We start from the raw sequence: 115,728 nt of genomic DNA, 5'->3' as shown, positions 1-115,728 counted from the left end.
AACAATATCCACTTTTAGGATGATGATTGTTAAATGACATCGAACCTGAAATCAACTAAAACCAATACATTTGGAACAAGGCGAGTGTTATTCGGTTCTTGAGCTTATTGCCCCTAAAATTAAGACAGGTATTGAAAGCCTATAGAAACCTCATAACTCACAACAATAAATGTTTGTAGGGGATGACGAGCCAATGTCAGACAGCCCTACACTTTACTTTCAGTTAAAAAAAAATGTAAACATCTCATTTTGGATATAGAAACTCATACACACACCAGCTTATTTCACCTCTGACTGTCAAGACTTTTTCATTTGCCCAGCCTGTGCTGCACAAGAACAACAGCAGTCAAGCTTCCATCGACTTGCACAGCCCTGCCTGGTGTCAACAGAAGAAGCCACATGCTTCATGTGGTCGACAGTCCCAGCTTTGGAAAGAGGCTCACAGTTGCAGCTCATCCCAGTGTACTCAGCTGTGGTACAGATTTATAAACCTCATAAAAGAAGGAACTCTTTTTGTTTGTGATTGGTGTGGAGTTTTTCAAGACTAGACCAAGATCTATATCTATCTATCTATCTATCTATCTATCTATCTATCTATCTATCTATCTATCTATCTATCTATCTATCTATCTATCTATCTATCTATCTATCTATCTATCTATCTATCTATCTATCTATGTATGAGTGTATGTATGTATGTATGTATGTATGTATGTATGTATGTATGTCTGTCTGTCTGTCTGTCTGTCTGTCTGTCTGACTGTCTGTCTGTCTGTCTGTCTGTCTATTCGTCCGTCTATCACGTGGTATCTTATCTGGCTTGCTATTGGCCAGTTCATATTAAACGAGTTCCGCTCTCTTTCAACCCTTAAAAATACGTAAGTTAGTTCCTCCAAACGACACAATTTCTCACTTAGTTTCGACATTTAAAAAACAAATCTCTGTCGCTGTTATTAACCATTTGCATTTTTTTAAAAGACCAACTAATACACCGCGTGTTTTGAAGTCGTATAAGTGTTTGTTTAGAAACGTTGATTACTTTTTTGCGGAGGGATCCATACGTCGCCGCTGGCTCCGGCGTGGAGCGTAATTTGAATCTCTCTGCTGCTCTCTCTGTCTTACGTTTGAGTTTTACAGGAACATGTATTAAGATGCCAGTGCTTTTTATGTTAAAATAGTCCGTACATGTGTTTTTCATATATCTAATTATATATATAAACAGAAAATACCACTTTTATTGACTTTAACTTTACGAGGTAAGCGGTTCACTTGCTTTCATTCAACTATCTCTAACACGATACTGTTAGCCAACGTGTGGCGAGTACGGGGCAAATTTACGTTAGCTAGTAACAATTCGCTTTATTGTAACATTTCTGTGATAGTCGGCGATAACAAAGTGGCAGGAGTCCACAGTGGAGTAAGTGGTTACGCTGTCGTTGAACCGTGCCGTTTAGTTAATTATTCATTCATTAATGTATACATGAGGGAAGTTGAACGCCAGAGATAACTGAGCTAGCTGCTGTAGCGTTAACTAAGGCTAGCTTATTTTTGTTATGCTACCAGACGTAAAGCTAAATATATTAGCATCCTGATGAAGTCGGGGCGACGACACTTAGCAACGTTATTACGTGAAGTTGAAATAAATGTTGAATTCATATTGTCAGCTGACATTGCCTACAAGTATTACACTAATCATCGTTCACTTATTAGTCCCCTCTTGTCATTACTTTAAAGTCTTCCCTTGTGTTACGTGTTCTTGTGGTTCAGCGACTCTTTATAAAGTGTAACGTTGTTCAAATTGTCTGTACAGATGGCTACCGCGGAGATCCACACCGAGGGAGATCAGACAGAGAAAATGCTGCCCCCCTCGGAGGAGGACTCTCCTCCAGTTTTAAATGACACCTCATCCACTTTGAATTTCTCAGAGCTTACACCTCTTCAGTTTGGCATCTCTTCGCAGAGTTTTACTCCAGCATCATTATCAAAAAGCAAGGGTGAGAGGATAGGTATTTTTTTCGCGCTGAACTGCAATTACATTTGAATTGCCTCCCAATGATTCAAACATGGTTCTTCCTCTTGTTCTAGATAAATCTCGTATAGCACAACTAAAGGCAAGGCGGAGGTCTGGCGTTGGTGTCCGCGGCTCTCCAGAGACAAACTCTCTTATCCTCTTCATGTCACGGCAGAGAATGAAGACTCCACCAACCTTACAAACTCCAGAGGTGAGAGATCCTTTGTGGATTACATTTGAGCAAATCTTGTACCCCTGTCGCATCGTATTGCTGTGTATTCAGATTGCTGTCTGGCTTTTGGTTGCCTCTCTGTGATCAATATTGAAACTGACATATATTACTGACATGATGATATAGCACACTTTGTGTGTATTTGTCAGATGCAAATGTTGTACATACATGGCAATGTTGTACACCTAACTTATACATGCACATACATGTTCTCTGATATAGAATCTGCTTTGACACACTAGCTTCAAAAGGTGATTAGAGAAGAATTCAAATCAGATTACGCCATTGGATTTGGCACCACATTTACACACAATAATTTCCATAGGAGTACAGTGAGTTATTGAGATTTTTAAAGCAGCTTCAGTAAAATTATTACAATATTATGACCAAAGGGGTTGACCGGCTATCATTTCTGACTTTTTTAAAATGTGTTAAATTTAAGAAATGAAATGTATGCAACAAAATAATTTTGAATTAAGCTTGTAAACCGCTTCTATTCTAGCTCACTAATATTTTTAGATAAGATGTTGCTGACCAATGAAGGAGAAGAGTCAATGCCATAAGTCTGCTCACAAGCACAAATGTGTTGTGCTAAGGATTCAAATGAAAGCTATGCATTGAGGCATATGTTAGCAAAACTTTGTATGTTTAGAACACAGTGAGCATAATATGGATAGCGTGGTTTAAGAAGTTTCTTTTGACTTTTGGGGGTTTTTTTTCATCTCAAACTACAAATTCTCAAGTCTGCAGGTCTGATAATAAAGGGGTACATTTTGGATCAAAAGAAAGTATTATTTTACTCTTTACTCTGAATAGGAATGACTGAATATGCTGAAGCATAAGACGTGCTGTGAGATGATACACAGCTCAGTAAACTTAGAAAAGTAATATCTGTGTGTGTGTGTGTGTGTGTGTGTGTGTGTGTGTATGTGTGTGTGAGAGAAAGTAGCTTGTGATAATGTCCTGCCTCTCAGTAATTCTGTTATATCAAAAGCCCTGTCAAACTGCATCTGTGAGCAGATATGTTTGTTCTTGCTGTCTCAACTCTCAGCTTGTCAGAGGTAGCCCCTTCCTTCCCCGGGTCGCCTCCACGCTGAGACAGAAGATGGCCTCCTTCCAGAGCTTGATGGATGTGGAAGAGAGTGAGGTCTGTGATCCGATGCCAAGGCAGGACAGCAACACTGGAGGATGCACCAAGACAAGAGATTATCTGTCTGGTGAGGCCGCCTCATTGCCACAGGATTAATAGTTGCATTTCTCAACAAGGGTCTATGCCAGTAAGATTTCTTTATGATGTCTGGAGGCACTGTTTAAAAGCTGTGGATTAATGCATAGCGCGGTATAAGTTTGCCTCTGACAACATCTTCCAGCAATATTTTTTTCTGAGCTTGGTCAGCTTCTTAAATGGGCCAGTTTCTCAGCTGTTTGTTGCTGTAGTGAGAGTTTCTCAGTCCCTTTGATCAAGTTTTCTTTTTTCAAAGTTGTTTTTCAAGCAGTGCTTCTATGATATGTTTATTTGATATGAGATCTTTTATCTTGATTTTACTAAGATGTCCCGAATTCCCATTTGTTTTTGTATGTTTATATAATGTGTCCTTTCGATGGGTGCATTTTTCCTCTGTCAGATAGGAACAGCCATGATGGAGGAAAGGAGAACCACCCACCAATGATAACGCCCATACCCAGCAAGAGGAGGCGCCTAGGCCCCATTGAAGGCTGTGAGGTGGAGATTAGGGAGGACAGCGCTCCTATCCTCCACTTAAGTCTGAAGAAGCAAGAGGTACACTTACTCTGACCATGTACTGACTTTACTGCTTTTAATAATTTAACTAAAAGGGTTTTCCTCTCTGTACTTGACATTGAATCCTCTGATTATTTTTAACTCTGCTATGAATGTTAGATTTTTGTGCTACACAGGACTTTTTAAATGCACGCATCCTTAAAGAAGAAAACTCAAGAGAAGCAAGTTTGATTTAAGTGCTCGGTATTGAGGTTTATTTATTTATAATTATATATTTTTGTTTTCCTTTTTACTCTGAGCTTCCACTTGTTTTCTGTAAAGTGCAACATCAAGTATTAAGATTTCAGTCCCATACTAAACTACACTAAAATAACGTTTGGTTAGATCAGAATTTTCTGTATCCCTGGTAGTTCTTGCTGTTGTGCTGCTGTGTAGCAGAATGAAACTGTGGAAATTCCTTGATCATATCCACAGGAAGAAGAACCAGTGATGTCGGTTGTGACACAAGGATCATTGCCATCCAGTGAGACTGTGGAACAGGCCCAAGCTGTGCATCTATCCTCAACCCTTCACATTGACCTTGAGCTCTCAACCAGTTCCCCTGCTAAGAACCAGCAGGTTAGGCCTTAATCCAGACTTAAACACACACAGTTGTGTGCACTCAAAGGTTAAGAGTGGATCGCAGAGAAATGAATGTCGACTTTTGTGATTCTGCTCTGTTGCAAAGGGTCTTCCACTGCGATAATAACATTGGAGTAACAGAATGACGTCACTATTTTCACATGGAAAACACAAAAACAAAAGTAGAACCAGGGAACCGGTAAAGATGCGTTGAGTAATTGACAACACAACCAGATTCAGTAAGAATTCAAGCTGTATTTCACTCACTGAAGTGAAGTGACATTTGTCACTTTAACTAACCAAGCATGTTGTTTCCTTCATGATGGACTTTGCCCACAGGCTCAGTATAGCACACCTCCGTCTCAAACATGTTGCTAAGCAGTAATCATGCACCCCAACTGCAGCCACACAGCAAGCGATGACAAGGCAAACCAACAATAATGGGACTGTGACAATCTTCTCCCTGAAGAAAGTGCTGTCCTGCCCTCAACATGTCTGGTCACGCAGGCCAGAAAGTACCATTTTTAGAAATGTTATACAACGCCACTTTAAGTTCTCTCTGTTTCTTTCCACTCCAACATTCATGATCTTACTTTCAGCAGCGATAAAACAGCCCCGTTTTCCTTTTCTCTGGTATAGAAATATATTGGGCCTGTATTTGTTGTGTAAAGCTCCTGCTTATACTAACTATTCATTTCCTGGTCCTTCTGCCCCACTTTTAACGTTTTTTAACAGGGGATCTATCAGCTATAAGAAATGCAATTTATGTCACTATAATCAGTGCTGTGCTTCAAATCAGTTTACACAACAAGATTTGGACATTGCCAGCTGGGGGAACAAACTGGGCATCAGTTTTACATATAAGAAAGAAATATAAAGGACACCAACAGTGAGATTATAAGATGAGACAGATTTATACACAATAACATTCGCTTGTACTGAACAACCTGCTCTGTGATGCTCCTTGAACTACAGTCCAACAGACTGGGGGTCTCATATGGTCTCTCTTAACAGGACGATGTCTTTGAACTCCAAAGCCCCCTCCGACCACCACCTGATGATTCGGCAGCCACGTCCCCAGCCCGGCCTGCCCCCCTCCTTGACATCCCCTTTCTTCCTTCTCTGTTGGAGATGAATCCCACAGGTAAACACACAGTACTCTCAGTGGCCATTCAAGAGTAACTGACCTTTTTATCTTGGTTCAACCCTGCCTTTGAAGCTTGGAATACAGCGTTTGCTTGATGCAGTGTGTCCAGGCTGAATACCAGAAGAGTGTTAACCTTTATTTTCAGAAAGGACATTGTGTTAATTAATGGCATTTCACTTCTGTGTATTGAGAACACCATTTGTGTTTTAGCTACAAGGGGAGTGTTAATAGTTCTCATGAATTGCCAGTGTTTGTATCAAATAGACCAACATAGGATGTGCAATTTTTGGATCAGCACCCACAACTTAACAGACCTGTACTTGATCAGCAAATTAAACTTTCCCAATATTGATACCGCAGATATTACTTTGACTAAGATTTTTTTGTTGTGTGAAAAAGCTGCAACATGTCAAACTATATATTATATTTACTTCATGTTAATGAGGTAGTCCTCATATCTTAGATTTAGTAATCATACCTGCAGTATATTATTATCTGAAGTTGAGTTTTAAAACTCAAGTATGTCATATCTTATTAGTTACTGGTTTTCAGTTTCTTCTAAATGTTGCTTGTCTAACTGGCATAGGAATATCTCAAAACCTTTATCAATCCATCTTAAACTCTATCCTAAATCTTATCTTAAACACCCCGTTACGAGTGTAGTGAAGACCCAGAAGCAGTACGACGGACACACAGAATCGTTGAGCTAAGATTTTTTTCCAAGCACAACACAAAACGGGCAAACCGTCTCCGTTCTGGTCACGCGGAAACCCACTCGGTGGAACACTAAGCTGTCAGGAGACAGCAAACGGGAAGCAGAAGCTATTCTCATTGTCGGGGGCAGAAGGCTATGGTGGTTTACCAGGCAGAGGCAAGGCAGAGCAGTCCAAACAGGCAGGGTCAGCAACGGGAAAACAGTCAGGCGGGTGAACGTCTGGCATAATGCGGAGAACGATGTGCGAGCGTGTGAGACTCAGGTTTAAATACTATAGATAGTAGGTGAAGCAGACTGAGAAGGTGAAAGTGATTGAGCAGATGAGGTGGGTGTAACTAACCGGTGCAATGAATGAGCTGATTAGGTGAGAAAGAGAGTGGCAGGAGAGAAGGTAACCTGAACTGTGACTCACCCTGAATCAAAAATAACTTGGTAATCAGTTTATTTTTTCTACAAAACAGCAAGAGTTTAAAGACAAAGAAACTTTACATTCTGCTTCTTCATACATTGTGTAACGAGAACATCAAACATGTAAATGATTTGTGCATTTACGGATTGACTCTTTGCAGGAGATGAGGACTCCACCATGACACCCACAGTGAAAAAGAAGAAAAAAAGGGTGTGCTTTGGAGGTCCGCTATCTCCAGAGTTCTTTGATAAGAACCTGCCTCCCAGCACACCGTTGCAGAAGGGGAGTGCACCGACCCGGGCACCCACACCAGGTGGGATCTTACAGCCGCGCTCAGTGCTGAAAACACCACAGAGGATTGAATCCCAAACAACACAAGCACAGCCAGATCTCAGCAGCCCCACTGTGTTTGGTGCCTCGCCTACACTTGCGATGCCTCGCCACCGCAGAATGCCGTCTGTGGGAGACGACAGTGAAGAAAAAGATGGAGAAAGATTGGTAATGATGCCATGGTGTTCATACTGCTCCGCACACGTCATAAAACAGTAGCTACGACATTGAAAGCGTATATTGAAATGACCTGGCTCTCATAACGCAGGTGTAATTAACAACATTATTAATGGTTATGTTCTATCTTGTGGGTCACAGCCTTCCAGTGAGGAGCATGCACAACTACAGGGCCATAATAATGTTAATAATTACACCTCAGTTTACCCTGCAATGACACGTCACAATGACTGCTGGGAAAAAGGTCTATCCAAGTTGCTCTCATCTACAAACATCCGTGATTCTAGCTTTCACGCATGTAAAAGTGTGACACTAGAGTTCTAGTTTAACTGGATAAAATTATGAATGACTGATGTTTAATAAATGCATATTACTTACAAGAACCAGAATAGCCTGCTCTATGTGCTACACTCCATCTATTTTACAATCAACTTTGTTTTGTATTTTGTTGTCCTAGATGGCGTCCACTTTAATGGAGGAAATTGACTTTGCGTGGGCGGAAAATACAGGTTTATTTTTTATAGTGTATTAACTCACAGTTGAAGCCTATTGTCTCTGGTAGAAATCTGACTCTAATAACAACCGCTCTGTCCATTTGTGGAATTTTCAGAATGTACGTGGGAAGCCCAGCCGTTGAATTTAAACGCTGCTTTTCACGAGGAGTCTCTTTCTCAGTTTCTGACAGGTGACCTACCATAACACTTCTAAATGTGTCCTCTCTTCTGTTCTCCACTTAGTCCCGTCTCCTGACAAATTTGAGTGTCAAGCTACATCAGAAATAAAATTTAAATTCATGTGTAGCTCACACAGCTAACATTCCTCATTTTAAGTTGGCCAATTGCTTTTCTTCAAGTGGGGAAAAAAGGCAAATATTGTTATATATTATATATTTATGTATATATGTGTGTATATGTCGTATATATCAAAGTTCTGTTTAACCAATGTTTAGTCTCTTTTGGTTATCATTAATCCAGCTAACCAATATTATCTACGACTGACAAACTCTCAATAAATGTAATTTTCAGCTAATTTAATGTAAATTTCCCTCAGAGTCTGAGACCAATCCCAGCACAACCTCCAACATGGATGCTTTGGATGAGTCTAGACTCCTGCCAGAGAAGGAAAAGCCACATGAAGCAGGTGTGCAAGCTCCAACCCAATCTAGAAACCAAAGAAACAAGGTATGCCGTAGTTATTGCTTGTTGTTTTTATCTTCTACCTAGGATAGGTAATTGTGGGGGGTTCACAAAATATAGTTTTACAACTTTGCTTCACATGTATCCAGTAGAAGTATTTTCATCACCAGGGTATTACCATCCATTCCCACACTGTAAAAAATTAATTTCATACATTGAAACTTCTAAATCTCCTCTGCAGCGGCCAAGACCAGAGCATGCACCTAGCAGTGAGGCTCCAGCTCGCTCCAGCAGAAAGAGAAAGGTCTGCTATTACAAAATTTTAATAATTTAGGGGTCATAACATGCTCCCATTTAATCTACTGTTTAATTCCACTGAATCTGAACTAAATCACTTCCGAGGATATCAACTTTACGTTAGCAAGCGAGTGTGGCAGAGAGACGATCATATAATGTATCCTCATGCCAACTCTGTTCCCCCAGCAGCCGGAGGAGAGCGAACCTGTGAAGAGGTCGACGCGCTGTGCTGCCAAGACGGCCTCTGGGAAGATGAAGGTGAGTTGGCTGAGTCTGCTCGTTTGATTTCTCTTTACACTGCTCCACTGAGGCTTCTGCAGACATTTCTTTCTGGGAGGCAGTCTTGGAGTAGATAGCAATCTAACTACAACTTACTTTGCCTGAGTTGGGAAAATAACTGTGTGTATACCCCAGTGTATGCCACACATGTATCATAACGGCAATTTTATTATGATATCTTACATTTTAAGTTGTAACAAATCCCTCTAAAGTCATCAATGAATTTATCACACAATGTATTCATAGTTGATCTTAGCTTTTTCATTTAATTTTTTGACCACAAAGCAAAAATATAGAATAGCAGATATTATAGGATGATATAAAATATCACCAAAATTACCCTCTCAGGGCATTTAGACAAAAATAATTGATGGTGACTGGATGAGGTGCATTTGCAGAGCGTCTAGTGTCTTCTGACAGCTTTGTGGTTGTTTTTCGTTTTGTTTCTTTTCATACAGGCCCCAAGTAAGGACTGTTTCAGTTTAAAGTGTTCTATATCTTCCAATTCTGCAATTTCACTCCGCAGAATGACGTGGGTAGATGTGTAATTAAAGCGGTGTGTAAATATTCCAAGATGCACTGTAAAGCACATGGTGTCATTTCTATGAGACCTTTTGTAATTAGGATGAACCAACTAGGAATTAATACCCTCTGAATATTAAATGGTACATCTCAAAAGGTTGATCCATAATACATTTGGACACATTGATGCGGTCGTCGTGAAGTGGATTATGGGTTAAAATGCCACAGCCCCGGTAGGAAGGAAATGTTCTAATTATATATGGTGTATGATCATACGTTTTATTTATGATGATAATTATTTCAAATATCCACTGCTTCTGACATGGCGCCTTTACAGTCAGCCACAATAACCCTCCACAAAGATATTGCATTAAAGTGATTTACTTACTGAGGATGACATAATGAGGTGCTCTCAAATTTCAGTTGACACTGACATGTCAATGCAAAGCTCTCTATTGGTGCTGGTTGTCTTTCCACAGAGGAACTCCGCAGCAGCACGGCGTTGGATCAGGGACGTGGACCGCTCCCTGTACGGCTCTCGGGAATACGCCTCCAAGAACCCCGCGCTGAGTCCCATCACCGAGAGGTTGTCCCTCATCGGTCCGTCTCAAGCAGCACAGCAAATTCCCTGTACAAGCTGCACGGGTAACAAAGACAATAGCTTTCTCTTTCTAGTATTGATAGTCAATATTGGGTTTTGCGTTTGTCAGAAACATATTAATATAAATACATACATTTTTTTTTATAATGTACGACCCTTTAAAATCTCTGGTTGTAACAAAATGTATGATTTATTCTTAAAGTTATAACAGAAATGATTGGTAGGAGTTCATTTACCGGATTTCCTGTTTTTGTCATTTCGCCCTACAGCCCCGAATCATGACATGGACTTGAACCCTGAGATGGCGAACGACACTCTGGCAATAGGTGACCTCCCTTTGACCAATGCTTTGAAAAATTCCTCAGAAGATTTCCTCACATCTCTAAACTCTGATAAAGATAAGACCGCAGGAAAGTGCAGGAGGGCATCAGGGCCGAGGGTCAGATGGAGAGGGCAGAAGAAGAGGAAGGTCAGTGTTGCTATGGATACCCTGCTCAGTGAGGAGACTCTGGATCAGAGTGGAGGGAAGGCCCAGGAGCACTGTGACGACCAATCTACCGCAAACCTTGAGGCATCACGCGAAACCCCTTTCTTGATCGTGAACACTGAACATATTGCCCAGATTTCTGCAGATACATTTACACTCTGCACAGACACTGATGGAACATTAGAATGTCTTAGAAGTCCAGATGCACCAGCCTCAGACTGCCCACCTTCAGCTGGAGAATCCCACGACACTTTGAGTCAGTCAGCAGAGAGAAAAGCCATGAAGGTAGAGAGGGAGAGCTCTGTAAACGTCTCAGAGCCGCAGGAGAAGGGAGACCAAGCAGCTATCCAGCAGGACAATATCAGGTCAAGCTCTGGTAGCCAGGGAGATGTGGAAGTAGCCGATTTACATCTCGCCTCCTGGCAGGCAGACTTTAATTTTGAAGATGTGTTTAAACCGGTTGCCAACCGAATCCAGGTGCGCTCCGTACGCCGCAGCCTCAGGAACCAGAACAACGCAGAGCACAGCAGCAACAGTGCCGGTCTTGCCTGGCTGGCTTGGACCTCCCCTGACTCCAATAAAAACTCCCGCAGGAGGACCCGGGGCCGACGACTCAGTGCTGCGCCACCCATCCAACCGTCGCTCCCCGAAGAGACACAAGACAATGTTTCATGAGACTTAAGATCCACTACAGGAACATGGACTAAGATTAAAGCGGGATAACTGACCTATTCACCAAACATTCATACATACCTATGATTGTTTAATCATAAACAATCTGATTGTTTAAGATTGGATGGAATGGTTTTACAAAGAGCAGGCTGATTGTTTTGTATGAGGTAAAACATTAATGCCTCTGTTCCCTGTGAATTATTATAGCTGACCAGTAAGTTGTAGCCGGTTTCCCCTCCATTTACGAAGCCAGTCAATACCCAATCATCTCTGCTGACCAACTCCCAATCAATATCCGAGCACTCAGCTGGTAATCACAGTGCATGTTCAGACTCCGTCGACAAAGTCATTAGATCGAGCATCTCCAAGTCAATGTCTCCTCTTTGTGGATAGATGCAGACGGCTGTACTGCATTCTCTATCTGCAATGCAAGGTTGGGTAGAAGGAATGGATAATAATAATAAAGTAAGGAGGGGCTTTACACACCGAAATCTAATTAATAGCTTTAACAACTTCTGTTTATTTGTGGTTGCTGGAGTGTTATCAATTTTTTTGTCCCCCCAGTGATCTAAACTGTTGACTTACAGGTACATATCCAGAAGAGGTCCCCATTTCATTATCGGATCTTTTAATGAATTGTTTGTGGTGTTTGTGACTTTTCTGGCAAAATGTACCTTGTTATGTTCTTATGCTGATTTGAAATGCCTTGGTTGCAAGTTAAGTCGTCTCATTAGATCAAATTGTGTTCATTTAAACAGATGATATTATCTTGTTCGAAAGGAATTCATCCAGATAATAAAACAGCCATTTTCTCCAGAAATGTGGTGATCCAGCTGAGTGCGCCGTTCAGTTCCAGTACAGCAGCTTTCCTTTTACATAAACCCGGACCTTTTGCCATAACTGAATGCGTAGCTACATAATTACCATCCTGATCTACATTTTGAACACAGCCAAATGTCTGGAAGTAATTTGACCTCTCACCTCAGATTCCACCAGTCGGAGATTCAAATCAGCTCCTCTTTACTGGCTCCATCCATCTGTCGTAGAGGAACGGGAAGAGCAGTAACAAATTGAGTTTCAAATTCAGTTCACATTGGGGGAATTGGCTCCCGGAATGATGCATGGCTGTAATCTATCCATCACGGCGTAATTGACTCGCTCCTTTTTACATCAAGTCACTTGGCTGAAGGACGCCAGAGGTTTCTGACTCTGTGTGCCAAAGTCTCTTCTGCATTCCCTCTGGGAACCTGAAGGACGCTCATGCAGTCACCGCTATAGTCCTGGATCGATGCCGTGGGGCTACTGTGCCATCTGGTGGCAGACCTCGGGAGTTGCAGACGCCAGTTAAGAGTCTGTCAACGTCACAACTATGGCGAGATGAAAGAAGTCCCATGAACTGATGTTATCATCGGGATAGGAAATCATTTATTCATGAGTGTCAAAAAGGCTTTTCTCCACCGCTGCTTCTACATAAGAATCTCTTTTAGGCATGTGTGTTCCCCGTTTTTAGAGCATCATCATGTGCTCATGTTTGTTCTGTGTCTTTTCCCGCCGCCTGATTTTCAAACTTGTAGCCGGGAGCGTGTTTGTGAATCGTCTGTTTCAGTTGTGTGATTGTCGAGCCAAACTGCTGCACCTCTATGCAAGTGGGGTGTGTGAGCGAGGGGTGTGAAGCCGAAGCCCCTGCCCCTGGCAGACGGGCACTCTGAAGACGGCTTAACACAAGAACAATGGGGTCCTTTGACCAAAACGACGCCCCCAAGACATGTGGCCTCCTGTCACCGTGGCAACCCCCCATGGGACAGGGAGCGGGCTGACAGCTGGAGGGGAGGACTTACGAAAATGGAGTCCATTTTTTTCCACTGAAGTTTCCCTGCTCTACATCTTTTCCCTCTTCCCCCTGTCGTCCTCCACTCGGGGCCCTTGTGAACGGAGGTTACATCTCATTTTACAACTTCATGTGATTGACCTTATGGGCTTGACTTGCCACCTACAGCCCATCTAACTCCTCCACACACAGAAAAGCGCACAATAAATCCAGTCTTTATGGGTTCTTGTTGCTGCCGGTAATAAGAGAGAGCATTGATCTCAATGACAAATACGGGGCAGAGCCTCAAGAGTTCAGTCACTGCAGGCTGCACTTGATTTTACGCCTCATTTTGAAACGGATGAGCACTTTCTGTACAGACACAAAGCGGCGTAATCAGTTATTTGTACTTCCAGATTTAGAGACTTTCGTCTTTCAATTAGTTAATTAGTAGCTGAATGGTATTAAGTTGTCCCGCCGCCTCAGTCCTTTCTGTGCGTGATGCTGTGAGCCCTCTATTATTGATGCTCAGAGGCTTGCTCTCTAAGCCCTGCACAGCTCTCCTATGGCGCTAAAGGCAGCAGGAGCAGAGCAACAAACAAAGGCAGTACGACAAGAAGAGATCCTCGGGCTGCTCCCGGGTTGTTTCCTGTCTGTCTGCCTGCTGCAGCTGTGGCCGGCTCAGACCTTCAAACAGCTGCCTCACTGCGTCCTGCCTTTCTAGAGTTTTATTTTTTTAAAGGCTCGGTAGTTCTTTGAGGCAGAAACCTGATGTTAACTCCCACTGTTGCAATGCTGTTGCTGTTCAGAAACCATTTTAGCCATCAATCATGTTTTTGTGAGCAAGTGCAACTTTTTTATTTATTTTTTTATTCTGGGTGTTTTTTCTTCTTTTTTTTTAATTCCAGGCTTTAGTTTTTCATCTAAACTTAAAGTGTGTGTTTTCTTTTTAGTAGAACATCATGACACATTTCTCGGGAGAGGTTTCAGTCTTTCTGTAGCAGCATGAGGACATTAACAATATTTATTAAATCTCTTTATTTGAGGTCTAATCGACTTTTGAAGTTGGCTCTTTATACACAATGCTGTAAAACAGTAACCAGTTAACTTCAATGTCTCTGTGAGGAGCTCGCTGAACACATTGAAATGCTTTTCTAAATCTTTATTAAATACGGTGCATCGCTAACATCAATACAGGTACTGTCATGCCATGTATCTTCAGATCTCATTGTATCCGCCTCAAGTTTAACCTGCATTTAATGCAATACTTGTCATTTTTGTCACATTAAAGAGGGATTCCACCAGTCTTGCATATGAAAGTCTGATCTGAGGGAGTGCGGCTCTCTCTTTTCAGTGTCGGTGATGCTGAAGACAGTGCTGAGGCTGGAGATGGAGCAGTGTTGCTTATGCAGAAGGCATTGATAAGAATGCATATTATTAAAAAGACGACATACCTTGTTCTGCTGCACCAGTCACAGTTCGGTCACTGCAGGTGAGTGAATTCACTCATAGTGTTGTTTCATCTTGAGCAGCCAGAACAGCTTGGTCATCAACGAGCATCGTTCCTCCAAATGACATTCCTTCATTTGGGTCGGCTGGGTTGACATTTTATTTATTGTCCTATAACGGAGTGATCCTTGTGTGTGAGCACCACCAGTTTCCTTTATGTTTGACTTGATGTTTTTGTTTGTTTTTTGCCTTATTTGTGAACGCGTGCAGAGCGAGGCCAGGGAAGGAGACCACTAGTAACATCCTGTTTGTGTCGGGAAGCAGCAGGATTTATGCAGAATGGGACTTCTGTGACACAGGTGCTAACAACACTGTCGGCGTGCTGCTAACAACCCTGTAGATGAAAGCGGCTCCCAATTATCTGGACCACGGTCTGATGCGTTTCTGAGAATTATGCGCATATCAATGTACCCTGATTAGTTGAACAATGATAGAAAGTGTTGATGGATATGATAATATGACTTGTAAATCTTCCCCAGTCCCCACATATTGTCCAATTGAACACCCATGGAAGATAATGGGATGGTGGTCCACCACCGACACTTAGAGACCAAATAAGAGAGTAAAGAAGTGGAGAATCTATATCAAGTAAGTGTGTGTATAACATACATACATACATACATACATATGTGTATATACATACATATGTGTGTGTGTGTGTGTATGTATATATATATATGTGTGTATATATATATATATATACATACATACATATGTGTGTGTGTATATATATATATATGTGTGTGTGTATATATATGTATATAGATATATATCTATATCAGTTTAGAAGCATACACATTCATCAAAAACGAATAGAAATGATCACATTTACATGTTAGCAATCGATTGTATTGGAACTTACATGGAGTGAGGTTTGTGTCTCAAACAGGACGCAGAGAGCTGCCCACTGACATACCTGTGCAAACCTCCAAAATGTCTGGGCATGTTCAAACTCGACTGATGCAATGTGGGGAAGAGTCTTCAGATGAGGAGAAGAAGTGTCTGCTTGAGCGTCAACTCTCCCAGCACATTTTCTCGTAAAGATTTTATTAATGTTCAATATCAGTGTTGTAGGAAACTTGGGATTCCTCGCAAAGGTTTGGTGGGATTGTAAAGAAGAAAGCTCTATCTGTTTCTGAATTAAAAAGTTCTCATGATAATTTGTAACTTTTCTATATTGCTGGAGAATCCCCGGACACAATGAAATAATGATGCTTTTGATCCCTTTAACAGTAGCAATAGCAGACACCGTCAAGAGGAGCCATCGTCTACGATTTAAGGCCTCCTGTTGACAGGTCATTCCTCTGTTTCTCAAAACAATAAACTGTGGTCACAATTGTTTATATATTTATATGTAACTGGGTGTTTCAGTCCAGTTAGTTATCATCGATTTTGACCAATGTCATGCTCACACAGACGTTGCATCTACACAAACCTGGCATGGCTACTTCTGCCACACATCCAGAATGCCCTGCTGAGTCAGAATCTGGTCTCTGAATGTTGCATGCTGGGAAAAGTACCCACTCCCTCCCCGTATTCAGCAGGACCAAGGTCTGAATTATAAATGCTCAACGATTTCAAAATCCCGTCCTGTGAGACGTTCGGGTCCTGGGCGGAGGAATCAACGGATCCAACATCATCAACATGGTGTCTCCGGAGGAAGGAGCCTGCCGTTGCAACTGGAAAACAAGAACTGTTGCTGTTTTCTTAAAAGAAATCCCTGAAGGGAGGCTCCAGCTTCCACTCTGTGTTCAACTGTGTGAGCATCGAGCTGAAGGGCACTGAAGGCAGCTGCTGCTCGTTCTGCAAAGGGACCTCGGAGATTTAACTTAAGAAGAGCTCAAAACTCAAGAAGAAAGTATGTTGTTGCACTCGTAAACCAGATATTTTCACAAGTCACACATTTGTTTTAAGGATAAATATACATTTCTCCAGAATACATGGTAAGATAAATCAAATCTATACTAATAATGATTGTGCTGAATATTCTTAAGCCATAGTTTACACAAAAAAAATAAATAAAAGGCAATCACAGTCCGTCAATAGCTTGGCAGCTCACAACAGTCCTTGGATGGATTGCTAGTAATTTTGTCAGGATCCCCAGAGGATGAATCCTGAGGTCTTTGGTGTTTCCATTCACCCGTAGTGTATGAAGGTACAACCACAAACGACGAACCATGATCACGGCTCGATCACACGGCAGATACGTTACAAAATATGTACTTTGTAATTGAATCCTTTTCACTATTTGGCACTTAGTTATGTTAGCTGTGTGTGTGTGTGTGTGTGTGTGTGTGTGTGTGTGTGTGTGTGTGTGTGTGTATATTACCCTGTGACTTCAAAACCCCTCCATCAGCTGGGAATATGTCAACAACTAAAGGTGTCACAGTGACTCATATTGTACCAAGCACTCTTTTTTTAGACAATTGCAATGTTTGTTTTTTTCTCTCATATCAAGCATTACGAAGTCTTTGTATCGAGTACACAAGGTTTACCTGACACAAGTCACAGTTGTATGGTGAATGGCTTGATGTGCATTTTTAATAAATTAGTGAATATGACATTTTTAACGTATAGCTTTATTAATAAAGTACAGTTGGGTGACAAAAGGAAGAAGAAAAACATTTATTAAGAGAATGTTTGGCCATCAGTAGCCTCCACAGCATCAATGCTCCGAATAGATTCTCTACTCCCTCATTTAGTCTCTAAGTGAGGCGGTGGAGGAGGTCCACCATCACTTTATCTTCCGTGGGTGTTCAATCACACATTATGCGGTAACTGGGATAGACTTATGATTTATTTTGTCCTCAACATCAAATAATTTAACAAACCTCCGTTCCTGTAGGAACCATGTGCATTCATTAGGTTTCATCATTTATTCATTCAGGTTTTTTCTTTCATTGGTTAGCCATCAGTAGAGTCGGTGTAGATATATCACAGCGTGACAGTTCAGTAGCGCTTTCTCTCGAGATGAAACTAGTGCAAATGCTGCTTTCAGACAGAATATTAAACGCACTGATTTTTTTTAAGGGACAAAATTGTAGAAATGTTAAAATAATGAATGTACAAATATCCTGTGAAATACAACCTGTAGCAGTAACACTTAAAGCTGCAGTAGGCAGTTTATTTTTGGCTTCACGGGGCAAAGATTACAGAATAAATTCAAGTGGTGCCCCAGGGCAGTTTTCTGGAAAAAGGGCCTCTAAAAGAAGCCAGAATTTAAAATACAGCCCTATTGATGCAGCGTTCTCATCTCCTCTCAGTCCTAACCTTCTACCACTACACGGCCATCTGTACGCACAGCATTGAGTTACCCGTACTGGACGAAGCATTCATTTCAAACATTATCCAGATCAGGTTAGATTTTCTCAAGTCTGAAAACAGAGTGAAGTCAAATTGTTCATTCATATCACTTAAGAGGTTTTTTATATATATATATATATATATATATATATATATATATATATATATATATATATATATATATATATATATATATAAATACACAGCCTACACCAGCTGTATTCTACAACATGATTCTAAAATCCAGGGAATTTGAATTTCAGACATACACACACTTCGGCAGCATCCAGGGTTCAGAAGCGCGACTGTGAAACTATTAGCTCTTAACGCTGTGTGTTTTCTGTGCATCACTCTACTCACTGAAGCCCTCTGCAACCTGGAGGTGACCTGATCAAGATCTGCAGTGGCTGGCTGGCTCCTCTTTGAGCAATGGGTCAGGCCGACATGTGTCAGCCATGATGAATGAGCAGGTGTTTGGGTCGGTGTTAAGTAAATGGAGTCATTATTGATGACCTCGGCGCTCCCTGTGTGTTGCCAGTATCAGTGATGACTTCCAGGCCTCCGCTGCAGTATAAGGGGATGTTGTGATTCTGTGGGTCAGGGAAGGACTCACTGCCTCAGGGGCCAGACTGGAGTGACTGCACAGGCGGGGTTAAGTTGAGTTACTTGGACTGATGACCTCAAAAAGGGAAGTTCACTGCCGCTGAAGCTCTGTAGCAGCCTTTATGTGGAATGGCTGTTACTTGCTACTGTCATGATGGGCAGAGCTGAAAGTTACAGCCAAGCTTTTGCTTATTTTTTTTAAATGTTGGACATGGAGAGCAGACATGTTGAGGTGAAAGGAGATGAATACAATACATGCAGAGAAACACATGGTGGCCGAGCATGAGGCTTCACTTAACAGGCTTGTGTGCAATAAGAAGGAGAATTGGAAAAGTTAGACAAAGAAATAGGACAAAACCGAGTGAGGCAGTAGTGGAGGCTTGAATCACCTTGTAGATGTTTTTTTGTTTGGCTCATTTCCTGTTAAGATGCTAGTGTTTAGCAGTTATGATGTTAACCATGTTCATATTCATGTCCATGTATATTTTAGTATGGCCTTTTATCATGTGCTACTTAGCACTGAACACAAAGAAATGCTGAGGTTGATGATAATGTCATTCGTTTTGCTGGTATAGGACAAGAAAAATTGACCTTTTGATGGCGCTGAATTTAAAGTAAAAAAAAATCCCAAATGTTATAACAAGTCATCGGAGTAAATGTGTGTTCAAAATACCTCCGTCGAGACCTTTCACTTGAAAACACGAATGTCACCATAATGGTGGCGCGAGAGGGATAGTCAGGCTATCGGTCAGTAGGACTCATCCTCTGAGGACCATGAAAGAATAGACAAAATATAGTTCATGCTGGAACAAATTGGTGGATAACCGACCGACTGACAGACAGGACATTGACAGATAGTACGGCTAAATATTCAAAGATGAGAAGAATATATACATGTGATGTATTAAATATTAAATGTTGTCCTGTATATTGGCTCGGTGTGTAAGTGGATTCTGCAATTTCAGTATCGCAAAATGTAAAAGGTGCTTATGTCTCTTTCGTGAGGCAAACGGCACAAGGCAAAACAACATCTATATGAATACAAATCAATTATATATCACTCTTGGGATTCTCATGTACATCATGTATATAATACATTTATTGAAATGTATCCCAGATATTAAAAAGAAGAAGCTATAAAACAATTTCCTTTGAGTTCCCTATCCACTCCTTCCCTGTAGATGCCTGTTCCAGTCAGGGAATGTGTAAGAGGAAAACCTTGATGGATGACACACGATATTATCGTCACTCAGCACCATTTTCTGTGGTCTTTCTCCATTTGAAAAACATAGCAGGTCTTCTGTCATTGTCACCTGGCCAAGATACTGTTATCCCGAAGGACTGCGGGTATTTATCACCTTCTGTGTGATATGTATAAGCATGCCACGCTGTTCCACGTCTCTCAGGACAATCTGTGCTTTTAATTTACATCAATATGATTACACAACATGCTCCATCTGTTGCCTCTTGGTAGCACAGGAGGGAGACATGCATGTCTTTACATAGACAAGGATCTAATTATTCAATTAGGGGCCATATTGAATGAATAACTGATTCAACACAGTTTACATAATAACAACACAGATCATTGCTGCCTCCATAATGCAATTTACAGCAACCGTGGAGGGCTCATCATTCATGGGAATGTACACTTTTTGCCCCCATTACCCTGCAGTAATCTGAAAGTGGTATCATTAATACAAATGACTGTGAACCGAAAGGGTCTTAATAGATATTGCATGGCTCCCATTGATGAAATTAAGGCATCACATCATTTACGTTCACTTGTCCATTAACCAACATATCCGTTTTGACATGTCGCTCCTGACTCTTAATGAAATGGATTAGGAAGGCCTTCGTGTTCTGCTTCTGGTGTGAGAAAAGCTTGTTGTCTAAGTGAGCACTTGGTAAAAAAAGAGAAGGTGGGGGTAGCCTGTGAGAGATGGAGGGGGGAGTAGACAAAGCTTGCTGAGCTCCAGAGGTTAAGTCCCCCCCCCCCCCCCTCTCCCACCCACCACCACCCACAGGAATGTGTGTTTGAGAGAGTCCTGCAGGCGTAATTGTTGTCTGTGGTGCATCCTGCTCTGCAAAGCGCGGCAGAGCTCCCAAACTCCAAGACTTTGTGGCTTGGAGTTGGGAAGCAGCCTGTAATGTGGGAGGTCTGGATAATACTAAACAGCCAAACAAGGCGTCATGTGATACGGTTGCTGTGGTGTAGTTGCGTCGTAATAGATTAACTTTTTCACTCTGAAGACAAAGTGCTGTGAGGCTGTTTAAGCAGGGTGAACACAACAGACCAGCGGTACCAATGGAAAGTAAAAAGGCAAAAGTCGTGGCCGCTCTTCCATTTCTCCTTCTTCCCAACTTTACTCTTTTCACTTTCATTGGATCTAGAACAGTACTTTGTTTGACTCCTTGTTTTCGTCTTCACTGTCCTGACTTGTCTGGTTTGTTGGTGGGTTTTTTTTATTTGCCTAACTGCTGCTGGTACTAGCCTGGTGTATAACAATAAGAATTAGGCTGCTAGGCTGCCATATGCAGCATTGGTGAGTAATAAAGCAAAGCGAAGGCTCATGTTACCAGAAATGGGATCGGGACTACTGAGGAAGTGGGGGGTGTTTTGGAGGCAGGAAGAGAAAGGAAGTGAACAGAAAATCCTACAACTTAAAATGAAAAGGAGAAACTTTAGGTAACTAAAAGGCCTATTCGCTGACCATGACAGGAGTTAAATGAGAAGATCGATAAAACTCTTGCTTTTGTGTTCTAAATATCAAGAAGAGAATGGAAACAGTCCGAGGGTAACACTCTACAGCACTTGTGAAGCTCACTAATCAGCATGTTTATCTTTGTTTCTGTACAAAAACGGAAGTGTAAGAATGGCAATGTGTGGTTCTGCGAGAGCTTATGCGAGAGCAAGCTCCGCTTTCAACCTTCTCATCTTACTCAAGAAAAGATGTTGGGTTTTTTTTTATTTACAAATTACTCCTTTAAAAAAACTGTAATTCTTCAGTGAGCTTTTTGAAATTCAAGACGTTCTCCAAACTGTTTTAGATAACACTCAGCTGTACTTCCTGTACCGCAAACGACTCCAACACACAAACCTCTGACAACACCGGCACTCCTCTTTCCAACTCGGCAACAAGTCACATGTCACACTATCAAACAGAAAGCAAAAGCTAATAATTTATTTTTATTTCTCTCTCGGGTCCTTTCCATAAGGCTGCCAGACACTTATGATAACAATCTAACTCCGTCACTGGCCAACACAAGCTCATTTAGTTGACGCACATTGATGATGAGGAAGTTGTGATTACTGGGCAATCTGTTTAGCAGCTGCTGTCTGCAGCATACTCTCTCAATAGCCTACTGGACCAATTTTTGTATTATTGTAGCCATTAGTCACTTATTTAAAAAAAACAAAAACACTTTCAGGTTCAATGCGCCTTTGAAATAGAAGGAACTGCAAACTGTCCTCAGGCTGGATTTGAACGTTTTACTACCTTGTTTTTGTTTTTTCGGAGTCTAATTAATTTGTGGTTTATTTGCCTGGCTTAAGAAGTTATATGTGTTTGTCTTATTGTGACAGTTTCTTGCTATCAGGTCACTGTTGAACTCTGAATCTCAAAGAGTCTACCTGATTAAAACCTTATGACTCTTGCCTTGAAAACTAACCAAACTAAGAAATAGACGTGTCAGGGGTTTTCCCGCTTGAGCGATATCGATTACAGTGGCTCGTTCTTCCTCTGCTCCTAACAGTGTTAAAGTCAGAGCTATTTGTGCATCTTAATGGGCTTGTCGGAGGGCCCTGCTTGAGATGTACATACACTTAAAACGACTGTTAACCACAGAAGGACAATTGATTTGTCAAACAGAGTAGTTCTCCACATTTCCCTCCCTGTCTCTCCACCGCTTACGTCTGGTGTACAAGAGTACTCTGCGGCACTCTTAAGCACTTCTGGGTTCAAGTGAAGGAGGTGGTGTTTTCAGGGAGATTGCCGAAAGGAGGAGTTGGAGGGCGCGCGAGAGGTGTCTGGCTGGACTTTCAGCTCAGCGCCTGCAAGCTGCACTTCACCTTCCAGCTGCTCTCTGTCCCTTTGGATTCAAGGCAGGGGAGCAGGGGCCACAGGGAGGGACGTTGAGGAGGAGGGGTTTGGATGCTGGTGGGTGGGGGTCACTGGATAGGTGGGGGCACGCTCTTGGGCGCACAGGCCCTGGAAATTTCCGTTGTACGTTTCAGGGCTTTTCAGGAAGGGAGGGGTTTGGAGTTGGAGTTTGGGTAGAGGGGTGTTTGGAGACTTGGCAGCCAGCCAGACACGGAAGGAAGCTTGCTCGTTTCACACGGACAGAAAAAAAAATCAGTCCTGGACACTGCCTGGCTATCTGAGTGCAGAACTCCAGTCGTCACCCTAAAAAACAGGAACTCCGAAATGTTGTGTACTCACAAATCAACTGATACTTACTCCCAGTGCCGCTCAACATTTACATTTGCTTATGTGTCAAGAGGCTTTTGTTTTATACACATCCTCATTTACTGAACCGAAACAGGCAATAAATCAGATTTGAAGTGCACTTCACAATAAGGGATCTGACTTGTAACTGCAAAAAGGAGTACAAATATAAACAACAACAAAACCTATGTATAGGCTGTGTGGAAACTGACCTGCTCACAATCAGAAATATGTTAACAACTATAACTAAACAAGCATGGTGATCATAGCATGAAATGTTTTTGTTTAGACCGAAAGGGAAGCTGTAAATTTATTTGGCTTGGCCAAAATCCAGTTTTTAAACTCAAGGCAGTAAGAAGTGAAGCAGAGAGAGAGCCAGCAGGCCCGACAGCAGGCCTGGAGAGCGGGAGGTGCTGCTGTGCATCAGGTGGAATGTGTGTGTGTGTGTGTGTGTGTCTGTGTGTCTGTGTGTGTGCGTGTTGGAGAAAGGGGGAGGGGGAGGAAAGGGTTGCAGGGGGCAGGTGGACTGCTGGGGGCTCAGGGCCCCTAGCAGGTGGATGCTCAGAGAATAGAAATTAAAAGAGGAGGGATTAAGAGGATGAAAGTAAGCTAAGGATTACTTGTCTCCTTTTCTCCACCAAAGATAGAATACAAGCCAATGGTCTGAATACCAAAACATCCATTTGTGTATTACCCAAGGATAAAAGTTCTTTTTTTTCCACCATACATGATCATAACCTGTTCACATTTGGGAGACCGATGTCTTAGAACAATAATTATATGTATAATAAGATTATCCTTTATGCAGGGTGAAAAGCTTCACTAATCTTTAATTATTATTTTATTTTAAGCATTAATTCCTATTTTAGGAATGCAAATTACTATTATTTTTCATTATCAATTTGTCTGGCATTCATTCTTTTTTAAACAGGATTATATTATAATCCAAGATCTTGAGGGAATCATTAGCTGGTTTTAGCTTCATACAGACATGAGTCTGTTATCGATCTTCTCATCTAATTCTTGGTAAAAAGGCAAATTCGCGTATCACCAAATTGTTAAACTATATTCCTTGAAATGATTAATCTACGAACGGAATTGTTTCTCATTATTTTTCTGCCAATCAGTTAATGGACTCAATGTTTCATCTTCATGTACTTATTTGAAAATACTTTTATGCTGAATACACAAGTGTTGTATTGTGCGCAATTATGAAAGATGAGTTAACTCCAATAACAACTTCTGTAAATAAAGATTATGCAAATATGCCCTCATTCCTTTAATTGCTGTATGAGTGGACAGCACTCATATGCACTCATAATAAGTACAGGTCTTTAAGTTTTGCCTCTTCCTCCATTTTCCGGACAGAAAATCAATATGCTCTGATCACAATTGCAGTGAAAAGACTCCTCCACCCTCATGCCCCACCTGATTAGTTTGTTTCTGTTGTTGCGTATTGGTGAACATGGCCTCTGCTGTAGATCATGGCACACAACATTATTTATTCATGGCTGGGAACGATAGATGCGGTACAAGCTTCTCCTGAGTGTTGTCCATCTGTTCGCTGGCCTACTGTACACACTAATGTAGAATGTGAGTCCTCAGGAGGCGTACTAATAGCCGTTCACGTGTTAACGCTTCACACTATTTATCTGTGTATTAACACTGCCGTTGATTATAATTAGTGCCTCGTCGTTGAAATGTGATTTATCGGTCCCCGAAGAAGTGCAAGACAAACAACGAGTAAAGTGTGACCTTACCGGTTTTATTTGATCACCACTGCACTGACAGCGGTTCACCCTCTCACAAGACACCTCTAACATGGGAGAACCTGAGGTCTAATTGCTCCCTATAAGATACTCTATAATCTGTCTCTGAGGACTGCTGTACGCATCATTTTACACAAAGCTGCAGATAATTTAATTTCCACCGAGGGAGCTTCACTGGTAGCCTGTAATAGAAAAGGAAGATTGCTGCCAGATTTCCAACACAAGTGACTCTGTATCACTATGATCTTGAAATTGAAGCACCACAACCAGCGTCTCTCTAATTGTTTTTCTTCTGAATGCAAAGGCTGTGTCTAAGTTGCTCAAATGTTCCCTATATTCGTACATCTCTTGGATACATGTGATACTTTATTGATCCTTGTGCAAAACTCTGTGTTCTGAGCCATGATTAATTGTCTCACTATTCACAATGTAGTTTTTAATTTTCCACAACATATTAGGCCTAACAATATCTACAACTTATATTAGGCATATTTTAAGTGCAAATTACTTTTAGATTGAGCCCACTGCAGATTCACAGTGATACATGTACATTATTTTGCTTCCATCTGTCACCAGATGCTGTAATTTATGTTGCACTGAGAGCTGTTAAAAAAAACCTAAACTTTCTCTGAACATAAATAAGAAGAAAAAGGTGTGAGACAGTTTATTTAATCATTTTCTTTGGTGAAAAGATAATACTTTCCACCAGAGCAATGCATTAGCAGACTGCTTTGAATAGATAGATAATAACATGCTTTATAACGTACTGTATTAATACTGCAGATTGCTGCGTTGTAATATCTGATCATCTCTGGGGGACTGGATCAGTGTGGTTCTGTTCCCATCTTTACCTTAAACACACACACACACAGACACACTGCAGTGTGGAGGGGTGTCTCACTTTGATCTTTAAATACCCTCTAACGTTAAGGCGCGCTCATTGGCTTTGATTTTACAACTGCCGGGCAAAATGCAGACGCTCCCTTAAATCTCCCCCTACGTAGGCCTAGTTGTACTACAGCAGAGAATGCACGAACACCTATCCTCTCTTTTTCTTTTTTCTCTCTCCCTCCAACACCACCACCATCTGTCCCTTTCTTCCATTTCATGTGCTCAAGCCATATCCACACCCCTCTCATAGCAACAGCACAGCGCCGCCGCCCCCCGCGCCTTGCAGTGGATTTTTCTTCCCCTGGATCTTCGCCTCGCACCATGCAGACGGTCCCTTGGCCCTGCCTGACGGTTCAGTGTTCCCCCCTCCCCCACCAGCCGTGCTCCTGTTTCACTCAAAGATGGCGTCGGCTCTAGAACCCCTGGTCTGTGGCTGCATTTTTTGGCTTGTTGTTGTCTCCGTTTCGCACGGTTTTGGCACCTTCTCCTCGGCGGCTCGGCAAGAAATTCCGGTGAGTAGCAGCGGAAGCCGGATGGGGGAACGCGAGATTTTTTTTTAACGCGGTAAGCTTTTCGCGAGCTTCCCCCCTCGGAAACCAGAACCGGACCAGCTCGGGCTTTCTGGGGAACCGCGAGAGGTAGAGGGGAGAGAGGGGTACGGCGGGGATGATGATCGCGGAGGCGGGTGGGGGCGGGGGGATACGGAGGGGGGAGCTGAGGCCTAGCTTCTCCGCTCCAGCGGCCTTGTCTTCACCACACCGCAGGCTGTAGCGTTACGTGGGAGGGCGGCTGGCGGAGGGAGGAAGTCAGCAAGGTGGGGACCGCTTGTGGGGACGCGTCTTAGCGGGCAGAGGCTCTTCGCACGTACCAATAGCTGAGGAGGAGGCCGGAGAACACTGAGTGCTGCAGAATCCGCGGCTATGATGTCTTTATTTTTTTGCACTTGCCTGCTAACCGAGATGGCCGTCTGCAAGTTGCATTGTGCCTTCTTTTTTTTTTTTTTTTATAAAACAAGGCCGCGAATCTTACGTTAATATCCGAATGACATTCAAATTGATATTATTCGTTGTGTTTGCTGCTGTGTGATGGTTAGTATTGTCTGAAATATCGATCCAACAGAGAAACGTTGTCTTTTTTTCAGCTGGAGCGCTGGCTAAGTCCTCGTTTCATGCTGTTTACGTTTCGGGTTGGCGACTAACGTTGGGAACATAATCGTAAGGTTAGCTAGCTCGGTGGCTAGCCCCTGTTGTAGCTCGCTGAACAACAGCAGTTAGCGGGAAGGCTTATTGTCAGATGCATAGCGGTCTAACATCTTGTCAGTGAGAGTAAAGCACACCGTGGGAATCAGTTTGTTAATGCGGCAGTGGAATAAGCTTCGTTTTTTGCTAGCTTCTCAGCTAATGTTTGCTAACAGTCTGTGTTTTGACTGTATCGTGTTTACCATAGCAACCCAACTAAGTTAGCCAATGGTCAACTTGCTCGTGCAGATTTTAGGATGGTGTTGTTTACCCTTTGGTACCTCGTCATTTCCGCCATTATGTCGCATTTGTGCCGTTTCGAGTGGTTGTGAGAAGTTATGGTCGTGGCGTTATCTGTTAGTGGTCGATTTTGGTTTCCTTCTGGCTGTGATGAGATAGTAATGGTTGTTCACAGAATTGATTAGTAAGCTGTCAAAGAGAATGGAAGGGATTCATCTTCCTCAATTTCCAGTTTGTTAGCAGTGCATGGCTTTGTTTATATGAACATGTGAGGGAAAAGTGTGGTGTGTCACTGCTGTTTTTAAAGCAACACCCTCTCTTAGGTTATCTCTATCTCATTCAAATACATCATTCTTTAAAAACATAACGTATAACCATATTTTTCTCAAATTGAAAGCTGTTTTTTGCAAATGTTTTGCTAACCTCTGTGTGTGTGTGTGTGTGTGTGTGTGTGTGTGTGTGTTTTTTTGTTTTTTTTAATTTTGTATTCTCTGCAGGGTTTGTCAGCTACCAAAGTGTAATAGGCATCGAGGTGATGGGTCGTGACTGCTGCCTGGTTTGAGATACCTGTTCCGTACCAGAGGTCAGAAGCCGGGCTGCTGGAAGTCTAAAGGACAGCGAGAAAGAAGTAAAAACGAGGAAACGTGGAAGCTTGTTGGATCTGGTGGAATGTTATAATCTACAGAAAACATCATTACTGTATTGCCCTTCACCATTGAAGCACCAATTTCATGTCTTGGAGACCGTGGTCATCTTTACCACCTCGCTTAAAGAATTGGCTAGTTTGCCAGTAGCGGGAAACTGACTGAGCAGGTTTTTTTTTTTTTTTTGTGAATTGCTGTTTTGGGACAGGGAAAGTGGGAAACACCTTATTTTTTAAAGCCCTTCTTATTGTCTAGTACTACTCTACATTGTGTGCTGTGGGAGTTTAAGTTGCTGATTCACCTGTAACTTCCTCCACTCCCACTGCTTCTTGTCAGGAACATTCACCTGACTAGGAGTGGGAGGTGGGTGGGCTGTATTTTACTAGGTGGAGAGTTGGCTCAGGGGGTTTGTGCTATGGTCAGCTGCTCATTACCGTGCTGCTCATACTCAGCTTCTGAGGGACTCTCAGTGCGACCCCAGGACAAAGGATAGTACGCAGGCAGAGGGCAAAGAGAAAGAGAAGGGCGGCGCTACGGCGCAGGCCAGGTGTTTTCTTGGCTTTCAGTCCCTTTTTTGTGTGTGGTCAATGCGGTAAGGCCTTAGGACCCCGGCACCCACCCAGACCCTAGCCATGGTGAAACTGGCCAACCCAATGTACACTCAATGGATCCTAGAGGCTATCAAGAAGGTGAAGAAGCAGAAGCAGCGACCATCAGAGGAGCGCATTTGCAATGCAGTGTCCATGTCCCATGGTCTGGATCGCAAAACAGTTCTGGAGCAGTTGGAGCTCAGTGTCAAGGATGGTACCATCCTAAAGGTCACAAACAAAGGTCTCAATTCCTACAAGGACCCTGAAAACCCAGGGCGTTTGGCCCTGCCCAAGTCCAAATGTAGTGGCAGCTCTGGAGGAAGTGGAGGAAGTGGAGGAGGAGGAGGAGGAGGAGGTGGTGGTGGTGGTGGCGGCAGCAGCAGCGGCGGCGGCGGCGGCGGCGGCAGCAGCAGCAGCAGCAGCAGTGTCGGCGGAGGTAGTTCTCACTCCTATTCTGGGAAGAGACCGGGACTTGACTGGAACAAGTTGATCAAACGAGCACTGGAGGGGCTCCATGAGCCCGGTGGCTCCGGCTTAAAGAACATTGAGCGCTTTCTCAAGTGCCAGGCTGATGTGGCGGCCTACTTGTCAAGCAGCGGCACTATGGGGTCTAGCCTCTTCCACCAGCACCTGAGGGTGGCCCTGAAGAGGGCCGTGGCCCATGGACGTGTGGTCAAGCAGGGTCCACTGTTCCAGCTCATCAGCCGCAGTAGCTGCCTGGATGACGGGACCGGGACAGTGTCTCTGGGATCACTGCCACCTGTCCGGTTGTTGCCCCACGAGAAAGACAAGGTAATGTCTCTGCACGTACTATCACAAACAAAGAAACAAGGTTGTGTGCATTCACCTTTTTTAAATTTACACACACAGGCTGTAAATAACGTGTGCCGTTCATTATGGGCCTTATTGGCTGTGTATTATTGGCCAGATACAATGCTTATCATTTGGATGTTGCTGATCACTGTTGACAGCAAAAGTTTTAGTATGTATGCATTACACATGTAAAAAGAGAAAAGCACTTTGTTGGCATCACGTGTCTTTAAGAGCACAAATATCCTGTCAAAATAACTGCTCCTCAATTAACATTTTGATGCAACAGAAAGAAAGTAAGTGGGATCTGGCGGGGGAGAGAAACCCCCTTTCTTTTTGCAATCTACACAACTTTTTTTCGACTTACATAATAGCTGAGAGCAGACAGAGCTATCAGCTGGCATTATCTGAGACGTTGGCGCTACATTGTCTCTGCTTGTACTAATTGGTCTTGGGCCTACAGGGCTGTAATTTACTACAGCACAGTGTGGTATTTTACTCTGTGAATGTTAGTTGTGAGTTTTTTTATTCAGTAGTGTTTTACACCAGATGGCACATTGCAACGTTAAAAAAAAACTTTTTAGAAGTGGTTGTGAAGGGTTGAGCAACAATTGTAAGATCAGACAGATGCTTAAATGAGGATTGTTCCACAAACTGGAGTCTGCATCATTGTGTTGAAGACGTTACCAGTGTGTTTTAGAGAGAGCAGGGGTTGTCAGAATACATGTTGGAAAGACTTAATTGAACTAATTTGGTTACATTATATGGGTGATCCAGGTGTGTTGGCTTTGGCCCAGGCGAGCAATACTAGAGTGATACTGGGTGGGCGTCTGGTTGGGCCAATTCTTAGCAGAAGAGGTCAGGGGAGAGAGTCACATGGCTCCCACCCTCCTGCAGGGAGTGTGGCCAGCTGCAGGGCTGCTCCTTGGCAGAAGATGGGTGGAAGAAAGAAAGAAAGAAAAAGAGGGAAGGGGAGGAACACAGAAGAGGGAGCGAGAGATGGTCTGTAGTGGGGCCAAAGGAAGAGGCCTGGATGACGCAAGCTACAGGACTCCTTAACCAGAAAGAAAGAGAGGGAGAGGCAGACTTGCAGGCGACAGAGGAGAGAGGGAACACACCCACTTTTGTAACCTGATCACAGAGAGCAAGCGGCAGCTAACCTCTGCTTCTAAGGGCCAGGGCAACACACACACACACACACACACACACACACACACACACACACACACACACACACACACGCATACACATTCATACAACTGCATGCAAAGACAGACACACAATGGCACCATCATAAACACAAGCTGAGTGCATGCTGATGCAAGACAACAAAAACACAACAGTTTGCTTTTTATAAATCCTCTACTTTAGATACCCACATAAGTGCAAACATCTAACAACTAGCATGTAAATAAACCTGTTAGACCTACACACAACTATGTGCCAGCCAAGTGTCCCTTCATTGGATCACATGTCACTCAGTGTTTAGGTTCTGCTGATCCACTGGCTGTCTAATAACCTGTTTTGGCTGGCTCATGGCTTTATCTGGCCTCTATGTGGTTGTGTGTTCAAGTCTGGGCAGCTACAACAGCTCCTGTTATGGATGCCCCCATGAACACACACAAACACACACACACACACACACACACACACACACACACACAAAGTAGGATTAGCCGAGAGAGCAGGCTGGAGTCACATGGGGTCTACCTAACCCAGTGACCTGCTTGGCTGCAGATGTCCTAAGACGAACCAACATCAACCTCCTTTGTCTCTCTGATTCAGCTACTGATTGGCCCGCTCGTCTGACTCACAGAACCAAATGAAAACAAAGTAATGCTTGCCTCGGTGTTAAAACAATGTCTGTGCGTAAGTGAATTAGTTTTTCATGTTTCAGACAGCAACAGAGAGGCAGAGTGAATTTGTGCATAAGCAATAAAGCCCACCCTGTTGCATCAGTGAAACAGTTCACCGGTCAGAGATTATGTATTAAACGCATAGACCTGAATGAGGAGGTTTTGTGAGTCTCATCTGCAGGCTAGATGGGGCATGGGGAAGCAGCTGCAGCAGTAAGGAAATTGACAATGGTGTCTGGCATTCACACAAGCCTGTTTACTCTTCCTCCCGGCTTCTGCTTGTGATGTTGCTTTCATATATCTCTCCAGAGGATGCAACCTTATTGCTGCTCAATCATGTGTGTTTGTGCGAGTGACTGTTGGTGTGTGTTATTTATGTATATGATAGCCTGTGCGAATGGCATTTGCATCAAAGAGCTGCAAACTGTGTGTCTACAGAAGACGCAGTTGACGTTGCACGATCACTCTTCTGCATTCTCCTACTCTTTCAGTTGTGCATCATTGCCATATTGCCCTGCCTGATTGCTGCAAAATTATGATTTCCCAAAGAAAGGTAGGAGAGAGAGCGTAAAGGCAGGAGGGGGGAGGAAAATCAAAACAAATGGCTAAGCACTGGCTTTGACCCCATTTATGGGGAGATTTGTGTACCCAAAACGCTGATGTTTGTGTCAGAGTGCTCCATTCAAATGGGATCTCAGACCCTATTTCTGTCTCCCCCTCTCACCCTGATCGGGGGCCATTGCCAGGTCATGAAGGGGGAGGTGAATGGGGGAGTGAAGTCAACCAGGGGTCATGGAAATATAGATGGCAAACCTCATTGCCTCCCTGAGCGCCCGTTAGCAGTATGAGGCTACGGACGTTAGGTGTGTGTGTTTGTGTGTGTGTGTGTGTTTGTCCTGTCAGAATAGGCAAGAGCAATCTCCCTGCCCTGCGGTTGCCCCCTCCTCAACAGCTGGAGTGGGGTGAACCAGAGTTCTCGATATACAGTGTCACGACGAGGACGTGTGAAAAAAGAAGCTCTTGAACAACATCCACACACATTCACGTATTCTGCTCGTACGCGACGTCGTGGTTCTGACGCTTTCCCTCCAAAACGTCCCACCCACCTCGTAACAGGCTTGCTGGCAGCTAGTGGTTGTTGGGTTAATGCATTAAGAATTACATAATATGTACCCTGACAGATATATACATATTTATCCACAGTATTCATTCCACTGATGCACTTTCCCAGTATTGGATCAACCCCCATCGGTCTCTCCAACAACACTTACACGTTCGCCCTGCCTGTTTTGGCTCAAGGTGAAGACATCACGTATTGCCATTAGGAGGATCGTGAATACAAAATGCCCTCAGATATCGATTATATGCCTTGCGTGCAACCTGCTTCTTCGTCTTTTTCCTTGCTCTTCCCTTCCCCCATTGCTGCTACATCATGTTGTGTAGTCACAGGAGATGGTTTTTGGTTCTCTGGATGGATGGAAACATTCTCAGGGTTAGTATCACACCACAGGAATGATGGGAAAATTACTAAATTGGAAAGCCATGAAATTTTCTTGCGTGACTATTTCAAAAATGAAAATTCTGGATTTTGGATTCCATTCCATTTTTTAAGGAGATGGAGGAGATTTTTTTTTTTGCTGCCTCAATTTGCTTATCAGGGAACTGTCATTTCCTTTCTGCCAGAGAGCCCTGTCCTCAGCTAACCCATGTTAGTGCCCAAAGTTGAAAGAGCTTGTTCCCCTCTGATGGCAGAAGCTCACGCTGCAGAGGGCCCGGTCCCTGTTAGACAGTTGGTCTGACACACCAGCGGACAAATGAAGCAAAAATGTAGAGCGTTTATCTATCTAAAGGGTCCGTTCATGCAATTCACAATGAACATATTTTTGTACTCTGCTGGCACCTAAAATAAAATTGTCGAGACAAGATTTGAATTTGTGATGCATCTAGACTACCAATATGGTTGTTTTTTTTTATAAGTCAATTATGATAAAACAAATACCCAGATTGAGGTCAGTTGATGTTATCATGTTGTGTTCAAATCTAGTTTTTGTTTGGAGATGTATAAAATAGATATTAGAGAGCGTTTACTGTTGAGGAAAAAAATAGTTTGGATCCTTGAAATCCTGAACTGATGGCACATACACTAAATGGGTTTAGTGTTGACTGATTATGTTAATGGTTGCAATGTCAGCAATACAAATGATGATCCTCTTTAAAAGTAAACCAATGAGTTGTTCTGTTTTAGCCAATGAATCAATGGAATAATCAGGACAATACTCGATTACTAAAATAATCAATAGCCACAACCCCACAGGTCTGTGTCTGATACACGCTGGATATTGTGTATATACATTGCAGATTCCTCACCAATGTGTAGGCTTTTGTTTTCATTGAAGGTGTTCAAATGTGCTCCTGTTGGCAAGAGACGCTGCGAGCTGTGGTTGCAGCAGCGCGGCAGGTTACCTCGCACTCACCAGTGACTGAGATGTGACTAGCATTTGGCACGGGAATTGTAGCTTTGGTTGAGGCCTTGCGTATGGCTAACCTCACCACCCTACTAACGGAGCCAATGTGTCGAGCAGCTGTGGAGGTGACGGCTGGAGATCAGCCAGCTCCGCTCCGTTTGATGCAGTGATTTAGCTCTGTGCTCCCTGGCTAACCTCAGTGTTAATGGAGGGTGATGCTTGGCTAAAGGGAGGGCGCGTTGGCACGACACATGGTCTTCTTTAGGCTGTTGTGGATTTTAAGTGAAAATGTAGATCAGTCATTTTCAGGCAGGCGGGGCTCCAGGGATTTCCCCTAACCGTCAACTGATATCACTTAAACATCTATGCGCACATGTTTAAATGAAATTATGACACTGGCGCGTTGAGGTGTGTTTTGTGATGATGCGCGTCCAATGACTGCAAGTGTTTGTGTGTTGCCTCTGCTTGCACCGTGTGCTTTGTAACAGTGATCAATGAGTTTGTGTTGGAGGTGGGGGCAGCCATAAGGGAAGTGTGGTGGGGGTGGGGGTTGCTGAGATTGGGCTCCCATGTTAATGAGATCCTTGACTCGAGACGAGACAAGGACAACAGCAACGCTTTTCCTTATTTCTCTTTTCTCCCATTGCCTTTTATCCTTTCTCCTCGTCCTCCATTTCTCCCTCTCCTTTCGTCCTTGCTCCATTGTTCTCTCCTTCCTGTCTCCCTCTCCTGTCCTCTGTATTTGGACAACAGAAGCCATATTTTGGAAAGGAAAAAACAGGCCATTGCGAGTTGTTTTTTTATAACCAATTATCTCGCTGCACAAGGTCTCAGACGATGCTACATGTATTGACTTCGACCGCTTTGAAAAGTTAAACTTGGCTAACACTGGAGCACACTGGATATGGAGTGTTTGACAACACTGTGCTCAAGCAATCCATAAAGCGTGCGTGTGTGTGTCAATTCGGTCAGACCAGGGTACCGTCATCTGCTGGTTTGTGTGTAGGCGTGTATTTATTGAGGAACCTCTAACTTGTAAGACATGTTTGTTTGACATTTCTAGTCCGCCCAGTAGATGCAGCTAGTAACAGCTACTAACAGTTGCCACAAGGCGTGTCTCCTCGGCTCCGAACATCGGTTTGTTCCTGAACGCTTCCTATGTTAGGGAAAAAGAGAAGTGCATGCCAAAGCAGCAACACACGGGCTTAAAATAGACACCAACACATCCACACATCTTAAGTCGAAAGTCGTCCATGTCACTTAACAGTCAGTAGATGTGGGAAGATTTCTTGAGCGATGTTGTGGTGTAAGAGCAGTCCTGGCAGCAAATGCTGGCGGAGGTAGAAAAGGCTGAAACTGGGAGGAAAAACAGCTCTCGGGAGGAATTTGAGGATTGTGTTTCACTGTTCCAATATCCCTGTCATGGAGTGAGGATTAGCTTTTAAATTTTTAGTATCTGTCAGGGATTAATTTACTGTGTGCGTGCGCTCTCTCTCGGCTCGTGTTTACTCGAGCGCTCGCGGGCCGAGAGGGAGCAGTTGACCTCCTCCAGCGGGGAAAGGGTTAAGCGTCAATGCAATGATTGAGGTGTTGGTCGCACGCAGACTGCTCAGAGGACTACTGCTGCAGATTTTTCTCTCTTTCTTAACACCTCCCATTTCCTTCACTCCCCTGCCCTCTGGATTCTTATTTTTCGCTGTCTTTTTTTTTTCTCACACTGTCCTTTCTTCCATCTTGCTGCTGACTTCCATTTCTGTCTAGTGTTCTTGTTGGTTTGTCTTGCATTCAAATGAAGCTATTATCATCATGTATTCAGGTCATGATCAGGAGGTTGAGAATCTAACGTTATAATCCAGTACATGAACACCATTTCTTACACCCTTTTACCTGTGAGCATGTAAAATGGTTTCAGAAATATAGAGCTCGTACATTTATCCTCACATAAGACTCTATCTTCCTCTTTGCAATGCGCTTATCTGTCTCGCTCTTCACTGCTCATTCTTTACAGCCCTCCTCTCTCCCTTCACCTCTTTCTTCTTTTACTCCTTTACTCTGCACCTTTTGTGTCTCTTCCTCGCTCTCTCCCTGTGGTGGAAGGTGGGTGGGTAGGGGGGTAGCAGGTTTGTTGGAAGTAGCCTGAGTCAGAAGGAAATGAACCCAATAAATCAAGCTCTTGTCCCCGTCTCCTCACTGCCAGGACCTGCTGCCTACCCAGCGCTCTGCAGCCGTGTGCGTTTACACTGTTAGTAACTGTAGTAACACCATCTTCAGTGAATGTCAAGTTGTTGTTTCCCCATTGAAATGAATTATTGGACTGCCCCCTGTGAATAAAATGACCTCAGATGTGTGCCTCCTGCAAATTGTTCAAGTGTTTTGAGTTTCACGATTATGTAAAACGTACATATGAGAATGTTGTCTTAGTTTGTATTCATCATGGTGAACAGCGATGTGCTTAAGATTAGACTTCTTTTTATATTTTTCAATACATTTTTGCAGCTTTTCTGTATGATGGTATTGTGAGGAAAATATGTATCTCCTAAAAATATACTTAAAGTTTGTTAGTTTCTTTTTTTTCAGTAAAAAGTTTCAGTTCTGCTAAATGAATACTCAGACATTTTCAATCTCTATTTATTTATTATGTAGTATCTTCAGTGATTAAAATATTTGGCTTTATTGTCTCTATAAAAGCACTCATTTCCCGCGAATTGTTTTTTGTGGTTTATTGTCTATCAATTTGAATAATTAGTAGGATAATTATTTTGTTAATGAACCTAAAAAGAGTGTCGAAGTTGAAAAATCTTCACCTCAAGTCAATTTTAACTAGAGTTGAGTGCTGTGACACTGCTCATGCTCTGTTTAGTTTCAGCAGAACTGGATTGAGGTTAGGATTCTCTTGTCCACTTAGTACGTCTATTTTTATTTTAAAGGCTTTGGCTTAATGTGTGGCCATGTAGTTCTTACTTTTGCTCCAGCCACGTTACCGCTACCTTCAGTGGCGTGCTGCAGAGAAGTAACGTCACAGCATGATGCGACCATGCAGTGCTTGTGCTCAGGCATAAGAGCTTGGTTGTTGCCAAATGGCTCCAGTTTGGTGTCATCAGATCAGAGAACCCTCTTCCACTTTGCCTCGCAGTCTCGCATGTGCCAGCTGGCAAACAGCAGCACAGATGTCTGGCAAGTTGTTTTTAACAGTGCTGCTCTAACACAAAGCTGAGGATGTGGAAGCTGTTGGACAACAGATGTCGTATGCACAGTGTCTCCCATGACAGCCATGGGGCCCTGTAGCTCCATCCCAGTCTCCATCACTCGTGCTCACACACACATACAGACACTTGCTCTCAGCAGGCTTTGCCTCTGTTACATTTTGCTTTGATGAACATACTGTACTTGAGACATTTTCGTGTACTCTTGCTTTTTAATGAACTTACCTTGGATCTGTTTTCATGGCATCAGTTGAACCGTAACGGATTAATATGTAATATATTTACTTTATAATATCATAAAAAGACTAAACATCAGGATACATGTTAGGTTTAAATACTGGGTTCTCTGATGACAATGCTGCAGCCACTGTTCTCTTTTCAAATTTCCATTTCAGTATAGAACTATTGTTTTAGCTTTAGCCTGTGTGACCCTGCCCATTTCGATACCAAGGCTTGCCAGATGTGAAACAAATTGGCATGCAAACAGCAGCCATGGAAGCTAGCAAACAATCAGGAGTTTATAAATGAGCCTACGTAAAGAAAAAAGTTTAAAACTATTTTAATGACTTGAGCAGCTCTCTGTTGTTCGTGAACATTTGGCTCATTAAGGCAGGCAGTGAATATTTAGGACAGCTCAGGTGTTGCCCGACTCTAAATTGACCAATTTAAGAATGTGAATACTCTCCAATGTTGCATTATGGTAGTGATGTCCAAATAGGGCACTTTAGTGACGTTACTCACGCCCATCCCTCGCTACTTGCTATTTATCTATTATATTTGATGTAAATGAAATACCCATTTTCAAAAAATGTATTAAATTTTGTGACTGAATCAATGACCATGTAAAAATGTTGACATTGGTTTAGTGAAACAATGTACCTAATATTAGATAGCTAGCCTTCAAATACAAAAATCATATCCGTTGGTTACTCAACAGTAAACCACATTTGTTGCAGACAATGCCTTGTGGTAAAATCTGAGGTTGCAGTAAGCCACCACTTCCCCTCAGGGTCTCCAGCATCTATAGACTTTCACAGCGCTTCACCCCATGCCCCCTACCCCCTCCCTCCGCCCCGCGCTTGTGTTTGAGCCTATGAAGTGCACCTGCAGTACTTCAGGGATATGATTTCTCAGCTTTTTTGCGCAGACGAGTCACATTTGAAGCCAAACAAGACGTTAAGTGTTACCCTGCCTTTTTTGTTTTCCCGCACACAAACCTGGCTTCGGTTTTGTGCTTCTGTGCATATCAGAGAATGTGTTGGTTCTGTGTACACCCCTGCTGACATGGTTTTGTGTTTTTTGGGACACACTAAAAGATTAATGCTGCACCAGAAATTATGTTGTTTCAGAACAAGTGTTAAAATGGGACGCATTGCACAGAAATTTAACTCCTCAACCAGTACAAGCATGGGAACTGAGATACAGCTTTTGATCAGACAACACAGGAGTCAGCGGGGACATTGACATGCGGTGGCAGCCTCCAACTTGACATAAATTATACAAGCTAACTCATCACAGTGCAGCTCTCGTGCTCTTGATTACCCTAAACACTTTGTTCACAGGGCCACATGCTCTGTGCTGTCATTGTAGTTTTCAGTTCGCTGTTGGCTTTTTAATACACACTGCAGCAGTCATTCACTGTGGCAGGACACACAAGGCTACTTTGTTGCTTTCATTCATACAAGTAAGCTGTTAAGTTGACTGACAGTCTCAACTTTCTCTCCCCTCCTCACCTCGTCTGTCCTTCTGCCAGCCGGTGGCAGAGCCGATCCCCATCTGCAGCTTCTGCTTAGGGACCAAGGAGCAGAATCGCGATAAGAGGCCGGAGGAGCTCATCTCCTGCGCCGACTGTGGCAATAGTGGTGAGTGCTGTTTTGTGACCAGAAAGACCCGAGGACCAGTCTATGACCGGTTAAATGTTCCTAGCGCTGTGGTACGAAGAACCACAGATGAGTTTTCTTCAAAGTATAGATGTGATACATGTCATCTCAAATTCAGTATTTTTTTAAAGAAAATAAATTCTCTGTTTTTGAAAATGAACACAAGCACACATCTTTTAAAAGGATTACCATTAGTTAGTAGGAAGCTGCACACAGCAATTCCCAGACAGACTCATTTATCTCTGCCCATTTTTGGGTCCAGGATGCCATGCTTAAATTTGAGTAAGACAAATGCAACAATTGACAGATACTGGCAGCAGTCTCCGTTTTCAGAGAAATAGGATATAAATATTTTTTTCTGCCGCTTAGTGAAGGCAGAGGATGTTTTGTTTTCTTTCCTCTGTGGGTTTCTGTCCCAGACAAGACCATCTTGGTTGCTACTCTTCAAACGGCAAAAGCACCGCTTTGACAGATTGTCATTTATGTTTGAACAGTCTTTGCAGCCAGGTTTGATTCAGGGAGGCCTTTTCAATTCCAAAAGGAGCTCTTTTTTTCTTCCTTCTCCGACAATGATGCAAGTGGGTCATGTCTGTCAGTCAGCAGCGGCAAAAGAAAGTGTGTGACGTTGACACACTTGTTTGTGTATGCGTCTCTCTACCTGCAGGCCACCCGTCCTGTCTCAAGTTCTCCCCAGAGCTCACCGCGCGAGTCAAGGCTCTATGGTGGCAGTGCATCGAATGCAAGACTTGCAGCAGCTGTCAGGATCAAGGGAAGAATGCGGTGAGTTGATGAGCGAATATTGCGGATTGGCTGCCTATCAGTGTCTGTGAACACTCGTCTCTGCTGCGGTGCCAGATAGAGATGCTGATAGACATATCTGTTGTCCTGGGATTGAGCTATTTTAGTCGGCATCGGCATGATTTCACTCTTTTCTCTTACTTATCAAGTGAAGAATACATGTTATTTAATTGTTTGCTGAGAGGTTTGAAAGTGAAACAAAATACACAACATAGTACCAAGATGCACTGATAAAATTCATCTTTTGAAGACGAAGAATAAAAGGGAATCAAAGAAGTTGCTTAAACCAGTCATGGTGAATATTGTCAAGGAAAACTCACTGTAATTGAATATAATGATATTATATGAGGATAATGCACTTTTATGCATGAATATGTGGAATCAAAATGTTCCATTAAAATGAGCACTGGAGCCTCCAATAAATGTTTCATCAAACAAAGTGCATCATATCCGTCTTATTAGACATGACTGACACATATTTGATAAAAAAAAATAGGCCTTTATGTTAATTTAACATGTGCAATAAGTCAGTGAGACTCACTTTGTCTGAAACGCATCTCAAGAGTTAATAATAGTGTGTGTGTGTGTGTGTGTGTGTGTGTGTTAACCGTACAGGACAACATGTTGTTCTGTGACTCCTGTGACCGGGGCTTCCACATGGAGTGCTGTGATCCTCCACTCACGCGTATGCCAAAAGGTAAGCACAGGACTTCTTTCCTAAGTAGACGGCTGCTTTAACTCATCACTTACTTCTTCATTGCCTCTTTGCAGCCTCCCTTAAATTTAACTGATAGAATACCCAAAGCTCGTACATTACCACTCTTTACGATCATTATAATCACACTAAATGATGTCTTGAGTTCTCATGAATCACCTAATGCGCCACCATTAAGTGCTAATATATTCGATACGTTCCGGAGCATGTTGGTATCTGCACTGAAGCCCGCCTTGTCTAATCCACCTCAGGGTGTGTGAACCTGCGCTTTCACTCTTTCTCTCCAGGCATGTGGATTTGTCAAATCTGCCAACCCAGGAAAAAGGGAAAGAAGCTTTTACATGAAAAGGCAGCACAAATCAAACGGCGCTACAGCGCACCGCTGGGGCGGCCCAAGAACAGGTAGAGAAACGCCTTCAGCTATTGCCGTCTTCTTCAATGTTAGCCAAGCCGGAGAGCAAGATGTCACGTATCTGCTTCACCCGAGTGCTGACAAGCTAACAGCCTACTATGTGAAATGAGCTCACAGTTACTTTTTTCTTTCATTGCCACTTCTCGTGTCTATGTAATTTATCATTACCTAAATTTTCAATATAGACCCTGTTTGTGTGTGTGTATGTGTATATGTATGTATGTGTGTGTGTGTGTGTGTGTGTGTGTGTGTGTATATATATATGTATGTGTGTGTGTGTGTGTGTGTATATACACACATATATATATATATATATATATATATATATATATATATATATATATATATATATATATATATATATATATATATATATATATTAATATTAATTAGGCCTGGGCGTGTTAATATCGCGTTAACTTTTCAATGATTTAACGGCGTTAATTATTTGCTCATGCGTTAACTGCATGTTTTTTTTTTTGTCACTTTAAATCTCTCCGTAGTTCAGACAGGGCGTCTCACGGCTCTCTGTCCGGCCCGCATGAGGTCAATCAAACACAAAAAATAAATAAACAAGATAAACGCCATGAACGCATTACGGCAACACTGCTTTCACTTTAAAGGCGATTCATGTTGATGCACGCGCGCTGCCGCAGCCTGACTTCAGCAGACAGGCAGCGTGACGAAGTGAGTCTGACGTAAAGCTCATATTGTTCTGTAGCTTCTGTTCTCAACAAGCAGCGCTGCTGCTGCCAGCCGCAAGCCGCTTTACACGCGCTCACTGGCGTGCAAATACACAACTTTTATATGTACCGCCAGCTTCCGTGTCCAGATTGAAAGTTAATCGCGTATGCGCAAAGCTCCCGACCCCGCGATCTGATACATGCAGAGCACTTTAAAGCAGCATCACTTCAGGATCTTTACTCTTCTCTCAAAGAGGAGAACTTTCCTCACATCACAAGATGTTCAAGACAACACAGACTAGACTTTTCTCACTGAGGAAGAAAAACTGACAAAAAGAGTGGTTGTCCCTCACAGGGACCCTTACTACTTAACAGTACCTGTTCAAAAAATATATATATATTTATAAACTATATTTGTATGTATGTTAACTTGCTGTTGCTTCAGAGTGATGTTATATGTTCTGGTAACATTACTTTAAAAATAAAAGCATGCAAGACACTAGTTTTTTACTTTGTTGTTGAATTTGGCGCATAATGCGATTAATCGCAGAAAAATCATGCGATTAATCGCGATTAATTTTTTTATATATAAAAATTTAAAAAATGTGTGTGTGGTCCCATAAGCAGAGTCTCAAACGAACCGCTCTCTATCTCCTCAGGCCGGGGCGGCCCTTTAAAAAGCTGGGCAGGCGTGGTCGGCGAAAGCGCTCGGCCTCAGCCAACTCATCCTCCAGCTCATCCTGCGAGGGTTACCCTGGTGACGACCGGCTGCTTTTCTCGATGCGGGACGACGACGACATGTCACAGGGCAGCCTGCGCTTCAACAACAAGACCAAGGGCCTCATCGACGCCCTCACAAAGTTCTTCACTCCGTCGCCTGAAGGACGAAAGGCACGGCAGGAAGTAGTGGACTATTCACAGCAGTGCCGCATCCGAAAGAAAGCCAATCGCAAAGGAGAAGGAGATGATAGAGGTAAGGATTAGCTTCTCGACCATTGCAGTATGACTTTCATTTCATCTCTGGGTAATGCAAGATAGTAGATTTGAAATGGTCCAGATTACCAAAAAACAACCAATCTATATAAGTATTATTATTTCAGAAAAGTACAAGATAGACGGCTTTGAATGTTATTTTAAACCGGCCAAATTACATTTATTTAGTCCTTGTCCTTGACAAGAAAATTGTAAAACGCTTTGTAATTTGTAAGTGATAAAATATGTGAATGAAGAGCAGAAACAGGATTATTAAGATTTTCCACTCCATCCCTTTTAACCAAAGACCCATTTATTTTTGTCTTTGTTAGAGGAAACAGGGGATCTTTAGTAGGAGATGGCAGGTCAAAAGCAAATGCCACATAGAAGTAAATACATCATCTCAAATTAAAGCTGATTCTAATTCTGATCTCAAAGCTCGGAATTTGAAAATACATCCACCAATCTTTGTTTCACAAAAAAGCATTATTTAGCTTCTTTTCTGACAACAATGACATGGTTGGATTCTTGAAGTGTTCTAGTTTCATATGATACCAGTTCATTCACTCCAGCTTTTAAAGCTGAGCCTGCTAAAGGCTTTTAAGGACGTTAAAGTTGGCAGACAATGCCGGCGTCCGCATGGAGTGGAAGATGTTAATGACGCGATCGCAAAAACATTAGAAAAAGGCTCTAAATTTCAACAGCTTTAAAAACTTCCACAGCGTACATTGGTTATAGTTGCACTTTATTGGGCTAGCAGCATCATGACATTAAAAGTCATAGTGTATCTTCATGCATCTTTTCCCAATACTTTTATCAAACTAAATTGGGGGCCTGCAGCTTGATGGTTTTCTAATGAACAGACTCTGTACGACGGCCTAATGTTGTAGACCAATGGTGAAATGGTATAGCATTGATTTTTTTTTTCTTCTTTTCTTCCTTCAACAATTGTAGCTAAGGCATCAAAAGAAATTGCTTTGTACTATAAAGTGGCCTCCTGCAGTTCTCTTTCCACTGAACTCTCCGAGTGCAGCTCAGTAGAAGAGAATACATGTGACAGAGCAGACACATTAGCAGCATTTACTTCAATTTTCACTGGCACCAACGTCTGTTTTGACCCACTTTGAAGATTATGTTGGTCACTGGATACGCAGGTTTATACAACGTATGAGTTTTGTGACAAATCTCGAGAGATGATTCAAAACCAGTTTACCCAACATTTGTATAAAAGGCCACATCAACCAGTACAGTAGGTTTATCATTGAAAACATATATGCATCTGTGGAGATATGGCTTTTATGATATAGCCACCTATGATTAATTTTTCTCTTTGACAAACATGCACAGTGGGTAGTATGTCCACCTTTACTGGTTAACCTGGAAGCCTAAACAAAGTGAGACAAAGTTTTTGAGCAACTCCAGTTGCATTGCTTAGTAAAGTGTAGTAACAAAAGAGCAATGTTGGACCTGCATTTTCATCTTTAGCCCCATTCCTAATGTTCAATTAGCAAAATACCCCCTATTTAAGAATGAGTTGTCTAGAAACTGTTTACCATATATAAGATGCCTTAATGTCTGCCCGGTGTGACTGGAGCACCTTTTATACAAATCAATCAGCACACTTCTTGGCACTCCATCCTGCGAGCTTCTCAACACGTGTTCATTAATGTCAACTCTGTGTTTTCTATCCCCAGACAATCAGGAAGGCAGCGATTGGCGAGATGAAGATGAGAAACTCCCCGGCCACGAGAACCTGACAGAAAAAGACATTGAGTTGTTCAGACACATCCAGGAGCTTGCACTGCAGGTACACAGACACAGAGACACAATATTAAATGTTTTTAAAAGTTGAATGATCAGGTGGAACAAAGGGTAAGGAGGACCTGAAGAGGCCACATCATAGAGTGAGGCAGCATGAGCAGGGGAGCCTGGGAGAGCCCTCTGATGCTATGACGGAGGCTGTCAAGCTGGATTATGAGTCGTGGTGTTATGACTGGCGGTGGGGGAGCTGGATGTCAATGGTGAAAAGTATGCCGTCAGAAAGAGCAGAGTCAACAACAGCCAGGTCGTAAAACATGTCGGGTGTAGGCTGGTTTGTGGGTGGAAAGGTCAATCAGCTGTATTGATTAATTGTATTAGAAAGAAACATGCACTTTACTAATCCCCTTGGAGAAATTCTTCTCTGCATTTAACCCAACCAGGGGTTAGGTGTCTTGCTCAGAGACACTTCGACGTGTGAACTATGGGGGCACTGGGATTGAACCAGCTACCTTGTGGTAACGGGGCAACTACTCATCCCCCTCAGCTGCCCCCAAAATTAATACATTGATCTACCGTTAAACTTGTTCCAGATTCAGCAGGCATATTAAAAGCATAAATTACCTCAGGTGCAGGGAACATGGAGGAGAGCAGGATGATGAGTGTCGGAGTCGGCGGGGATCAAAAGTTTGTTTTTTAAATAACAAATAGATGCCAATAATACGATAATATTGACAGACAACCACTACAAGGTTGTTAAAGTATAATGTCGTCACCACAGACTTGCTCATGCAGGCACAACGTGATTGCCATGTGTCATGTCAGGCACATAGAGACGGTGGTGTCAAAAAGCAGCTGATGTTTGATGGAGTGAATCTTGAGCGAACCTTGATCTCTAATGGCTAGGTTAACCTCACCAGTGTAGTTACGAAGAGGAAATGTAAATTAACTACATTTACAGCCCTTTGTATGCAGCACAGCAGTGGATTGACCAGAGAACGGGTGTTTAGCCAGTGTCAGGGGAGTCATATTTAAATCGCCAACCCACTGGAATATTCACTGCTGTGTTTAAGTGTTTGATGCAGGCAGGCAGAGTGGTAAGCCCTAATGATGTGCGAAAAGGGCCGTGGAGTAAAATACATTACCATCATAAACGACAGGCAGAGATGCGCAAACTGTCAGCAGCTCCACTTAAAACTCCACTGTCACGCTAGCAAGAAGCTTGTAATCTCTGAGAATCACAAAGCAATAAGAAGACTTCATTGATTATATTCAAGCTGCCTTCCTCTCACGCCTTAGTGTAAGATGGCTCCGGCATGTAATCCATCTACTTCCCTTTTGATCGCTCCAGCAGTAAAGTTGACCTTCCGTGTCTCGCCCTCCCTTCCTTTCTTCTTCTTTGTTGCTCACCAAAACAGAAAGTTGGGGTGACGGGTCCACCAGATCCTCAGATGCGCTGTCCATCAGTCATCGAATTCGGCAAGTTTGAAATCCAGACGTGGTATTCATCTCCCTATCCCCAGGAGTACAGCAGGTAAGCTAATTAGCCTAATGAAGCACAACAGCATAATTTACTTAGTTCACAATCCTGTGTGGAGGCACAGCAATTGCCACCGGTATAATGGAGCTCAATTAAAAGGTTGTTTACTGTACCACCTACTTTGGCAGGTAACCATCCAGAGCCAGGGAGGCAATATGATTCTGATTTTGATTTTCTAAAATGTGTTCTGATATTCTCACAATCTGTTTTGGTTCCACGTAATTCTCAGGCATTGCAGTTTTATGTTCATTCAAAAAAATACTTTTTTTAATCGCTGATTTAGTCTGGCAATTATTTTCTCAAATGTCGAAGAAATTAAAAAAAATCCCAAGTTGGTTTATCCATATTGCTTCTTTTGTCTAACCGACAGTCCAAAACAGTAAAGATATTTCATTAACTATTGGAAGAAAAAGAAACACAGCAACGGTTGCCAATAAAAATTTCTATCGATGAATAACTTTTCAATCAGTGACTACTCAGTTCAGATCGAACTGGGATTAAAAAACTTTTTTTTACACCCATTTCTCACCTTTCTTTTTTCCACTGTTTTCCCTATTTCCCTTTCCAGGCTACCCAAGCTCTACTTGTGTGAGTTCTGCCTGCGCTACATGAAGAGTCGCAGCATCCTCTACCAGCACATGAAGAAGTGTAACTGGTTCCACCCCCCTGCTAACGAGATCTACAGGAAGGATGATGTCTCTGTTTATGAGGTAAGGAAATGTTCAGACTGAGTGACGGTTGATAGTTGATGAACAGAGCGACCTGAAGAATGTGTGAATATGGAAGACACTGTATCAGAGAGAGACTGTTGAACCCACATACAACAGCAACGTGAAGGCAACATCCTTTACCGATGCAGCTTTTCTTCTGCACATAATATACTAACTCAAATCCTGGTATTCTACACAATTATCCTGTATAGTGACAGCATAAACCAACAAATCTTTCTCAAAAATGTATTCAATGCTTTCTATAAAATTTCTTTTTTTTACCGAGACCCACTCATTTTTATTAAAACTTTAGGAGTCTTAAATATACAACATGTTGCTCCATCCAATTTCTAACGGTAATAGATTGACCTCCCTGCCTACCAAAGAGGACTGTTCTTATTTTTTGTAATATGGGAATGTAACCATGATGATTAGAAGAATTTCTAATCACCCACGCACAATTCAGCTCTTCTTCTGGGTCTCGTAGCGCAGCAGAAGATTAATTCAGTGGCTCGTTGTCTGCTGGCCATGGCCACTGCAGCTCCTGTTTCCCTGCTCTGCAGTCCATCCCTGCTCGGAGGAGAGCAGATATAACTGGCGAGCTGTCAAACTGAACCACCTTCTTTCTTTTTCTCTTTGCATCTCCTTGTTTCTCGCTTCCACCCTCTCTGTCAGTCAGGCTCTCCAGAGACACGGCTGAGATCATTGCCTGACACTAACTTCTACTTCATTCACCTTCACTTTGTTCCACAGCTAACGGCAGCTTGCGGATCTACTTCTGGACAGAAGTGTGTCCGCCAATGAATGGCAGTCTTTTAGGAAACGGTCGGTCATTGTGTTGTACTGATGTGTTTCTTCTCTAATCCCACAACAGGTTGATGGGAATGTGAGCACAATCTACTGTCAGAACCTGTGTCTGCTGGCCAAGCTGTTCCTGGACCACAAGACCCTCTACTATGACGTGGAGCCCTTCCTTTTCTACGTCCTGACCCAGAACGACAGCAAAGGTTGCCACCTTGTTGGCTACTTCTCCAAGGTATGGCCATGCTCCCAACCATATGCTTTCGTTGAATTTCAGTGCCTTTTACCCACATCCTCTCTCTCAGCAAAGTTCAAAGTACAAACATATCAAGAAATACAAACGCATGCATATATATATATATATATATATATATATATATATATAAAAATGTGTGCGTGCATATATATATATGCACGCACACATTACAACCACCCCTGCAGAACTAAAATGTGGTGATGAAAATATTCAAATGAAATTGAAATGATCTGGCATCACCCCACACAGGTGCATTGATACCAACATACGAATGCTCAAATGTGTCCCAGATAAACACTGGGTGCTGTGAGCTCCATTGCCTCTCTGTAGCGTCTGCAGGTGCTCCTATTAACATGCCGCCTCGCTGCCAAAACACAGCAGTTAGTGAGCGGACGCAGCACCATCAACACCCTGCTGTACACCCACACATGCTCTGTGATGTAGTTTCCATTTTTTATATATATATATATTTATTTTTCTAATGGTTGAATGTGTCTGCTTCTTTCCCTCTTCTCCAGGAGAAGCACTGTCAACAGAAATACAACGTGTCATGCATCATGATTCTTCCACAGTACCAACGCAGGGGCTATGGGCGCTTTCTCATTGACTTCAGTAAGGGCTCCAGCTTCAAACAAAAACATGCGCAAAGTGACAACACTAATAACCAGGAAATGTATCGACAAAATTACCAAATTGAATAATAGACAAAGACTGTGGGAGATGTCCTTTTTGGCTCAAGATGTCTCTCTTTCTAGGCTACTTATTGTCCAAGCGCGAGGGCCAGCCAGGATCTCCAGAGAAGCCTCTGTCCGACCTCGGTCGACTATCCTACATGGCCTACTGGCGCAGTGTGGTGCTGGAGTGCCTCCATGACGTCCGCGATCGGCAGATCACCATACGACAACTAAGCAAGCTGACCGGGATCTGCCCGCAGGACATCACCACAACCCTGCACAGTCTCAGCATGCTGGATCAGCGAGGAGACAGGTCAGAGACGGGACTGGGACACATTCGGAAACGCTTTACATTATTTAGAACCATCTTAAATGGGTCAATGATGCACTCCAGTGGTTCTCACTGTAGTCCCACAAAGTTCCTGCAGATTGCACTGTTAGAAGAAGATGAAGGCAAACATTATTTTCATTTAGCTTGCCTTGTTATTTTATTTGTATTATTTATTCTGTATTAGGATATTATATAATTTACTATGGTGCAGTGAGAAATGGAAGGCATTAACTTACTGAGGACAAAGTAAGTGGCAGCACCGGAAAAGAATTTGACAAAATGTTACCAAACGGCAACATTTTTAAGCTTTGGTGTAAGTACGCCTCCTAGTGTAAGTACACATATTCATCCTAATACTCTTGACAGTCCATCTGCATATATACACACACACACACACACACACACACACTTACACAACACTGTGTGGGCGTCGTGAGCTAACAAACACATAGGTGTGAATGCACACAGACATACTATATACTCACAGATATATTGATATACTGACATACACATCCAGATTTTCCTAAAACCTTTTAAAAAAACGTGCTTGCCGAGTTCTAACGCTGTTGTTTCTTTTGGCCGTGGGTTTGTCAGGCTGGTCCTGGTGCGTAGAGAGAAGCTGGTGTCCAACCACATGACTCGTCTCAAGGCTCGGCCCCGGCAGCTGGATGTCGACCCCGAGTGTCTCCGCTGGACTCCCGTCATCGTGACCAACACAGTGGTCTCCGATGACGACGACGATGATGAGGAGGATGAACCAGAGGAACACAAACACAAGGAGGTAATTGCGTTAAATTTGTGTTTGCTCAAAGTAGAACAGATTGATGTCAATGTTGCTTATTGATTAATGAATTATTTTCTTTGACTTTATCTGTTAATAGATCAAACCAAGTCACAAGGTCCCACCAATGTCCTGGCACATGCGCCAAGGAAAGAAGAGGGATGATGAGGACGACGAGGATGATGAGGAGGAGGAAGAAGAGGAAAGAAAGTGCTTCCTGGGGTTTCCAATTAGCCAAAGTTCTCCAACTCCCGCCACCATTCGCTGTCCACCCACCGTCCCACAGCCAACACGCCCTCCTCCCCCAACAAATGGAGAACGCAGACCACGGGGGCGCCCACCCAAAAACTGGCCTTGGGGCAAAGTGAAAGACGGCGCACGAGTGGGACGGCCACCGAAGATCCGCCCAGTGGAGGACGAGGATGAAGAAGACGAGGAGAGAACAAAGGGAGGAAAAACCACAGGCTCTGCCATCGGCCCCCCCTCTCTTTTCTCTCTGGACAGACAAGCAGAATCCACAGCCTTTCACTCACTGGACATGGCCAGACACCCCTCCATAACTCCCACACGAAGAGGGCGCCCACCAAGGAAAAAGAGAGGCCCTAAGCCCAGATCGATGGAAGGGACTGGGGAAGGGCTGGCACAGATTCCTATGGTTTCCAGGTTAAATGAGTCTCTTCTTGTGAGAAAGAGCTGCTTCAGTGAAAGCAGTGAAGAGGAGGAGGACGACGACGACGAAGATGATGAGAGGAGGGCATGCTCCCCACCCATCCTCACAAAGCCTGCCCTGGGGCTTAAATGCAAGGTAAGAAACCGTGAAGACTAGGGCTGCAATAACGAATCGAGAAAATCGATAAAAATCGATAAAAATCGATTATTAAAAAAGTTGGCAACAAATTTCATTATTGATTCGTTATGTCGCGCGATTATTACGCCACTCAATAAGTGGCGGAGATGTTTGAGTATTGAACAAAACAGTTGAGCAGAGCGCAGCAGATAGAAGGTCCAGGAGCTTCTGCAGCGCGCTGTACCTTCTCGTATGTCGCTGCATAGTCGCGTTGCGTGTACAATAACTCAACAGCTAGGCTAACCGTTGTCGTTAGCTCGCTAGCTAGTCATTCATTCTCCGTGTTTGCGCTGTTGGGTTAGATAACGTCTTCGTTTTAAAATACCGCGGAGGCTTCAAGAGAAGAAACGAGTAAATATCTCCTCTGAGGTGCAGAACGCAGACCTGTGTTCAACAGTCTGATATAATGTGGCTTTATGCAGAGGGAGTGCTGCTGGGATTTGTAGTTCAATATCTAATGAACAACCTTTGTGTAGATAAAGTGCAGTATGTAAGTTATCCGTTGATACATTGAGTGTTTACTTCTGGAATATCATCTCTTGTTCTCTGAGTTCTCAGTGTGTGCGTGTGTGTCTGTGAGTGTGTGTGTCTGCATGTCTGTGAGTGAGTGTGCGTGTGTGTGTGTGTGTGTGTGTGTGTGTGTGTGTGTGTGTGTGTGTGTGTGTGTGTGTGTGTGTGCGCGCATGTCTGTGAGTGTAGAGAACAAGTTCTGACCAATCCTGTTAAGTTTTCTGTTTTCTTTATTTTTTTCATAAATTCTTTATTGCTAAGATTTGTTGCATTGTCAATTTGCACTGTTAGCTCTGTTTTTGTAATAAAAGGTTACAAATTAATGCTTTAAAATTATTATTTTTTATCCGATTAATCGAAAAAATAATCGACCGATTAATCGATTATTAAAATAATCGTTAGTTGCAGCCCTAATGAAGACTAAGATTTATTCATTGTCTAATTAAATAGTTCACAAAATCTAAATAAATTCGCATTCAGTTGTATTGAGAACTGGATTCGTGGCCATGCCTTTTACATTAGTCTTCTTGATCTGAGGTCGTCTGGGTCAGGAACACCTAATAACCTGTCCTGTTTCTACCTAGAAGCCACTGAGGAAGCGTCGCTTTCGTCAGCGCAGCCACCCTCACAGCAGCGTGGTGACAGAGACCATCTCTGAAACCACAGAGGTGTTGGATGAGCCTTTTGTCGACTCAGACTCAGAGAGGCCTATGCCCAGGCTGGAGGAGGAGACGCCACTGGGCCACCCACTGCACCGCTACCCACCAGCCCGCTCCGTCATGAGGTTGTCTGACCCAGCACCGAAAAGGGGCCGGCACTCCAACCTCACGGATTCAGAGGAAGACGGTGAGCAGTTTTTTTTAAACCTTGGCAGGATTCAGTGATGATTGTTTTGTTTATGTACAGACTTATGTGTGCAACTTTATTTAACACTGTCTTATCTTATTGCCCCATTTCAGAGTTAACACCTATGCTGAAGCCTGTGGCCGCTCTGCCAGCAACGCCATTAGAGACCATAGCCGCCAACCCTGAAGTCCCAGTCAAGAAAAAGAAAGGCTGGCCCAAGGGAAAGAGCCGCAAACCATTGCATTGGAAGAAACGAGGACCTGGAAAACCACCTGGTGGTGGTGCAGCCGCAGATGCCCAAGGTGGGGATCCGCCACCCCCCAAAATCAAGATGAAGCCTGGCCGCAAGCCCCGGAGCTGGTACCTGCAGCGGGCCCAGGAGGAAGCAGAGAGGCAAGAGCAGGAAAGACAAAGGCAGTTGGAGCAGCAGCTGGACAAGGATCCCCAGCTGCTCCAGACAGATGACCATATCAGCAAGCGAGGCTGCAGAACCAACACCGTCAGAGACACCAAACGGAAAGACTCTGATGAAGATGATGACTATCACCCTAAACCTGTTGAGCAGAAGGTGCCCAAGCGGCCAAGAGGAAGACCGCCCAAGAACCGTGCCCTCCACCCACCACCACAGCCTGCTCCCAAACCACCTCCCACCTCTGAGCCAGAGGAAGAGGAGGAGGAAGAGGCTGAAAGAACCTGGGAGGAAGATAAACCCAGCCGTCCACCGTCTCGTACCTTGCTGTCCCCTTCGTCCTCGTCTTCCACCTCAGGGCCCCGGGCCCCACAGTCCCGGCCTCAGGACCCAGATATGGGTGACAGGGAAGAAGACGATGACGATGAGGAGCGGGAGGAAGAGGAATGTGGCAGCATGGGCAGTGGTGGCGGAAGTGTCAACAGGCGAGCAGCAGTTACACCAGGAAGCAGGCGCAGTGAAGACCATGATGCAGATGATGAAGGTGACGGACACTTGGAGGACAAGAGCAACGGCAGCAACAGCAGCAGTAAGAAAAGAAAAAGCCAGGACTCTGAAGAAGATGATGAGGAAGACGAGGAAGACGAGGAGGAGGAGCCTGCCTCCCGTGCAAGCTCTCCTCCGGTCAAAGAAGAACCCCAAGGCGGAGAAGCTTTTTTAGACACGGAGAACAGCGTGGCGCGAGATTATGTCAGCAAGCAGGAGGAGGAGGAGGAAGAAGAAGAGGAGGAGGAGGAAGCTGAGGAGGAGGTACAGGGGGCCAAGTGTCGGCCCTCCTCAGCCGACCCGCAGCAGGAGGAGAGGCGGCGCAGAGAGCAGGAGGAGTCTGCTGCGGCAGCTGCGGCAGTGGAAACTGTTACAGCCATGTCTGTTCCCTCTGAGCCCATGGAGCTCCAGTCTCTACACCAGGACGACAAGGACGTCACGCTGTTGATGGAACCCCAGCACACGCATCCACACTCCCATCCTCACCAGCACTCCGACTTCAAAGAGGAGCTGGGCCACCATCACCCACACCACCCCCATCACCACTCCAATGAGCTGGACCTGGAGACGATGCAGGCCGTCCAGTCCCTGACACAGGGGGAAGCCCAGGACGAAGAAACTGAACCCCAGCCACACCACGGGGCCTACCAGGACTGCGAGGAGACCCTCGCTGCCTGTCGGACCCTGCAGAGTTACAGTCACACGGGGGAGGCTGAGGACGAGGCTCTGGCCTTGGTGGAGGACTGCGGGGCCTCCCAACACAGCAGCCCCCTTCCAAATCCCCCAGTACCGCCACTACCCAGTCAATCTGTGCGCTCTGTGAACAGTCCGGGGTTGCCCTCGGGCATCATGGACACAACACCAGCAGGGCAGAGGGGAGGGACGCCTGGTCCCACTGGAGCAGGGGGAAGCGTTGGAGCAGCTGGAGGGGGGTACACCCAGATCACGCCGGAACATGCCAGTTCTCTTTCCGCCCCCTCCCAGCAGAACATGGAGACGTCGCCAATGATGGACGTACCGTCTGTTTCAGATCACTCGCAGCAGGTGGTGGACAGCGGCTTCAGTGACCTCGGCAGCATAGAGAGCACGACGGAGAACTACGATAACCCCAGCAGCTATGACTCCACAATGGGCGGAGGGGGTAACGGAACAGGTAATGGGGGGAACGGAGGGGCAATGTCAGCTGCCGTAGTTGCGGGAGCTACAACGGCGTCCTCGTCGTCAGCCTCCTCTTCTTCAAGCTCGGCCACCCCGTCCTCCCAGTCTAACAGCTGCTCTTTTGTGCCAGCCTCCAGCCTCACATCCTCCACGGGAACGGGAGCGTCGCAACTAGGGATGGGCAGCTGTAGCCTCATCCAGCAAACAGGACCCAACAGTGGACCAGGTGCCAGTAATGTAGGCAGTGCTCTACCCCAGCCACCCCCACCCCCGTCCAGCACCCCCAATTGTGGCATTAAGTCTCCTCAGAGCTGTGGCGTCATCGAGAGGCCTCCCAGCACCAACCAGCAGCAGCAGCCCCAAAAAAAGGGTCCTCAGCAGCAACAAGCGCCCAACCCTCAACCGCCACCATCAACGCAACAACAACAGCAACAGCAGCAACAGCAACAGCAGCAGCAGCAACAACAGCAGCAGCAACAGCAGCAGCAGCAGCAGCAGCAGGCCCTGTCCCAGTGTAGCATGGGCAATGGCTTTGCTTCCACACCCATGATAATGGAGATCCCAGAGAGTGGAGGCGGAGGAGGGGGCCGCTCCCTGTACGAGCGCATGGGTCAGGACTTTGGCACGGGGGGCTACCCTCAGCCCTCAGCCACCTTCAGCCTGGCCAAACTCCAGCAGCTCACCAACACCATCATGGACCCCCACGCCATGCCCTATTCTCACTCAGCCTCCGTCACCTCCTACGCCACCAGCGTTTCGCTCTCCAACCCCGGGCTGGCTCCTTCACCTCAGGGCCAGCCCACTATGACTCCACCTCCAAACCTTAGCTCTGGCTCCATGAACCTGGGCTCCCTGCAGCTACAATGCAACATGCCCACCACCAACATCGGTCTGGGACCCCCGCCGCACACACAGCGGCTCCAGGGCCAGATGGCTACAGTCAAAGGCCACATTTCCATCCGGTCCAAAGCCACTCAGCAGCTGGCCCCGGCCCCGCACCAGCAGCAGCTCTATGGCCGCAGCTCAGGAGCCGTGGCCATGCAGGGCACGCCGCGCACCTTGGCCGTGCAGCGCGGTATGATGCCAAACCTAATGCCCACGCCAGCGCCGTACAATTCCATGAACATGCCCCTCAATGCCATGTCGGCCGGCTACAGAATGCCCCAACCCATGATGAACAGTGGTTATCACGGCAATCCCCCTTACATGAATCAGCCAGCTCAGTACCCCATGCAGATGCAGATGGGCATGATGGGAGGGCAGGGTTACCCGCAGCAGCCTATGCAGCCCAATCACCATGGCAACATGATGTACACTGGCCCCTCCCATCACAGCTATGCTGGTGTCCCCAAACAGTCACCTTACATGAGCAGATGAGCAGCCAAGAACTGAGAAAGGAGACATGAGGCCAGAGCTGATACTCGCTGTACTCTAAATGTCCATTACTCCTGTTCACCCTCTCCAGTGCTGCGGCAGGCGCACGGCAGAGTAGGTGATTGGAGATGGAGAGGCTCTTTGGGTGTCCTGTTTTTCTGTGTTGTCATTTTGTCCCTTTTTTTTGTGGAAAATTTGGGCTTGTTTCCCCTCCCCACCCAGCTGGTTGTGTATGGGAACAAGTGGGGCTCCGGGTCGAGGGTGTGTCCATGGACCTCTGCGTGCCCTGCTGCTTCCGGCCAGGCCAACGCAGTCCCCTGTCATGTGACTTTACACAGGCCTCGGGAGGCGCCTTCTCCTCATGATGTGCACGGGGAGAGGAGGGGACCAGAATGATGAGAAAGACGCACAGAGAAGGACAATACAGGAGTACCTTGCTTTGTCAGACTGCGAATGAAAAACAGTGGTTACCTGAATATATCCAACCATGCACACAATCTTTTAATTGATATAGGAAGCCTTACCTTGAAAAAAGAGACAATGAAATTGTAGGCGGACTTTTGTTTTGTTAAACATAATGTTAAATCTTATTTTTGTTGTTGTTTTTGTTAATTGTTTTTTTTAAATACTTGTGTGCAGTCCGACCTCTTATATGCTTTGGTCTTTATATGTGTGGCATTCTGAAATGGTGATAACACCCTCTTGCTCTCTCAGAAATACACAAACACCTAGTTCCAGAGAAGAGTAGGAGCGGGGCCTCGAGCTGTTTCCAGAGTCTCTGTCTTCCCGGAGGGACGTTGAACCAAAAACAGCAAAGACACAGAAGAGACGAGCCCGTTGCTGTCTATTAAATGTCCATAAATGACACGAGTAGCATTATTTTCCAGTTCGCCGCCACTCTGAAAACGTTTCGATGTAAATATTCTGGTACTTCCCAAACACAAGCGCACACACCTACAAACACACACAGACGCTGGCTAGCTATCGCCAAATGGTGGCTAGCTCAGGAAAGTCCAACATTAAGCTGTTCTTGTCCACACTCCACTGACAGACGGTGTACTATGTCAGCCTTTTTTTTAATTATTTAATTTTTTTATAGCAGTTTAGGGAATGCAGAACAAACGGTGCCATTTCCATTGAACTGCTTTTAAGGAAAGTTGGTTAACTATAGCTGACCTCTCTTACTTAAGTGTTAGTGGCCGAACGAGGTCCAGGAGTCTCCTTTTGAATGGTGTATTCTGTTAAAACTGTATTTCCTCCTTTTACTTTCTGCAAAATTCTGCACTTCCATTGGCTAGAAATATGGCAGTAGACAATTAGCCTTTAAAAAAGGCGTGCCTAAATGCCTGATCTAGTGCATGGTTTGGCCCTCACACAGAGGCACACTCATATAAAGCAGGGTCGAAGGTGAGAAAGTGTTCGAGGTTCTGTTGGTTGTGGTGTTCAACTGGCAGGTGTGAAGCAGTTGACCTTGTTGACCTTGTTGCTCCATGTACCAGTATTCAAAGTCAAAAGAGGAGTTTCATTTTCTTACAGACCTGACATTGCATACTTTATTTGTGTGTATTGTTCTGTTCTGTACTTATGTTTGTTTTGTTTGTTTCTGAATTTTATCAGACTGGGCAGCTTTCTTTTATGACACAAGCTGACTCTTTTTGACTTTAGAAAAACCTATTGTAGAGAAAATGTTTTTTCTATAATATAAAAGGAAACTCTGACATTGATATTGGTACTGTCATTTTTTTCACTTCTGTTTCAGGAAAAAAAAACAATACATATTTTTTAGCTCGCCTCTTGGGTAATAATTACTAAGAAATTCAAAATTTAAAAAAATTACCACTCACTTTTAGTGACTTTAAGATGCCTTTAACCTCTCCATTCCATCTCATCTCTAGAGTTTTTCTATCTTTGTGTAGTTATATTAATGCTATTTTAAACAAAAAGGACTACAAATATCTAAAGGTCACTTGGCATTCTTTTCTTTTTTTACTTGTGTGTGTATAGGATGACTTCCTTACATTAAGAGGCATGTAAAAAGGAGCTCAGTATATTTCTGTCTGTTTATATCGCTTCCCTTTTTGTATCCTTTGTAATTGTACATGTTGCGTTGTATGCTAAGAGCGCAAAATAAAGAGAGGAGTGACAGCTGGGCACACAGTGATGGTTGGATTGCGCTCAGCGGCTTCAACTCTCTACTCTGTCCCTGTATGTATTTCCATTTATTGTTTTTTTTTTCTTTCTTTCTTAGCAAGTACTTTCAAAGAACTCTGTACATTTTAACATAAAATGAAAATAAATTATGTTGAGCCGTTTATGTTTTCCTTGAGCTTTTTAAAGTTTCATCTGAGTCGGTTCGACAATTCAACCGTCACCTCAGGCTACTACTTCCAGATATACAAAAAAAAAAAGCTTTTGTTATTGTAATGTACTTTTCATAGTCAAGTACAAGAAAGGAGTTTTACACATTAAATACAGGACAAGTTATGATATATAAACCTTGCATACATCAGATATGGTGTCACTAATGACGACTGCTTTATTCCAAATAGTGTACAGCTATTTAAATGCTCTGGAGTGTATATATATATATATATATATATATATATATATATATATATATATATATATATATATATATCATACACACACACTGCTGATCTCTGATTGCTACATAGAAGTATATGACATTACGTTTTTCCTACAGAGGCTTGTCCACTTCAGACCAGTGTGAAGAGGAAGGTCAAAAGCAGAAATATAGATGTATTGCATCAAATGACCAAGACTGTTCCATCTTTAGCGGGAAGTTGTGTTTTCGTGCAGGACCTTGTTTCTCATGTGAAGAAGCTGACGGAGGGGAAAACAATTCAGACATTAAATGCTATTTCATTATTCTTGTTTAAAGGTTTTAATTTAACTCTATTCTTTTAAGTATAATTTGTAAAGAATGCTCTTGTCACATCTCATTTAAAGTAATTAATTGACCATTTTTACCCTAATGTTTGTGAACATTCATAGTGGATTTTTGGATGGTTATGGAATTGCTTTGACCACTTGTGTCCACTAGATGCCATGAAAGAGTGTGAGCCTGGCCTGTTTGGGTCTCGGTGTGGAAATGAGCGTTAAGCAATATCTCTGAATACACCAGAGTCCCTTGTTATTTGTCAGATCGATGAAACGTGAAAGCTCAATTATCAAGTTGCTGATGTCGGCACTATACCAATATACTGAAGAGGTTGTTTGGTTGCCAAGTGTAGTTAACTGTTTTCTTCCCAACATATATATATTTTTTAAACGCATTGTAAGAAGCAAACAAGTCTTGTCAGTGATTGACTAACATATTGCCATTTTGGACAATAATTACTTTTCATTTGCTTCGTTCTGCTGACTGAGATCACCAAACTGTATTTAAAGATTCAATCAATGGTGGTGTGGCATTAAGTGACCTTGTGACCTTTGCCTGGTGAATTGTTTTTCTGCTTCTTGGTGAAGCTGAAATACACCAGGAGAGAAAGCAACTCAAAGTACTCGCTTCATCAAGAGGTTCTTCATGATCACATCAGATGGATATGGCTGTGAACTTGCAAAACGAACCTTTTAATATTGTAGCTTAGTACTTTCCCTTTGATGTCTTTGCCCTTCAGTTTCACTCACATTTACTGTAAGGATTTGACTTATTGACACAGAGGGTGTGTTGTTTGAGTGTGTATTTATACTTTGACTTCAGGGTGTGAGCTGCACTTAAGAAGGATGAAACTGCAGACTGAACTGTCCCACATCGTAAAGACATTGTATTTGTCGTAGTCGTCATCCAACCTGTGTGTGTTCTGTTTGTGAAGTGCTTAAACATCAAACAGAGCTCTAACTATATAATGCTCTTTGGCTGCTTTTAAATCTTATCAGGCAACACATTGTTGAATGTCATAGCTGCCAATCAAAATGCACGACAATACAGCACATTTAAGAACTTGAAAAAGAAAACAAGACCCATGTTTCATCTAAATGCTGACTGCTTTATATGTTGTCCAAATAAGGCTCTGAGCTATACATGACAATTACAAAAGTAATCAACAAGAAAAATGCTTTATATATGTTTTGGTATCATTCAGAAATAATTATGACTCCAGCATCAGCATCTAAATGTATTCTCTGCAATAATGTTTGCCATTGCTATTTAATTATATCCTTATTTTTTTTTGGGGGGGGGGGGGGTATATTGTATATAATTACATTTACTGTGTACATAAAGTAAGATGTCTAATTTCGACAGTGTGATTCTCAGAGAAGTTTTATATAAACCATATCACTGGTGCATCACTGGGTGCATCCCAAATATTTCAGTTGCATCCCCATTTCCCTCACCTGCGCTGTTCCTTGCGTCTTAGTCCCTACTTAGATTAATAAAGACACAGTTATCATCAGCGTCAGATTGGAGATGTTTTCTCCGTCGTCTGTTACGTCTTAAACTGCATTGAGTATTTATATACGTGTGTGGTTTAATCTGTGATCGTCTTCACTCTGGTATGAAACTCCAGCGATCAGTCGTGAACACTGAGGGGGCGTGTCCAGCGTTAAAACACTTCCTGGAAGTCTGCTCTCGTGCCTCCTCGATACAAACTCCTACTCGCTCCTCAGGACAGAATAGGAGCTTTGGGACGGCCGTCAATATGGCGGCGCAGAACAACTTCTGGTTCAATCGAGGAGCGAGGAAACAACAATTAATACCCTATGTGTTTTAATGGAGAGTAACGCCTCAAGATGAAATCTGATACTGGAAACAAAATGTCAGACCAGCTCCATCTCATGGCCAATCAGCGGGCAATTTGACTGGTGTTTACCGTCGCTCTCCCTCCACGGTCCAATCATAGACAGGACACGAGCCACTAACTTCCGTATTGTTGACCTATTACACTATTAGGTGGGCGGGATTTAATAGCCTCCACGGATTCTGATTGGTTGGCTGCCCCGTATTCATCCTCGTATGAAGAGCTGCTCCACCTAACGGGAAGCAACGACGGCTGCTTAATCTCTCATTGGGAAAAAGGGTGAAAGGCGAGACAAAAACGTTAATATTTGTCTCCGGTAAGTCATTTTAAATATATCGATTGGCTCGAGAGGCAAGTGACTCGTTCTCAGTCCAAACAGCATCGTTTCTTTAAAGTATTGTTATCCTCTGTACCGGGTGACGGGGCTTTTCCTCTGTCATGAGACTGTGGAGGTACTGATGTAGCATCCTGTGTGCAGACGGAGGCCTTGAATTGCTCTGCAACAGAGGCAGCTAGCTAGTTACTCGTTTAATTAAATGTCTTATTAATACATGCATGTAGCTAAAATGGACTCGGGTTCTTGTGGCACTGAGTTTTATCCGGTCCGAACTTGATCGCTTTGCCAAATATTTAATGAATATTCCGGTGTCATATTTCCCAGCGAGCTTAAGTTGACGCGAACTAAAGGAGACTTCTACAATTGGGGCGGTGTCAAGTTGAACTTAATACAAACCTTTTTTATTGTTTTATCTTTAAATGACATTCATATTTTTCATCACTTTTAAATTGACCCATTACACTTAACCTTACACTATTTTAATGATGAGCCATTCCTTCTCGTGTTGATCTGTGAGAGTCATCGACATTATATAAATTGTAACTCTTTAAAATGTCCGAATGTGGTTTTCTTGAGGGCTGTGATTTTAATGTGTAGTGTCGATTTATGCGCTTTACCAAATAATACACCAAGACGTAAGGAAACAAAATTGTCTTGCTTTACAACACATACAAAAAAACTGTTCTGTACCTACATTGTATCTACATAGTATCACGCTAAATATATACATAGTATGTGTGTACATTGTATCTACATAGTATGTGTATACATTGAGCACACAGACCAATGTAATGATCTGCTAATGAAGCCTATCCATTGTATATCCACCATGACAAGTGTCATGTGAGGGGAGGGTGGGCTGTTTTTTTTTCCAATTGTGGTAATGGACCTATTATATTCATTTCATTTTAGACCTAATGCTTAAAAAAATACAGACTGAGTTTGGTTATACTGTATGTTTAAAAGTTTAGGCCCTGTTAAAAATTGTGACACTTCACATTCAAACATTGTTGTTCGAAGACTCATTATAAAATGATCATTTACGTCTCCCTGAAATTACAAAGTTACTGCATACAAATTACAGGTGGCCCGAATGTTAAAGGCTGTTATAGTATAGCCACTAATAGCTGATAGTGTTGCGTTTGATATACAAGAGATTAATATACTGAAAAGGGTCAGATATGACAAGCATGCCACTGCTGTTCACCGCCCACAGTTTCTAACCATATCGGCAGAATAATGCGTTTAAGGTTGTTTCATGAAGTAGAGAAATGCTTTTTATCTTAACAAAAAATATCTCAAATGATCTAACTAGTAAATCTAAAAAATAATGCTTTTGACAAATTGTGCAAAATAAAGATACATGTTTTTTTCCCAGAGGACATTTTGTCATATTAAAATAGGATAACAATAAATTGGATGAAGCTGCTTCTGTTTCAAGGTCTTGGTATGATGCATGTACCATTACGGCTCACTGGGACACTTTTATGTTGGTAATACCTGTACTTTTCCTACAATGAGAGTCAAAATATCTGCTTTTATAAAAGACATTATGAGCCACTTCTTAGCTCTGATTCTTTGTGAGTGCTTTTGACTGTATTTTAGTGATCATGTTCATCAAATAGTCAGAATATAATGTCATTTGGTGGTTACATTTATTGGCACAAGTTAACTTAATCATCAACCTAACATTCAATGATTTGTATTGAAATGACAGAACAGTATCAGAACAGTGGAGCGACACCTTATGTGCAGCTCACAAGAGCAGAGGACATTCATTCTGTTGGCTTCCAATTTATTCAATTATCTCAACCGTGTCTCATTTGAAATGCTTTGGTTTTCTTTCTTTGTCGTTAGCCTCTCAGCCTCCAGCCAAGATGATCCACAGTCTGTTCCTCGTTAACGCTTCCGGAGACATTTTCCTGGAGAAGCACTGGAAGAGCGTGGTCAGCCGCTCCGTGTGCGACTACTTCTTTGAGGCGCAGGAACGCGCCACTGAGCCGGAGAACGTCCCACCGGTGATACCCACACCCCATCACTACCTTATCAGTGTTCTCAGGCATCGCATCTACTTTGTCGCAGTCATCCAGAGTGAGGTGCCGCCGCTATTCGTTATCGAGTTTCTGCACAGAGTTGTTGACACGTTCCAGGTTTGGGCTCCCGTGCATTTTTCCGTCCCCTTTTTAGTGCTTAGTTGAGTAAAATCATTGATATCTGATTGAAATCCCCAAATCCTCCCTGTGTTTTGTTCTCAGGACTATTTTGGAGTGTGTACAGAGGCTGCGATTAAGGACAATGTGGTAGTGGTCTATGAACTACTGGAGGAGATGCTGGATAACGGCTTTCCGCTCGCTACAGAGTCCAACATCCTAAAAGAGCTCATAAAGCCTCCCACCATTCTCCGCACAATGGTCAACACCATCACAGGTACAATGCATGTTCAAGCTAACCACCACGGCCTGGACAACTCAAACTGAGCTAGACCCTCTAAACATTTAGTAGGCCTCTAAATAGTCAGAGCATTAGGTCAAATTATGAGAGGGACGTTAGATATAATGTGTACCAATGTGTGATCGAGGTGCTGGACAGATTAGTCTAGCTAACTCACATGAAGAGTCTTGCAAAATGTAGTAAGTATGTATTTTATGATGCATATCTTTAAAGGCCTGTTCAGAATAACACTGGAGCACAGCATCAGCCATCAGTGTGTATTATGGCAGAACTATTGCAACAACGTGTGTGTGTGCACTGTGTAAATGGTCTCTGTGTAAAAGTACCTATTTTATTGTTATTTAACATTTGCTTTGTCTGTTTTTCAGGCAGCACCAATGTTGGTGAACAACTCCCGACAGGCCAGCTGTCAGTGGTGCCATGGCGACGCACCGGAGTCAAATACACCAACAATGAGGCCTATTTCGACGTGGTGGAGGAGATTGATGCTATCATTGATAAATCAGGTATAGCTCTGAGCATCCTGCTGGTCAAACAATACGCTGTATCATTGCTTCATTATTTAACTACTTAGTTATGTCGGATTTATTACACACTAAATTGTAAGTTGGCTTTATTTGTTTTGCGTGTTTAAAAATCTTTTAATTTCAATATTGAACAATAGCGTAGAATATCAGCAGCTTTACGCCACAATGAATAGTGTCTGCATCAAATAGATTTTGTGGTTTTTACTCTATGTACATTTATTATATCAACTCCAACCCTCCTCTTCAGGCTCCACTATTACAGCAGAAATACAGGGAGTTATTGATGCCTGTGTGAAACTGACCGGCATGCCCGACCTCACGCTCTCATTTATGGTGAGTTCCAAGCCTCTGGTGTAATTTCCAATAAATCCATTCAATTTTGAAGTTCCCAAAACTTTTTATGTCCTCAATAGATGCACATCACCAGACTCGCATACCCTTACATTTTGTGAATAAATACATAATTGCAACTCAAAACTAGAGACTACCTCATGTATTACGGAGAAGAAGTTTCACAGATTTCAAGACTCCACAAATTTTTCTTCTTCTATAAAATTATTATAACCCTTTGCACAAGAAGAATTGTTGGAAATGTAAAAGCAAACCACCCTGGCCCTCTGTCCCTCTCTCCCAGAATCCTCGGCTGCTGGATGATGTCAGCTTCCACCCGTGTGTTCGGTTCAAGCGGTGGGAAGCTGAGCGGATCCTCTCCTTCATACCCCCTGATGGAAACTTCCGGTTGCTCTCTTACCATGTCAGCTCTCAGAAGTCAGTCTTTTTTCATTCAGGATCATTTAAAGTTTCTTCATGACATAGACACATCAAGTTAAATCACCCCTCAGTTTATTATTCATGTTTTTTTTTTAATAGTAGCCAAAATATGGTATTTGTTTAGTGTCAGTGTATTGTAATTAAAATACAACAGAAGAATTATAAAATATAGACGACACATTTGATTCCACTGGCTCGTATGGCTGTTTGTTGACCTGCATCTGCTTCAGCCTGGTGGCGATCCCCGTGTACGTCAAGCACAACATCTCCTTCCGAGAGGGAAGCTCCCAAGGACGTTTTGACTTGACTCTGGGACCCAAACAGACCATGGGCAAGTCCGTGGAGGCGGTCCTGGTCACCAGCCAGCTTCCCCGGGGCGTCCTGAACGCCAACCTCAACTCGTCCCAGGGAACATACACCTTTGATCCAGTCACAAAGGTACCTAAACAATGGTGTTTTGTGTGCCTGGAAGAATGAAGAAGGGAAGTGTGCATGGACAGGAATGTGTCTAGGTTTCCAAAAGCCTTAAATCATATTATCACCAATCCTCTCCAGGTTCAACAATGCCACCATTTAATTGTTTGTGTGGTAGTTATCACGTATTAGCGTCTAAATGTTTTGTTCTTTGGCTAGATGTTGACATGGGATGTTGGCAAGATCAACCCTCAGAAGCTGCCCAGTCTCAAAGGCACCATGAGCCTGCAGGCCGGAGCCTCCAAACCCGACGAGAACCCCTCCATCAACATCCAGCTCAAGATCCAACAGATGGCCATTTCAGGTACACACATCATCACCACTCACAGTCACTAGTTTTGCTATATTCTTCTTATATAGGCTATATTCTCATGAGTTTTTAATGCAATGGGACAACCCAAACCGTGTTAACATGCGTCGTCTAATTCGAGATTTAAACATCTCTAAGCTCAAGACTCATGAAAGGGAAATTAATTGCTCCTCTTGGAGGAGGTGAGGAGATTTTTGCAAAGGTTTTGTTGCTCATTAAGACCACAACTCCACTCTCATCTGAATACGGTCACGCCCGGTTAAAAAAAAACTAGATGGTGACTGCTGGAACCACCCACTTTTAAGCTTTTACTTTGGCTCTTCAGAAAGCTTTTGGGTGACTTCACAGAGACCACGTCCATATTTCATACTGCCTAGTTATGTCCTCTATTATTCCATCACTTTGCCTGATGTTTTTGTTTTTTTGCGGTGGTGTTGTTTCAGTGTCGTAGATATTTAGATCGTATGAATGTCATAATATAGCTATCGCGACAACACTTATCCTTAACGCAGTTGTAATTGCATCATTCAAAGAATTCCTTAACTTCTTTGAGAAATACTTTGTCGTCTATTAGATTAGCTGTGAAACACTTCCTTTACAATCCTGCTAAACCGTGACTCTCAGCTGCCGGGCTGTTTCAGTTAGTCATGCTGTTACAATTTCCACTATATTTTGCATTGCAAAATATTTGACCTCAACCCCAACACGCGCTTTCATCACATGACCCGCTCAGCTGACAACCACCTGACTGTCCCGTTGCACAGTGACACAAAGCCCACTAGATGGTGCCAAATGCGTTAATACACCTCCTCACACAACATTAGGAAGTACTCTATAGGCCGATTTTGATACACATAAAGTACTCATTGTTTTCATTGTTGTTAACTTGATGTATTCAATTTTATATTACATTACTATTTTTAATAATTTATCTTCCGCTATAGAGTGATGTGGCTTAGTTAGATAATTTCCTAGCATGCCATTACTCTGTACTGGATTTAAGGTAACATTCTTGAATAAAAATGCTAGTTCAAACAAAATACATAGCAATATTTATGTCCAGCATGTATTTAAATAAGTATATTGTTTTATATGCTTTTTAAAAATTGCAATTAATACTCTATTTTGGAAGTTCAACCTCAGCTCCTATAAAAAGTTTATAATAAACCATATAGACAAAAAAGGCACTCAAAATATCCCCATTGGAAACCTTTAAAAGCACAGAGTTTGATCCCACGGTCATTACAGCATGAAGTCATGCATTCTGTTATATCAGGATTTCAAACTTGTAGTTTTTACTATTCTCCACCAGACTGAGACATTTTCTCATCCATGTCATCTTCCTGGTTACCACTAGGGTTGTTGCTGCTGTATTGTGGAGCACTGCAGTGTTTGATGCAATGCATCAAAATCAATGTTGTTGCTAATAATTGAGATTTAAGAAGAAAAAAATTCTCTTGCATTTTACAAATTACATTTATGTGTTTGTCTTGAAAAAACAACATTAAATATTTAAAGGATAATATTTTGAAAGTGATGAAGTGGCAAGATATTCGAAATATTAATATTTTTCATAGCATTTTTAGCATATAACATTTATTTCCTCCAAGGTATCCAGTGAAATTTGTTTTCCCTAATCCGATAATGCACAAAAAATGGAAATGCCTCAAAATTAGTGTTGTCTCTGGTCCAGTAACATGAGTAAGATGCACATCAGACAGTTTGTATTGTGTAATGTAAATTCGGGTAAAAACAGTATTTATTGTCCTTCAACAGGGCTGAAGGTGAATCGACTGGACATGTACGGTGAGAAGTACAAACCTTTTAAAGGCATCAAATACATGACGAAGGCTGGCAAGTTCCAGGTGCGGACATAAAGACTACCGCTCCGTGACCTCTGGATCAAACCACCACGAGACTGAGGGGTGATGTGACGGGGAAACGGGAGTTGGTACATTCCCTGTGTATATGCATTTCAGGATTTAACAAAAAGGAGGCTCCATGTAACAGTTGAGAACGGACCGCTGCAGATGGAAACCTCTGTCGGTAAAAGCGTCAAGAGAGTTTGAACCTCAGGCCAAACCCAACTCGCCTCCATTTAGGTTTTCAGTCCTCCTTTAAATCTTCAGCCCAAATCAAACCTAAGCAGTTACAGGAGACATTTTTTGACTGTTTGTGTTAATATCGGCTTCACCAAGGTCAAACATTTCAAACAGGCCAACATCTGATGCTGTACTGCTCCAGCTGTAGGTATCCTCCACCTCTCCATCCTGCATTCTATGTGTCTATGGCATGTTTGTCTGGAAAGATGTCTGCCTGTGACTGTTTTTACACTCCAAAACAAGATGTATTGGATATTGGACCAATACTATGTCAAAATACAGATTCTCCTTTAATAAATGGAAACGGTGTGAGCTGTGTGGACTGGCAGTCAAAGACATTAGTACTGAGGAAAGGATGGATATGCTGTTACAGCCTCTACTGTAAATCACAATATATATAAATCAGTACCATATTATTAATATGAAAACATAATTAAAGCAAAAATTACCTCCTTTCACAAAACTGGTTGTTAAATTTAATAGAACATGATCCTGCGCTACTTTTCTTTGAACCTTATGAAAGAGTCCTCATTGCATCCTCCCAATGGAAACCCATATCTTTGTATTTCATTTCATACTTCCTCCTGTACTGTTCTGATTTCATATCCAGCATTCGTCTGTTTTCTGTTTGCTTTCCTGTTTGCTCTGTTCTTGCGCTCCTCTTCTCCTCGTTTCGATACTTTGATCATTTCGTCTGCTGCACTGGAGACCGCACACTGACATGTGAGAATGACACTGGAACCGTCCTCTATCGTGCACTTTAACATCTGCTGGTACTAACATTTCCTTTTAATGTATGTGAGATGGATGCAGAGTGACTCCAGCTGTTTTAGCTATTTATTGCTTTGAAGGTTTCTGGAAGAATTAGGTATATGTTCACCTGTTTTATTCTGTTTTAATTATTATTTATTAATCAAAACAAAGGGTCCATTTGCTAAAGTAATATCTGTCATTAAATTCTTCTTAAAAGCTTTAACTCCTTAGAGGATTGCTGAACCATATTATGACCAAATGGTATTGTTTTTTGTTCTCAACATAATATGTTTATTTCTGTCAATGTGGTGCATGACACGATAGTCCAAATGATCCAACAATGATTTTTTGTCAGTGCATCAATTGAAAACATCTCAAAATACACAGAATATATTAAACTCTGTGTTATGGTATAGGGGCCAGGTACCTCAGAAGAAATGTTGAACGTTTGTGTTTCCAGCATTTTGTTTGTGTGTTTGTCAAACGGCCTCCAATGGAGCGTCACATTGGTGAAAAATAAAGATTTGTTGTGTGATAACTGAGTGAAACCATAATTATTGAATGTGTAAGATACTGTAAAGTTGGTGGTGCCGGTCCAAATTATGTTTCTTTATTTAATTTCTCAATGATTTTACGTCATTTTGAATGGTTTATAATAGCAATTTAATGTTAGGCTAATATGTTTTGAGCTTACTGTAGTGTCTTATTACCTTCTGTTAATGTCTGTGCAGTTATCGTGAGGTGAACAAAGAACTACAAATGGATGCAAAGCGGACTGCAAACCTCTGATAACCTTGTGCTTTGGGGACCCCCATCTGAGAGTTAATGCAGCATCAGAAAACTGTTGGCCGCTATAGTTACTAGACAGTGAAACCACAATTGTTGTTTCTGTTCCGTTTTGACTTTAAACTTTGTATGCAGGGACTTACAACAGGTGCATTTTCTAACTGAACTCTCCATTATATGAACATAAAAGAACATGTTTCAGCAATGATGGGGGGCTCCAACAGACCTACATACACTTGTGTAAAAAAAAGTGTTTGTCTCCTTCCTGATTTCTTATCTTTTTGCATGTTTATCCCACTTAAATGTTTCAGATCATTCAGGTCAATTAAGGTCAGGTTCATGACTTCATAAGAAAGACTGTGAGCAAAAATGGCCTGCATGGCAGAGTTTGAAGACGAAAACCACTGCTGAGCAAAAATAACATGAAAGTTCGTCTCAGTTTTGCCAGAAAACATCTAGATTATCCACAAGACTTTTGGGAAAATACTCTAGATTGACGAGACAAAAGTTGAGCTTTTTGGAAGGTGTGTGTCCCATTACATCTGGCGTAAAAGTAACACAGCATTTCAGAAAAGGAACAGCATCGCAACAATAAAAAATGGTGGTGGTAGTGTGATGGTCTGGGGCCGTTCTGCTGCTGCAGGACCTGGAAGACTTACTGTGGTAAATGAAACCATGAATCCTGCTGTCTACCAAATAATCCTGAAGGAGAATGTCCGGGCCATTTGTTCGTGACCTCAATCTGAAGCGCACTCAGGTTCTGCAGCACGACAATGATCCAAAACACACCAGCAAGTCCACCTCTGAATGGCTTAAGAAAAAAACAATATGAAGACTTTGAAGTGGCCGAGTCAAAGTCCCGACCTGAATCCAATTGAGATGCTGTGGCGTGACCTTAAAAAGGAGGTTCATGCTCGAAAACCCTCCAATGTGGCTGAATTACAACAATTCTGCAAAGATGAGTGGGCCTGGTTTCTGTATCTTGTTTTCCATTGTGTAATGTACGCAGGCACGGCTTTTTAACCATGTCTTCATCCAAACCTCCATTCCTTTCACCTCCACAGTACGACATAACGCCTTTCCTGCAGCCGAGAGTACGAGATCCCGAGGCCGACCCTTACTGTTGTGATGAAAGGCAGCAGAGAGAGCTGACCTCTGTCAGCCGGGGGTCACTGCTCCCCTTCTTCTGAACAGAGCAGCAACCCACATGTGTTCAGGAGGGAGCCGGGGCTTCAGCCCTTAAGATCCTCATAGAGCAAAAAGTCTCTACATCTTTAGTCGCAAACTAAAAACATCTTTTTCTATACCTTAAATAAGGAACGCAGCACCGTAATAGCACTGTAGTAGCAGTTACTGATAGCACTTTGTCGTAGTCTTGATCCTTGTTGTTCTGAGTTTGTACTCATGGTTGAATGCACTTATTGTAAGTCACTTTGAATAAAAGTGTCAGCTAAATTAAATAAAATGTAATGTAGTAATTCCCTTCATGACGTCACAACATCTGGTTCAGACCTCACACAGGAATCTTGATTATAACCCAGTGGTAAACAATCCAGCTGCCAATTTAAAAATGGCAATACAACATCTTAAGAACAGTTTCAAATAGTTCTGTGACCACAATAATTTACTGATGACTTGAACCCCTCCAAAAGATTATCATTCAATCTCTCTCTCTCTCTCTCTCTCTCTCTCTCTCTCTCTCCCCCTCCCCCCCCCCCCCCCCCCCCCCCCCTCATCCCCCCTCCTCCATCCTCCTGCAGCCCCCTCCCCTACCTCCTGCTTCATTGACCAGACATCGCGGCTTTAAGTCAGTTTCTGTCATTATGGTCGAACTTTTTTTCACCCCGTCTTCACTTCGGAGTGGAAATGTGTTTATTTCTTTTGTAGGCGCATTTTTTAGCCCTCATTTTATGTTGTTATGCCGTTTAGGTACTTTGGTTAGATTTGTATAATTTATTTTCATTTTTCAAAGCGGGTTGAAGGCTGCAGCGAGGAGGAATATCGAGGCGTTTAAGGAGCGCACTGTGGTACGTTGTCTCTTTTCCCTGTGACCATTATGCATGAGTTTCCAGCGCAGACATAGAGTCGCTTTTTAAAAAAAAAAATAGTTTGCACAACTTTGAGTTTCTAAATAGTTCAGAAACAATAATAGTTTCTATACTGCATTATTTCGCCATTTGGCCTTTATGTCAAACTGTAAGTGAAGTAATGATGATATTCATGCATGACATAATTCATTAATTCACGAAAACACGAGGACTTTTCTTGGTAGCCATTAAAGATAACCACCGATAGCAAACACCTCTGCGATAGTTCGAGGTTGTCACGTGGATGTAAAGCGAAGTGTGTATTCACGCCTAGTTAAAGTGCTGTTTTTGTCACCTAAAGCAATTACCACCGTGTCCTCGCGCACAGCCCCGATGTGTTTTGTGTATCTTGCTGAAATGACGAGTATCTTAATGTAAATCTAAGGACGCCTGTTAGTTTTTATCTGATTGCTTTTGATCTGTGTGGGCTGGCCGGGCCTCTAGTGCTGTTAATAAGCCCCCCCTGTGGGTAAACCACGTGGGCGTACAGTAAAAGTCACAACAGTGGCAGAGCGGGAGCTCGTACAGTACAGGCGGCAGCCACGCGACGAAACCGTGCGCGCGCTGCTGCCATCCAATGAGAACATTAACGGAATAAAAATAGTAAACATATTTGAGTTTCGAGCCTTTCTTTGTCTTCATTGGTGACATTGGCGATTCACCTAACTTTATGCCATCTTCACTGCAGAAGTGGGCTATCTTAAGTTAGGTCACACTTACACGTTATGCGTAACATTATACAAACAATTAGGCAGTGAGACCAAAGGGCTTTTCTGCTAATGCTAGCTGCATGCACCTTAACGTTAGCTTACTAGCAAATATGTTAAAACATTCATGTTAGCTGGTGCAACACTTTTGGTTTCATCCCAGCAGTTTGTGGAGATTATTTGTTTTGAATAAGTCTCTTTTGTTATTTTATTTTTTAATTTTTGCAGATGGCCTGAAAGCAGAGTAACCACAAACATTAGCAACAGTTAGTTCTACTGCAAAATAAACCAATTTGTGATTTTCCCTTCTTGAAAGGGTGCAAGGCTTACATTTGTAAAGGGTTCATGTTAACTTAAAATCCATATTAATGCAGCCCAGGGTGTAATATTAAAGTAAATGAAAGCCTTCATATTTTTATATTGGAGTTTGCCCTCTGCGTTGCTGATAACAAAAACATAATTCCTCTTTAGTGCAGGCTGGGAAACCAGGCAGTAGTGAAGAAACATGAGGGTTTTCTCAGCACAATTCACTTTATTGACGGTTGACTGCAATGTGTGACCATAAGACAAAAGGGACTGTCCCTGGCATCGACTTATAACCCCCCACTCTTTTATTCAGGGAGACATAAGCCTCCCGTCCATGTGGGGTCTGCCATTAAAACACTATCTTCTCAAACTGCTCACGTCGGCCTGTGTGGCTATGAGCCAACTGCATGCACAGCACTGACAGCTGTGTTTGGAAACCAGACAGTATCCAGACAGCAATCAGGGGCGTCACACTGAAGGCAAAGCATCTAGTATTATCAAACGCTACACAGCCATTTAAGTACATGCAGGACTGTGAAGTGACATATATGACAAGATAGTATTTGGTATATCTGATAAATGTTATTCAGTAAACTATATTAGTCCATCGTGTGAGTTTTTAAATTTGCGTCATCTTTGTTTCTTACTTGATTTTATTACCCTTTCTTTTTGTAATGGACACATGAAGCGTTTTCTCTATAATTGCCTCCAATCTTAATCACATAGGTTTAGAAAAAGGTCTATGGAACGTTTTTACCGTGAGGCCTGAAGTGGACAAAGATATGCATATTTAACCAGGCCTAAAAACCAACCAAATGTATTTGATAGGTATAATCTAAATAAGCAAACAATGTAGACATCTGCCATTAAAGTCACTCTTCCATGGAGACAAAGGCTATGGTGCACGGTCACACCGGGAAGTGGCGCAGAACCCCTTGAGAGATCTCCTCACAAGAGAAGATTTGTGTGGATACCAAGAGGAAAACGCAATTGGCATTGCTTCTCATTTTGCAGGGTCGCAAGTTCTCTTTATTTCCTCAATTGGCAATATGAAGAAGTTTTGCAGTTGGTCATTTTTGCTTAGTAAGGAGACGTGTATTCTAATTTGTGTAGTTTTTAAAAAGATTTAATATGGAATACACTTACTCATGATGTATGAATACTTTATTATTTAGCATTGATTAAAACGTTTTAGTTGATTCCCCTTTGTCTTTACAGACCGCCATGACTCTCCAGGCTCCAGCTACGCTACCCAGACTGTGGTGGATCATTTACCATCCCAAAGGGTAGCTGGGAAAGATGTTCACCATACAGCAAGTTACAACCAGGATTCTCCAGGGCCACCCGGAGAACCAAGAACACAATATATTAATTTAGCAGTTCCTGGAGGGCTCAGACTAAAAGACAAGACACAGCTAACGTTTTTGGTAACAGCCTACAGAGTCAAATGGATCGGGGCCTTCTTCAGCTGTTTTTAAGATCTAGATAGACAAAGTCAATAGCACAGACTGATCTGAGACAAGTTATCTACCTGCCAAACTTAGTTTTTAGGACCAGACAAACTTGCAGCAATTACAGACACATTTTCGTTGTATGGTGGATGGTGTTTTTTTTTTTTAAAGTCTCCCTGTATTTGTGTTTTTAAATCTTCATAATTAAGATACGCAATAGACATAGGTTAGGACAGTCACGATGCCCAGGCCAAGGGAAGGGCCTGGTCCGCCACCCAAAGACATTTTTACATTATCCATGGACGCGGAGGATGCTCAGTTTCTCCACTTGCAAAAGAAATCCTCAGAGAAGACGTCTCCTCTCAGCAAATATATTGAGACTGAACACCAGCAAGCGGGGCTTTTCTCTCTGCCCCCCTTCAATGACTCCCTGGACACCGCTGCTGACCTCCAGAAAAAAAGGAGGAAGAAATGTGGGAACTGCACTCCCTGCCTCCGCAAAGAGAACTGCGGGAGCTGCCCAAACTGTCTGAACCGCAAGACGGGCAAGCAGATCTGCAAGCTGCGCAAATGTGATCAGCTGAAGAGGAGACGGGACGAGTGGGAGGTGAGCGTGGTCCTGATACGTTTATCGTGCAATCGTATTACATGTGTTGTTAATAAGAGTGATATATTGGTGTTAGTATATCAAAAGCATTAAGTACATGTGTGTCAAGGTATTTTTGGAGACACTGGAGGTTTTCTTCTCAGTAGTAGCACCTTCTGCTTTTAGTCAGCTGGTTGTGGTCATAGTGCCAGAAAACTAGAGGAGAGCTGGGTGTGTATTCATTCCTTTCAGCCACCTGCAGCAGTTCTTTCATTACGAATGATTACAGAAGTCATAAACACATAGTTTGAGATGTCCTTTCAGAAAGATAGCACAAAGCTTTGTCACTGCTGGTGCTACTAATTGCATTCCTTATCTGTCAAGTCTTGACCTGTTTGTCCTCAGGCTGGGTTTAGAGGACTTGTCAATAGCACGTGCCATTTATGCAAAGTGTGTATATAGCATTTACTTAAATGGCAAATCACTTGTACTTGGAGTTGGGGTCTTAAACTCCCAATTTAACTTTTTACATTTGCAGTTTAATGTTTTTTTTCTCCTCAGCTTCTACATGTTAACATTAACTACTGTTTAACCAAGGAGCCAAAACGTATGGAAGAGATTGGCCAACTAAATATATTCATCTCCTGCACTATAGTATCGTAAAGTATTGTAGAGTATACAATGATGCGACTGTGTGTTTTACACACATGACTAAACAATAACTACATAACTGCTAAAACAAATAGTATATTAGAAGATCAAATTATAAAGCATGTCGACTATTAAAAGTTACTTTTAAAAAGATGACCAAAGCAGCTTTATTGTCACTGAACCGGCTTCTGGAGTTACACTTGTTTGATTACGATTACAGGTTGAATGTATTCTGTCGCAAACACTCACAGCATGAAGGCAACATGCTTTTAGTGATATTTGTAGACAGTTTAGTAGTTTAGTAAACAGTAAACACTGTGAAGCATTGTGGAAGTGTTTTTTTGTTGTTGATGGGACTGACAAAAAGAAACACGTATGTTGCGAATTGAAAGATGTTTCTTTCAGAGCTGAAAGGACTTATCATTTAATCGATTTATCAATTGTGAAACAAAACTACTGAAACAATCCATTTATAATTTTTTAAGCATAAAAGGCAAACATTCTCAAGTTCCAGCTTCTTCAGTGATAGTTTTCTACTTTTCTTGTTTTAAATACATAGTTAACTGAGTATCTTTGGCTTTAAGACTAGAAAAATGTCTATGTTTCACAGTTGTTTGACACATTACAGATCAAACAAAAAATTGTCAAATCATGAAAATAGTCTATCAGTTACCTCACCTTTATCTTGGTTTATCCTGGGCTTGTTTGAGTGCTGCCACTAATCTATGTGTATATTTGGAAGGTGTTTGAGTTTACACATTCTCCAACCTATGAGGATGTCCCAAACAGAGTTGCAGCTGTGTTATAAAGCTCGTAGTGAGGCTGTCCCCACACAACGTTAGATATCAAGAGGGGCACCCACTTTACCTCATACATCTCAATTGGATGTGGTTAATGGAGTATTGGCTTGTTGTGCATGTGTGCTGAGGATACAGATGTGTAACCTTCTAATCGTGGTTATAGATCCAACTTACATATTGCCCTCAAGATAAAGCGGTGTAAAAGTTGTAGTCTGTTTGGACAGACCGTGAGTGCACAGTGTTTGTGTATTTTGCGTGGCTGAGAGACCGTGAGCGTTTCCAAACGGCAGCAGCGGAGAATTCCTGCAGTTGCCTGGGCTTTGTCCTTTGACCTTTGAGGCTTTGAATGAGGGTGGGGGTTAACCTTAGGCCAGTTTGTATTTGTGTGGGTGTGGGTGTGCGAAGATAGAGGAAGAGTGTTTTTTTTTTTTAAGTGTGCACTTATGTGTTAATAGAAGTGCACGTGTGTGTGTGTGTGTGTGTGTGTGTGTGTGGTTTTGTGTGTTTGTATGTGAATCAGCGTCTTAAAGGCGGGGGATGGGCTGTGAAGTCAGAAAGGAGGACAGAAAGATTGGAGGAGGAGAAGCGGGAAAAACCAGACTTGCTTCCAAAGCATGACCAAGAACGCTGACTGCTCCTCCGAGAGCAGTTAGCCAGCAAAACAAGCACATGGCCAATGTTTCTGTTCACAACATTCCCATACTTACCAACTTGTATCACATGATTCGATCTTTCTTTGTAACGCCAAGATCTAAAATGGGTAGGAGCAGTTGTATTAAAATGTATAGGGGTTGTGAGAGTTTATTTAAGAGACAATACTAAGACCAATCTTTATGAAATTAAACACATTTGCCAAAACAATTGTAACCGTTTAAGCACAGCAATTTCAATGCTAAAATAATTGTCATTGTCTGTCTAGCGAAGAAGATGCGTATGCGTCGGAAACACATATAGACTACGACAACACTGCAGTAAAATGCTGCTTCATTTGAAAGATAATCATATTTACATTTTTTGCATACGTGTGTGGAATCCTTTCAAAAAGGTAAATCGATTCATATTAAGAGCTTCTCGTATCAAAGTAGTATTGATCAAGTAAACACAAGGTGCAGATTATAGTCAGGAAGCTGCATCTGGTCCATTCGTGTTAGGAGTGTAGCATTAGCAGGGTCAGCGTTGGTGATAAAATACCAGTAACTGACCGACTCGTCGTTGTGTTCAATTAGCAATATCAGAACTTGTTATGAAATGATTTGATTTTTCGACGCCTTCCCTCCTGCTTAGCATTCCCAGAAGTGAAGATCAGAGATGCAGAAGACTTCGCAGAGAGGGACATGGCATGTTGGTGTTGAAGGGTAGGGCTAAAGTCTAGGAAAAGGCCCACAGTTTGTTTAGCCACAAACAGGAAATCAGTGTTTCCAACAGTGTTGTTGAGGCCTGTTTCTTCAGTGCCAGCAACCACACATCTCTTGCAAAATGTGAATAGTTTATCGTAACACAATTTCGGTATGAAATTAACAAAAACTAATTGTATTTGTTGCTTATGGGACAGAAAGTTGGGCCTAGGTTACTATTTGGTGGCCCGAGGCTCTCTTGTTGTTGAGTGGTAATAGAAGTTTACAGCCTCCATATTTCAAAATCCCCGACCTCTGAGGGAACTCTACCTCTATTCAACCAAAACGTTTCCCCTCAATTTCATTCTTGAATCGGCATACGGCCACTTATGGCCGTTCAAGAGATGCTGGGATAGTTGTTTCAAGCTAGCTGTGGTTTGTCAGATTTAAGGAAAACTTAGTTTAACCCATCTTTTTGAGTTTTCCAAATAGTCTGACTATAGAACACAACATATACTCAACGGATTGGCACAAAGGTTTGCACAGACATTTATGGTGCCCAGAGGACGAATGCTATGGACTTTGGTGTTCCTCTGACTGTTCCTGTAGCACTAGTGATGTTCACATGTCTGGTTTTGAGTGAAATGTCTTCAAAACTATTGTATGGTTTAGCATGAAATTTAGTACAGACATTGACAGGATGATTTGTGTATTTATTTATCCTCTGCACTTTACCTAGCCCCATCAAATCTTTCTATGTGTATGCTTTGGTTTATGACCAAACACCTACAAAACTAAAGACATTCCTGTCCTCCTACCTTTCGTTTAGTGCAAAATGAACAAATGTTAGCATGCTGACAGTGTCCTGCTTATAGTATTGAAGCAACAAAGGAACTGATGAAATTTCATTGCAGTCATCACATGTTGCTCCGTCAGATAAATAACCTAAATGTAACATGGGCAAAAAGGCATTTTACCTCATTCTTTGTCAGTATGTTTCACTAGATCTGTTTCATCATGCAGTCATACACTGCCTGGCCAAAAAAAAGTTACTACCTGGATTTAACTAAGCAAATAGGTTCGAGCCTCTTATTGGATAATCAGGTCTAGGTTCAGCAACAGTTTGTGCTCAAAAAATAAAGTCAGCTGACTACCTAAATGTACTGAATGACCAGGTTATTCCATCAATGGATTGTTTCTTCCCTGATGGCAATGCCGGGATTCATCGGGCTCAAATTGTGAAAGAGTGGTTCAGGGAACATAAGTCATCATTTTCACACATGGAGTCCAGACCTTAGCCCCGTTGAGAATCTTTGGGATGTGCTGCAGAAGGCTTTGTGCAGCAGTCAGACTCTACCATCATCAATACAAGATCTTGGTGAAAAATGAATGCAATACTGGATGGAAATCAATCTTGTGACATTGCAGAAGCTTATCGAAACAATGCCACAGCGAATGCGTGCCGTAATCAGATCTAAAGGCGGTCCAACAAAATTCTAGTGTGTGTGACCTTTTTTTGGTGGTGACTTTTTTTTGGCCAGGCGGTGTATTTCTAATTGATCATAGATTTCAAAAATCAATGAAGGTGGGCAGTGAAGCAAAGGTTAGAATTGGACCGAGTTATTTGGATACAGAATGATCATAATGGAGCTTCTCCCAGACCACGGCCTCCGTGTGGCCTCCCCACTGCCTCTGACACTGTACTGGTATTTGATTAGTTATTGTTACAGAACGACAACTATCTTCAGCTTCATTCCAAAATACCAAATCTGTCCAACAAAGATTTGTAATCCTCCACTATTGACAATGGTGAGTGTTGCAGCCTCTGGAGACGTTCAGTATCTTCTCTCCATAAGCTCTCAGTGTCCCTCAATCAATCCATCCGTTAACATCCCTCCCCCACAGATCTGTGCTCTCTGACCTGTATGCATACAGCAGCTGAGTCCCTTATTGCCTGGCAACCATATCCTCCGTCTTCTCCCATGACCTCGGCTCACTGTTGTAAATATAAGCAACAACATAACCTCGGCTGTTAGAAATATACATGACTATGCACTTCAGTTCAACAGACTGAATATGACCATGAAATATGTGTTTTACATTCACATACACTTTTCTTTCTTAATAGCCAGATTGAGATTCCACGCAGACAAGATGAGTTTTCTGTCCGGGTTCAGGAATCAGGTCTGTAATTGTTCATGTGAATAATATAGAAGGGTGGGGTTACCCCAACGATGTGCAGTGCAGTATAAAGAGCGCGGAAGACTGGCTTAATCAATTAGACTAAATAGTTTACACAGCACACTTCTCCCGCAGCACATCCATCCTCCTGAATCCAAATGCACATTTCTACAACACGCCATCAGAGCGGCTACAGTGAGCTCCTCTCTGGTGTCATACATAGTGAGTGTTTGTGTGTGGGGTTGGTTAGTTTGCAGCTCTGGGGAGACTCTTGTTGAATATCAGTATGAGTAGTATTTGTAAATGAAATGAGGTTGAATAAGTGCTAATAGTTGGGTAGATAGGATTTGCGTGTGTGAGGGAATACGTGCTGAGGGAATAATAGTTGTGAATGTCTGAATGAGGAAAGGGTTGATTGACTGAGCGATGTGTTCGATTCTGTTTTTTCCTCCTGATTTTGCTTTTTTTCCTTCTCTCTACTCGTAGTATTACTGCTGCCTTTGCTCAAACGTTTACGGAGGCTACAATGTCCGTACGACGACCGCTTCAAGTCCTACGACTGCCCCGGCCACCTGTAACGAAGCACATAGCAGCCGAGCGGGCGCTCGTGCTTACCGGCTTACCCTAAACACGCCTCTGCTCGCACATAAACACACACACACTCGCACACATTCATACACACACGTGCCCCATCTGACGTCAGCAGAGGGGATTTCCCAAGCCATACGAGAGCGTCAGACAGACACCACAAATGCTGTGTCACTGTGTAGCTGCCTCGCCTCACCGCGCCACACTTCAGCTCCCGCTCTCTTTTCGATTCTCTCTCCGTTTCTGTGCCTTTCGCTGTCTGTCCATTTCGCCTCCATCCGCGGTGTCTTGGCCAGCCCGCAGGAACTTTCGTTGACTTTGTCCTGTCTTGCGGCGGTTACTAATTCAGCTGCCATATGCACTTGGGCAAGTCTTCGCTGCTTTTTAAAAAAATCTAAGTCTTAATTAGGTTTTCAAAACCTCGCCTTTCAGAAAAGCTGTTAATTTAAAAAAAATTGAAGAAAAATGAGAAACACGTCGAGGCAGCGGAACCCGGTTGCCGTTTTGGACAAAACCATTTCTCTCTGGCTTTCGTGGTTATGTTCAGCACTGAAGCGCTGATGTCTGGTTTGAAAAGGTACGAGCTGCAGATCTCGACCACTCAGGATGTAAACATGATGAACCAAAACATGCTCGGCATTTCATTCCGGCAGGTTAGATTTAGTTTTTGCACGTGCTTTGGAGGTAGAGGGTTACCACACAGAAACATGATTAAGGCTGATGATTTGTGATCTTATCTGTCAATAGGACATGTTCTTGGCACTTGGCAGTATCGGTGCTCATGTTTAGTGTCTTCACTTGCTTTGAGTCAGTGTGTTGGGCTTTGCTGTGTAATTGTGCAGCTTCACTGTCAGTGGTTGTGAGGCTGTTTGAAAGGGTGTGTGTGTGCATGTGCGCACGTGTGTGTGTGTGTGTAGTCCAGTCCAGTTATTGCAGGCAGCCCTGACACAGATGGTGCTCAGTGATACCACATACCAGAGGCATTGTTTAGGGAAGGCTAGTTCGAGGAGATAATTGACAGGCATAGAGAGCACCCATCCCCCCCAACACATATACACCTCCCGTCCACCTTCACTACGTCCCTTTTATGGTGCTGCACACACACACGCGCGCACACACACACACACACACACACACACACACACACACACACACACACACACACACACATATATACCCTTTCTCTTTTTATTTTAACCTCTCTTTACTAGCTCCAATTTCTCTTCTCTCTCGCTCTCTCTCTCTCTCTCTCTCGCTCTCTCTCCCTCTCTCTCTCTCTCTCTCCCCCTCTCTCTCTCTCTCTCTCTCTCTCTCTCTCTCTCTCTCTCTCTCTTCCCCTCGCCACCCTCCTTCTATTTCACCCTAGCAGCAGAGCCCAGGCCGGCGTCTGATTGGTGGACGGACTGCCTTTGTGTGCTATCTCTAGCGTGACGTATCTCCGGCAAGCTCTGTGTGTGTGTTTGTGTGTGTACATTTGTACATTAGTGTATTTGTTTGAAGAAAGCGAGGGGGAGTAGGTGGTTTACGGTGCATTTACATCATGTATGCAGAAGGAAGGAAGAAAAAGAACTGAACGAGTGGGAGGAAGGAGTGATAGTGATCACAGAAAAGAAAAAATCCCTTGCGTGTGTGTGTGTGAGCATGTGTGCGGTAGACCTATTGGCATACTCGCAGGAGAGAGGGAGGGGGTAGAGCAAGAGAGCAAGCGACATAGGGAGAGAGAGAGAACGAACGAGAGAGAGAGAGAGAGAGAGAGAGAGAGAGAGAGAGAGAGAGAGAGAGAGAGAGAGCGAGAGAGAGAGAGAACGTGCGTACGAGGGCTCATGTAAAACCAGATTAAAAACACAAGATGGCTTCCTGAATGGGCAGCTGGAACACAGACGAGAGAGAGAGACCGAGAAAGAAGAGTGGAGAGGTAGAGAGAGAGAAAGAGCGTGCGAGAAGAAAGGGATAGAGGTGAGGACAAGAGGAAGCCTGAGTCTTCTGATGGGGATTCGACCAGCGGACGGAGGAGTACAAACCAAGGAAGCTCAGAGGCTTAGAGGGTAAATATTCATCACTCCAGACTATTTTAGGATTGATAGGTGGGTGGGTTGGGGGAGTGGAGGGGGAGAGATTAGGTTGGCGGGACTGGGGAACAGCTCGAGACAAAACACATCATTTAACATTGAGACATCCAGGGCCATGTAGACAAGGGGGACATGCTGTGCCAAATTAGAGGATTGTTTTATATAGTCAGCTGTGCTTTGATGAACCATTTCTATCTATTGCATCTTACTCTCAGCTAACATATTCACTGACACCTGTGCATGTTTTGCCAATTCACCCTTTAAAAAACTGGGTTATGCAGCCTTGTCTCATGCATATATTAGGAAGGCTGCGCCAGATCGGTATACAGCCATTACATAATTCTATAATTGAAATTGAATCTGGCTTTGCTGTCTCTCATTCTCTGTCCCAGCAGTAGAGGGAAGTGCCGGCTCACCGGTTGAACACAAATTAAAGAAAAAGGCATTTGTGTGCATGGCTGCTGTTTGATGGTTGTTGAGGATGGCAGGAATGATGAAGAAATTGTGTGTGAACAGGCATACAAAGGGTGGTCCTACTGTCCTTAATGACAAGTCTTTTTGAAAAGGCCCTTGTCGCATTATTCTATTGATTGTTATTCTCACCCCCTCCCATCTCTCTCTGTCTCCCTCCCGCTCCCCCTCTCTTGTTCTGTTGAATGGCTGTACAGGTGGAATATTTTGAAGACAACCAACGAGGCTGCTTGGGAAACCCTGAACTGGCAGCTAAGGTAAGAAAGGGCATTGGGTTTGTGTCTCTGTTTGTTGTACGCGTGTGTCACATCATCTCTGCCATCTATTTGTAATCTCTGTCAATGTTGCTTTGATTCTCATCTGTAGGATCAGTGCAGTGAGGCTCTTATGAGGTGTAATTGAAGCGGTTGATCAACGACCAGGTCCATGACTCTTTCCGTCTGTCTGTCTGCACGTGCATTTTTATAACACCTCAACGTGCTGTTAAATTTGTCATGTGTATGTACTTGCGTGAATAGGTTGAAGCATCATTACCTATTTCACAGAAAAGGCTGTGATTGTCACCGTTGTGTCGCTAGGTTGTCACTACCGGCGAACACACAAGCTCATTATATTAGCCTTCATACCATCGCGGGGTGGAATAAAGGTGTATTAGACGTCTCGAGGCAACTGCCTTCCCTTCCGAGTTGCCCAGCTTGAAAGCTGGCGATATCAAACTTCGGCTTTATTTTCAAGCCGTAGTGAGCTGAGTGCCACAGAGAGGAAGTGGCGGCATTCTCAGTTTAAAGCGCCCCACGCTGCCCGCTGATTGGTGCCAGAGCCAAGCATGTGTAGATACAAGCGACCAGGGAGAGGAGGAGGGAGGAGAAAGAGGAGGAAGCCTTTGCGCTGGCTCGGGAGCCAGGGGGGCCGTCCTTCTTCTCCTAGGTTCTGGAGTCAAATGAGGTAAAGGGAGTAAAAGTTAGTGGGTCACGCATGCGTACGTGTTCGATTGTCGGGCGTAGTAACCTGTGGCGTGTGGCCAGTGAGAGCTGCTGTTGTACAGCTTGCCGAGTCGGGGCACGCTTGTGTATTTATGTGAAAAGGAAGTTTGAGCGGCGAGCCGTCATAGAGAAAAGATTTATTGAGCACCGAATACGCTGTTGTCTGAGTTATAACAATGGTGTGATGCCCGCTTCATGTTGATGAAAGAAGGCTGTGATTTGACTGGCCAGCACAAACACGGCAAAATCTTTCAATGTCGTAAACCAAGACGTGTGGAAGTGTCAAGATATGACTCAATGACATTTATGCCAGCCGATACATGCAGCGGTGTCTCTACAGTGATGAAATATACGTTAGTTAATCAGTTTCAAATAGTATGAATGGGTTCAGCCTAGTGACACACTGTGACTTACCTTTAAGCCTGCTCTAATCCCATCCATGTGTAGACAGTCTCTTTATCTGCAAGAGACATACGACCATCTGGGAAGTTAAAGGGGAAAAAAATCCCTCAACTGTCCATTTGTGGTAAAAGCTATAGTTTGTGTGCTCTGCCTTTGTGGCCTTCCAGAGCTCCTCTTTGGTGAAGGTCCTGGTCCTTGACGTCACGTCTATCTTGTGTGACGGGCGCTATTCTTGACACAAGTCGTCAAAGCGCCATCTCGAAGATGTGGGAACATATAAACATTCGGTGACAGTAGACATGGTTCAAAGTCAGGCTGCACTTGCAATCGTTTATGTTCAGTTCTGCTGTTCAGGAAGCAGAATTAAGTGTTTACCACAACAGGTTACAAGACAGACAGACTGCACTCGCGTGATCCTTTTTTCCACGCCCGTGCACAGGATTTCCTCTCTCTACATGAGATGAACTTCTCACGGTACAACGGTGGGAAAGAGTCAAAAGCAGAGCAGAAACAGTGAAACCTTGCGCGGCAGCAGATGGAGCGTTTGTTAATCATCTGTTTAGGCTCGCATGGAATCCCCAGCCGCATACGCAAAGGGTTAACACTGACCTAGTTTCCGTGGCAACACTGGATGTCTGATGACATCATTGCTTTAATTTTAACTCAAGTCCGGCCTCCAAGGTTGATCACATGACCAACGAGCGGCCACCGCATGTCTGTAAGTGTGTGTATATGTGTAGTAAGTGACTCGGTATGTAGCACAGACTCAGGAAGTGGAGAGTTTGACATCACCTGTTCCATTCAGCGCTGGCTTTCGATGTATTTACTGCTGTGTAAGGTTTCCACTCCGTCAGTACCGAACGGCAGCTTTGTTTCCATGTGCCTTGACAGGAACTAGTGATCTAATGGCTGATTAAAATGTGAGTAAACCGTGACATATAGTCAACAATTATATCAGTGTTCAGGGTTTTGGGTCTCAAGATGCACAGATCTTCCTTTTGATCTTTGAGTCATGTGGTCATGACGCCGCTTTCGTCTTGACTGTAACTCAAATTGTGTTAGTTGTTGAAAGACACATCTTATTTTCCTATAATACTGATTGTTTAAAGATACTGGATTCTAATTAAAGTTTTTTGTAATAGAAATATATGAACAAAGAAGGTAAAAATCCTTCTAAAATGTATTCAGTGACCTTAATGTCATATAACACTTATATATCTGTACATAATTTCCCAGACGCCTGATAGTACTGATTATATGTGCTAAGTTCAATGTGAACAGTTGTCTTTAGTCTCAAAGATGACTGACTACATTTACCAATGTCACCTCAGCTGCACCCAGTATGCAAACCAGCGCTTATATCTATGAGTGGAAGTGCAATTATCGCCTTCTGTAACGGTTGTAAAATAACAATTTCATCAAAAACACCCCAAGGACTTGAAAACATCACTTTGTGTAAAACCTCATGGGACATCACATGACATTATCCTGTATATCGTCACCAACAACCGTCTGACTTGCATAAAATCATTGATATAAAGGGACGTGCTGGGCTCTACACTCTTGTGAGGGTTCATCTCAAATGAATGACAGTTAGTAGATGTTTGCCTCTGAACTGTCTGTCCTGCTTTACTGCTTATACCCTTGCATGTGCCCATGAACTTGACTCGGCTGAGTTCAAGACTGAGTCCTAAACTGGATCATTAACTTGCATTAAATACCAAGTTGTGGATGGTGGCTTGCTGGCATCGGTGGAGGTATCTGTGTCTGATGTCGTTGGGAGGTTGCCGGCCGCCGGGTGCTGCAGTTAATAAAAAATGAATGGAAAGTAAAGGGGGAGGATCCCTCAGCTGTTGCTCGAGCTCTTTAACTCTCACCTCTCTGGTGGCTGCTGTGCTGTTCCCACTGGGCACCCATTTCATACGATTTCAAATCCCACTGCTGCCTGACGCTGCCAGGTTTTATGTAACACACACACACAGCTGTTACAGAGTTTTCATGATACACTATTGGAACACACAAACAAAAATATTGATTTATGAAACAGCAGAAGTATATATTCATGTGAATTCAGTGGCGGTATCCAAAAACGTTGGAGGACTGGACTGATGATAATGTAGAAGAGGCATACAACTAGTTGTCGCTCAGAAATGCATGGCATGTACTACTCTGTTCTCAAATAGCTCACGTTAAAGGGACAAAGCATCACCCAGCCCGCCTTTCACTTGGACGATTAGAGATAGATTTTGACATTCAGATAAATCAGGATGATTTAGTGTATGTAGGGCACTACATGATTTCATAGTACACAGTTAGGTACTGGCCCTTTAAGCTCGGCTGTGCCTGACTTGAACATATGGGAAGCTAATCTTAGCCCAAGTCCTAAGAGAGAGACAAGGCTGGCAACCAGCCACCGTACAGAGCTGAGGAGGGTTGCTCTTGCTTTCTCTCTCAAATCTGAGCAATTTCTGATTCAAACCCCGTAATATTGTCTCCAAACAGTCATCACATGTTCGTTGAAGCTGTTATGCGTTTTACTTGAAATGCACAACATTTTCTGGTATTCCAAACAACTGTGTCCTGTTAAGGATTACATCATTGTCCCATTAGATTTGACTGCTCAGCTCTTTTTCATGACTTGGCACATGTTAGCCTGGCAGGTAGTAGTACACAATGTGCTTTTATTGTTTTTGAACCTTTTTTTACTCACTTGTATTTATCATCCATGCCCTGCCTGTCTGTTCTCCACTCTCTTTGTCTCAGACCTAAAATCATACTCTATTTATTGATTACATTCTTCTCCTTCTATTCATACTGCTAACCTCAAGCACAAAGAGCTGCCTCTTGAAAACAGCGCCCCCTCCTCTTCCTTTTCCTCCTCCTCGTTATTTTTTGGAGGCTCCACCCACTCCAACAACCCCTCCACCCGTCACCACCTTTCTTTTTTTCTCTCCTCCCTCCCAAACCACTCCTCCCTTTCTCTTTGTGAGGAGTGCTGAAAACGGTAAGGGAGGCGGGAGGGGGGGGGGGGGGTTCCCCAGCTGGGCTATTCGTGCCGACTTGCACGTGCCGAAAGTCAGGCGGCGGTATGACTCAGACTGGATACCCTACACTCAGCACTACGGTCTAAACCTAAACACACCCAAAACTTAACGCCATCCTGCCTGGGAGCATGTCCGGGTTTGAGTGTGGAGGGAGGAGATGGAGGGGGGCAGATGTCAATGAAAGCAAAGACAAAGACCGAGAAACAGCCAAACAGAGAGCTGCAAGGTTGAAATAACCAGGTGATGCCGGAAATATGTCAACACTCTGTTACTCATTATAGACTGACAGATGGTAAGAGACAGTACAATCATCAATATATTTGTATTTATCTGCTTAAAGTTGCACCTTCTTAAAGAGGATGTGCAATCACATTTTTATTGTATCCAATACAAAAAAAGACAGTGGTTTCCTCATAAAAAAAAATACAAAACTGGGTGTTAATAATAATAAACTTATCATGAAAATACAATTTTCCAGTAAGATATTAATCTTATTTGTTTGACCAGGCTGAAACACTTTGGGTTGCTTCTGCTCCGTTAAATATGACGGGCTAAGTGCAGCTCTGCAGCCTCTTGTCCTGCCCACTAATAAACCCAGCGACCCTCAGTGAACAATCCAATACTGTATGCATACTAGCATGCATTGGTGCACAGAGAAAATCATTGCCTCTGCATTTGCTGCCTGTGTGTGCATTGTTTAGTGTCTTTGTGATGAGAAACAGGCAAGTGTGTGTTAAATGAAATATAAAACGACAGAGAGCAAAAAGAGAGGAGGAAATAGAGGGAGAGTCATAAAGTGTGTCAGATCAGATGACCTTGATGCCGATGGACTGCAGGGCATTATGGGTTGGGGTTGGGGGTGCGTGGAAGTAGATGAGAGCAGTAGGTGGAGTCAGCTGACAGGAAGAGATGGGAGGAGGGGAAGTGAGCTCATGTCATGACAGTGATGCTGATGTGAGTTGTTCAATGGCTTTTTTAAATTATTTTTTTTACCTCAAATGGCCAAAATTCTCCCACGAAAAAGAGGTGGTGAAGGTGCAGCAATAGTGAAACCACATGAGAGAAGACAATCATCCATAGTACGATTGAAACAGAACAAGTTGTTCTTTGTTGCCATTTGTGTGTTTTACACAAACAGACCTCCCACTACCGATGTGCTGGTAATATTTTAAAAAGCTTGTTTCGGTGTGTGAGGGTTTTATGTCAGGACTCTGTCGAGAAGAAAAGAAAACGATGACTCAGACTTAGTCATATGCAAGCCAACCCAACACACACTGCTGAGGATGGACTTTTGTTGTCAGTCATTCCTCCTACAACCAAGACCTTTCCTCTGTGCTGCTGAGAAACTGTGAGTGAGAGACAAAGACGTGAGAGCGATGGAGAGAGAGAGGGAGAAATGGAGAGAGAAAGAGAGCGACGAGGGCGTGAAACCGCTCACTTAGACAATAATTTGACTTGATTGTGAGATGATGTGATCGATGTGAGAATTGGAGTCTCTGTTGTACTTTCCTACTCTCTCTCAATGCCCGGCTACCGCAGATCTACCGTAAGTGCGCAACATACTTGTTCATGTTTGTCCATTCATTTTTTGCTAAAAAGTTAAGATACTTTAACTGTTATTGTCATTTTTTGTTGAGCTCTTAATGTTATGTGAAGTGAACACTGGGAACTAGAACAGAAGGTAAAATAGGACATGGTTATAATGTAATCCAGTTATAATCTGTCACGTTGCTCTGTTATCTAAATGAGAAGTAACACATTGTGCTCAGAAGCGGGTTTCAGGACAGCTCTCTTGGGCAACTGGCCGTCTCTCTGTCGTAGTTGTTTATCTAGATTATCCAGTAAACTTCTGTTCTTTCGTCCAACTGCCAAACACGGTTGAGGTAAACACCAGAAATGTTGAGAATGTTCTCCCTGCAATGACACCTGATTTCTGCTGCTGGTTTTGAGTCAGTTTGAATCAAGACTATTGTACTGAAAGTTAGTCATAGCGACCTTTACATAGTGTATTTCCAAAGTGTTGTTTAGCACCTGCCACACGTGTTGAGGAGTTTCCCACTATGTTGGTGGTTCGGTCAAATCATACTTTTACTCAGCTCGTGTACGCAGTTGTTGATGTCATGTTTTAAAGTGCAAGGTAATGTGTTTTGTTGAAGTACGGCACTCTCCTCCAGGTCACATGTTCAGCTTGTGTTTCTGTTTAGTTTTCTGGATGTTCGTTTAAAAATGCTGACAATATTACAGCCATGTAGTGTCATTCATTTACAGAACAGTTAATGACAGATTGAGTTGGCCGTTAGCTTGTGTTGAAGAGCTGGAAAGGAGAGAAATGCTCTGTTGTGTTCAGGCGTTCTTTAAAATGGTGAACCATGTGCTGAGGGGAGCATGTGATTCATGGGTTAAGTTGAGTCTTGAGCTTGAAATGCTGTGTCATTGCAGCCGGGGGAGTGAGCGAGCGCGAGGGAGCCGGGTTAATGAAAGAGCATGTGTTCGAGTGTCCGTTGGTGTGTGTGGTTGGTGATAGTAGAGAGTGGGCATGTGATGACACATGTGCCCACCCAGTGGTGGAGGCAAGCGTCCTGGTGGTGAAACCCCGATGACGATGACGATGCAGCTACGTCATTGCCACATGTGTTTCCTACCTCTCTTGCTCATTGCTCTCCCTCTCGCTCATTGGCACTCCTTGGTCATGTGACCCAATGCTCTACTTCTCCTCTTCTTCCCTTAGACAGCTTAGGCTGCGCTGTGTTTCTCTTTTGGATTGGCGCTCATCTGTGTGTGTGTATATCCGAATATGTGGTAACTGAGAGACAGTGTACAATTTTAGAGGGCCAGAGAGCAGGGTGCGTCAGAAAGTGTTGGAACGGAAATGCAATAAGCTATGCTAAAAGGAGAAAAGGGTAGCGCAGTGTAGCCGGTACATGCTCAGTGATATAAGAGAAAAAAAAAATACTACGCAGGAGCTGACAACGATCTGCATGGGGAAGACGGCCATGTTTCCCCCCACCTTCTCCTGCTCCTCCTGGTTAGATCTGCTCCAAAACTCCAGCAATGTTCGAGAGAAGAGAGGAGACGCCACAAGGCCGGTCAGCCAGCAAGTGGCCGAGGGGAAACATCCAGCGATCATGACGACGTGGATGATGATAATGATGCCGAGGCGGAACAATGGTGAGGAGAGAATAACAAGAGGACGTTATCTGGTCGACAGGAGAGGACAGAAGTCTTGCGTCCTCAGCGAACTATTCTGGGTTGATTACTTGTGGTAGCTGTCTTCGTTTGGAAACAACACGCCGATCCTCTCGCTGTTTATGCCCTCTTCTTCTTCTTCTTCTTCTTCCTCATCATCATCGCTCTTTACAGAATCCGTCACATAATAACCGAGCGACTCTGTTTTTACCTCAGACGTTGTTGTCTTCCCTCTCCTCAGTGTCTTCCAGTCCGCTCTCCTCATTCTGCTACTCCTTCTTGCTGATGTCGAAGTGTCATTCGCTGTTCCCTCTGCGTTGCACGGCGTAGACGTCTCGCTCTTTTACCTTTTGTTGTAATCATATCGCCATCGTTCCTCCATTTAATTTCTTCCCTCGTGTAGGCGAGGAAGCTGACATTATAGAGTGTTGTACAATGTTTGTATATCAAGCGAACAGCAGCTTCCTCCAGTCAAAAACCTTCCACCTCTGTGTCCTTTGGATCTTGGAGGAAGGGCCAGCAAGACCGCCAGCACCCTCTTAATCTGCCAACCTTTTCTCTTTCTTGTGCGTATCTCCTCGCTTGTGAATCTATTATCAGCTACAGGTAAAAGATTCAAGCTTTTTGTTTGAAGCGGCGACCGATGTGAACGTGGATGGGGAAGAAAATGGAGATCGAAGAACCATTATCAGTGCCCTCTCCTCTGGCCCAGGGCTGAGTCGAATCTAGATGCTCAAACATGGAACGAAATCTGTCAGGAAAACCAGACGCCGTTCGCTGAAGGCATAAGCATAACGTTGCTTCTCTTTGCTCCTTTTCCTGTCGACGCCGTTGTAAGTTGAGATTGTGTATTCGCTTAGCAGCCGTCGATTCACATCTGCACTCGAAAGCGGAGAAGCTCTGTCATAGCCGAAATTGCCAGCACTAGGCTTTTTGTGGATAAACAAAACACACAACATAGCCTCATACTGTATATATCGCATCACCAAATGCAGTAGAGCAAGGAGTGCTGAAGGGCGTGGGTAGAGACAGAGAGGTTTTCTCATTGGTAAGAGCTCTGCTGCACCGTGCTGTTTCCTAGGCTGCCGCTACAAGCGACTATCCCCCACAGCTCTCTCTGTTTCTGCTCACTGCACACTCCTCCATTCCATCGTACGTGCCCGCTGTGGCTCAGATAATGGCCTCTCGCTCTGCACACACTGGAGAGAGAGAGAGAGAGAGAGAGAGAGAGAGAGAGAGAGAGAGAGCGAGAGAGAGAGAGCAGAGGAGATGGAGGGAGAGGCTGCACGAGAGGGAGGGGAATGGAGGGAGGGAGAGAGAGAGGGGAAGGTGGGGGCTGCGAAGAGAAGCCGACTGCATGTGTAGCCGAGAGAAAGAAAGAGGATATTGAAAAAGGGAAGGGAGGAGCAGACAGAGATAATGAGAAAGGAAAAAGGAGAGAACAGAAAGCGTCAGCCATAAGAAGGGCAAGAGAGAAATGAGAAACGTGTGTGCTGTGCTGGGGGGAAGTGTGTTGTTTGTGTGTGGCTGGCTGTGTCTGCGTGTGTGAATGCATGCATGTGTATTTCGCCGCTCGCTCTTCCTGTGCACCGCACAGACTGGAAGAAATAAAAAGGAATACAACCCAACAAGTCCCGATTGCTTTTGGGCTGCTGTGCCGGCAAACAAGTCTCATGCTCCTCTCTGTCTCCTCTTCTGCTTTCTCCTCTCCGACCGGCAGCTCTGTCTGGACGTCTAATACGACGTAAGTATACGTCGCTTGTCCTCAAGCTCTCAGCCGGCTTCATATTGTCAGGGTCTCTGCTTCATGTTCCTGCTCGGCACGGCAGCAAAGGAAGGGGTGGGGGAAGGAGGAGGAGGGTAAGGAGGGGGGGGGGGCTGTGTATCTGGGATTTAGGTTCAGCTGTCTACTCACAAGCTGAACTTAACCCCCTCTCCACCACTAGTATCCATACAGGCTTTGTTTTCACCCTCTAGTGTTTCTTTTTTTTGGCAATGTCAGTGTTAAACAGCCCCTGTTCGGCTCTCTCGCATAGAAATGTAAAGGCTTATCCTGTTTAAAGGGCTCTGAATCTCAAATGTCAGGTTCTGCAAGATCTAATCCAGTTGGCTGTGTTCATGTTATCGGATGCACTTTTTGGTGTGTGTGTTTGTCAAGCACGTGAAGAGAGAGAGAGAGAAGACAGATAAACTTCTGGCTAGAGAGTGAGCTTTGTGACAGTGTTAATATTTGTCAAAACACGTGGTCTGTACAGTTCGAGGCACACACATCGGTATAAAGCGCTGCGGGTGTGAGCGCAGCATTTCCATCCTGGACCAGAATGTACACTCTTCAAAAAAAGTAAATCAAGGTTCATCAAAGCTCGGATCATGTGAGGATTCAAAAAAACTCTTATTTTGTGTGTAGTGTGGTATTTGTAATCTGCACCAGCAAAGTGGAGCAAGGGTTTGTTCTTAGTGTGCAGCTTGAGGTGCTTTAAACCCACGTGACTTGTGTCACTGACAGTGTTTTGTATGTAACTGTGAGAAAAAGAGAAAAAGAGGAAAAGAGAGTGTCAATGTGACTGATGTTCGTGATTGTGGGATGTTGGGTTGTGCAGTGTTGCAGTCACTCTATTTCAACACACTGCAGCGTTCATAACTGCCAAGCCCCCCTTCCTCTTTACCGCCTGATGCCACTGATAGTGCAGACATGGGGCCTCTCACGTAGTGCATGCCGGCTGTTCACTGCCACCCCCACCCCTCTCCAAACCCACACCATCTCTTACCAATACCACCGCCACCCCCTGGGAGCCCCGACAGACACCCGGCGCAGAAGGTGGATTCAAAAGACCCGAGCATACTGCCTGTCCAGTAATTAGCTACTTCAAAGGCTCATTTCAATAATATTCAAATGATGGGGAAGCTGGACGTCAGGCTCACTTCTACTGTCAAACACTGATAGATCTACAAACAGAAGCCACGTTCTTTCTTTTTTTTTAAAGTCTGAATCAGGAAGTAGCTCACATCTATGTTTGGTTGAGTTCACCTGAGGTTTGTGTGTATGTGTAAGGAATTGGAGATACCTCCTATGCTCTGTCTTAGTCTCAGTTTTCTTCTGTGAGGTTAAATGTGTCCTTGCAACCACAATTGTTATGCCTGTAAGTGTCCTTTACAGTTCAGGCTACTATTGTGTATATACTGTCTGTTCATTGTACACAGACTGAAGATTTTGACACGAGAAAGGCTATTAATGCAGTGTTGCCTTCATCCCAAAAATGTATTATTACAGTGAGTTTGCTGTTGTTTTATTCTCACTACGGCTATTAGATATGTTGGAATAACCTGTTTTGTCACAACATGAACTCTGTCAATGATTTATGTGGCTGCCCTTGGATTATCTTTGTTTGCTGTTCCTCTCTAGACTTGTTTGATTATAATCTACGAGGAGCTAACCTGGGCTGAATACTGTTAACAAGTAACATATTGGCATTCAAGTGAATAAGACCACAATAGTTGGCTTCAAAATGTCAAGAACATTTAGATTAGGAGACAAATGTGGCAACTACTTTTTAATTGTTAACACCTTTTTTTAACTTAATTGTGGTGAAACTCCATTCCCCAGTGCTTCAAGCTGAAATTGAATGCTTTGAGAATGAAATATAATATAAATCCAGGTGATGCGGTTTCCAGCGTAATGTGTGGTAACTGTCCCAATTCTGACTCAGAGAGGAAGTGAGATATGTGGCAGCATGTATTGGCTCCTGATAACTGTTACCAACGTCTTAAATCTACTGAAATGACAAAAAGCATGAGAGAAACAGTCCCTCCCTTATGTGTGACTCAAAGACTTGAAGAAATACTTCTACATTTCCCGTTACGCTGTCTGCTGGGATGCAATGACCGAAGCTAAAAACAATGAGCATCTGTAATCTTACATACAGATAAGTTACCTGGTGAGTTTCATGCCAAAGTTAGATTCAGTGATAGAGCAGGGGGTCACATCAGAAGCAGGCAGTCAGACAAAGATTTGTTTGCAAGCATCATTTGAAAAACCAAAGTGTATTTTAGGCCAAACACAAGATACGATACAGTTCATGGGCCAATGGGTGTCTTGGGATGTTATAGTACCTTCGTACTTTCAAATGTTCCCAAAAGGTGCAGGTCTTTTAACAAGTGAGGACCAATGTGCAAGTCAAGTCGCTAAATATTTCCTCACTTCCCTCACTGCATCAGATTCTCATGTGGAGACCTATGAACACAAGCTCCTCGGTCGTTGAGCCAGGCATGGAAGTTGTTTTATAGTCACATGTTCAATAAACCAGCTGAACATTCATATCCACGACTAGTCAAAAAACTAGATGGGCAATTCTGTCTGCATTCACCAACTATTTCTGCAATTTAATTCCTTTCACCTTGAATGACTCCCTTATTAGCAGAACGTCGTGAGTCAATTTGGAGGGTTTGGTTAAATACTTGTCTTGTTTGTCAAATGTTGTGTGTCTCAAGGCAACGGTGGGGGTTTGCTGCTGGCTTGACAGAGTCATGTGAGCAGAGCCACCAAACCAGAAAAACATACTGTTGCAAACTGTAATTAATTTTCAAAAAAAGGAATTTCACAAACTGGTACAGTGCAATATATGTTCAGTTTGCTTTCTATCTTAGCTGTTTTGTCCTATAAATTATCTTAGCATGACATACAAGTCTTCAGATATTCAGGTCATTTAAGGTCTTGTCTTGGTTGAAAATTTCTTGGGTTTGTGATATTCTCACTAATGAATGAAAGTTGTACTGCACACTTTTGGCTAAGTTCAACTGCAGTTTTCATCAACAATTATGTTTCAGCACTTTATCAATATCTGGTTTTGCAGATGAAAGATAATCACACTATATTATAAGCGTGTTGTAATCAGATACATTAATCAGATACATGTTGTAATCAGATACATTAATTTAATGTACAATTTTCTCTGTTGATTGAGTAGGTTTGCAGATTTCAGTAAATTCTAAATATAAACAGTTCTTGGAAGTGGACTTTCTTTGATCTCCTCTAAAGTTTGTATATTGTATTTAATTGTCCTCACTCCTCAGTGTGTGTTTAATGCTCCACCTCTGAGATACACAAGGTCTCCCAACAAGAAGGGTGACTGGTTTTAACTCCAACCACCTACTTTGCATCGCCCAACTGATCTGGAGCAGTGTCCATTTATAAATAACAGAAAAACTATGTTACATGACCTGCGACTTGCTTTACAAAACACTTGCCTGTTATGAAAACACTCTACTGAAGCAATAGTTAATGTGGTTTTCCTCAGTCCTACCGACCTGGCCCTACAGTAATGTATGTAGGTATGTGTGAGGGAGGGAGGAGGGAAACCCTGGATAAGAGCTGAAAGAAGGGAATGGAGCCTGTTTTTACTTTGATGGTTGTTTTTTTAACTTTCTGATTAAAAAATGTATATTTACAGTGACTATTTAACAATTTTCTGGAGATTTTTGGTGTCTATGTTATTTTACATATTGGTGAATGATTTATTAGATTCTTATAATCTAACTAACATCGCTCCATATTTGTTTTTCAGACTGTTTGCGAAGTCACTTCAGTGGATGGCCCCAGAAGTGGAGACCAGATGGAAATTGGGTCACATGATCGCCTCCAGGAAGGCGCGTTGAGCCTGGAACTGGCCAATGGGGTGAATCGCTACCCTAATGATGATTCGACATCTCGTGAAACAGAGCAGCAGAGGGCAGGAAACGTGCCTCCCAGGCAAAGCTGGTTGTCAGTACATGGCAAGGTCAGTGACACCCAACAACAGCAACCATGTTGGAACAGCAGCAGTGGCACAAACCCTGGTGAACCTGTCCACCATGCAAACATGGAGGATGCCCACAATCTGGTGGCTTTTTCTGCGATTGCTGGCTCCTTGCCTCCTTCTTCCTCCTCTTCCTGCATCATGCAGCCTAACACAGCCCAGCTGTATGAGAAGTTCACCAAGGAGATGAGTGCTGAGGGGGCACAGGCCAAACTCTCTGCAGGAGTTCCTGAGGGAAGCAGCCAAACTCCAGACGACCTGAACACTCTGCAGTCAGCTCTGAGCCAAGCCAAACATGGACACAAGCCCACTAACTGCGACTGCGATGGGCCCGACTGTCCAGACTACCTTGAGTGGCTGGAGAAGAAGATCAAAGTGGCAGCCAATGAGGATCAAGGTGCTTGCAAGACAGCTGATGCTCCCCCTCACTTACAGCCGCACCTACAGCAAACCCATTTGCAGCCCCCTCGTCAGCCCTACACCCAGATGAATGGTGGCCACCGTCTGTCTGCTTCATACCCGCAGCAACAGCATGGAGGTCAAGGCCCTAATCTAGTCCAAGTGCCCTGCTCAAAACCCCCAATTCCCTGCTCTCCCCAGGTGCTCTCCATAGCCAAGGAAAAGAACATCAGTCTTCAGGCAGCTATTGCCATAGAAGCCCTGACCCAGTTATCTGGGACTGGTCCGCAGGTTGTCGGCTGTCCAGGTCAACTTTCCTACTCTAGTAACCTCCATCATCACCAACATACCCTGAACCCTCCATCTCAAACCCCCAATGGCACTAGCTTGATACCATCCTCTCCCGTCACCCACTCATCTTCCTCACGCTCTCAATCTGTCCCTCCAGGACTAAACACCATTCAGCAGACCTCAGTTTCATTTGAGCACAACAGGCCCCAATCCCAGGGCCAGCCACCCCATGCTACCACTCTTCCATCCTCTACCTCTCCATTCCCAGGTCAGGGCAAACATCCCGGCTTCAGCCCTAATCCCCAACAGTGGCAACAGGGCTCAAGCAGAGGCTCTGAGCAGAGGAACCCATGGCTGTGTATAAAGACTGAGCCCCAGTCTCACTACGCTGCTGCACCTCACAGCAGCTCAGACCCAATGTCAGAGCTCAAACAGCTGCTTGGTGACACCAGTGGCAAGTTCAGTCATTCTCATTTCAAGCTTCCAGTCACACAGCAGATTGTCTTGAATCAAAATGGAGGTATCCTGGCCCAAGACAACCCAGCATTGGCCAGAATAAAGCAAGAACCAGACTCTGGAGAGCACTACCATCACACTGCCTCCATGGGACATTACAGCTTGGCTAATGGTCAGCAGCAGGGTCAGCACCACCCTGGCACTCCCCTGTCTCCTGGCCAAGCAGCCATCAGCCACTCTACTCAGGCAGCCTTGCAACAACATCTTCACTACAAGAGAAACCTCTTCTCAAACCACTCCCCTGGCTTTGGAGCACCAGGCCCTCGTGCACCTCTGGCTTGTCAAAACTTGAAAAAATGGTGGCCACAGATGGACGCAGAAGGTTTGGCACATTTGGCCATCAAACAGGAACCCAAGGAACCCAAGAAGAGGAAAAGTAGTCAAGGATCTCCTGTCATAAAAGCTATGAGTGGGATGCTTGCAGCCTCTCCCCTGCCCAAACCTAAACAGATAGTCATCAAGAAGACCAAGCAGAAAGCCTCCATGCCAACCTTCCTGCCTCAGATTCAGATTACCGTACAAAAACCATCAGTCCTCATGGTGGACAGAGCCCCGACCCTGACCAGCCTGCAACCAAGTCCTCTCCCCTCTCAGCCCCTCCACAGTAACTCCACTCAGGCTGCTGCTGCAGGCCTCCCTGCCTCAGCCCAATCTCAGGTATCCATTTCCAACTCCTCAATGATCCCCTCTTCCACTGTTTCTGCTTTGTCAGGAAACACTTCAGCCCTCATCGGCCCTCTGCTCCCACCTGTGGCCCCTGTAGCTTATGCTAAGTCAGAGGAAGTGGGCAGCTTGGCCTTCAGTAACACCAGCACCACCACACCTGTGACCTCTACATTTCCATCTAGCACTTCACAATTACAGAGCGTCATCAACATAGACCCAAAGTACGAAGATCTGATCCGCCAGTTTGAGGCTGAATTTGGAGACACAGCTCCAGACACATCCGCCAGTCAGCCCAAAGAGGAGACTGCTGCAGCCCCTCAGCCGAGAAATCAGTCCCCGACCAGTCCACAGGACCTCAGTCCCACATCATCTTCCACCTCCCAGTCGGCTCCCTTAATTATCGCCACTCAAGCCAGTTCCACACCTCATCCAGATGATCAAAAGATGGAAGTCAGCAGGAATGAGTCAGGGTCCCAAAGTGAAGCAACCTTGAACCAGGCATCCACAGAAAGCTCTCTACATCATCAGGCGAGTCTGCACAACCAGCAGCAGCCCAGTCCGTTAGAGGATACGTTCAACATGCCGTGTTCTCCGCTACCCAAACGCATGAAGATTGAAACCTCGGGTGGTATATCCGTACTTTCCACCACTTGCTATTCTGAGGAGGACACGCCCACTAAGGACAGCTTGCCTGCATCCCCATCTCTCAGAGGCTTCCTAGAGTCTCCTCTGCGCTACCTGGACACCCCCACCAAGACCTTGCTGAGTACTCCTTCCAAGGATCTGCAGGCAGAGTTCCCCACCTGCACTTGTGTGGGTAAGTCAGTGTGTCGGTGTCTGTTTGTTGTCTTTATCTAAGGGGGTGAGGTTGCTGTCCATCAACATACTGTACTGGCAGTTTTCAGTCAACTATTAATAATAGTATCAATAATCACACCACTCCATTTCCCATTAATTTGTGTGTGCAGATGCATTGAAGTATTTCTGTAAGTATTGTTAAGGCTTTATAAAAGCAAGAGAGGCTGCATATCCTGGAGGTAGAACTTTTATAGAAAACATTTTCTAAATTTGGAAATGTTCACATTTTGCTGTACTGATTGAACTAGAGACAATTCCACCATTAGGTTTTTTAGTCCCCCTCTTTTGTAGCATCTCTGTCTGGATGCTTGTTGGATTCTTGTGGAGTGTGTCCAAGAATGTTTGTGTTGCCAGGGTGTGTTGTGTGGCTGCAACCATCCAGACTGCAACAGTGTGAGGCACTAAAGGCAGCAGGCAGGAACAATAGTACTGGTGGCAGAAGGAGCCTTTTGTGTGAGTTTGGGTCTGGCAGGCAAGCAAAACAGAGCCTTCATAAGACAGAAGGGGGTTTAGTCCCATAGTTTAAGTAATTTCCTTGTCAGGTTAACAGGGTAGGTGGTCCTACAGTATGAATCTGTGGAAAGTTTATATATCATGTTTGTTTGTTTTTAATTTTGAAAAAAGTAGATGATAATATTACTGCTGTAGCTACTGTTGGTATTCCTTTATTCATTAACTTTGTGCAATAACCAAATTATTAAGTGTGGCTTCAGCCGCATGGGGTCATAGACCCCATGCTGCAAGCACACTTCATGTTCTCCTGCGGGCTTATTATTATTATTATTATTATTCTTCTTATAGTCAAACCACTACTCCTCCCAGAGCGTTGCCAGCACATGCGTAAAAAATACGTCGAAACGTGCGGTTTGCGCGGGAATCGTGAGGTATGACTTTTCTAAGAGATTCGCCCGTACGTTTTCCCGAAAAATGCAAAAAACATAAAAAAAATTTCACGAAACGTTCGTAGAGGGTGGAGCACCAATTAACAGAGTGAGAAGAAGCGACAGAAACTGTTAAAAAAATAAAACGTATTTTGTCATTACTCCCACAATGTTCACTCTTCATACACCATTGTTGGATAGAAACGTTGGAAATCTTGTCTTCTGTCATAAACTGCGGTCGATAGGAATCCAACAGATTCAGACGTCTTGAAATCGGACTGAATGTGAGAGCAAGTCCACCTCGCTCTGCCATCCGCCGCCATGTTAAATCTCCCTCCAAAGCCACGTCTCCCCTGAAGCTCGTACCTGATTTGTAAATCGCCCGTACAGACACATGTTTTATCGTACAGACTCACCAGTCACAGTATCTGTTCATCAGGTCTTCCTAACGCTCAATATGCGATATCGAAGCAATAGTGGCTTTTAAAGTACCATTTTTTTAAAATAGTTTGAAAGGAGTTCCACAGTATTTAGGTCTATTAAGCTCAGCGTAAGGAAGTCCCTTTGAAGTCATCACCATGGCAACCTTTGATCTAGCGACCCACAGGTGTTCTCGTTAGGGCAGTTTAACAGACACACAGACACTTACACACGCACACACAACACAGATGACTTCTGTCTCTCTGTCTGTTTGTCTCACACACACAGACACACATACACACACACAAACAAACAAACACATACACAAACACAAACAAACAAACACATACACACACACACACAACACAGATGACTTCTGTCTCTCTGTCTGTTTGTCTCACACACACAGACACACATACACACACACAAACAAACAAGCACATACACAAACACACACAGACACACAAACACACACACACACACAAAGACGTTTACGTGTGTTTTATATTGTGTAGTTGTCAACACTGTGATCATTAATAAGGTCATATGATATTTCATATACGTTTGTGTGTGTTCAGGACGTTCAGTAGTTTATTTCCTTAAGTCCACAGTCCAGTCTGCCTCTAATCAGTCTGCTGGCGCTCACTTGGTCACCATGACGACGGCAGCACACAGGTGCTTCATATCAGCCAATCAGTTTAACACACAAACCAACTCCAGTGCTTTGGAGGAGAGACGGGCGTCAGAAACAAAAGCTATATATTGCGACGTCTAACGGCAGTAGTAGCCACACTTTCAAAATTTCTTGCGAAATTTTCTAGTTATAGATTATGTTCTCAAAGAAGCTACTGTATTAAGAATTTGCCTACAGTTACTGATTGTAACTGTAGTGCTAGGAAGGGTTCGGATCTGGTAAGAAGACCATTGCTGTCCCTAAAGATTGAAGGGGTTCCCAGTAGGCGGAGAGCAGCTGCAGTGAAACACTTGCTAGCTGTGTGTTTTTACTCAGAGGAGAGACCAGCAGACAATAAGTCTCCATAGTAAAGCTGGGTCACAGACCGCACCGTCGACTCCCTGTAGCATAACACTGCACTGGAATGAGACTGCCTCCTACACAACAGATACAGTATGCAGCCATGATGTGCATAGTACACACACCACCAATTTCCATGCAAGAATTTGTTGTGACTCCTCCACTTCCTGCCCCGAGCCACACCCTGGTGCCTCCCTCCACCGACAGGGTAATGTGACCTCATAATGCCTCTTAACCAGAGACACACAAAACCCTGACTGTATATCCACACTTTAGATAATCAGCTCATAGTGTAAAACATTTACATTTAGAGCCTTTAGCTAATGTTGTTATCTAGAGTGTGTGCCATACTATGATAAAGAAATGCTGTGCACAGAAGCAAGAGCCACCCTATATTAGCTGCAATACAAGCACGCTGTTATTGAGCTCGCCAATGCAAAGTCCATTAGAGACATTTAATGTAGGATACATTCAACGACACAGAATCACACACACACAAAGATGAGCACCGAAGTCATAGAACATGGTTTATAATCAAATATGTGTGTAGGACACTGATCAAATGCAGTCATACACATGCTCATACACAGCATAAACACAGAGGCTCACACAGACACACCCTACTCCCTCATAACACTCACACAAAGTCATTCATCACTACCTCAAAGAGCTTCTGCTTTACAAAGTGTCTCCACACAGGCACCACACTCTGCAGTCACAGTCTACACTGTGTGTTCATGTGTGTTTGTGTAAACTGGATGTTACAACCGGTTATACAAGCTCACGCTCCTCATAGATGATGTAGCTTTAGCCACAAAGATGATGTCTTCGAGTTTGTCCAAAAATACATTAGAACACACAACCAAGATGTGAATTCTAGCAAAGACACTTACTGAAGTCAAGAGACTTTTACTGTTAATATTTTCAACTTGAGTGAGACATTTTCTCCCATTATCTTCAGGTAGGACTATCCAGGCACTACATTAGGATTTTGAGGCAGAAACCATATTATTTTAAACAAAGTGATTTGCAAGAATATTTCTAAAGTTTACGTTATATCATTGCAGAAGACTTTCAATAAATACATACATTTACAGTAGAATACGATATTTAATGCAGAATCATAGTTTGAAATACTCTCTTTGGTGTTGTTGCTCTACACATTGAGAAGAGAGTTTAGGAGATATATGCACCAAAACAGTACATGACAATAGCTATGATTGTACCCTGCAAATGATATGCTAGTAATTTGTGTCCTGTTTTTACTTCACTTCCTCTCTGAGTGTATGATAAGGAAGTTTAAAAATGAAACCTAAAAGTAGTATGAATGTCATGTTACTTGTTTTACTATCGCATAATAATAGAGCACGCAAAATCATAGCTATAGACATATTGAAATGTTCATCACACAGTTGTATTAATAAGTAATATACATTATCATCACCATTTGTGATCTGTGGTATATTGTAAATAATTGTGTACATTGTGTACATAGGGTTTGTTCAGGTCCAGCCATGTGCGTTTTCCTCATCCTCTACTGCCTCTTTTTCTAGAACAAATCCTGGAGAAAGATGAAGGACCCTACTACAATCACCTGGGATCAGGACCTACTGTGGCCTCCATACGAGACCTGATGGAGACGAGGTGAGTCTTTTCCTCTTCTCTTCTCTTTTTCTCTTCCTGCTACATGCTTTTGCTTTTCCTGTCACTCCCTTTACCCTCTCCTCTCTCCTCCCTCCCTCCTCCTCTCATTTTGTCCTGAGGGAATCTGTGACCCAGAATCCAGTCGGAGAAACAGGAAATATCAGCATCATCAGCATAACACACATAGAAGCACAAGCGTAGCAGCAGATGATAGCTGGGAATGAGATGAATAAGGGAGGATATAAATCGAATGACAGAAAGAAAGAAACAGAGAAAGATGACGAGAGATGAAAACAGGTGGAAGAAAAGAAAGATGGTGCATTTGTTATCACTAATATCAAGTGTAGTTATTTATATTATGTAACAGTCCTCAGTATCAATTAGGATTGACATATGGTGGTTAAAGATGCAAACATTGTACATACATACATACAAAGCTGAAATCACTCTGCTTCGAACCTGAAATCAAACAAATATTCTCACAATGAAATATAAAAATATATGTACTTTCTTTTAATAAATGACCAACAAATGACATTAAGCATTGGAGAGCCAAACTAATGCAATTAGCTGTTGTTACTTTGTCTGCCATGCATCAGCAGATTTGGTAATACAAAGTATTTATTTAATTTAGGAAGAAACACTAGAAAGCTTCCAAGCTGGTATTTTAATAACCAAATCGCTGCAACAATATTTCCATCATTGTTGATTTATCTTACTGAAACATAACTCTGATCAAAGGCAGTGATCAACTGTTTTAGGGTGTAATAAAGAGTTGTTTTCTTTTTCATAGCCTTGTAAACACATTCTGACAATATCTTGTTAGGTTATGCATGCCTGTGCGACCTTATCTTTTAACCGGATGCCTCATTGTGTTATGCTGCATGTTCACAGTGCTGAATATTGTAGTCAGCCACACATTTTGCTTTTATTTGCTGAAATGCTGGATTTCAATAGGACCAATGAGTCATTAGTTCCAGAAGAGCACCGGGTGAGTGAGGGGGATGCCACTTTTTTTTTGTTTGAGAGATGACATAAGAAGTTAAGGCCCCAATGTCCCTTGATGACCTTTGGCTCACCCTTGACCCCAGCGGGCCACCCCTGTGGTGACAGAGCCCATTTCCCTCCCTCTCTCTGAGCCATCTTCAGGGGATTCCTATTCAGTAAGAGCCCCTTGTGTTCACTGTCACCTCAAATCTACTCAGGGCTGAAGTTTTCACAATGGCAGGTATCAAGGAAGCCGGAGACCTAATTTAAGCTGTGGGCAAACCTCTGACAAGTTCTGATGGCGTATCCCCATCCCAACGTAACCTCTGACATCTCCTCCTCCCATAGAAAAACGTAGCAATTTAAGCTCCCGCAACATCGATAAAGTAGTTTAACTACATCGAAGCAATTTATGTTATTGAAACGGCATAATTCCAAGTCGATGCTATTAATATAAAATATGTAATATGAATACATATGCCTCATATGTGTTTAATATGTTAATAATATAATTAAGAATGTAGAATAAATGACTATTTATATTGTATATTTGATAATCAATGCACACCTGCTTCTAACATCAATGGGAGCTTAGCTTCTGAAATACAGTTCTACTTAATCAATAAAAGCTAATCTATATTAAAGCTAAAAGATATTTATTTGGAAAACAGAGACACTACAACCATTCTCCTGACAAATGTAGTTAAACCAGTTACGCCGCTACTTGTAGAACCGCTACTGGCCAACACAGCAAACACAAGCACAGAAATATCTCCAAGAGAAAACCCTCTGGCTGGCATTGTGTCGAGGCGAGTGGGTTAACTCTGCCGTGCTCGTGTGAATCCAAGCAGAGCATTGTGAATACTCCTCCAGTGCTAACTGATAATAACACACTTTCACTGTTTTTAAAGTTGAGCAGACTATTTAAACAGATTCACAGCATGACGCTGTAGGCTGATTTTGAACATGTTTTTAATGTTTTTGGATTGTGCAGAGCACGCCTCCATATACTGTCAACTGGCTATCAAGTATATGGTTTGTTGTGTGTTTGACTGCAATTTCTATGAGACCACTCGAACTGATGCAAAGTGTCTGATCAGTCACCAAGCAAATTCTTTGAGGTCAGCTTGGGGGCCCCTTAGGGCCCTGACACACAGGAAAGAAGACACCGTGTGTTTAGGTTTAGGCCACATGAGTGTCCGCTTGGCATGTCAGAGCCGAAACTCTGGCATCAGGGCTCCGAATTAAAGTGTTTCTCCTCCTGTGTAGGTATGGAGAGAAGGGGGAGGCCATCCGGATTGAGAAGGTGGTGTACACAGGGAAAGAGGGAAAGAGCTCACGAGGATGTCCTATTGCTAAGTGGGTAAGTAGCATCACGTCACATTACATCTGCCATGGGTTTGATGTTCTGAAAGAGCCTTATAATATATAACCATCAACATTGGTGAGACTTAGTATTCACTTTTTTTGAGTTCACATATTAAAATAGCGATACATGATCCTCAAAAATCTACTCAGCTCAAACCTGATTGTGTGTTAAGTGAGAGAGAGGAAAAATAGTGTTTTGGACTTTATGCCCACCTGACAACAATGACAGCCAATCAGCAGCAGATGCTGTATGTGTGTATAATGAGAGCTCCTGGGGAGACTGCCAGCCAAGTTTGTCACCTGATGTGAGTAAACATGTAGGAGGTCTCACTCTCTATAACAACTGTCCAGCCTCCCCTCCTGTCACCCCTGTCACCTCCTGCTAATGACTTTATAGATTCAAAACAGCTATCCTACTGAGAGAGAGGGAGTGAGTGTGGCTTTGTGTTGGAGAGAGGGGAGGAGGGTGCGGGGAAAGGGGAGTGTGGAGATAGTGAAAGTGATGGAGATCACATGTAAATAGACAATTATCATTTCTGGAAGAAAATAACTATTTAACATAAAGCACCATGAGTAGATTTAGGATTGGTATCCAGTCAACACAGCAGGTCAGATTTCTGTACAGGTATCCAACCGCCTTTCAAACATCAACTGCAGAAACATCCACTGTAATTCTGTATTAAAATCAAGCGAGTGGGACATGGTATGTATACATTAAGCTGTTTCTGATTAAGAGCAAGGGCGTAAAACAAAACAAAATAATGATAAGCTCTGTTTCCTGTCAGGTGATCCGTCGTGGCAGCGAGACAGAGAAGCTGCTGTGTCTGGTGCGTCACCGTGCAGGCCACCACTGTGAAAATGCTGTCATCATCATCCTCATTATGGCCTGGGAAGGTGTCCCGAAGGCCATGGCTAACAAGTTGTACGAAGAGCTCAGTGGCACCCTCACCAAATTTGGCAACCCCACCAGCCGACGCTGTGGCCTCAATGATGAGTGAGTTGCTATTGGGAACTCTTTTACACTGGTTTCTTACATACAAGTTGGTGAATGTGCATAGAGCAGACAGCTTGTGAGTATTTCATTATTATATTGGACCTTCATTGCACCTGTATGTTTTTAAAGCACACCTTGAGCTATTTGATCTTAAGTAATCTTCATCAGAACTATCAGGAACACCTATGCCACCCATGAAAGTAAATGTTGTTGTTCCATGCACAAAACCATATCATGTGAGTCTCCTAATGTGACCATATGGACACATATGGAAAAGTACTCAAGAGGCATAAAACTAAATTTAAGCCTAATAATGTGCATATACATAACAAACATTGTTGTGTACACATTGTCTATGATGTCATACATCCGACTTTCAAACAATGGATAGTAATATCTCACATTGAATGCCTTAAAAAAAGGTGTTCATATAACCCATAATGAGCGATGTATGTATGTTGACACATGTATGTATGTTGACACACCCTTGTTTAACCTGGTTTAGAGGGAGCCACCATTCACCATCTGCGGTTAGAAATGAAGTCTTATTCCCTCCTAGCAGCCTCTGTGTCGTTGCAATGGTTGTATACTATAGAGAAGGGTACATTTTCTCTCTCTGTGCTACACATTCATAAATATACGATATACAAATTTCTCCACTTCTAGAGAGTCTCAGACCATGTTAAGCCTCCAAATTAAATATTGCTCAAATTACCTCATCATAGACATTTCTTTCTGCCATTGTTATATTCCACTTAACCCAGTAGAAATATAATGTACACATGATGTAAAGCATGCCCAGGTCACACATCATGTATACATGGAGCTGAGAACATGCTCACTGTCTCCCCCTGCAGTCGTACCTGTGCGTGTCAAGGCAAGGACAGTGAGTCTTCTGGTGCTTCCTTCTCCTTTGGCTGCTCATGGAGTATGTACTTTAATGGTTGCAAGTACGCCCGAAGCAAAATCCCACGCAAGTTCAGGCTACAAGGAGATCACCCTGAAGAGGTACTCATTACATCAAAGCTACTTATTGTATGCATTATACTAGAAAACATCAACCCAAATGTTTTGGCTCTGTGCTTTATTTTGACCTGTAATGTATTTGTGTGCTTGTCAGGAGGACAAACTCAGGGATAACTTCCAAAATCTGGCAACTGAGGTGGCTCCTTTGTACAAGCAGCTGGCGCCACAGGCCTACAGTAACCAGGTTTGTTGTAAAGGCAAATACTAGGAGTGTAACGGACCACAAAAGCAATGATTTCATTCATACCCTGGTTTACAATAGTTCGTTGAGAGTTTAGTATAGCGAAAAAAGAAAAAAATGTGTCTTTTCATTTATTTTGAACAGAGAGTAGTGCAAGTGCATGTGACAGACTTATCTCTAGAAAGCAAAATGACCCCCGACTCCAAAGAGTTAACAGATTTTGCATTCACATAGAATTTGCAGGCAACTCGAGGAAAATGTGTTATTGGAAACATTTCTGTTGGTAGTCTTAAGTAATATGGACCGATCATATTTGAGCAGGTTTTGGTTGAACGATGATGATGATTTAGCCTTTTATTGGTTAAAATTAGCTTGTAAACTGGCTACTTGTGAAACAAATCCAGTCATCAACAGCATCTGTCAACTAGAACTCCAGTCTTGCACCTCAAGTTGGACTTTAAACAATGAGCCGCACACAAGCCTTATCCTGTATGTCCGCTGGTTTCACCTTAACTCCAGGAAAATAGCCCCTGGCCTTATTTTTTTTTTATCCACCGTTAGACCTATGACCAATGGGTTCCTAGATGACTGAAAAAATCCTCACACTAGGGTCGAGGTAACATTTAGCATTTGCATTTTGCAGCATATGTTGCTGACATGCAGCTAAAAGTTTATGGGAGGAACAGACTCTTGACAGTCAACCTCATGCTGCCACCAACTACACGTGGCATCTTCCTCACACACAATAAATAGTACTGTACATCAGACCATGAAGACTTTCACATGATAGTACTTCCTACTTCTATGTGCAAAGGATTAAGAAACAGCAAATAATCTACTGACGAAACTTTGACTCGTTGTTTTGACAATATGAAATATCATGCCAGTGAAGAGAAATGTAAGGAAATAACAAGTTCTTCATTTCATCTTACTCAGTGCCAGTCAGAGTCGAAAGCTCCAGACTGCAGACTTGGCTTGAAGGAAGGCCGGCCGTTCTCTGGAGTCACCGCTTGCATGGACTTCTGTGCCCACGCTCACAAGGACCAGCACAACCTCTATAATGGTTGCACAGTGGTAAGATCACTCACCATACTCTTATATGTGTGTGTTTTGGGGGTATTTGAGGTAAATACAGGATGTGTTGTTCCTTTGTGTAGATAAGGTTTAATCAGAAATGTTGATGGTTTGAAGCTAGGGACCGTTTACATTTCATCTTTGGCTCTCTCTCTATCTGTTAGGTTTGTACTTTGACGAAGGAGGAAAACCGTTCTGTGACGGAGGTTCCGAACGATGAGCAGCTGCATGTGCTGCCTCTTTATCGGATCTCCCAGACTGATGAGTTTGGCAGTGAGGAGGGCCAGCGTCTCAAGATGCAGACAAAAGCCCTTAATGTGCTTCAGGCTTTTCGTCGTGAGGTACGCAAGTTGCCCGAGCCCGCCAAGTCCTGCCGACAGCGTAGACTGGAGGCCAAGAAGGCCAACTCGGAGAAGAAGAAAAATAAACTCATGCAGCAGGCAGGAGAGACACCAGAGAAAACAGTGGTCAAGGCTGAGGTCCGCATCACAGGTTCTCCTCAACCCCATGGCAATAAAGGTTAGTTGTTTGTTTTTGTATAACTCATAATGTACTTTGATGTGTTCAACAGATGTCCAGACTATAAGGCAACTTATTTTAAAATGCTTCACTTGGAGGACTTGACCGATGTGTAACTCCAATACAACAGAAGACATACACAATTAACCTTTTTAATGAGTTTTAAGTTTAGTTTGTAATTTACCTTTCCTTTGTTTCAAACATTTAGCAATTATAAAACAAGAGGTGAAGCCCAACATCAAGAAGGAGCCCTTCAATGGATCAATCGATGGATACCCTGTGCAGGCAGCAGACCCATTCAACAACATCTATCCACACCCTGCCTACTATGCAAGGGGAGGCCTTCCCCCAACTGGCCAGCCCTCAGCATCAGATCAAGTCAACGGTTACCACCACAATCTGCCCGCAATGCACTATGGCTACTACAACTACTCCCCCAATGCACTTTTCCCCCCAAAGCTGAGGACCTACGAGGGACGAAATGGCTCTTTGCCCAAACCAGGCAGCAAGGCTGTCCAGGTTGATCTAAAGCCTGATGTTCAGAGCCTACAGGCCAGACTGGCACAGTCCTTCCACAGCCACCCAGAGCAAGCCAACCAACCACACCTCAGCACTTACACCCAGCATGTAGACCACAACCAGCCCCGTCCTTCCTCTGCATGCTCTGAATCCTCCAACCGAGGCACTCCAGTTATCAAACAGGAGCCTATGGATGTGCCAGTCTATGAAGGCACAATGCAGAGCCAGGCTGTTGCCAACACACCTAGCAACACCCCACAGCCTGCAGTCTGGCATGGACACAAGTTTAATGGAAGTATCGTTCCCACCAACTGGGAAGGCCATTTGAACCCTAAATTATGTACTGAAGCCTCATTGCCGAACCCGGACAAGCAGCAGTTTCACCAGCATCTCCAGCAGCGGCAGCCCTCTCCTTACCCCCAGCAGTGGCCATCCTACCCCGGCTCAAATGCCCTGATTGCTTCCCCTGCTCTATCGCCATCCCTCCATGTACCTCCCCCTCCATCTCCATCCCCTCACCTAGGTACATCGTTTCCAGGTAACATGCATCAAGGGTCCACACGCCCCTCCACGTCGCGCCCAACCACCCCTCAGACAGGTGCACCACAGCCTGGAAACTCTCACTCAGGCTCAGTTACACCACAGCCGAGCACCCCAGGGCCAGGCACTCCCAGGCACTGGCCCAGCCCTGCTCCGAGTCCTCAGCCAAATGCGTGGGCCATGGGTCCTGCGGCATATAGCCCTGGTTTGAAGCACATGAATCTTGCAGGAGCCTATCCTGACAAGATCTGGTCCAAGACTGGAGAAAGTCGGTGTTCCACTCCCCTTGGGCTCCAAGAGAAGGCCTGGAAGTCTTGTGGAGGTTCAATGGCAGGCATTCCCCCGTCCCCTACCCCTGAGGGTCGTCTCTTCCCTGATGCCCTGCAGCAGTCTGATCAGGCATGCTTGACTCCCAGCCGAGCTGAGAGTGACGCTGAGAGCACCAAGGGCCGTGACGATTACGAAGAACAGTGGTCTGACAGCGAGCACAATTTCCTGGATCCCAACATTGGTGGTGTAGCGGTAGCACCAGCCCATGGCTCCATCCTGATTGAATGTGCCCGTCGGGAACTACATGCTACCACTCCGCTCAAAAAGCCTGATCGCTCTCAGCCCACCCGCATCTCCCTGGTCTTCTACCAGCACAAGAACCTCAACCAGCCTGTGCACGGCATGACTATTTGGGAAGCCAAAATGAAGCTGCTTGCGGAGCGAGCGCTGCAAAGGCAGCAGGAAGCGGCGCTTCTTGGCCTCTCCCAGGAAGACATCAAGGCCCTCGGGAAGAAACGCAAGTGGGGGGCTACAGCGGCAGGTGCCAGTCCAGGACCTGGACAATTTAAAGACAAGAGGGAGGGTCCAGTGACGCGGTTAGCCCCCACGTTCCACACCTCTTCTACGGTTACTGTGTCTCCCTATGCCTTCACCCGCCTCACTGGGCCCTACAGTCACTATGTCTGAGGTCAGATGGATACAAACAGACAGATAGCTACAGAGTGGTGCAGTGGAGGGCTGGAGAGAGAGCAATGAGCAGGAGGAATGTCTCTCAGCCGTCCCACAGTCTGGCATCTCTTCATCCTGCCCCCTCTGCAGTTCACTTGATGGAGGGGGCATTTTTATTGTTTTTTACCTCATGTCAGGCAGTTGTTTGGGCTTCAGACACACTGCCTGTGGTGCTCTTCCTCTCTCTTCCCTGGAGAGGATCTCCATTGCTTTTTCTTGTTCATAGAATTTTAATGATTCTAATTATTGCTATTATTATCGATATTATTGCTATTGTTACTGTCAATGTTGTTATTACAGGTATTATTATAATGAAGACTTGTTTTTTTATTATTATTGCTGTTTTCATTAATGTTATTATTAATGATGTGATTGTTTTTGGTTATATATATTTTTTAAATCAATCAGTCTGAGTCAGTCAGACTCAGACAATTTCTTTTCCATGTTTGGAAAGCGTGTTCCCTTTTTTCTGTTTCTGATTTTCTTTGTTCTTGTCAATCTTCCAGCTGTACTTAGAGGAGGAGCCATTATCTGCCTGGTAAGACAGCAAATCAATATTACAGTAACCACATGTACGTATTTGAAAAAAGCCTTTTAATTAGGCTTATAAATATTTGTCTATTTTGATAATTTGCTGGTATTTATCTTTGATCTGACAGCAGGAAGCCCCAACAACCAAACTAACAAAGTATCGTGACGCAAAAGTAAGAAATATACGCTCAGGTGAAAAATAATTGCAGTTGCCCCTAAAACCTCATTTGAAAAAAAGATTGCTCCTTCTTTTGTCGTCAGATGACGTGCTCCTCCTCTTCTGTACCCCTCCAGCTACAGACTGGTGCTCAACTTCCAGCTATGTTTGATTTTCATTCCGCTCCTCTTAGTGTCACTTGATGCTGTACTTGGGTGCTTTCTAACCTGGCTCAACTGGTATTAGCAAGTTCATTTGTTTTGACCAAGGTGGATTAACAGAATGATTGCTTCAAGATATCGGTGAATAACATTTGCGTCCAAATGCTTTCCTTTGCTTGTCATGTGATCCCGTAACTGTACAAACCTGGTGCTCCACAGAGTGATACTAATGGCAAATGCCATTTGATCCAGATCGGCAATTACCACATAGAGCTGGAACAGGAGAAACACTTTATCTTCCTATAACATTCAAATATGTGGGAGCACCTCCCATTGTAAACTCTAGAGGGCAGCAGTGTCTGTCGTTACAGTGTGGTGTGTACAAACGAACCTAGCACGTGAGATCCATTCAGAAACTACTTCAACCACCCATGACCAGTAGAGGGGGGTCGCTCCTCCTGTTGCTGACCATGGATAAGGCGTCAGCAAAGCAGCTCATGCTGAAGTTGATCTCGTGGCACAGATGTGAATGGATGCTTATGGGAAGCTCATCCTGGGTTTGAGCAGAAGGAAACGGTGTTGGGACAGAAGTGCTTTTGGTGCTACTACACACACACTCTGGTGCTCTCCTATTACACTTGATTTACTGTGAAGGGCCCTTTCCTTCCTCTGCATGGTGCTGTCATCTTCGAGCAGAGAGAGATGTGTCCTTCTGCAGGCAGCTCGTCACCACAGAACCAATCGATCAAAGTGGCCGCCTGGCGGCTGCAGCTCTGTCGTTGGGGCTTGATAACCGGTTTCTTTTTGAGGTGCTTTTTGCGTTTTATTTTAAGCAAAGTGGTTTTGTCTAAACAAAGTACTCTGTACAGGGCAGAGAAAGCACAGTCAATTCAGTCCATTGCTGGTAACCCATTCACAGAGATAACAAAAGTACCGAGAGCTAAACGGAGACCTAGGGAAATGGAGACCTAGAAGTTGGCATCAAATGCAAGTGCATCGAGTCAATGAATCTCTCACCTTGCTTGTGTGTGTGAACATAACTCAAACGCATGGGTGCGTGAAAGAGAAAAGCCAAAGAGAGAGAGGCTATTTGATAGCCTGGATAGAATCCTGTGAATCACTCGTTTTTGTTTTTTAAGGCATGGACCATGTGACTATTTGATTAATTACATTCAAGCGGTGACATGGTTTAACTTACAACATTTGTCAAAAATGAAAATGAGCGACTAACAGAATTGGATAGAGGCGGACTCCTGGCTGCTGAGTGGTTGTTTGGGTCAAGGCCCAGGTCATCTGTGAAAGACCCAGTTACCTCTCCCGAGGGTCTCCAGCTCTCTACCTCACGCTGTAGAGACACTGGTCATTAACAACAACTTGCTACTGAGGGCAGAAATCATGCATATGTCCCTTTGTGTGCTCTAGATCTCCACACTTGTTTTAACCTGTTTTTTTTTTTTACTCTTATTTATTACTACATGGTGATGATGATAATGATTGTCTTTGATGTTATTGTTTTTTCATCTTTTTTTATATAGCTAATACAAATTGTACATAGAGAAGAAAAGATTTATAAAAGCACTTTTAATCTTGATTTTAATGACAAAAAGAAAGAGCCGATTATTGACAACTTGAAGCTTAGTTTTTTCAGTTTTTTCTTTTTTTTCTCAAGAGAGAGATAAAAATGTAAATATTAAAATATTTAGGTAAGATTATTTAACTGGTGAGGATAGTAACTAAACCATGAATGACAAGGGGGTATTTTGAAGTCTCTGACAGCCCTCAACAACACTTGGTCCCAATGTGTTGTGTGTAAATGTGTGCTTAGTAACACTGCTGTTTTGCTTTCGTAAGTACTGTAACCCCTTGTCAGCATGTATCTGACAGAGACCTGTCACTTTCTAAAAGAAAACTAATTAGCCCATTTATGTACCATGAAACCACACTTGACTTACTCACTGGCGACAGTCAAAATAACTTGACGATCCCCCATGATGCAGTTCTCCGACCAAAACATTTTTCTTACAAAAAGTTCAGGGTTTTAGAAAATCTTTTTCTGCTTGACAACAAATCATCATTTGAATTTTTACAGCAAGAGACACTCTGTCATGATAAACAATGTCAAATTACTATTTCAGCTTGGAAACAAATGTAATTACATGGTACTCAACAACAGTGATCTGATGGCAGTAAGCTAAAGTAAAAAAAGGTTAGCTGTAAACCTATGATGTGCTGTTTGTTGTTTGAATAAATAGTTAAGACGTTTTGAGAAATGTGCTTATTTACTTTTCTTGCCAAGAGTTGGATGATAACGTTAATACCACTCTCCTGTCTGTATTGTTTATGATGTAGCTGCAGCCAGCAGACGGTTAGCTTAGCTTAGCATGAAGACTGAAAAAAAGGGGAAACAGCTAGCCTGGCAGGTGTTACAAAATCCACCAACACCTCTAACTCTCACTAATACATTACATCCCCGTCATTAATCCGTCCAAAACTTCAAGATTAAAGTCAAGTTTTGGTTTCACGGTGGTTACCTGCTACGTCTTTCAGGTCCCCAGGCCAGCAGCAGGGACTACAGGAAGTCACTGTTCCCAGCCGAGATATTGTGTGGCACAGAAACTAAGCGTGTTTTTTGTGTGTGGATTAAGCAGTCGTGCTTTTCAGGACAGACAGATTTTGTTATCTTTGGTCAGAGCCAAGCTAGCTGTTTCCCCCTGTTTCCAGTCCTGTATGCTAAGCTAAGCTAACTGGCTACATACAGACAGGAGAGTGGTGCAAATCTCCTCATCTACATAAAATATTTCCCAAAATGTTAAACTATTTCCTTAACATCAGTAGAGTTGCCCTTAACAATTGTACCATGGATCATGTGCAGGACCGCATCAAAAGGAGTGATGTTTAGGGACATACTGGTAGCTGCAGAGCCAGGCTGAGGTGAGTCGATGGGCAATGTTTTAGTGAGTAATAGCCCAGCAATCTTTGTCAGTTGTGTTAGACTATCAGGTAAGAGACTCCCTGCTTGTTTAGATGTATCTATCATTATCTACTCATAATAGTAAATGATAAACTTGGCTTAAAAATCACAACGCTCTTCTGGAAGAAACCATGTGTTTAGTTTGTAATAATTAATAGTAGAATACACACATCTTAAAACGGTAGTTTGATTGGTGCAGGGGCTGGGACCGGTAAAGTAACGGCCAGCTTTACTCTACAACTGTAATACATGACCCACATTATACACACACACACACACACACACACACTCAAACACACAAACACACACACACACACACACACACACACACACACACACACACACACACATTTGCCTAACAATGGGTGCTGAGGATATCTTAATAACTTTGTCAATTTCTGAAGAGGTTGGATGCTTCTCACGAGAGACGCCTCCCCCAAGCTCGTACTGAGATGGGGAGATCTGTCAGCTGGTGCTATGATGCTACACCTAAACATTCACTGTGTTAAAAAAAAAAAGAACAGGATAAATGATAACCACAAATATTTTTCTGAGCTTTTCGAATGTCAAGAGAAATGTACTTTTGATTCAAACTGTTTCACAGGTGCTGACTTTATGAAGTCTTTTGTTACAATGCTACAAAATTACATCTCTTTCTGAGGGCAGGGGGGCACTCAAGCAGTTGATTATGTTCTCTATTACCATTCATTCCACATTGTACTTGACCTCATTAAAACGTGATGAGATATATAATCATATAATATGAAGACTGTTATCTGGGTTTCATGTTTGGTACAGCTAAAGTATCAAAGGCTATTGAAATGATCTTTTGAGTATGTTGTTCATGTTAACTTAATGCTAAGATATTTGAATACAAGAATAGCAGTTGTTCTGCCCCTCTTCCTCCTCTCCCTGGTCATGCACTTCCTTTACTCAACCCCACTCTTATTCCTTACACCTTGTATATTTTCTCACACACGTGCGCACACACACACAAACATAGATATACAAATGCATCTCACTGTGTATGGCCCACATTTAGAAGTCTGTTGAACACATAATTTAATAAACACTCTCCAAATTTGGGATAGAGACTTGGACCCTGGCCCGTACAAAAAAATATTAAAAAATGAGCCTACACAACTGGCAGCTACTTTCCTTTTTGAGTTAGGATTGTTCTTGGTTCTTTATTTTCATGTCAAGGATGCAGTATGTAAAAAAGTGTTTTTGTTCAGTCTCTCTCTCTTTGTAGCTGTATGGTGTATTATGTGAATACATAGTGTATGTGGTAAAAAAAAAAACAACCACAATATTGTTTTATGTTGCGCGATAAATAAAAACATTGAAGTGAAAATGTGATTGGTTCATTTTATTTTCTCGTTAAGACATAATCAATTCTGATGTTGCTTACAGTGACGGTCACGTTAGCGCTGCCGAGCAGCAATTTGTTCCAACAAGTTGGTCTCAACATAATGAAGAAGAAAGCTCAGGCTCTTCCTCCTTCTTTCCCTCCCACACACACTTACCTGCTAGAACAAAAACAATGCACCCGATTGCAGTAGGTTTCATGTTTCTAGCATGTATGGTGGCCATGTACATTTTCACATGCAGGGCATTTGACGGCAGATTCTGCGCTTCGTACTTGTTTACACATTTTTTTTAAGCAAAGGTTAAATATAAAAAAGCCATTTAAAAAAACAGTAAAACAGTAAACAGTGGCCTGGAAAGTGCAGATAGTGCAGGTGGAAGTCTCTGATTAATTGTTCAATTGTTCATCAGACTGACGGCTAGTGGGAAGAAGCTGTTCCTGTGTCTGGTGGTTTTGCCGTGCAGTGCTCTGTAGCGCCGACCAGAGGGGAGGCGTTGGAACAGCTTGTGTCCAGGGTGTGAGCGGTCTGCGGTGATCTTTCCAGCTCGCGTCCTGACTCTGTACTCTGTACAAGTCCAGGATGGAGGGCAGGCTGCAACCAAAGGTTCTCTCTGCAGACCTGACGATCCGGTCTGTCTGTTTTGTTTGGTGGCCGATCCGAACCACACGGTGATGGAAGAGCAGAGGACAGACTGGACGATGGCGGTGTAAAACAGGATCAGCAGCTCCTGAGTCAGGTTGTACTTCCTGAGCTGGCGCAGGAAGTACAACCTCTGCTGAGGCTTTTTGCAGATGGAGTTGATGTTGAAGGCCCACTTCAGGTCCTGGGAGATTGTGGATCCCAGAAACCTGAAGCTCTCCACTGCAGAAACAGTGCTGGTGTGTATGGTGAGGAGGGGTGAAGGGGGGAGGGAGAGTTTTGGGGGGGCTCCTCCTGAAGTCCACTGTCATCTCTACA

The 115,728-nt window shown here is 43.3% G+C and overlaps 4 protein-coding genes across 8 annotated transcripts; all 4 read left to right on the top strand.

Moving 5' to 3' along the window:
* Positions 1–1,101: 1,101 nt before the first annotated feature.
* Positions 1,102–12,197, top strand: cdca2 (cell division cycle associated 2). 2 transcript variants are annotated; one of them, XM_068605343.1, is made up of 15 exons: positions 1,102–1,256; positions 1,811–1,994; positions 2,086–2,222; positions 3,295–3,460; positions 3,869–4,023; positions 4,459–4,602; positions 5,620–5,749; positions 7,037–7,374; positions 7,841–7,892; positions 7,994–8,068; positions 8,434–8,564; positions 8,761–8,823; positions 9,006–9,074; positions 10,097–10,262; positions 10,488–12,197. In XM_068605343.1, exons 2-15 carry the CDS (start codon positions 1,811–1,813, stop codon positions 11,378–11,380), a joined length of 2,703 nt encoding a protein of 900 aa, XP_068461444.1. In that variant the 5' UTR covers positions 1,102–1,256; the 3' UTR covers positions 11,381–12,197. The 2 variants fall into 2 exon arrangements, with proteins under 2 accessions (XP_068461444.1, XP_068461443.1); XM_068605342.1 differs by having other exon boundaries at positions 9,003–9,074.
* A 13,776-nt stretch (positions 12,198–25,973) lies between these two features.
* kat6a (K(lysine) acetyltransferase 6A) lies at positions 25,974–57,066 on the top strand. 3 transcript variants are annotated; one of them, XM_068604537.1, is made up of 17 exons: positions 25,974–26,219; positions 27,683–29,211; positions 38,507–38,615; positions 39,298–39,413; positions 40,047–40,128; positions 40,434–40,548; positions 41,901–42,214; positions 43,908–44,020; positions 45,390–45,505; positions 46,080–46,221; positions 47,096–47,257; positions 47,797–47,890; positions 48,034–48,265; positions 48,878–49,064; positions 49,165–49,869; positions 51,006–51,267; positions 51,381–57,066. In XM_068604537.1, exons 2-17 carry the CDS (start codon positions 28,462–28,464, stop codon positions 54,755–54,757), a joined length of 6,876 nt encoding a protein of 2,291 aa, XP_068460638.1. In that variant the 5' UTR covers positions 25,974–26,219; positions 27,683–28,461; the 3' UTR covers positions 54,758–57,066. The 3 variants fall into 3 exon arrangements, with proteins under 3 accessions (XP_068460638.1, XP_068460640.1, XP_068460639.1); XM_068604539.1 differs by lacking the exon at positions 25,974–26,219 and adding an exon at positions 26,243–26,271; XM_068604538.1 differs by lacking the exon at positions 25,974–26,219 and adding an exon at positions 26,493–26,521.
* Positions 57,067–59,754: 2,688 nt separating this feature from the next.
* Positions 59,755–67,780, top strand: ap3m2 (adaptor related protein complex 3 subunit mu 2). The gene is made up of 9 exons (XM_068566459.1): positions 59,755–59,833; positions 61,712–62,004; positions 62,110–62,281; positions 62,674–62,811; positions 63,080–63,165; positions 63,467–63,600; positions 63,834–64,041; positions 64,237–64,381; positions 66,164–67,780. The coding sequence occupies exons 2-9, from the start codon at positions 61,732–61,734 to the stop codon at positions 66,262–66,264; spliced, it is 1,257 nt and encodes a 418-aa protein (XP_068422560.1). The 5' UTR covers positions 59,755–59,833; positions 61,712–61,731; the 3' UTR covers positions 66,265–67,780.
* Positions 67,781–80,290: 12,510 nt separating this feature from the next.
* On the top strand, positions 80,291–114,743 carry tet3 (tet methylcytosine dioxygenase 3). Of its 2 annotated transcripts, XM_068566457.1 has the most exons (11): positions 80,291–80,764; positions 81,457–81,516; positions 94,436–97,355; positions 101,284–101,374; positions 103,631–103,724; positions 104,515–104,723; positions 105,581–105,731; positions 105,844–105,933; positions 106,867–107,004; positions 107,169–107,523; positions 107,732–114,743. In XM_068566457.1, exons 3-11 carry the CDS (start codon positions 94,484–94,486, stop codon positions 109,537–109,539), a joined length of 5,808 nt encoding a protein of 1,935 aa, XP_068422558.1. In that variant the 5' UTR covers positions 80,291–80,764; positions 81,457–81,516; positions 94,436–94,483; the 3' UTR covers positions 109,540–114,743. The 2 variants fall into 2 exon arrangements, with proteins under 2 accessions (XP_068422558.1, XP_068422559.1); XM_068566458.1 differs by lacking the exons at positions 80,291–80,764; positions 81,457–81,516 and adding an exon at positions 90,205–90,618.
* The last annotated feature ends 985 nt before the right edge of the window (positions 114,744–115,728 follow it).

Source organism: Clinocottus analis, unplaced genomic scaffold (genome assembly GCF_023055335.1).
Source record: "Clinocottus analis isolate CAN_PGR_092001 unplaced genomic scaffold, fCliAna1.0.p SCAF_7, whole genome shotgun sequence".
Taxonomy (NCBI): domain Eukaryota; kingdom Metazoa; phylum Chordata; class Actinopteri; order Perciformes; family Cottidae; genus Clinocottus; species Clinocottus analis.
Note: the sequence above shows the minus strand (reverse complement) of the source record. Positions and strands in the feature narration are given on the sequence as shown.

Excerpts from the sequence above, each read along its gene's own strand:
- tet3 (XM_068566457.1), top strand. The coding sequence starts at position 94,484 with ATGGAAATTGGGTCACATGATCGCCTCCAGGAAGGCGCGTTGAGCCTG. Across the intron at positions 103,725-104,514 it reads GATGTCCTATTGCTAAGTGG|GTGATCCGTCGTGGCAGCGA; the intron begins GTAAGTAGCATC and ends GTTTCCTGTCAG. Across the intron at positions 107,524-107,731 it reads TCAACCCCATGGCAATAAAG|CAATTATAAAACAAGAGGTG; the intron begins GTTAGTTGTTTG and ends TCAAACATTTAG.
- kat6a (XM_068604537.1), top strand. The coding sequence starts at position 28,462 with ATGGTGAAACTGGCCAACCCAATGTACACTCAATGGATCCTAGAGGCT. Across the intron at positions 40,549-41,900 it reads CTGGGGCGGCCCAAGAACAG|GCCGGGGCGGCCCTTTAAAA; the intron begins GTAGAGAAACGC and ends CTATCTCCTCAG. Across the intron at positions 46,222-47,095 it reads ATGATGTCTCTGTTTATGAG|GTTGATGGGAATGTGAGCAC; the intron begins GTAAGGAAATGT and ends ATCCCACAACAG.
- ap3m2 (XM_068566459.1), top strand. The coding sequence starts at position 61,732 with ATGATCCACAGTCTGTTCCTCGTTAACGCTTCCGGAGACATTTTCCTG. Across the intron at positions 63,601-63,833 it reads TACCATGTCAGCTCTCAGAA|CCTGGTGGCGATCCCCGTGT; the intron begins GTCAGTCTTTTT and ends CATCTGCTTCAG. Across the intron at positions 64,382-66,163 it reads CCAACAGATGGCCATTTCAG|GGCTGAAGGTGAATCGACTG; the intron begins GTACACACATCA and ends GTCCTTCAACAG.
- cdca2 (XM_068605342.1), top strand. The coding sequence starts at position 1,811 with ATGGCTACCGCGGAGATCCACACCGAGGGAGATCAGACAGAGAAAATG. Across the intron at positions 7,375-7,840 it reads AAAAAGATGGAGAAAGATTG|ATGGCGTCCACTTTAATGGA; the intron begins GTAATGATGCCA and ends TTGTTGTCCTAG. Across the intron at positions 7,893-7,993 it reads TGCGTGGGCGGAAAATACAG|AATGTACGTGGGAAGCCCAG; the intron begins GTTTATTTTTTA and ends TGGAATTTTCAG.